Here is a 139,108-nt window from a genome sequence, read left to right on the forward strand (position 1 = left end):
GCGTCGACGCGCGAGGCGTCTGCGTGGCTTGGGTAAAAGTCCTGGGGATGTCCAAAAATTTCACCCACCGGTAAGATGTTGGTATCTGCTGGTTCACTACAACAAACGGCGTCGAATGATCGCATACGCAGAAGGGTTTTCAAACCTAATTGAATCAGTTGACTTTAGCTGGTTTCCTTCGCAAGTTCCTTAATGCCGTGGCTGAGTCGCTGCACCGAAAACTATGTTAAAAAACGTGACGTAAATCTATGTGCACGGGCCTCTAGCATTTCGTCTCCATCGAAGTGCGACCGCCGCTGCCGGAGTTTGATCCAGTGACCTTCGCACCAGCACTCGGGCTTTATAACCACTATAGATCACTACGGTGGGTAACCGCTTGTTCAACCACTTGTTAAGCTAACCACTTGTTTATAGCACTTAGCTACAAGTCCAAGTGGTTTTCGTAAAAAGTTTTTCCTTCATAACCGTTCTTGAGATAGAAAAGCTCATGGGTATAATGTGTAGCTTCCATGGGTTTATTTATATACCTATAGGTGCTTCGAGTTGTCGATGACTTCTCTCTTGCATTGAGAAGAGGTAGCCGCCCTGTTTAAATAACTTGGTAGAGTTACTGCTTTCAGTATAGCGTCGGTTCGAATTCCTAACCAGGATAAAGATTTATCCAATTAGAAAACTTTGCTTATTAGACGAAAACGGTGTGTGAGTGTAACGCATAGCGGCGCTGAATGAGAGGACAGATAATAGGCAACAGTAGCGCCGTTTGGTGATGCCGTATGGTGATACCTTCAATGTCGTCTGCAAAAAAAAAAAGGATAAAAACAGCCCAGTATTCAAAACACGCCGGTTTGCACGCATGTGATCGCAAATATCAAACCGGCAATGAACTCTGTGTGTGCGCTCACGAGTGCTCTATGGTGGGAACCTGAACTGCGTGCTTGCGTAGCAGTACTACAGTGTACGGGATTACGTGTCTCTGTGAAGTATATAAAGTGGGAAAAGCAGCATTGGAAATGCAGATACGAAGTTTGTCCAGCTCATGTTCAGCTCCCGCGATGGCGGCCAAGCAAAAAGAAGCGACCACAGAATCAGGGTTATCACCATGCGCGTCAGCAGGATTTTGCCTTGGGGAGCAGGGGGGATGCGAGACCATGTTGCATCATGGCTGGGAGAGGGAGAGAATACCTCAGGAAGGGGCAAGTTCTGGTGGGGATTGAGGAGGCAAGGTGCCCCCTTTTCACCCCTCCCTTTTCGACGCCCATGGCTGTCACCCATTCCCACCATTTGAGTCCACTTCCTCTTAATTTGGTTTACAGGAACCACAGGTACGTACTAAAGTCAAGTGAAAAAAGAGAGAAATGAGAAGGCATTTCACTCTTAGAAGGCGATTTACCAGTGAAGCTGTTTAGTGATCAATAGCTCGGAACCGTAGCCGATCGCACACCCTGCAGATAAATCAGATCTGAAATCTCTGTACAGAAAGTTCTTTTTGAATTGAAGTTAACACTGTTTATTAGAGTAGCATGCGTCTTTTTCCAGCGACACGCATTTCTTTATCTGGCTTGTCGCATGCTCTTACTGTAAGGCATTTCACACCACCGTAAATGATGTTCTTCCAATTGCAGCGTGGTTTTCGCAAGCTGTGTGGCACATATGTTTAATGTTAGCGTGGCTTGGCAAAAATGTGTCACACGTATGTTTATCGCAAGCTCCAACTACAAAAGGAAACTCGGGGCGCTCCAGAGGGACCGGGACATCGCCGAGAGTCTTCGACTTCTAGCGCCATCATGGGCAAAGCCCCGAGACGAGGTCCTCATCCCGTTAGCCTCCTCAGGATACAATGAAGTCTTCTCTTTTTCTTTCAGTCTTTTTTTCTGTCCGCAGATGACTGTGTCGTTCCTAGCGTACCAGCGCTGAGTAGTTAAGTTTGCCCAATTTATGTTGCAGGTATGTGCACATACCTGCGCTTGGTTACTCACTATTTTACAGCGAAAGCTGTTGTGAGATCGGAACACGGGTCACCTGCAGCGCCGTAGTTGTCCGCTGCCACCGCCGCCGGTGTCCGTAACCAGTATCGCAAGAAATATAAAGAAACTCAGGAAAGAAAAAAGCACCAAACACACAATGGGATTTCAACCCGGGACCACTGCGTGCCAACTCCGTATTCTACCATTGAGCCATTGTCGGTGCTTGCTACTCGTTTCAAAACTGGCCTTAGGGAGTCTTGATGTCGGGAAAGGAATCACGTTTACGTGAATAATAAAGCTTTTTAGAACATCAAATAAACAACCAGGCATCACACAATGCAAATTGCGTAACGAATGGGTTGTCCAATGCTACAACCTATTAGAAAACTTGTTCTTGATCATGATTCGTTATTGTCGCCAGCAACTCCATAAAAAATGCACAAAATTCTGAGCAAGTATGTAGTGAATGCCACGCTTCTCCGAAGAATGACAAGGATAGCATCGTGAATGCTGAAGTACCTGTAATTAGTATGGGTCCCAGGTCACTGTTACATTAAATGAAACGGTAGACGCCTTAGCCCGCTCATTCCTAGATCTCCCAATAGTGCGGGTTCTCCCGGTGGTAGAATACTTCAACACAGTCAGGTATAAAGGGTTACCTTTCACACGGATAGGATGGAAGCAGTAACCACGTAGACAGAATATAATCACCTAAGCTATCCGTGGAAGTCGCAGTGGAGCCCATTTCGACAATCAGAAGTGAGGATCACCAGATTTCAATGTCGTGTCCCCTCATTGAACTTTTACTTCTACAGGGCTGGTCTGACCATATCACCCCTCTGCATATTCTGTGGAGAACTGAAAAATATTGCACATTACTTTTCTAATGTTCAAGATATTCTCGTAGTACAACTCGGCTTCTAATTACTCCTCTTGCAGAAATAGGCGTGACCTTATTGGAGGAAAATGTTTTAGGCTTCGGTGCCTCAGGGCTGTGATACTGCCACAGGAATGTCTTTGATGCCGTGTGTAATTTCAACGAGTAGCATTTTAGTCTGGTATTTAAAGTTATTCGCCATTTCAATAAGTTAAAACCTAACTAAGCTTTCAAAATTGTTCCCATCAGGTTATTATGGCAAGTCTGAAATACAAGCTCAAAAACATAATACTTGTAGTTTAAATTGAACATTTTATGTATTATTGCCATTTAATTTCTTTATTTTTGGTTTTAATCACATACATCACCTAAAATAGCATTTAACAGTTTTAACGTCGCATTATGGCCAATGCCCCAAAGTGGGTATGCGCCATTTATTGAAGGAAACAAACAAACAAACAAACAAACAAACAAAGGAATGCTGGCGTACTACACAAAAATTATGATTATTTATGGCTTAGTGAGTACCCAGCAAGTGTGCTTGTAGCAGTTACCCAAGAGTGTTTAGGAAAGTCCCTGAAAGGCCGCTCTCCTAGCTTTCGCTGGGACGGTGCTTTCCGCACAGGTCTCATGTTTTTCATTGTTTTTTTTTATTTCGAAAGCCTGATCCTAGGCATAGCACTATGTGGCATCATAAGATTACACACAAGTTTGTTTCACGTAGTGGTTTTTTCACACACATGCATATTCAGAGCCTAGCTATATCCAGCTTCGCTGTAAAACGAAATCAAAACAGTTCACACTAAATGCGTGCCATAACAAAATAGTCCCCAGATAGCAATATACGTCTTGTGAGTGGACGCGCACAGTAACTCGTTCAAATTTGTGTTCAGCACCAAGGAGCACTTGAAGGAAGCTCTGTACACCAACGTCGTAATATACAATTCATGTGGTTTAAGTTTGTTTTAATAAACTTATTTACACGCCTTCCAGGGTGCTCAGCACCTTCGAGGTCAGGCCTTATAACGCTATTTAGGCAAGTAACAGACTGTTATAAAAGACGATTAGCCTAGATTTGCATGAAAGACACTGGTGTTTGCTTGAGTTCATGCCGTCACAGACGAACCGCCTCCGGAATCACCAGGAAATGACGTGAAATATCGAATCCGGTGTTAAAGCAGTTCGAGCACTCTGTTGGCTTGGTTAGGAACTGGTCCACTCTTCATCCGCAATAACAATGAATGAAATGCATATAAGCTGCGTAGCCGTCGGTCGTCAATAATATCTGGAGTGCCAGTTCTTTCACCGCAAAGCACCCTTTAGCGTCACGCCATCGGGAGATTTCGTCGCCAACAGTGCTTTTTGTGATCCACCAGCTTATACACTCTAAGGGGAGCAGAGTTCGTGATTTGTTGTTCTGTGCTTGTTTTTCTTGCATCGGGTTTTCTAGCTGTTTTAATCCATCCTCCCATCTTCTTTTTTTCCTCTAAGACAATTTGGAATAGGAAACCCTACACACACCTGCTTAACTTTTCTGCTTTCTCTTGATCTCATTGTTTTGCTGATCGCCAGCTGAGTGTCCAAGTTCAGTGTCCACGCACGCAAGAACTCCGTGAGCTTTCCAGGCATCGTGATCAGCCACAGTTACGTAACTTCGCGCGGTGGTCCATACAGGGTGGTACACTAAACGTCATAGTCAACATTCGCTCTGTCAGTGTCGAACCTCACGAGCAGCCAAAGGCTAGCCGCACCTGCCAGCTTTCAAGTCCTCCCACAGACTTCTTGTCTCAGCTGCCGTCAGCTCATGCTGGGCGAGGACACCTCCGTACAACGAACACAGTGTCTTCTTACCCCGGCTCTTCTTCCGGTGGTTGTGGAACCTGGGCGCGCCCTCGAGCGCAATCGCGTTACTTCCCGCGGCAACGGGTGCTCTTTCTCGGCACATGCCGGTCACGTACACGTCCTCGAAGGGAAAGATGGGTGCCACCCGAGCGGCCGCGTACAGAGGCCCGACGGCATCGCGAGTCACAACATACGCGAATCCGCTCACAAAGTCCGGCAGTCGCGCCTTGGCGAACAGCTGCGGCGAGGTGAACCACTTGCTAGCCCGGTTCCGGTTGGGTCGGAACCCTTTCATGAGGTAGCCGACGATGGCCCTCCGGCGCCTCCGGGACCTGGCGGCCAAGTACCCCCGCAGTGCGGCGATGTTCACGAACGCATCGTCATCGGCTTTCAGCAGATACCTGTGCAAGAAGGTGAATATCTGTCAGTCTTAACGAAGGCACCGAATTACGTTTTCTGCGACCACATATAGCCAACTTATCAACCATGCTATAAAACGAAGCATGATGGGAAACAATGCCCTTCTTTGAACTTTGGAATCTGTAATATGAGGTGTATAAATAAGATCAAGGAACCAGAAAGCAGAACAGAAAACAATTCGCTACGTTTCCGAGCCGAAGTCGTATACTTAAAATTGCGTATGTAATGTTCGCTGGTTTTCTTCATGATGTCAATCTTGAACGTTTGTGTGCGTGCACGAGATATGGCTGCTAGAAAAAAAAAGAAACATTACATTGATTTCTAAAGCCTCTTGGCTTCCGCACACAACACCATCTTTTGAGCAACATGTCATAAAATTATACCAGCAGGTATTACATCTAACACACTAACATAAAAAGTACAACACAGTAATATTAGTCGCTCTGAGAAAACTGAAAATAATAGTACAGCACTTGTAATTATGAACATTGGCACGTTACAGGTACGAACTAGAATGCACAGATGCTTCCTTTTAAGTTTCTGCTTTCACTATACCAAATTTAATAAAACAGTGGTGCAAATACCATAATTGTCCGCCTAAAAAACTACACGGAAACTTTTTTTTTACTTTAAAAGAAAACTTGTACGTTGCTGACACCCGTACTTCATCGCGTACCTTATATACACTGTAACTGTTCTACTTGTGATATTCTCTTTCACACTCGCCATGAAAGCTTCCTTCATTCAATTAGCCAAGGAACCTATATGATTGCGGTTTCCTGTGAACGCTTTTTTTTCTGTTATATTGATGCCCCTTTGATACCGGGCGTCACAGCTTAGTAGGCAAGTGCGTCGCGCTGCTAAACTGAGAGATCGCGGGTTGGATGACTGGCCACGGTGATCGCACTTTTATGCGATGGACTACAATGGCAACAGGACATGTATAGTAAGACTTAGGTGCACCATTAGGAGTTCCAAGGGATGGAGTTTTCTACTGCAATGTGCTTCACAATCATATTTTTTGTCGTGGTGCTTGCTTAGCGGATGGAATTTTATCCTCTATATACGTCACACTCTTAGCGACACGTTAAATTCCGAACTACATAAAAGCCTCACTCGCTCTGAAACTGAAAATCCAGGCACACAACAAACCAACATAGTGAATTTATCCTGTTATCGGTTAACATTTGATGAATCCAGGGTTTCGTCACTCGGGTTGAACTTTTGTCTTGCAACTGGAGGATATACAATAAATTTCAGCTTATTGCCGATCTTCACCAAATCGAAAGAAACGTGCTATTGCGCGAATAATTCTTCAAGCGCCAATTGACTGAACAAATCAGTTCCGCGTTATCTACTGCTAAACACTGGACTCCACTTCCACCACAAGATAAGTGCCTTGACCTATACGTACGAGCCTTACAGCAAGACATACTTAAAAGCGTACAAAACTCGTTCGAAATTCCGTCATAACTTCAGCTTTAAACAGGCTCAGAAAATCGAGGCATTGGCAAGGCGAAGCGACATAGTATTTAAGCCAGCAGATAAAGGTGGTGCAGTTGTGGTAATGGATGCTTACAGCTACATTGATGAATCCCAGAGGCAACTTGACGACACGACCTACTACAGACGTCTTAGTAATGACCTGACAGAACAATTCAGATGCACAGGCAGTGATGTTGCGGCCGACGTTGCGAAAGAAAACAAAATCACTCAATCAGCGTTACGTACCCTTATTCCTCTGCGCCCGGTGCCGGGTAGGTTTCACACCCTACCTAAAATTAATAAAGAAAACAATCCGGCTACACCGATTCAGCCTGGAATATTTACGGTAACTGAGAACATCTCACGCTACGTTGATAGCATTATTTCTTCCATTCCCGTCACATTTCCTTCTTATACTAAAGACACGAACAATTTTTGAACCATATGAAGGACCTATTTTGTGGTGATTCTTGACGTTTGCTCCTTGTATACTAATATTTCGCATTCTGATGGTATCCGGGCTGTTGTGCACGCGTACAACGAGTCTGGTCTCGACAAAGCAATAGATTCCTCCACACTAGCCACACTTTTCAAGTTACATCTCAATTAAACAATTTCGATCATTGTTAAATGGCTAACACTACTTCCAGGCTAGCGGCACTTCTATGGACTCTAGGATTGACCTCAATTACACATATATATTTATGGACCTGCTAGAAAATGAGTTCTTTTCGCGCCGTGATTGAAACCTACTTCAAAAGTTTTATTGACGATATCTTTTTATTATGGCATCACGCCAAATCCGATCTTTTTTTTTCATCAAATATTTCAATAATTCCGTTCCAAATAACTCGTTCTCACATTTATACTCAGGGATCAGTGCCAATTTTCTTGATGTCACAGTAACATATAACGACCAAAAAATTGCCCGCAGCTTCCCTCGGGGGAACACTGAGGAGGATGCGGACCATATAATTGGTTAACGGGGTGTTAAAGTGCGACTTACTTGGGTCGATGGCTAAATTGGTTAACGTGGTTGTGAAATGGGGTGTTAAATTGCGACTTACTTGGGTCGATGGCTAAATTGGTTAACGTGGTTGTAGGAGGGGGTGTTAAATGAGTGAACACGTACACACGTATGCGAAAGGGCGGCGCTGGTCGAAGGGACGTCGATCATTGTGTTTGTGGATTCGTTGGAATTCATTTCACCGCGACCTTGGACGTCGACGCACCGTACAAACCAACCGACGAGCGGCAACTGAGCGAGCGAGCGCCGACCTTGAGTATATATACAGCACGACGGCGCATGCACTGTCAGCTGTTGAATGTTCTCGAAGCGCGACGCCACATGCGCGTCCACTGGAGAATCAGGAGAATTGTAGATGTCGAACGCGGTGTGTAGAGGAGGAAGGGTGCACAGATGGTGGAGGAGTGAAGCGCGCGCGGTGTGTAGAGGAGGAAGGGATGCACAGATGGTGGAAGAGTGGGTGACGGCGCGACGGCGCATGCGCGCGCGTCAGCTGTCGAATGTTCGAGAAGCGGTGCGGACGGCGCGGACGGCGCGGACGGCGCACTACAAGGCGCGAGTATAAGATGCTCCGCATCTAAAAAACTGACGAGGAAGCTGTACAGGAAACCGACCCACAAATATCAGTACCTTCATTTTCAGAGTAGTCACCCAAAACATTGCAAAACCAATATTCTATACAGTCTAGTCATTCATTTTAAACGCATCTGCTCGAACAACAATCAATTTGTTCGCAGCTGCAAGTACCTTCGAGGTGCGCTAGACAAACGAAAATATACCCTCACGAATCATTGACGACGCCCTCAATAAGGCAGAAAACATCTACCGCAGTGATTTGCTCACGAGTAACAAACCACCAGAAAGTTTTTCACCTAACAATGTGAACCTCATTTCAACGCATTCAGCCATCAGTTTCGAATGTGGCCAACATTCTCAAGAAACACCACACCTTGAATCAATGTGACCTCCTAAAAAACATATTTGCGGAACCACCCAGGGTGGTTTATCGCCAATCGCGTAACCTGCGTGTTACCTTAACTTCGTCAAAAATAAACAACCGATTGAACTACGTCAGCTGTACACCTTATAATAAACCCCGTTGTAAGTTCTGACCACACATGACAACTTCGCACTTCACGACCAGCAGCACTTCAAGCTTTTCCATGAGCATCAACGGAGACTTCACTTGCGACGGCGCCAATGTTGTTTACAGGCTTCAGTGCTCCATATGCCACAAGCAAGAAAAAAAAAAGGGGGGGGGGGGGGCTAAAGCTTCGTCTTCAGGAGTTGACCGCGACAGTGACATCTTGTTTTTAGTGCGTACTTCAAACGCTAAGTGCACGAAACGTTTTTGAATTTTGTATGCACTCACTACGTGGCCTTGAAGGAATAGGCGCAGTAGAGTGTGTCTTTTGTAGTGAGGTACCGGCTTTCAACGACAGAGCCAATATGATAATCACATATTCTGACGCCCGTTGGCAATGGACGCTGGTAGTACGCGTTATTAGTGCAGCATTTCATGTTGCATTGCGAAGCATGTATACAGGCCACATGTGTTTGTGAAGCATGAAAAGTACTTTCACTGCGTTTCCAAGCAGAGAAAATTCTTTTCCTTGTTTTCACAAGCAGAACATTACGAAAAGAACTTTCAATCACAGCTCGTGGTATTAGGTTCCTTCCGTTCAAAAAGAGTCGGACTGATAATACTCCTTATGACTTGTTTATGTTGTTGGGACTTTATTCATTACGGAAAAGTCGCAACATCGATAGACACGCTGAGCCACCACGGTCGACGAGATCTGTCTTCCGAGAAGTAGCTGCTCAAGTGCGCAGTGTTGTCGTGACTTTTGACCCCGTTCCGGAGTGGCTTCCCGTTCTTGACGCTTGTGAGTGTTTGCCTGACTTCTGATGAAGTATGTTCTGTGTACTTCACTGGTGATGATTTCATGCATTAAAAAAAAAAAACCTTGACTCAGTGGTAGAACATCTGCTTGGCACGCAAATTATCCGGGTACGATCCCAACGTAAGCCCAAACAGTCCTGGTTCACTCCCCACTCTGCTCAAGAATTTTTTATCGTTCCCAATTTTTTTCGGTCACGCATAAGATGACTAGTCTTCGCTCACGACGAAAGACACCGACGCCGGAATTTCCGCGAAACTATGTCATTAACGCTATCGCGTAATTACATCGGTCAAACCGAAATTACATTCTGATTACGCTTTAACAACCATAAAGCTCACGCTCCTAACCTACCTCGTCTTTTACTATCAAAACATGTCCAGATGTCGGGTCACTCCTTTGCAAAGATCAAAGCTACCATACTACAGCCTGTATTTAAAACTCATCATGACCGAGAAGTTCGGGAATTTCCCCTCGTTACCAAATTCAGCAGTCTTCCCTTTGGCATAAATGATAGCATCAGACATGTCGCCTTTCTTTCTGTGTAAAGTTTATCATAATCATACGCTAGCCTCCCCCCTTTCGCTACACACACCTTTTTTGTGTACCCCTCTTTTTTTCCTCATATTGCATTACAATTGCCTGTTGCATTGTTTGTATAGCGACCATAGTGAGTTGTTGAATTTTGCTTGGAGATCTGTTTGTATCTCCAGGTGTGCCGAAAAAAGCGTGCGTGATAATTGTTTCACCACACATGTCACCCTAATCTCTGGTGTCTCTTTCACGGCTGAATCATTGTCTTACTGTTTTACATGTTTGACTGATGCGACAGCTTCCTGTCTGTATGTGCCTTGAGTTGGGCAATGCAGCAGCAGCAGCCTCGGCATGTTGCCTAAATGCATCTTCTTGTTTGCACAGCTCCTGAATTTCATTGCCGGCCTCGCCGCTCGTGTTCAGTGCCCGGCGATCTCTAGTTCGGACGCACACGTGGCGATCACCGGTGGTTTGCTGTGGGATAGCCCCCTCAGGGAAGAGTGACATCGGCTTGGTTTCTCGGCGTGTTTGCTTGACACAGCTGGGATCTTGCGCACACCCGTGGACGCTGCAATCATCGCAGCTCCGCTAAGTGACGCCACCACATCGGTGACGTCAGGCATCAACAGTATAAAAGCCCGGTCGTTCGCACATCTCGGCAGTGGGCAATGCAGCAGCAGCAGCAGCAGCAGCAGCCTCGGCATGTTGCCTAAATGCATCTTCTTGTTTGCACAGGTATGTTACCTCGACAACTCGACCTGTATCCGGTCTGATGATCGATTCTTGCTGCTGCTGTGTTGCCCACATGGTTATTCGCGTATTGGTCTTTTGTGCTACTGTTCCCATGTCGTTGATTGCCTCAATCACCTACTCCTGAGCGGGGACGTTGAGCTTAACCCAGGCCCAAAAAAAGTGGCTGCTTCAAAATTGAGTAAACCTGACGAGTCACGTGAATATTCCCTAAGCGCTTTTGAGTCGTTGGTTGAGCTGGCAGTGTCAGATTGTGATAACCCTTCCCTCGTGAAGGTTCTTTCCGATTTAGTTGCTTGTCAGAAAAAATTATCGCAAGACATATGCGAAATAAAAAATACTGTGAAGAATCGTTTTGACGCCTTGGAACTGCGCGGGACTGCTCTCAAAAACACATGCTCCAAAGCTCTGACTGAGCAAGATTTCGAGCAGCTTCGTTCCGAACTCGTTTGCTTAAAACGCACAGTGGCTGACATAACGGCTAAATTTGATGATCTTGAAAACCGTTCGCGAAGGAACAACATCATTATTCATGGTATACCAGAAGATAAGGACGAGAATCGTGACACACTGCATTCCAAGGTAGTGAACGTGTTCAACAGACCTGCCGTTGATTGTCCGCGTGTTGAACGTTCCCATAAGTTAGGTAGAACACGTCCTGGACGTTCTCGGCCTGCCATTCTGAAATCGCTAGATTTCAATGACAAACTATTACTGCTAAAGAATGCTTACAAGTTGAAAAATTCGGATATAAAACTGTCCGAAGACTTTTCCTCGAAAATACGCGCCGTACTTAAAAAGCTATGGGACGCTTCAGCTGAGTATCGTAATAACGGATCAATTGTCAAGATGAAGTTTGATCATTTATTTATCGATAACGTTTGGTATAATTGGGATGGCCCCTCAAACAGACTAATAATAGCTCGTGGTTCTGACAGCAATGCCAGAACGACTAACGCATCTGCATCACTGCCTTGACCGTCCTATCAACCCGCCCCCGATCTTGCGTTTTTGAACGTTAATGCCAGAAGCATTACTAACAAATTCCCCCAACTTTTTTCGCTAGTTTCTTCATGTTCTCCTCATGTTATATGCATCACGGAAACATGGCTTCACGATGAAATTCACGATTCTGAATTCACGCCTCCTGGTTACCTTGCTCTCCGTTGTGATCGCCAGAATAGAAAAGGGGGTAGTGTCGCCTTGCTTTTACGCTCAGATTTTAGTTTTAAGGCTCTATCTGGTCCCCCTAACGTTGAATCAGTTTGGTGCAAGCTAATAATAAATAAGCAGAATTTAACCATATGTGGTATTTATCGTCCTCCTGATGTCCCTAATGATCTGTTCGACGATCTCTCACATTTCATACATGAGCATCACCTGGATAGTTCGAATTTGATACTTCTAGGGGACTTCAACATCACCGGCATTCACTGGCCTTCACTTACGTATTCCGCTTCTAGTGCCCCTGTCTGTAGGGATCTAGTTACATTTTCCTTGTCACATAACCTAATACAACTAGTTCATGAAAATGCTCGGCAGAACTCCATTCTTGATTTAGTGTTTGTTAGTAACAGTCTTGCTCATTTAGGTGTCACATACGAGATCTTAGAAGGTATCTCTGATCATAATGCAGTCCTCGTGCACATTAACTGTCCCATTCCACATGAACGTTTCAGCTATACCAGATATCATGATTTTTCTAAGGCTGATGATACGGCTATTGTTGACGCCCTGGCAGATAATCTTGATCATTTTGTGTCGCTCAGTACCGAGTGTCCTGTTGACGTGCTTGTCGATTACTTTGAGTCGCTAGTGAGGTCATGCATAACTTGCCACGTTCCACTGAAAACAAAAAAGATAAACAATAAACGTGGGCTGGGTTCACGGCTTGACGGGGGCGTGCGGTACATGAACGAAGCAGCACCTCCACCAGATGTCACGGGGTCGTGACGTGGCCGAAGACAGGAGACTTCGTGTTGGGATTTAACTCTTTATTTGGGCGAACCTGTGCCCGGTAAACGGAAAGTCCAATTACAGCAGCAGTCTCGCACAGATAGCAGTCTCGGACTGATAGCGGCGAACGGAGCGTCGGCCTTCGATCAACAACTGACAAGCGGCGAAGCGCGTCGGCATTTATACTCCCGCCGTCGAATGATCTAGTGCTATCGCTGGCGGCGGCGTGCGTTCCAGAACAATCTGTACCATTCGCACAGTGGGCGTGATCTTATCGAAATGATCTACTACAGTCCGGAACCCTCTAGAAAACTGCAGGCGCGGTTTGCGCTGAGAATCGTGTGGTGTTTTGGGACGATAACAAAAACTTGGGAAATGGAACGTGGCAATATCTTGCACCTATCACGACGTGTTAGCAGGCTGCGTAAAATTAAACAATCTAATCCCGAAGCTCGCGTCTCCTTTGAAAAAGCTAAGGATGAACTTCGCATTATTACTAAAAATGCTAAAGATTTCTATTTTTCAGTGCAACTTCCTCAACTACTAAAATCAAATCCTCAAAAGTTCTGGACGTCAGTATCGCCTAGTACGACTGGCAGTACCTGTTTTAAGATTAACGATGCTATAACCAACGACCCTGATGTCATTTCGAATGCTTTCAACTCATACTTCCAATCTGTTTTCACCCTCGATAATCATGCAGTTCCGGAGTTTAGGTATGTTGCTCAGTATAATAAACTAGAAAATATCGCAACTAGTTGTAATGGTGTCTTAACCTTATCCTGAAACTTGATACTAAAAAATGTACCGGTTCTGATGGCATTCCTAATTGTTTTCTCTCACGATACTCTTTATGGACAGCAAAATACCTTACCTTAATTTTTCAGAAATCCTTGGACTCTGGTGTAGTACCACGATCATGGAAATCTGCCAAAGTACTTCCCTTGCATAAATCAGGCGATAAACAACTTCTTCCTAATTACAGACCAATATCTCTTACACCTTATTCTTGCAAGATGTTAGAACACATCATTCACAAACATATAATCGAATTCCTTGACTCTAATAATATCCTATCATCAGCTCAACATGGTTTCCGTCGCGGATATAGTACTGTAACAGAATTAGTCGATTTCATGCATGACTTTGCTTATAACTTAGACCTAGGTAACCAAATAGATGCCATTTTTATTGATTTCTCCAAAGCTTTTGATTCCGTCATTCATTCTAAGCTATTGTTAAAACTAAACCTCATTCTCGATAACCCTCGCATTGTTTCTTGAATAGCTAGTTTTCTTCATTCGCGCTCACAATTCGTTTCTTTCAGCTCGACAGATTCATCTCCCATTGACGTCACATCCGGTGTTCCTCAGGGATCCGTTCTAGGCTCTTTATTATTTTACTTTTCATTATTGATTTACCTCATAGCATCTCATCTAAAATAAGACTCTACGCAGATGATTACGTCCCCCATGAAACTATCAACTCCATTGACGATCATTACCATCTCGCGCAATCACTCACGTCTTTTAGCAACTGGTGTGACACGTGGCAAATGAACGTTAACTGCACTAAAACAGTCTTAATGTCTTTTACCAATAGGCGCAATTCCTTCTCTTTGGCTATTTTCTAGGTGGCACCCAGCTCAATAGAGTTTCACAGTACAAATATTTAGGAGTAATTCTAACCGAACACCTTTAATGGACTAGCCACATTGATCATGTATGTCGTAAAGCGCTAAAAAAATTAGGTTATTTGCGCCACACTTTACCTAACGCCCCTCGAGATACTAAACTGCTTTTATATAAATCACTCATTCGCCCTGTTCTCGAATATGCATCCGCAGTTTGGTTCCCTTACAAACACTGTGGAGTAAGCTTGCTAGATAACATTCAGCGAAAATCTATCCGTTTCATTTTTCATAACTATAGCCGTAACTTCTCGCCGACCACAGCCCTTCAATCATTAAACATTCCATCACAACTCTCGCGATACCAAAACGAAGCTTTAAAATTTTTATACGGAATTATTAACTCGTCCTCCGGCCTTGGTCATGGTCACCTCATCACAATTACTGATGATAGTTGTACCCGCAGTTCCCACGCTTTGAATGTAACACCTTTCTTTGCTCGTACTAATCCCTTTAAATACAGTTTTTTTTCCGCGTGCAATAGAACTGTGGAATTCCCTGCCTGGTAGCGTTCGCTCTTTACCACTAACCGACTTCATAGTTGCTGTCGATGAATATCTTACTGACGCGTAATTAACTTCATTTTTACTTTTGCTTTGTTACGAGTGTACTTCTTCACAATTTGTATTATTTGTTTGTATTTTTTCTCTGTTGCCTAGTATTATATAACGTCCCATTCCTGCGATAGTTCTGAATAGGGTGCAGTATGTATAAATAAATAAAATAAATAAATAAATAAGCACTTATCTTGTCTCGTGAGGTCACATATCAGAATGTATCGTCACCGACGTTTGTTTTCAAACTTCTAACGTATTTTTTTTGTGGGATATCAGTGGGCCTTAAAAGCGGCACATGCCTTGTTCATTTTTCATTCTCTGACGAAGGCCGTGCTACGATTGAAAGGTATACCCATAAAGAAAGCGCGTGCTTTCTCGTACGTATACGTGTACCTGGTTCTTTTCTTGTGCGTACTGAAGCCACTGAATATATATATATATATATAATTATATATATATGTATATATATATATATATATATATATATATATATATATATATATATATTGTGTGCGTGTGTGCCACTTGTAAAAGCGAACTTTCGTTCAAAACAAAGCCACGTAGTCAGCTGTTTCCGAATGCCTGAACTATGATGGACGTAGTAAATAATATATATTACATATCAGTACGTTTTTAAAAGTGGCAGAAGGCTGCCATCATACATAAAACACTGGAAGGAAGAGTTTGTATTTGACAGCCTAGAAGTGAAAGCATCATGGGGCCACCTGTGTTGAGGTGCGTCATAAAACAATACTTATTTTAAATATTCGCTCAGTTAACAGCTCGATATAGTTCCACACAGAACACTCCGCTTACCGTGAAGGGAGCTCAGGTGGCAGCATTCATTCCCGGCAGCAATATTATAGTTAAAGAAGGAGTGCATCTGCCTGTTTGTTAATTTTTTGTCTTTTTTTTTCGTGTTTGCATATGCCTCTTCGCTTAATGGATGTTCCACGAAGTTCCTAACAAACTACAATAACGCGTAACCCCCGAAGCCAGGGTGTTCAGCTTCGCAACAACCTAGGTGCATATTAACGCTTCCCCAAGTTTCAATCGCGCATGCGTCTATGCATAAATATTTGTTTATGACGAAACTTCGAGCACCCTTACAACGCATGTCCCATTATAAGCGCTCTCTGGCCGAACAGGAGCCTGTTGTTAAAGCTGACAGCCCAGCTGCAAGCGGCAGTTTGTATGCTTGCTGTATGAAAACAGCGACAAAGAACGTACTCTGTCGTCTCTTCGCAGCCACAGTGGTGGCAAGTATGTTGGCTAGTAGCACTTTTTTCTTTGCCTATTCAGAAGGCGAAGGCACACATTCACAAACGCTTGTCGACTTGGAACTCCACCTAAAGAAACCCTTGAGACTTCTCACGTTGCAGAAATTGTGACGCGAAACAGTCCTCAAGGATCCCTTGAGGTCAAGTTTCTAGTCAAGAAGCATTTGTGAATTGGGGCTCGAGAATTAGATGAAAGCGACACCAAGCCACAGTCGGCGAAGTAGCATTGTTTCTGTAGCCTAGAGAACAATTTCTATAGAGGTGAAATTGCTTGAGGCCCCGTGTAAACTTCGATATAGATGCATGTCAAGGAATGCCAGGTGGTCGAAATTTCCGGAGCCCTCAGTACGGAGTCTCTCATAATCATATCGTAGTTTTGAGATGTTGAACCTCTACAATTATTTAATTAACTAGTCTAAAGAGTCCGGACGGTGGCCTAAGTCGACGTGGCGGGGTCAAGTCGGTGCACTCATGTATGCTGTAAACTTAATTCATTGCACAAGAATTTTACGAGTTCATTCGCAAGCTCGCGATTTTTATCGAAGTATCTATTCGGGATAATCATATGCAATATTGTACCCCATTTTCGTGTGCACATCGAGCAGCGGTATCGGCATGTTCGTTGACCAATATGCCGCAATGACTGGGGAACCACTGACAAGTGATGCCATGTCCTTGGACGAAGCGTTTATGAAGCAGCTGCTTAATTTGTAACACTTGTTTATGAGGTAACCAACGTAACGCAAACATCTGAAGAGCTGCCTAGAGGTCCTTTAGGCTCCATTTTATGGGTGACTGGTCGCGCACTCCACAAAGTCTCTACGTAGATTAGAGTTCCGTTGCTGTCGATAGCGTCTGGTGGGATAGCCTAGTCTTCAAGTTCATAGTCTTTCAAAGAAAGATCACTGACCCTGCCAACCCTTCTACAGCGGTTGAAGCATCCGAGAAGACATTTCAACAGAAGGCGGCAAAAGCACTGTTGAAATTTCTACGCGACACGGACTTGAAAAAGTGGGTGTAACAGCAATGTCACGCACCACGAAAGACAAGACTGGACTATGACTGAGTGTGCGCGTGTAATGCTTAATGTGCTGTGTTTATTTCTCTTTCCTCTGTCCTCTCTATCTTTCATCTCTCCCATCCCCCTCCCAAGCGCAGGGTAGCAAAGCAGCTGCTTAATAACTGGTTAACCTCCCTGCCGTTCTTTTCCTCCTATTTTCCTTCCTTCCTTGAAGCATCAGTATACAGATTGCTATGCGCGCTTCATGTCTAAGCAACAAAAGGAGAGAAAGCTGCTTGAGCACTGGAGGCAAGAGTTATGCTTTTGACAGTATTTCTGAAACAGGCACTAGGACTTCATTATGCGTCACACCACGGGGTAGTAAGAACTCTCGGCGCAGCCATATCTCCTGATGGTAGGTGCATCATGATGCGTATTCCTACATCCCGATGGATTGCCGAGAAAAATTGGTTTGGTCGTCTGGCAGTAAGACAATTGATGACAAGTGGCGCGACCAGGATGCATCCCGTCTGCTCCGAGCACTTCCGTTACAATGAGCGCCATTATTAGGTATAGTAGTATGCAGTCGCAATAATTTCTGCCGCTGAAGAACATTGTGACAGCCCAAGACAAACAATATGCGCCATAAAGCCAATACAGAAGTTCGACTGGAACTACCATAGCACCGGATGCCTGCTAAGGCTTTATGGAACTCTCTGCGTGGCGGTGATTTATTGAATGGGTTATAAAACTCCCGTTCCGTACCATCCTGCCTGTATTTTTGGTTTGTTTTCAAGCTTCAACTCTTACCTCCGCATTTCTTTCCCTTCTCTCTTTCCTTAGTGAAGGGTAGCAAACCAGACGGTGCATATCTCGTTGACCATCCGTCTTTCCCTCTTTCTATGTCTCTCTCTGCGCTTCGACTTATTCAGTGAACTTTAAGCAAGTTATTATCTGAGACAGCTTTCGTCTAATTTGTCATCAAGTGCACTGACAAAAGAAGGAAGGTCTGAAGCCACCAGTTTATTAATCTGTGCAACGGTATTCTTCTAAATCTCGCAGTAGGTACGGCTGAGTTCGGAACGGCAATCGTATTGCTTGAAGTGTTCACGTGGTGATCGTCATACGCCCAAGGTCTGTTCCCACTCTGAAATACAGTATCTTCTGAGACTCGTGGTGATCTGCTCTTAGCGTGATACGGAGCCCGCGAACGGGCAGAGGACCATGGTCTTGCGGCCCCAACGTGGGTATACAGCCCGAAACTACGACTCTTGTCTTTTCCCCAGCCCATAGGTTATGGCGTCCTTTACAATTATATTGCTACCTTGGAACGTAAAGTCTCAACAGTTATTTATTTTGTCACCCCGCCGTGGTGGTCTAGTGGCTAAGGTACTCGGTTGCTGACCCGCAAGTCGCGAGATCGAATCTTGGCTGCGGCTGCTGCATTTCTGATGGAGGTGGAAATGCTGTAGGCCTGTGTGCTCAGATTTGGGTGCACGTTAAAGAACCCGAGGTTGTCGAAATTTCCGGAGCCCTTCACTGCGGCTTCTCTCATAATCATATGGTGGTTTTGGAACGTTAAGCCCCACATATCAATCAATCAGCTACTATTTTCTCACGTCTCGGAGTTCAGGCACTCGCTGTTTGTACTAACGACTGGTTCATACGAAACATACGTGGAGAATCACTGCTAGAGGCTACTTAGAGACATGTCTTCTGAAAAAAAAAGCGCACAGATGGAATAGTTCGGTTAATGACAAATGAATGTGGCCGAGGACGCATATAATGCGGACATAGTGACGACGCCACGATATGTCATTCTGAACTGTTTATTAGCTGATTATCAAAGTATGTGTCAAAGAAACTTGGTGCGATGGCGTTCGACATTCTATTTACTGAACTGAAAAGACCGTGAAATTGTTTGAAGAGCTCTCAGTAGATTCGGGGCATTTCTTATGGCCTGTATGTTGTAACTGACTGCCGAGGGTTCGATATCGGCAGAATAAACAAAACAAATTAGAAGTAGCTCAGTGGGCTTACTGTCCCAACACGGTTTAAAGGGTGATCCAAGTGAAGTTGACGTTTCATTCTGTTTTACTTGGCACTGATGCCACTGAGGCGAACTTGAAGACTACTTCTACATAAGTGTTACGAGGCAAAAAGTGGAACGGTAAATATAGGGTTAGCAGCAAAATTGAAAAAAAAAATGAGAGGTTAGCTTTTGTGTACATTGGCTGTGGTAAGTAGACATGTCAGCATTGAAAAGTTAGAAGTATTTGAGTTAATTTCTACGCAGTTTACCTTTAACTAGGCAGAATTTTTAAAATACATCCGCGCTCCACGATGCCGAACTACGGAGTTTAAATATCATTCTTTAGTGCTCGGGCAGTGCTACTTCACTACGATTTTAAAGACGATAATCTTTCTTGGGACTTCGACGGAAAAATTTTGATCTGTCTGTCTATCTATTTATACATTTGTCTGTTTGTTCACTCTTACCGGCATCAAGTACTTAAAACGGCTGACCCCATCCGCAGCGACCACCAATGTTGCTCAAGGTTGAGCGTTCATGCTTGTGCAATTGTCAAATAAACAGCAATTATTGCGCATGCCTGGGGCACCACAACAACAGGCATATATTCTGCATATGCATATCTTACTATAAAATGCATACATAAGTAATTTTAAGGACCGTAGCGCTTATCACGCTGCGCTTACCATGCAACGCTTGCACGGAAAGGCGACTGTTTCCAACGCTTTGCTAAGACCAGACAGTGGTGGCACCTACCCGTCGCTTTGCGTTCTACACCTTATCACCTCTGAGATGGACGCGCACACCCGTCTCAGAGCCACGCGCTTTGTTTTATAAGATAACTGCCAGATGGCGCGCATGTCTCACGTGTGACGTGACTTGATGCGCTCGTGCGTCTCCGCTGCACGCTCGAGGCACTATAACGCAGCGCCTCCGGAATACCACTCACCGATTTTCTTGCGCAGAACATCAAATAAATGTTTTGTTCACTCTCTCCACACGCAAGACTATCGTCTTTCGACGACATTTGCAGATCGATTACATGCAGATACGGGGCCATTTTTTTTTTCATCTTTGAGCAACGCCTCTTCTCTCTCACTTTTTTACACCCCTTTTCACCAAGCACAGGGTAGCAAACCGGAATCTTATTTCTGGTTAACCTCCCTGTTTCTCCTTTATATATATATATATATATATATATATATATATATATATATATATATATATATATATATATATATATATATATATATATATATATATATATATATATATATATATATATATATATAAATATATATATATATATATATATATATATAATTACCGTTCGCATGATTATGCTTTCAAGACAGTGCAATTGTGAACCGTGCAGAGCTTCTCTTATGTGACAGGCCTTATGTGACAGGCGGTGTCTGGCCTTTCAAAGGGATGTACGCAGAGGCACAAGTGATGCACCAGGAAGGATGCATAGGCACATTTTTACCTCGCGTGACGCAACCTCAAAGCGCGAAATCGGAAGCAACACGCGGAACAGCGCATCCTGTAGCGACGGTAGCTTTCTGTTACGCCGAGATAAGGGAACCCGCGTGGAAGCCGGAGAGCTATGCGCGTGTGTAAGGGGGCATATAGACGAGTGCATATTGTGGTAGCCTGGACTTCGTGGCGCCTAAAGACCGCGACGTGATTACAATGCAGGCCGTCATTGAGGGCTCCAGAAATTTAGCCACTCTGTGTTCTTTAACGTGCGTCTGGAATTTAACCTGCCTTTACCCTTTTGGCCTTTATGTTACATGTGACCGAGCTAGGATCGAACTCTCGTCTTTTGGGTCAGCATCCTAGCAGCTAAACGACAGCACATTTATGGTTCACTTGTGCTAGCCTGCGTTACGTGAAATAAATTAATTAGTAATTTCGAAATGTTGGTTGGTTGTTCAAACACTATTGATGGCCCTGAGAGACGCGAGTAGCACGCACTGGGCTTCTGCCACGTTGGAATGGGCAGGCTAAGCCTGACTGCCGCATCGTAGGCTCTGGACGGTCCAAAAGTGATCGCCTTTGCTGTAATTTTTATTTTAATTATTAACAGTATTATCTAAGCTAACGAATTTCATTTCATGGTCTGCTTTTTAACATCGTTGTTCTCGTGCACAAGTTCCATGTCTTGATGAAAGCACGGCACGGCACCAGTGGCGGATCCAGAAAGGGGGCGGTAGGGGCAATGCCCCCCCTGAAAGTCCTGTGTTAGCACCCTCCCCCCTCTCCAGTGTTTGCCGCCCACCTCGTATCATCACTTAGAACAAATGAATGGGACCACTGTGAGCATAAATTCAACAGTATTTATACTATGACGGGGTTTTCATTCTGCTAAAAACAAAAAGTCATGACCTCGCCTCGCTCTCTGGTGTTATTTTGTCACCCCCCCCCCCTTATGATGAGCGGCTGTATGCGCCCCTGCACAGTACCCAGCAAGATTGGGATGCTTTAAAAGAAGTTCTAAGTGCTTCCCTCCCACACAAACACAAGAGAGTCCGTGTCTTCTGCGTGCTTGTCTAGATTGTGTCAACCATTTTCTCTTGCGAGACAGAAACCGCTTTTCCGGTACAATTTTTGCACAGGAGGATACTATGCTTTTTGTGTAATCGATATCAGCGACCTATGTTATCTAAAACAAACTCGATTTTTCCGGCGGCCTAATAGAAAACATAGAAGTGGAGAAAAATGAGGTGATCTTGGTAGCCAGAACATAGCTTTTGCACGCCCGATCCACACTCTTGGACTATTTTGTCCAGCCAGCTCTTTGCAATTCAAATGCAGACAAAAATGAGGTGTGGGAAACAAAACAGGGGCGAAAGAAGAGAACGACGACACAGACGTGAACTCGGAACTTGAAGTGTATTAAAGAGGCAACACATGTTAACGTGATAGCGTTAGAGAGCTCGTGTCGCAGGAAACCCGCCGCCTGCGTTGGCCCCGTTGGTTGTGAGTGAAAAATCATCTGTGCGTCTGTGACCGAAAAATCAAGTTACCGAGATAGCCGCGGGAGGCCGCTACTTGGCCACTCGTGCGCGCGCGATCGCACAGGCAAAGCTGCGCGCTCGAAGAAGAAAAAAGGCGCCGTATCTGCATTTCTTCTGCAAATGTTGTCGAAAGACGATAATCTTGCGTGTGGAGAGAGTGAACAAGACATTTATTTGATGTTCTGCGCAAGAAAATCGATGAATGGTATTCTGGAGACGCTGCGTTAGAGTGCCTCGAGCGTGCAGCGGAGGTAAACGAGCGCATCAAGTCACGTCATACATGAGACATGAGCGCCATCTGGCAGTTATCTTAGAAAACAAAGCGCGTGGCTCTGAAACGGGTGTGCGCGCCCATCTCAGAGGTGATAAGGTGTAGAACGCAAAGCGACGGGTAGGTGCCACCACCGTCTCGTCTTAGTAAAGCGTTGGAAACACTCGCTTTTCCGTGCAATCGTTGCATGGTCAGTGTGGCGTGATAAGCGCTACGGTCCTTAAAATTACTTATGTATGCCTTTTCTAGTAAAAGACGCACATGCACAATATATACGTGTTGTTATGGTGACCCATACATGCGCAATAATTGCTTTTTAATTGACAATTACACAAGCATGAACGCTCAACCTTGAGCAACATTGGTGGGCGCTGCGGATAGGGTCAGCTGTGTCAAGCACCCGATGCTGTTAAGAGTAGACAAACAGACAAATGTACAGACAGACAGACCAAACTTTTTGAGTCGAAGGTCCCCAAGAAAGGCTATTGTCTTTAAAAAAAGGTGCTTAAGGTCACGAGGCGTAGTAGTTTTTTTGCCCACCCCTCCCTGCTTAGCTTCCAGCGCATTTGTCGGGATGAGAGAAGAGATAATGCAATTACAGCTTGCGACAAACCGTTGTAAGTCCACTCGCACTGGACGGATTCTTAAAATTTTGCGGCGTTAAATTCGTGAGGCAATAAGCTCTTCTAGTGAATTCATTCCATGGTTACTTGAAAAAGCGTTTTAGGGCCCCTTTAACGCATTTTGTTCGACAGGTATCACGACGAAAACGAGCCCATTCAGCGATAATAGCGCGCGCTGGGCCAATCTACTGAGTGCGTGTCTGTGTACGTGCGTGTGTATGTAACAAAACATATCCACAAGTATGTACTTAGCGGTTGAAGGGTGCACTAGGGACCGGATTTGGCTATCGTGTTCAACTCTTAAAGGCGAAGCTTAAGGGTCCCCCAATTCGTTAAGCACGTGGTACAATCTAGACACTGGTATGAAACTACTCGCAAATTAATTGAAACTATCTACACTAACAGGAGCGGAAATCAATGTGTAAGCCAGGCGTATATTGCCGTGTCAGAGAAAAAGCATTCTTATTTGATCGACAACCTGCGCTAACTCAACACACTGCCCTCTGTTACGCTTCATTTTACGCGAACCCCTTTGGGCCCAAATGCAAGACCACGGACAGCGTGCGAACGCTCCCGGGCCTGTAAACGTATCGGGGGTAGAGGCGCAGAAGTGTATGCCCAGACGCCGAGGAACCTGAGACGCTGCTGCCGCGAAGGTCGTCATGTGCTGTGCGCGAGAACGCGGTGAGCTCGTGGCTCATTCGCACCTGGCTCTTGAGTGTGGGAACGCCGGTGGTGTGATCCGTGGCGCGATCAGTCGCGTGATCGGTGGCGTGACCAGTGGCGTGGTAGGTGGTGCGAACACAAGGTGATCCATATTTGGTCATGTCTGGAGGCGCCTGACGTCACACAAGCGTCTGGAACCCTTTAAAAACGCGCAGGGAGAGACTGGGTGAAGCAGTCTGGATTGAGACTCTGCCGGAACTCTGCTCCTCGGCTTCTTACCTTTGTTTGTAAACTTGAATGTCCACTTTGGTCTAACTATGTAGTATTAAACTCTTTTGATTTGCTGTTCTGCGCCGTCTCGCCGGTACTTCCCTTCTCGTCGGTCCTGATGCAAGTTACGAGCACAACCTGCTGACGGCGGCGGTCAAGAGACACCCTTAACACCTCCCGCATTCCTAGTATATTCCCATTTTTTGGTTGTGATGTATGTACCCTCACAAATCAAATGTGGAAAGTTATTATGTTTTTAGGTGACACGTGCTTAATATGTAAGCTATACATGTGTTGCCTCTTCAGTAAACTTTCAAGTTTGTGCGTGTGTAGGCATACTCTTCTATCTTCTTTGGTCCTTGTTCTGTACTGCGTGTTTAAGATTGATTATAATCAAATGAACCAAATGGCTTTTTGCTACAAAACGGCCCTTTGCAGACGGCGAGAAATGCGGTGATGCTCCGCCAAGCTGGAACCATGCCTGGTGCAGGTCGGTCAAGGGACCACTGTGAGCGCAGTGCTGTTCAAGGGAAGATGGAAGTGGAAATCGTTGACACCTCACGCACGTATTTCTTCCCGTGGAAATTATCTCCGAATGTTAGGGTGAATGCATCTAGTCTCGAGTGTTCCGTACAAAACATTCACACTCCAGGGAACTTGGAAAGAAGGAAGGAAAATAGAGGGAAAAGAAAGGCAAGGAGGTTGAAAGGGAACTCGGCATTTCTTTTATATAAATCAGTGTCGGTTTCCCTTGGATCAATAATGGGCGTTGTGAATATTCATGGTGCCAATCCGGCAAAACCTCGCCTCATCTGCCCAAATTACACGTTGCACGAAGTCCTTCTGTCCACCACTGTTGATAAGGCCTTGAATTTCAGAAGTCCAGCCTCCTTACGAAGTCTGCCTTACGTTACATGGTTCTTGGTGAATACGAACATTGACTGAATAGAACCTATGCTTTCTTTACGCACGTGTGACTCTTTCACAGCTGTGTCCTCACTCGCTAAATATCTGTCGAATGCTGTATTCTGGGATTGACGTCACGTGTACGAGCACGTCAATTTCGAAGTCGCCCCGCCACGGTGATCTAGTGGCTAAGATACTCTGCTGCTGACCCGCAGGTCGCGGGATCGACTCCCGGCTGTGGCGGCTGCATTTCCAATGGAGGCGGAAATGTTGTAGGCCCATGTGCTCAAATTTGGGCCCACGTTAAAAAACCCCAGGTGGTAGAAATTGCCGGAGCCCTTCACTACGGCGTCTCTCATAATCATATGGTGGTTTTGGGACGTTAAACCCCACGTATCAATCAAATCATCAGTCAATATCGAAGTCTTCATCGGCGATGACCTCTCTGATCAGCTGCCTCTGATGGTGGCCAGAGGCTGTGGAGTAAAAGTGGGTGAAAAGCGGATGACCTTGTATAGTCAGCCACGTACAGCCGCGTCACTAGATCAGAGTAGTGGTTTTGAAATAACAAAAAAAGAAATCTGCACCCCATGACCGTCTCTTTCTGAGAAGGACTACTCAGAAGTAGTGCACAAAGGAAGGGTTGTGGGGAGGTGAAAGAATACAGTGAAGAGAAAACAAAACGAAAGGAGAAAGAAAAAATAGGGTGAGTATTCACTCGTCGTATGCCGAGAAATAAGTAAACAAAAAAATTAAATACACTCAAGCCGCCCACTGCCGCCGAGGAAGTCCAGTAGCGCGGAGAGGGCAGGCTTGACAATGTCGCGGTAGAGTTCTTGTATATGCTCCCTACGGGCCTATAGGCAGCTCATACAGTAACTCTAGGTCGCGGCTGCATTGTGGGAAAACGTGTTTGGTGCTGAACACGGTGTTGCCATTAGTGCTAGCCGCTGCAAGTTTTACCATTTTGATTCCAGCGGAATGACTCAAGCCGGTAGAAGTAGCCGCGTCAGCTGAGTTTCGCAATGGTATTCCTAGTCCTTCTTGCAATAGAATGACTAATAAAATCCAGCCCCGTCGCGGTGGTCTAGTGGCTAAGGTACTCGGCTGCTGACCCGCAGGTCGCGGGATCGAAGCCCGGCTGCAGCGGCTGCATTTTCATTGGAGACAAAAATGTTGTAGGCCCGTATGCTCAGAATTGGATGCACGTTAAAAAAACCCAGGTGGTCGAAATTGCCGGAGCCCTCCGCTACGGCGTCTCTCATAATCCTATGGTGTCATAATCCTATGGTGTATAGCGAGTGTCGTGTTTTCTTGTCCTCTTCGTCCCCGTCAAATTTGCGCTACTACACCATATGGTTAAATGATGTCTCACCAACTAGCCCAACTCTCAACCCTACTGAATCCTATGGTGGTTTTGAGACGTTAAACCTCACGTATCAATCAATCATCAACTAATAAAACTAATGAAAACAACGTTGATTTTCCAGCATCATTGTTATACTGCAGCTTCTTTTGATATAAAAGATATCTCAGCTGATCTGTTGGACGGACTCCGTGCTGACAGTCACAGATTGATATGTGACATAAAAATTCATGAGATTGATATTGGCAGTCACCGACATTGATTGGCGTAATAGTGCAACAAATGGGAAATTGTAACTAACCTTCGGAAAACTGTGCACATGAGCATTAATAAGAAATACAACAAATTTTCTTTTATACCTACTGTATGAAAAATAACCCCTTGAAGAAGTTGGGGCGTGCAAATAATTAGGAATTACATTATTCCAGTATTGAATGGTCCACCCATGTAAATGTCATATGCTCTAAAGCTTGCAAAAAAAGGACTCCTGAAATACAAGTTGAGTGAATTCCCCCTTCTCTGTTGATGACGTACAGAACAATTATTATGCTCTCTTTGGAATGCGGCAGTGCTGTTTGGGACCCTCATACCCAAGTAAACAAAGAAAAACTCGAAAACAATTCAAAGCTTAGCTGCCCGCTACGTTCCCAAACGTTTCAGACGTATTGATTCACCGTCAGATTTACTACAGATGTTTTAATTAGAGCCACTATATCAAAGAAGAAAATAGGCACGTTTATATTTCACGACACAGGCACGGTTGTTTTTTGTCTGTTTTTGTACACTCTCTGTTTTTTGGACTGATGCCCGTAGAAAATAAAAAAAATATGCCTTGCACAATTATTGTTTATACAAGTAAAAACTTTTTTGAGCAATTAAGAAATGCAACTAGAACAGAAATTGGCCACTATTTCCTAAGAAGTCCGTTCGTTCACCACCTTTGATTATAACTGACACTTTTGCCTATTTTCATAGCTGTTGTAGTAAGCATTTAGAAAACAGTATTATGCAAGTACACAAGATTAGCTGCGATGACTTCTATTGTTGTGTATTTATAGGTTTCATAATCTCTCTTGCCACTTAAATCATTTGAATGCGTGCCGATATATACATACCCGTATCTCTTGCAGTTCTCGTGCGCCCATCGTAGACCCGTCACCGTGGACAGGGACAGGTTGTAATAGGAGTCCACGAAGTCGGACTGCACCAAGTCGCCGTATCGGCTGGACTCCTCGCGGAGCCTGTGCTCCAGCACGTGGTCCGGGCTCGTTCCCAGCACGAAGCCCAGACGGCACAGCACTACAGCGTCTCCGGTCGAGGAGTCGCTGTGCCGACACACCGACCCCCACGTGTCTCTGACGAGTGCTCGCCGGTCGAAGTTCTTGACGGCCGACTGGACGAGAACCAGGAAGGCGATGGGGACGTCTCCGGAACACAGGCTCGGGTTGAGCGTGAAGTGGTACTTGGAAGGGTTATATGGCGGCAGCCACGTCGGCTTCGGTCTCGCCGCCTTCTTGCTCTTGTTGGCGGCGGCGGCGACTCTGTCCAGCCTCTTGAGGCTCTCTTCCAAGAGGACGGCAACGCGCCTGTTTTGCTCCGTTTTCCGAGAGATGAGGCGGTACGCGGCGGCTGGTTTGGCTCCACGCTTCTGCGTCTCGATTTTGTTGTCCGCCGCGCCGGCCGGCTCGCTGACGCCGGGACGACGACGAAGAGCGTCGTGATCTGCGCCGGCCGCTACGATCGTTCGCACCGAGGGCTCCTGCTTGTCCCGAAACACGGGCTCACCGACGAGGCTCTCGCTTGTGGAGCTTTTAATGTAGTAACGATAGGTTGAACGCAGTACGTTTGGGAACTGTGCGAACGCGGCGAACGCTGCCAGGGTGAGCGCCAGGCCAAAGCAGGACTTGGTGGCGTAGCGCAGGCGTACCTGTTCGAACCAACGGAGGAAAAGAATGGAACTGTTTAGAAAGTACATAGTTTCTCAGATGGTTCTACGGATTAATTCGCGTGATGCGTCATAAGATAGTGGTTAATAGAGCATGTAACTCTCAAGTAAGACCAGCAATCCCAATATTCTACATTTGCATATTTGTCAAGTTCTCTTCAGTTGACGAGAAACCAATTTCCTGTGCAATTTATTCGACCAAGGTCGCAAAACGGGAAACTGCGCGTCAGTTTAGCGTGCTATCGGCCTGCTTTTCAGGCGTGCTTTTCCATTAGAGAAACTGAAGCCAGAACACCGAACCTGTTCGGGTTTACACGTGCAGGAAATTCTGAGTACTTTGATTAAATCGTGTTGCCTGCATCTTTCCAAGCTTTCTAAATTTGTTAACGTTCACTGGCGACTTCATAATGCAAGGTAGTGATCACCTTAACACGCGTAAGCATACGGCAGTGAACAGGGTGCGTAAGTAAAGTTTAAGCGTCCGTATTAATGGAAACCATTCTATCGAAATCGTTCATAACACGCAGTTACAAGCAATCTTTCTGCTGGAAATATTATAAAAGAAATCGAGTGAACGCTGCTAAATAGTTCGCTGAGGAACGAAGAGAGAATTAAGCCCTTTGAGTAGTGCCCCTGATTAATATTATTATTCATATACTACTAATGTTTTTGTTATTAGGATTAATAATACTGTTTTTCTTATTAGCATTATTGCTGTGACTGTTCATTGAAATACAAGAAGCTGAGCGTGGAAAAAAATACGCAGTTGATTGAAGAATAGATCATTGTATGTATGTATGTATGTATGTATGTATGTATGTATGTATGTATGTATGTATGTATGTATGTATGTATGTATGTATGTATGTATGCATGTATGTATGTATGTATGTATGTATGTATGTATGTATGTATGTATGTATGTATGTATGTATGTATGTATGTATGTATGTATGTATGTATGTATGTATGTATGTATGTATGTATGTATGTATGCGTTTGTGTACATCGTACCTCATAATAAAATTAACATTTATTCCGAATCCGCCTTCCTCGCGCAACGTTTTCCTCTCTACCCATGTCTGAGCAGAACTTCGCCTTCGATAGTATTGCACAAGCACCCTCATATTGCACCAAGACATTGCTAACAGCTGTACTCCGGTTATGTTAAAAGCCTAGCCCCGCCGCGGTGGTCTAGTGGCTAAGGTACTCGGCTGCTGACCTGCAGGTCGCGGGTTCGATTCCCGGCTCCGGCGGCTGCATTTCCGATGGAGGCGGAAATGTTGTAGGCCCGTGTACTCAGATTTGGGTGCACGTTAAAGAACCCCAGGTGGTCAAAATTTCCGGAGCCCTCCACTACGGCGTCTCTCATAATCAAATGGTGGTTTGGGACGTTACACCCCACAAATCAATCAATGTTAAAAGCCTAAACCCGAAAATCGTTTTCCGCGCAAGACTCCTTAAAGGCAGCGGTGCTTTTCTAAAAAGACAGCACTTGAAAATGACCCTATACGTCGTGCCAACGGCAGCCTGCCACAAGAGTAACGAAATGAAGGAAGAAAAGCAGATTGCGCAATTTGTCTCCGCAGGCTACGACGTCTCGACGCATTCGACCTTAGGAGGGGCGTCCCGCCTACCGCCGCTTAATGACAGGCCCGCGCGAGGCTGAATCTGCCTGCGCACTTTCGATGTCCGTATAGCGACGTTCGCATGCACACACACGGGGTGGTTCCGCAATCTTTTGAGCACCGAAAGACGGCCGTGCCTCGGGGTATTTTACCGAGAAGCCGGACCCTAAGCGAGGAGGTGCGCCTACGATGGTTTTCGACATGCATGTAGCCGTCATGGACGTTTGCGCGGGACGGCCATCGCACGCACTTGCATCCGCGTCATCGACGCAAACACTGCTTTCTTCTCCGCGCGCGCGGGCTCAATTTGCCAGCGGAACACGGAGGGGAGAGATCTGTCAGTTGCCGCTTCTGGAATGACTTCGAGGTTGCTTGGGAAAAGCCTCATAGGTAGCGGTCAAAAACGGAATGGCCGATGCACCAGTGGTTAGGGTAACAGTACTCCGTACGCAGTTTGAAATCGGCTCAAGCGGAGGATATCACGAAGAAAAAAAAAACGGGCGTGCAATAGAGAATGTAAGCAGTCGACGCAAAAGACGCACACGTGCCACTTCGCATGGCGTAAAGCTCAACCTCTGTAATCGTGGTAACGCAAGAACAACGACGTCCACCAGCTCTGTACAATCCTTATGTGGCGGAAGCATGGGTTGTTGAGAATAACCCTATAATCACAATATGGTGATTAACGGCGTTACCCGCAAGCTCCTGGAAATCAACTTCTGTTCAATTGGAAACGAATGTACAGCCGACAACAAAACTTTGCGGAACACGGGCCCCACTGCAAACGAGAATTTCTGATCTGTTGGGAAATGACGGTTCTAATCTAGTGGCACAACGTATTGATAAAAATTCGGTTAAAGGTTACATCTCCCCCCCCCCCCCCATAAAAAAAAACAGGAATATATATTTGACTAAAACATGACGTTCCATAAACTTTTGCTGTGTAGAGCAGACCTTTTAGACCGAGCCCGGCTTGATCTAAAAACATGCAAGTGAGGCTCACTTTCTTCTTTTTGTCTGCATTGATGTGTGCAGTCTGGTTACGCAGTCGCTGAACTGATCTCACTAAATGTATCATCTTTAAAGAGATGCAAATGCATTTTTCGGACTGCTGAAAGCGTAATATTCAATTATTTTAGAAAAAAGTTGCCAAACATTATGACACAAAAAGTATCAATGAAAGACATTGTTAAACAATGCAGCATAATGTGAAAAGCAGAGTGTCTCAAATCGGAACGTTAATTTCGCAAACTTTTTTTGTTGTTACTGAGATACAGGGCCATGACTATTACTGTAAGTCCAACTGGTGTACATGAGGCGTCCTGAACCTTGAAGTTTACTCCTGAATATAGCGTAGCATTGCTTTAAATACTGACTCATGCTATGATGCCTTGCTAAATCTCCTCCTTGTAAGAAACCTTAGTAAAAGATGTGTACGCGTATCAAGTAGATTAATCCTGAAGTACTCTGTGCTGAAGTTTTCTTAATTTTTAACACAGATTATAGTTAACGCATAGGTAACAATTTTTGCTAATAATCCTCTGTTATAGCACATCTGACCCACGTGAGTGTGTGTATGTGCCCATTTGTGTGTTTTTAATAATTCAGGCTTATTTTTCAGTCACGGCTAAAGTAATATGCAAATCAGGTTGATATTTTAGCGGCCACGCTCACAAATGTCAGTCAACAAGATAAAAAGAAATGACGTGGAAACAAAAGCAAATATGTGCAATATTTTAACTAATCTTTGACAGCAATGAACTGTCTCTGATCCATATAAGAAACAGTGGTTAATCTTTTTATGCACCCTCATTGAACATCTCACATTCGTGGAGTATTGGAGAATCATAAGCTTACGGCTTGTATCTCTGAAGTTGCGGTTTTTGATTAATTGATATGTGAGGTTTAACGTCCCAAAACCACTATATGATTATGAGAGACGCCATAGTGGAGGGCTCCGGAAATTTAGACCACCTGGGGTTCTTTAACGTGCACCCAAATCTGAGTACACGGGTCTACAACATTTCCGCCTCCATCTGAAATGCAGCCGCCGCAGCTGGGATTCGAACCCGCGCCCTGCGGGTCAGCAGCCGAGTACCTTAGCCACTAGACCACCACGGCGGGGCAAAGTTGCGGTTTTTACAAAAGCAACTTTCACCTGCTCGAAACAAACCATTCTGTACCACCTACGAATCCAATAGACGTGTTTCATCTGAATTTCGAAGTTGTGCGCTACAGCTAGCGTTGAAATCTGTTTACTTTGAAATGCGAAGCATTTCTTTGACTACCGCAAGCACTTTGGGCATCTATCTATCTATCTATCTATCTATCTATCTATCTATCTATCTATCTATCTATCTATCTATCTATCTATCTATCTATCTATCTATCTATCTATCTATCTATCTATCTATTTATCTATCTATCTATCTATCTATCTATCTATCTATCTATCTATCTATCCGCCTGGGTGTTCTCGTGATCCCCCCCTTTAACTTGGGGCAAACCAAAATTATTAGCGGAGGGTAAGATGGTTTGACGAATACGACACGCTGTTCATGACATGAAGAATACCACCACCTCGTCGCGTAGGACGTCCAACATATTCCGCCAGACAGTGGCACATACCCGTGGGCGGGTATGTGCCCCTGGTATTCGGTTGTGTGCCACAGGTGATTAACCATTCATATCTATCCAGGAACGGTGGGAACACACATTGGTAATGTTAACGCGGCAGCGTTAAGAAAATAAAATCACAGAATATCCACGAGGTGAATGATGACGAGTGGGGCGAAGCTCTCCACAGGGAGGTTAATCGCCCTAGTCGATCACCAAACTAAATACGTGAGAAACACGGACGTACGCAAGGACTGAGGGACGCACGGATAGACGCACGGACAGACGCGCGGAAGGATGGATGGACGAGCGGAAGGAGGCGCGGACGCACTGACGAACGCGCGGATGGACGGATGGACGCATAGACGGACTGACGGCGGCTTCGCCCCACTCATCATTATTCACTCCGTGGATATGCTGACATCATTTTCATTGACGTGCAATGGAATGCAACTAGCTACTACGACGACTACGACGACACGGGACGTACGGCTCAGGGCGTAAGGGGATTCGCCCCTAAAAGGTGACCTCGGCTTCGTTAACTCGTTGAATGTTAGGAAAAATTGTCAGGGTCCCAGCTGGAATCGAATCCCAGCATTCTGCGCGGGAACCAAGTGTCCTGCCACATAGCCATGCCAGGTCTCGCAAATGCTTTTCAAGTAGATCGTAATGTTCGTGAAGCGTCCAGTGGGGATGCAGTGATGGCTAGCCAGTTGCATAAACATTACATATGTACTCCTACGATACAGCCGTCAAGTCAGACACTAAATGTGAAAGGCACTAAATGTGATTGACAGTTTATATCAAACATGGAACGGCGCGAACATACAAAGGTCATTTTATTTCGAGAGCGTTAGGAAGAATCAGCGCATCTCCACGAAGTGAATGACGACGAGTGGGCGAAGCTATAGGTCTTAAGGTCTATAATGTCTACCTTGAACTCGATGTCTGGTATACCGGACGGATAGATGGAATGACGGACGCACGAAGAGATGGACACGTGGACGGTCATACAGGTGGACGGACAGATGGGCGTAAAAATGGATTCCAGAAGGATGGACGGAAAGACAGATGCATCGACAGACGGACAGCACAGGTGATCATGTGCTGTGTTGTCGTATAGTTGTATATACATAAAGTCCATAAAGTCGGTTGTTTACGCTAATGTTGTCGTTTTCAGTTGTGCAGGTCGTTAGTTTTGGTTTTGGTTTTGTGGGGAGTGATAGAGGCCAATGAGGTCAGCCTTTGAGCTTTGCCTCTAAGATCTGGCTTCAACAGCGTTGACCCAACGAAAGCGTAGAATAAATTTTAGTGACCAGCGGGGATGGATCCCCAGCATTCTGCGTGACAATCAGGTATTACACCACAGAGCCACGATATAGGTCTAAGGAACTGCTTTTCGACTGGACAGTAATGTTCGTGAAATGTCAAATGTGCTTGAAGTCCTGTTTATCTAATTTTATAAATAGTAGATACGTAAACCTATCACACAGCCGTCACGTCAGGTTAACGACAATTGTAGTGAAGCGCCATCTACTGAAGCCGGATCGACTAAAGGTACGCTTGCAACACGCATATCTTGCAGCATTCGGGGCTACCATCATCGCTGGCATAAACACTACAAATCAGCTTGCTACAAATGAGGTAGCTACTATAACGGCTTGCTAATACCCATGTTGCTGTTGGCATCGTTTCGCCACAGTAGACACGAAACTGTTTAACATATGTCTGTGCGTACAAAATCACTTGTACATATATTTAGCGCCATTCCGTAATGTTTCAAGTCAATTAAATATTTACAACATAGTCACTTTCCCTCCACATACTTCGCACAATTAATGAGAATTTCACTCACGTTCTCCTGCTGTCGATTTGCTGGGCATTAAATGACACAAAACGTGTATGTTATATTATCCTGCTTTCCATTCACTGCTTATGAACTGATGAGGTACAAATACGTATTTTCTGTTCTCAGTTCTCAACTCCACACATACCCTTGGTAATTTGGTTCAGGTGGCACCTTCTATCCGCTACCTGGTGAGAAATAAATATATGGTACCTTCAACATCAAATGGTACCTTCAACAGTATGTCATGGTCGAGGTCGCGAACACACTTTTTATTTGTGAAAAATAAGCCTGGCGCAAAAAAAAAAAAAAAAAGACGACGAGGAACTGAGGACACGAACTTCCCAAACAAGCGCGTCTTGTCTTCGTCTTCAGTCCACTTCGTGTGGTTGCTTCGTGCCCATCGTTTTTTCGCCATTCCTATTCTTGTCAGGTAATGAACCATCAACTATTCGAAAAACGCTGCTGGCACTTTTTAAATGCGAAGCATTTCTTTGCGAACTTTGGTGACTTTATGGCTATCTATCTATCTATCTATCTATCTATCTATCTATCTATCTATCTATCTATCTATCTATCTATCTATCTATCTATCTATCTATCTATCTATCTATCTATCTATCTATCTATCTATCTATCTATCTATCTGTCTATCTATCTATCTATCTATCTATCTATCTATCTATCTATCTATCTATCTATCTATCTATCTATCTACCTATCTATCTATCTATCTATCTATCTATCTATCTATCTATCTATCTATCTATCTGTCTGTCTGTCTGTCTGTCTGTCTGTCTGTCTGTCTGTCTGTCTGTCTGTCTGTCTGTATATCTATCTATATAGCCGTTATCCATAGAGTGTTCGGCAAATGCTTTGAAAGGCCACTCTTCGAGCTTTCGCTGTGACTGTGCTACGCGTTAAGCCCATGCATGGAGTTCTTTTTTTAATGCGAAGCATTTCTTTGCAAAATTTGGCGACTTTAAGAGTATCTATCTATCTATCTATCTATCTATCTATCTATCTATCTATCTATCTATCTATCTATCTATCTATCTATCTATCTATCTATCTATCTATCTATCTATCTATCTATCTATTCGCTTACATTTGTGTGCACTCGTCCGAACACGGCCGCTGACACCCAAACCCGAGCACTCGCACCCAGGCTCCAGCGACCTGCCTTCGCTTTGAGGTGCCAGGGATGGAAACGTCAGCTATCGCCACCATTCAGCGGCTTGAGGAGGCTTTGGCGAAGCAACGGAGAAAAGGAGCCGTCGACCCGTCTTAAGGGGGCGGAGGCAACCGAGTAACTGTCGCCTAGTCGGAGCACAACATCCTCAAGGTATAGGCTCTGAGATTATCAGACTCTAATAGCCGTAGTATTAAGATGGGGAACATTCGCGCCCTGCGAGGCCGGGCATTTCCTACACGCCGGATGTATAAATAAATGTTATTTCTCTCTCTCTCTCTCAGTATAGCGATGTCACGCTATTTTAGCTAATTTCCAGCCTAACGTATCCCCCACCGCATAAATATCTCTCTCTAGAAATGACCAAGTTTTGTGGCGCAGACTTCACGCGGCCACAGTGACGACTTCTTTCCTTTTATCCCTTTTAACGGATGGCGAAACCTCTCCTCATTGCAACTTATTTGCTAGCACAAGAGCCGACTTCCATCACGTATTTCTGAACTGTCCGAACAAACCCAAGCCCTCGTGACAAGTGTCAGTACAAAAGGAGAGATGCTAGGCGCTCTTCACCACAACCGGCGTTACAGCGCCGGATAGTGAGCTGGGCCAGAAGGGTCGCCGAAGCACCGCAATGTCCGGTCACCTAAAGCGGCTCGAGGAACCGTCGTCATCCTGCTTCCACTTACCCTGCCCTACCTTCCCTCATATGATTCTTTCGTTGATCAATAAAGTACTTTACCTGCCTATACTTACCTCAGGCATATTTCTTCATCCTCTTCACCCACAGGTGAAGACATAATACGAATAGAGATAGCATAAAAACTTCGAATATCGCATTTTTTCTCTCCAGATGCAGCCTTGGGCAGGTATGTTTTAAGGGCTTCCAGCAACTCTCGCTTAACGCAAGAAAACGACACATCGGAATCCATATCGGAGAACCCGGTTCTCAATAGCTTGCACTATCCTCCGCCGCACTAGTGTTTCAACGGGTATATAGATCTTCCATTGGATTGTAAAATAGGGGGAGAGCGCGAACGCAGTCCCCCACTACCAAAAATTGCATGCCCCATCTGCCCCAGTTTGGGGTAGTGGCAGGGGTCAGCACGAGCGCAGTGCAATGCCCGCGCCTCTCCCTGGGGGCACCGCCATCTTGACCACGGTCACCCCGGCACCAGGTAAGTATGCCAGACAACGAGTCGCACTCGGTCAGCACACATCGCGACGTCTTTTGTCACTCTGGTGAGGTGCCGACGACGGTCGATGATAACTCTTTGCTATTTGGCTATTTGAAGGAGCTATTTGAAGAAACACAAATGGGCCACTAATACACGCAGAACTGTTAAATTAAATTGAACGTATCTCTGATTGAGAATAAAAAAAAGCTCAACTATGATCAAATATACCAGCCGTTTTAGCGCAACAAGCATGAATGATCGTTACGCCGCCAGAGGCGCTAGCGCTGCGGTCATTTGCCGCTTAGGGCGCACGTTTTTTCCAACGCTATTCATGCACTTGTGCATGTATTTTCAGCGCTACATCATGACGTTCCAGCCAATAAAGAAATTACAACACAGTCACTTTCATAGGCTTCGCATAACATCGATTGCGAAGGTACGTGTAATCGGCCAATTTTTAACCCTATCAAAAGGGCAGTTAGTGCAATGCTTAAGCACCGCATAATGATTGATTCAACTGCTGGAGTCACGTTAGAAAGCGCCACTGGATTTACCTGTATTGTATTCTCACTCTCCAAACAATATTTTCCTTCTATTGCGCACCACTAGCCTTCACCGCTATGAACGTGTGAGGTGCAGAAGCAGCAAAACAGCTACGAATGTTTAATTCACAGGAAGTGACCGCGACGTCTTGACATCAAAGAGCGTGTTTCATTACGTAGTCACGAACGCCGTTGCGTATGCAGGCGCGTCCGGAGAGGAACTCGAGGTGGCGCCGTCAGTTGTCCGGCGTGTCGGCTGTCAACCTTGGCGCCGTGTGAGTGGTAAACACGGCTCGCGGTCCTTGCGAACTTCGTAGCGGCGATCACCACCCCAATGAGGGCAAGGAAAAAGCGTGTCACGACGATACACACCTACGCTGTAGCTCAGCGTCTTGGACTGTGGATGCTGTTATGCCAGCGAGTCCTCGTCAAACGTCCGTGCCTCTGAAAAAGGCAATCTGGGTCAAGGCCAGCCCGCCGTCTGCCTGACGCGAACATCTCAACGGCGTGAACACGCGCGGCGCCTCTCTCGCCCACGTGCATTGAGTCAGCGGCGCACGTGACAGCGAGCCGGCGTTCTCGTGTCTGGTGGTCTGACGCATGGCGCGGCAACCCCATTGGAAGAATCTGCGCTGACGACCAGCGGCGCTTCTGATTGGACATTTTGGTTGGACCCGGTGTAAATAAAAGAAGCCCTGCGGCGCGTCGCGATCGGCGGTCCTATGTGAGAGGCGTCCCCGTGTCGGAGTGCCGACATGTGTGTGAGTCAGCGGTCTTAGGCGAAAGACTGACCTATGTGTTAGAGAGAAGAGCTCGGCTCTTCGAGTCTCAGTCGGCCCCAGTGCCGAAATTGTAACGCCTCTGTAAATATGCTGTACATAAACCTTGTTTAACTCACCGTCGTCTCGTCCGCTCGTCTTATCAGCTCTGCGCAGAAGCAGTCGCGAGCTGATAAACATACGCTACCAAACAGCTGGTCACCTTCCCGGCGGAGTTGAAAGCAGTGGCGCCTCCGGGGCCGTGTTGGCGTCGCCGTCTTTCGCAACAGTGGTGGCTTCGGCGGGATCGGTCCGTCGTTCTCAACAGTGGAGGTCAGCGGCGGGATTTCGGAGGTGGCCTCGCAACAGTGGTGGCTTCGGTGGGATCGGTCCGTCTTTCGCAACAGTGGTTGGCAGCTGCGGGATCGGCCGGCGTCAGCGACATCGATGCGGTGAGTGCCTGATGTTTTCCCCTCAGTTCACCAGACTACTCTAGCTCAGGTTGTAGTAGTTTAGAGAAGGGCTGTGTGAAGCATTAGAGTGAGCTTTGATCGTTTCAAGCAAAGTCGAAGTGCTTTGAAACCAAAGTTAATGCGGAGGGGGTAAACACGGGAGAGTGAAAAATTGCTTGCGCGTCTTGCTAGTTGACTTATAGTGGGTACGGCAAGTAAATTGTTAACAGGGGCAAACAGCAAGAGGCTAGTGTGAACGATGGAGAACCTTAAAGTGAAGGAACTCATCGAAATTTGTGAGGAACTCGGCATTACTTTAGGCCGTGCGAAACGAAAGCAAGCGATCCTTGAGATCATGAAGGATGAGGGAGTGTCGGCTGAGGAAGTCGATGAGGCCTGGGTGGATATTAAAGCACGCCGTGAGGAGGCTGAAAGGCGAGAAGGCGAAGCTCGCGAACGTGAAGAAGCTGAAAGGCGCGAACGTCGCTAGGAGGCCGAGAGACAGGAGCGTCTCGAGTTGAAACGACTAGAATTGGCAATCCTACAGTGTTCGCAGGCGCCTAGCGTAGCTTCTCCAACAGTTCAGGTCAGCGGTTTTAGAATTCGGGACCAACTGCCACCGTTCGTAGTAGGCGAGGACATGGCGAAGTATCTCGTCAAGTTTGAACACGTCTGTGAGCGAAACGCTTTGGAGCGGTCTCTTTGGGCGCGGAACCTGCTAGCTCTTCTTCCCGGCGAAGTGTCCGACGCGATAACTTGCTTGTCGAGGGAAGCGTTTGAGAGCTATGACGAGGTTAAGGAAGTGCTCTTGAGACGTTATAAGTTGTCACCCGAGGCTTTCAGGCAAAGGTTCCGGTATGCTGAAAAGGGGAATGAGTCACACGTTGACTTCGCGTTTCGTCTTAAAGCCGATTTGATTGAATGGCTCAAGGGCGAAGGGGTTTATGACAACCGCGATAAAGTGGTGGAATGCGTTGCATTGGAGCAATTCTACCGCTGCATCGAGGAGGATGTCAAACTTTGGCTGCAGGACAGACTTGGGGACGTACAGTTAAACAAGGCAGCTGAGTTAGCTGAGGAGTATTATACTCGCCGAAAGTTGCATAGCAGGGCAGTGCGCGTTGAAAAGGATGAAAGAAAAGAGGGCTTTTCAAGGAAACCTGATCAACGGAAACCCGCTCCGCACCGTAATTTCAAGAAGGACCCGTCTCTTACGAAGGACAGTGTAGGGGAAGGGCAAACAGAAGCGGAGAAATCGAGTGAGGTTTCTACCACACACAGTAAAATTTTTACACCCTTATAGGTGTAAAAAGGGTGTTATCTCAATTTACACCCTTTTTTCAAAATTTCACACCCTTTTTTCTTTTGGAACACCCTACAAGAAGGGTGTACAGGCAAAAAGGGTGTTGTTGAACAAGATGAAGGGTGTTAAGGGAAGGACTTAAGGGTGTACCCGTGCCACACGGGCACAGAAAATGACATTCGGTATATATAGCGAAGACACGTGCACTCAGTTCCCGAATGACATTTTTTCTCGGCGTTGCTGTTATGTCCAAAGCGAATGACATTTGACTTGATGATTTCGATCGCACCACCTTCCTAGTGAGCATTGGGTGAGTATATATAGCAATAAAAAATAAACAAGCGTTTACAAGCTTCATACACATCCAATGATAATTGAAAGAATAAATAAGCATATTACACTGCCGTTAGCTTTCGTTCATTAGTTTCTTTCACGACGTTGCAACCAACCATGGCAACTTAAGCCAAAGCTAGTCAGATCCACAGCATAAAAAGGAAATGGCGCCTGGCGCATTTATTTTACATTGCATATATACCAGCTGAAGAGAAGTTTTAAGCAGTTGTTTGAGTGATTGGTGTAAATAAGATACGCGAAAAGTTTCCTTCTAGTCGAATCAAATGTCGTTTTATATTTCTCAATCAAATGAGTCCTGGCGATGACATTAGAGGACGAACGGCATTTGGGCGATTGCGATTTCGTTCATCCGTGATGTGGCACCACGCGAATGGCCTTCAATCTGAAAGCATTATAGGAGATAAATGCCATTTTTTCTGCCCGTGTGGCACGAGTATTAAATGCATCCATGCTTACATATTAAAAAGACTTGAGTGGAGCAAAGTGTATGTTGTACTGCATTTTTTAAGATTATGGTGTCATCGACACCACACAAACAAGGAAATCCTTTATAAAGCCATTGTCACAACGTTATTTTTTGTAATATCTTTATTTTCATATGAAAAGATCATGATATACACTTTTTGCTTCGCAGAAAACTGTACAAGAACAATCAAGAAAATGCACAAAAAATGAACACACACTCGCAAAGGTTCAACATGTGTGTAAATATTTTTATATTTACATGTGGAACAAATTTGGTATCGAAAGAAGGAGAGGTACTTTTGAAATAATTTTTCTACAAACGACACTCAAACGACATTCCGGAAAGTTCAAAAGGCTCAAATTCAACAGCCACGACGAGCGCACGCCGTTCTCACGCGTTACTCGAATATAGGATGTGCTTGATCAAGAAGGAGACGCCGCCATTACCACTTCCTTTCGGGAGCGCTGTTAGCACGACGACGGCTGCTGGCCCTTCTTTTTTACTTCTTTCTCCGGCGGCCGTGGCAGGGCACAGCGCCTTCGGGAAGAGGGGATGAAAGATGTAAGGAGACGAGAGAGAAAGAGTGGCAGCGTCTTTGGAAGGTTACGTTCGCTTGCAAGTGACGACTCCAGCAGCAAACGCGTCAGAGAGGTCGTGTCCATGTAAGCATGGTTTACCCCCTGTCCCTCTCCGCCCCCTCAAATTCAACGTAGAGAAGCGAGCGCGGAGGGAGATACCATTGCATATAGAAGGTGTGATGCTTCCGCACTTTCTCGGCATCTCTTTCCACACCCGCAAGCTTTCACTCCTCCGTCAGTACTCGTGAGTGCGCGCCATTTTGATAACTGCGCCGTTGAAAACGTGACTATCTGCGCCGTTCGCAGAGTGCTGAAGCGTTTGAATAGTATTTGGCGTGCATTTTCTTCACTCGCGCTGAGGACTTTGGAACGTCAATTTTGTGCGCTGCGTCATCCGAGATGCCGCCGATCCGTTGTCTGCTGACTGTACCGCACATTCAGATAAAGCGGACGTACCACTTGGAAGAAGGTTCCGTGGTCGCCCTCAAACATGCGATTGCCACATGTCCTGTCCTTGGGTCGCAAGTTCAACTGTCTTGCAGCAACTTTCAGGTAAGTGACTGCTTATTTGTTCAACTGTGTATTTGTTGAGAGCGATAAGTGCTTTTAATCGTCGTTGAAAGCTGAGGCCCGTTTTTATTTTTTTATTTTTGCTGCGAGTTTGCGTAGTTTCGTATTTAAAGGCTGGGAATGTGCGCTTCTGTACTATTGTTAGTGGGGTCCGGTTTGCCGAAACAGTGTTGCTAAGAGGAAAACTAAGCGTGCAAGTTTTTGTATTATTTTACAACTCATGCGTTTTTATTGTCTGCCTCATACATGTGTACGCGTGCCCGAATTGACAGTATGTCGAAAGGCAACTACATGTTTCGCGTATCGACATCGTAGCTAGGCCTCACTGAAGGCTTGTCAATGGTCGCAAGCCCTGTGTTCACGTTCTGACCGCATTAACCTCTCCTTGATGTAATTTAACTCACCCCTCCCACACACCACAACAAAAAAAAAACGTGTTGATACTCGAGATAACATCGGCTGCGATGTGGCCGAACGAGTTCGCCGTGCACTTTTGAACTTAGTTCGCTGAGCATGCGGCTGAACTACACTCGCTTCAACAAAGTTCGTTGATTTTGAACGGTTGGCAGCGCACACCACTTTTCATAGAATGCACAAATAAAGCATGAGAACGTAGTGAGGCGCTTGCTTTAATATTTTCAAGAATGTCACTTTTGTTCTTATCGTACACAAACCTGTGTTATCGTCGATCTAGAGTGTATTGTAAGTTGGAGCGCTCTCGAGTGTTTTGTATTGTTGAATTAACATATATAGCGTGTATGATGCGAGTTGTGGAGTTGTCTCAAGTGTACGTGAGGAGAATTGCATAGTGAGGGGATTAGTCGAAAATTTATTTCGAGTAAAGATGCCTATGCGTACCTGCGTGCGTGTTTGTGTGCGCGTGCGTGTGTGTGTGTGTGTGTGTGTGTGTGTGTGTGTGTGTGTGTGTGTGTGTGTGTGTGTGTGTGTGTGTGTGTGTGTGTGCGCAAGGCATTCCGGAGGCCGTGTCTCCAACAGGCCATGCGTGCTGGCAGCTGAGCCGTGTCTTCGCGATCTAGGAACATACAGTAGCGAACAAACCCTCATACATCTTTTTCAGTTCATTGACAATATACGGGGTTGGTTTGCAGGTAATGGATCCTCTGTTCAATGAACTTGTCGACCTCGCTACTGAAGACAGCATACCCGATATGTCGAAAATCGTTCTTATGGCACAGCAAGAAAGTAGCGGGAATGAAGCGCCGTCACGTTCATCGTCACAGGTAAATTTTCTGAGTTTTACGTTCTTATTGTTTAATATTATTAAGATTAAATGCTCTTTTATAAATATTTAAATTATCAGTTATTTAGTTTTGATGATCAGTTGCAACTGTTGGCGCGAGTGATTTTTGGCAGCGAGAGCAAAACGGCACGAAATGTCTGAGTTTGTTATCAGCTGATGTCATTCTAGAAGTCCGATGTTAAGTCCTAACGCCTGATGCTCTTCTCTAGATTAGTTATCGAATATGGTACAAATCCTTTGCGGATGTTACGATCTAGCTGCTTTTTAAGTTTTACCGGCTTATGTTGATTTGAGTACATTTTGTTGGAATATTACTTACGGCTAGGGACACGTATGCTGTGGGTGAAAGAGGAAGTGTGATTGTGAGCAGCAAAGCAGGGGGACTTGAGTCAAGCGCAGTGTTTCTTCGCGGAAGGTGCGGGTGAAATCGGTGTTGTGGAATAGCAGGGAATGAATTAATAAATTTTGAAGTATTTTATTTGAAGTATTATTTAAATTAAAAAAATTGTATTGAAGAAATTGTTTTATTATCTGCGCTTTTCGCACGCTGGCATGCAAGGCCCTGGTTATGTTTTTTTTTTTTGCGTGCGACACAAACTTTCGTGCACTCACGCAATTTTAGGAGGGTGCCTTTTTTTAACCATTGCAGTTTTTTTAAAATAAAAAGTCTATGATACGCTGGTTCCTGTCGTTTTCGCACAAACTAGATGGCGAAGCGAAAATAACTTTCTGCAGCTAAAATGACGACCACGTGACAAATTTAAAACTGTTCAATTAGCATTTTAATTTTGGGCTTTAGTGCCGTATATATCAAAGTTCTAGTGGGAAATCATAAGTAATCGCACCTGGCCGGCACGAAGCACAGCATAATACCGAAATGACCCGTGGAGCGGAAGTGGTGAAACTTAAATGGAATGGTGCGCCAAAGCAGAATCTGGTCGTAAAAAGTCTGCAAACATCTTAAAATACCCAAGTAGACAGCTTATCATTTGTCTAAGATGGGTGGTCCTGATATTTTCCGTTCTGAAAATATAAAAAGGCTAAAAAAACATTTCACTTCTCTGCAAAAAGAAATGGCAAAGTGTCTGCGCCAGAGGTTTATTCTTAGACAGGGGAAAAGTTTCATTGCAGTTTTCTTGTGCACAGTGCATAAATAGTACGAGAGAGCGTGTACCAGTTCATGGAAATGCCGATTTTTGCTTGCACTACCAGGTGCAATGAAAAGCTTAAACCAGCTCTGCCGTTATTATTGTAAAATACCTACCACCTCGTCATTGCAATGTATGAATACCAACTTGCCGCTGCCCTCTATGCTATGCATTGTATCTCAATATTGTATATTGTGCATTCCCACCCCTGAAACTGCCCGCGAGGGCTTACAGTAATATAATAAATGATGGCAGTGTGAGCTATAGCAATAGGTTTACAGTTTCTAGAATGTGTTGTGAAAGACTGGCGTGTATTTAAATATCTCCATGCTATAAGCAATATCTAGTACATTTACTGACCAAAGTAATAAAAGATGGAGCTCTCAATTATCGTAACACTGCAACTTTACGAAATACAGCTTATTAAGTTGCCCTTGCTATGTTATTACTCACTACTCACCAACAGCTAGCGAAGTACCATTGAACAACACTGCCAATGGCGTGCAGCGGAGTTCATTTTGTCAGATGCATTATATTGTTTTAATCTCCCAGTTAAACCATAGTTATGCTGCACACATTGAAATTGTTGTTAATGATAGATATCACATCTGTAATGCTAAAACACAAGTTGTGTCTTTTAAAGTGCTCTAAACCTGTTTTTTAAACTGTACAGAATTTGAAGTAAGCCACTCAGTGAAGTCTTATGCATTTTCACTTTGCCTATACAGGACGACATGCCAGCAACGCCATGTGTATCTTATAATGGGGCCGTCCTTGAAGATGCAGAGTTTTTCTGGCTGATGGTAGACCAGACAAAGTGTTTTCAAGTGACTAATGCAGAGGAAGGACTTGTCGCAATTATGTGTGCAAACTGGTTGTTCAATGTTCAATATGCTTGTAAAGCGTTCAACACCCTTGTCGTCCTCGAAAGATTTTTTCTTGAGCTCGAAAAGACAACACCAAGATCTGTTGTTGCGAAGTTCTTAAACATTGTCGTAAAATCCACATAGTCATATGATAATGCCATATGGTAATGTTCTTGCACATTTGCCTTACTGCATATTTTTTATGTTTGATTGTATTAGTGATTGAAAATTTATTGATTATTATTGCCGTTTTTAGTGCCGCATTAATTTATTTTGCATTCGCTTCACAAGTCGTGCATGTTTCTCCTTTTGCATAGCCGGGCACACATGCTGTCAAATAACCCATGGTCATTGAACTTTTTAGTTATTACCATATTACATTCCTGCAAGACAGAACTATTGTGCAATAGTTTTTGCTGCTTGTTTGCTAATCTAAATAACATTACACTGCCTTGGTTATGGTCAGATTAGATTATGTGGGCCATTATGATATAATGCACATTGCAAGAAGCATGTGTAAAATTTTGCAATAAATGTAAATAATTTAGAGAAAAACTGCCTTGTGGTACTTGTTCTTGATATTTAGTCTGCACAAATCCATATTTATTTCTAGAATGCATCAAAAACAGATTTCTTTAAAAGTGAGAGCGATGCGCATCTACATAGCACTGTTGTTTTTATATATGCACAATATTTTTAACTTGGTAAGACTGAACCTTGATTTAGCCATGCCAGGTTTAACTGCAAATTAAGTTGCTGAAATATGTGTATTCTCTGCATCCTGTAATAGACAGGCGCACTGCTTTGAGTACTATATATATTAGCATGTGCCGTGCATACATGTGCCGTGCATACCCGTTAGTGCTCTGTGGAAGTCGATATATAGCCATGGATATTCGTGCACATATATATTGACTTCACCCTGCCCTGAAGCGGAACACTGCAGCGCACGCCTATCGATATAGCAGAGGGTGCACACTTTTCCAACACCCTTGAAAAAGGGTGTTCCAGTTCAAAACACCCTAACACCCCAATTTTCATTTTGCTCGACACCCTTCGTCTAAGGTGTTCACATAACACCCTTTCAGTAGGGTGTATCTGAAAACACCCATAGGGTGTTCCTCTGGCGACAAGCCAGTTTACACCCTTAAGGGTGTAAAAAAATTTACTGTGCACAGGCATTAGAACCGGAAAACAAACGGAAGCCGCTAATCTGCTACAACTGTAAAAAGGAAGGGCACATCGCGAGAAACTGTCAGGAAAAGTTTGCCTTCGCAACGATCCGAGAATCAGAAAAAAACATTCGGTTGTTGGAGCCGTATCTCCAAGAAATTAGGGTGAATGAGAAAACGTGCCGAGCACTTAGAGACTCAGCGGCAACCATGGACGTTGTCCATCCTTCATTGGTGTCTCCGGATGACTTCACAGGAGAATGCGCGTGGATCAGGCAAGTCGCCGAGGAGCAGAGTGTTCGCTTACCAATCGCCACGGTTGTCATTGAAGGCCCGTTCGGTAAGCTTCGCACCGAAGCAGCTGTGTCTGCCGCGCTGAACGATCGTTTTCCTTATCTTTTCTCCAACAACTCGGAGCAGCTCCTCAAAGAGCAGGGCAAATCGTTCTTCCCCAACTTAGCGTGCATGGCCCTCACGCGATCGCAAGCGCGAAAGCTTTCGCAGGAGCTTGATCTGGTTCAATGCGGTGAACGCTCAAGTGACCTTGTCGGCGGGTCGACGGAACCTCAGAGAGGAAATTTTCCGCGTGAGTCATGTGAGCAGTCACGCGAGCGGCCCGTCGCGGAAGCGGCCGGCGCGGTATGCGTTGGGGGAGACGACATGGCGCCATTGAATCAGAGCGAGAGGGCTGCAACGCTCTCGCCTGTAGCGGAAAGTTGGAGCGAGCTGCCGAGAGTTGATCGAGAGACGCTCATTCGGGAGCAGCGTGAGGATTTCTCGATTGGAGCGCTGGTGGAAGGCCAAATTGAAGCGCTAGCGGAAAGCCAAATTGAAGCGCCAATGGAAAGCCAAATTGAAGCGCTAGTGGAAAGCCAGAAAAACGCGGCAAAAGTGCTGTCGAAGGAGCACTACGAGAAATCTGTGAAGAAACGCGCTTTTGAAGTAGGAAGTCAGGTAATGCTGCTGCAGCCGTTCAAAAAGAACAAGCTTGAGGTTGATTGGGAAGGGCCTGCCAATGTAATATCGAAGCTTCCCGATACGAATTCTGAGGTGAAATTAGGAAGGCGGCAGAACAAAATTTACAACTTGATGAAACCCAAGGTTCAACATCAAGCGGTCGTAAATCAGCTGTTGAATGCTTCAGAGGAAGAGGGAGCAGAAATTTGGAGTTCTAGTGAGGTAATTGAAGGGGGATCGAAAGTAATCCGGGAGCAGATAAACCTAGAGCCTAGCTTAAGTGAAGGAGGACCTGAGAAAGAGGACCTGAGAAAGATTGGTTCCGAGTTTGAAGACGTGTTTTCGGACCGCCCCGGAAACACGAGGTTGATCGAACACGATATCGAGCTAAGCGGTGAGGAGTCAATCAGTAGCAAGCCGTATCGTTGTTCTCCTGTGGAACGTCGCAAGTGTGAGCCGCTCTCGGTGCCGCATAGGTATCGTCGCCTAAAAGTGGCCGGTTACTGAGGTGGAGCATGTTGCTCCACAGCGCAACTTTGACGTTCGCTACAAAAAAAAGGAAGGCTAAACGTTAATGCAGGTGCATTGAGCAGTGCGTTTAGTTAGTACCTTCTCAACCTTTCGGTTTCTGGCTGGCGATTCGGGGCAAAATTTTGACCTCATCACGACCTGGGCTGAGCGCTCTCGTTCAGAGTGATCTCAAGGGGCCACCTTTGTGGTATTCTAATTCGTTACGTTGTTGTACGTGGGAAAAAAATTGAGTTGTCATTTTAAGAGTCTTTTGTCCCACATGTGCCTCTTGATGTAGAGGGAACAAAATTCCGATAAACACGTAGATAGGTATATGTTGTACTATACTTTGTCTGGTGTTCTGTCGGGTGACCGAGGGCACTTGCTTGTGTCGTGTGTTGTCTGTTGTCGAACCGTTCTTAGCAAGTTGCAGAACCATCGACAAGTGCTGAAACCGAAGATGGTCAGAAGAGACGAGCGAAGTTGGCCAGCAAGTTGTGGCGACAAGCCAGTGGAGCTAGGATCCGTCGTCAAAAATGGGATGTGTTCCCGGAACAGTCTGGAGCTGTATTCTCCCCATGGCCCTGGAGGCGAACCTGGAGGGACCTGGCGAACGAGCGCACCTGACATCCGAGCCCCGTGGAAGCAGCTCGTCTTTCCGGTGCATTGTCTGGCGGCGGGGGTGCTGTTATGCCAGCGAGTCCTCGTCAAACGTCCGTGCCTCTGAAAAAGGCAATCTGGGTCAAGGCCAGCCCGCCCTCTGCCTGACGCGAACATCTCAACGGCGTGAACACGCGCGGCGCCTCTCTCGCCCACGTGCATTGAGTCAGCGGCGCACGTGACAGCGAGCCGGCGTTCTCGTGTCTGGTGGTCTGACGCATGGCGCGGCAACCCCATTGGAAGAATCTGCGCTGACGACCAGCGGCGCTTCTGATTGGACATTTTGGTTGGACCCGGTGTAAATAAAAGAAGCCCTGCGGCGCGTCGCGATCGGCGGTCCTATGTGAGAGGCGTCCCCGTGTCGGAGTGCCGACATGTGTGTGAGTCAGCGGTCTTAGGCGAAAGACTGACCTATGTGTTAGAGAGAAGAGCTCGGCTCTTCGAGTCTCAGTCGGCCCCAGTGCCGAAATTGTAACGCCTCTGTAAATATGCTGTACATAAACCTTGTTTAACTCACCGTCGTCTCGTCCGCTCGTCTTATCAGCTCTGCGCAGAAGCAGTCGCGAGCTGATAAACATACGCTACCAAACAGCTGGTGACCTTCCCGGCGGAGTTGAAAGCAGTGGCGCCTCCGGGGCCGTGTTGGCGTCGCCGTCTTTCGCAACAGTGGTGGCTTCGGCGGGATCGGTCCGTCGTTCTCAACAGTGGAGGTCAGCGGCGGGATTTCGGAGGTGGCCTCGCAACAGTGGTGGCTTCGGTGGGATCGGTCCGTCTTTCGCAACAATGCGCAAGCCGCATTTGGAAACTCTCCTTTTTCCTCTTTCTGTCGAGTAGACCTTATGCATGCAGATTTTTTTCGCTTAATTTTTGCTATTTTTTTTGCTACGCAAACATGTGTCACACACACACACACACACACACTCACGCACACACGCACACACACACACACAGAGAGCATAAATATCTACATAAACGAAAGTAGCTTGCGTAGATATTTATTAGGATTGATTTATAGTGACCGCTCTACGGATACAAGGGGCAATCTGATTATTAATAGACACATTTTCGCTCAGATCATTATTGTTTGAGACAATGCACCCTTTCGCTGAGGCCTGGTTTTGGAAAAGGCGAGATGCAGACCATTGAAACGAAACTTCTTTAGTTTGTACGCAGTAACAGTTAGAAATTACTGCTTTAGAATGCTTCTCAGAAGCCTGAGCAGAGTACTATTCTTTCCAATATCACAATCAACTTTGGCCCTTAATCCTTCGAACAAGATTATATCATTCAGCCCGCCACGAAATGTATGCCCTTAATGATTATGGTAATAATGACTGCAATATCCATCAAGCAACGTGAACGTGAGCATCGATGGTCGTGAACTGTTGAGGACACGTCTATTTCGCGTGCGAAGCAAGCTGTGTATCCGATTTCGACACGAAGCTCTTCTTGTAAAAGTGAATACGACGGGAATGGTGAAAAAATCGAGCCTCCCGATGCGTGCCAAAAATGTTTCTTTACAAAAATTGGGGGATCCTCAAACTTCAGCTTTATGAACAGAAGGCGATAGCGATATTTTATCCCTAGTGCGTACTTCAAACGCTTAGTGCCCGAAATATTTTCGAACTTGCTGTGCACCCCCTACGTGGCCTTAAGAGAATGGTCGCAGTAATGAGTGCCTTGAGTAGTGGCTGACCAGCTTTAAGCCATGAATTCATTATGATAATCGCATGTTCTGACGCCCGCTGGAAATGTACGCTTGTACCACGCATTATTAGTGCAATATTTCATGCTGTAATGTCAAGCATGCATACAAAAACCGTGTGTTTGTAGAGCATGAAGGTTACTTTAACTACATTATCAAGCAGACAAAGGTATTTTCACTGTAGCCCCGCCGCTGTGGTCTAGTGGCTAAGGTACTTACTTGGCTGCTGACCCGCAGGTCCCGGTATAGAATCCCGGCTGCGGCGGCTGCGTTTCCGATGGAGGCGGAAATGCTGTAGGCCCGTGAGCTCAGATTTGGGTGCACGTTAAAGAACCCCTGGTGGTCGAAATTTCCGGAGCCCTTCACTACGGCGTCTCTCACAATCATATGGTGGTTTTGGGATGTTAAACCCCACTTATCAACCAATATTTTCACTGCATTCACAAGCAGACGCGTCGCAGTATGGTAAAACACCAAATCCCCATGCAAACCACCCTTCTTCTGTCCCCTATCAGACCCGAAATTTTATTTATTTTATTCGCATATTTCTCTTTTTTTTTTGGTCACCCACAAGATGATGATTTTTCGCCCACAACCAACAACGTCGACACCAACGACGAAGAGAAGGGAATAACTTCATATTGGTCCTGCGGAACACGACTGTGTTACGCACCCGGTTTAGTCCCACGTAGGAACGGGCAAAACGCGCCTGCCTACAACCTCTCGGGCCCGCTGGACAGCCATGAGCGTATCAGTGGGAGCGGGGCTGCGTAGAAGCATCTCCCGCACTTCCCACTCCCACGACGAAGCCGGACGTTCTGCGAAACGAGCTCTTCATTGCTTTTGTGGTTAGAAGGCCGAACAAACCATCTTCTTCATCGTTGATCTTTTTCCAACAAACTGTATTCGTTATGTCCCCGGTGATGGCAGCCCTATTTCTGTCTGTATACATTGACATGCATCTAATAATAATAATAATAATAATAATAATAATAATAATAATAATAATAATAATAATAATTATTATTATTATTATTATTATTATTATTATTATTATTATTTCTTACCAATACATTTCATAGAGGACCGCTGCATGCAGGTAAAAACTGCTCTCCGAAAGAGGCAGCTTGACAAGGGCGTGCAGCCATCTTCCAACACGACATCAGTGGCAACAGTCAGCAGTACAAACTCAAATAACATGCAACCAAACAAACAAAGCGCAAATTAAAAAAAAATAACATCAATAATAACATCGTGGCAACTGCAAAGAATGATCAAAGACTAAACAAGTGTATTTCGCACAATTGGGTATGCGCAAGAAATCTTTGCCAGCTTTCAAACATTTATCAAGTAACGTTTACAGGAACTACGTGGAATAACTAATCTTTGGAGTAGTTTGTTATGGTAGTTTTTATTTTCGATAATTCATTATTTCGTGTATCAAACAATGTAGCATTTGGCTGCAGTGTAGAGAGGTTATGCAAAAAATGTCGATTTTCTTTCGCTTCACACCTAATCGTCTATGCTAACTTAAAATTGTGAAGGTGATGAACAGGTAGTATCTCAGCCTGTCGAAAGAATTCAGCAGTGAATTAGGATTTAAAATCTTAAATATATTTGTTTTAGTGTTTTGACCACCTCGAGCTTTGATTGATTGATATGTGGGGTTTAACGTCCCAAAACCACCACATGATTGCGAGAGACGCCGTAGTGGAGGGCTCCGGAAATTTCGACCACCTAGGGTTCTTTAACGTCCATCCAAAGCTGAGCACACGGGCCTACAACATTTCCGCCTCCATCGAAAATGCAGCCGCCGCAGCCAAGATTCAATCCCGCGACCTGCAGCACTTCGAGCGTTTTCTCGTTTTTTTTTTAAAATCAGAAACACATTTTTCGCCGTTCAAGGAATTTGATAGACAGATAAATAGCATTTGATAGATGGATAGACTCGCCATTCAAAACGTGCGAGACGTGAAATACATCGCACATGCGAATCACCTACCGTTTTCCGTACAAAATCGATCACTGGCTGCAGCGACAGCCCGCAACGCCTTACAGTACAAATAATAATATTTGAAACCCTGTTCTGCTCAGAACTGTTGTATTTCACTCAATACGTTTTGCATTGCGTCACATCTCGACGTTACAGAAAAGCAAATCGATAATGTACGCACGTGGCGTTGCTTTCGTGCATGATAGTCGATAGCCCTACTTTGGTACGCACTGAGCCCTAACACTTAATGGTAAACACTCCGGAAGCTCTTCATATAGATGTACAGCTTTTGTATTTTTCACGGTGCTGAAGTTTGCGGCGAGAAAACCTGCGATAGTCTGCGAAAATTTACTGCGTGCAGCTCGAAGAAGGGAACCAACGTTACACAGGAGCGAAAGCAGCTAGTGCATGCGCATGATTCCTTTAGCTTGTACGAGCATGGTTGTTCGCTGTAAATCACGCCGCATCATTGTTGGAAACCTCTGGCCCTCCTATGAGATATTCGATTCGGACGCAGAACGGCCCAACGAAACTGCCTCCGTACAAGCAATGGCTGCATTTACGATAAACACGCGTCTTCGTTGAAGCATCAACCCCCGTAATCTAGAACGTCCCTTAACTCAACGCTTCACCTTCACTTGAGAAAGCCGACGGTATCGCCGTCTATAGGCACGGCAAGTCACTGCATATCAACGATAATCCGCTGCGATTCTTGAGTAGCGCAGCGCATTTTTTTAGCCGAGCTGTGGCGCAGTGCTCAACTCTGTCAAGTGAAGGGTGACAGTCGAGTGGAGGAGCGTTTGTAAATACGGGGGTGAGTGCTGCTACGAAATTTTAAGAGGCGTCTTTTTTGTGTATGAAGGTGCGCATGCGCGCGAACATCGCACCCTCGGGCGCCGGTCGCGACGCGCCCCAATACGCCTGCCGTGACGATCACATACAATGGGTGGCACAAAACACTGTCTGAGCTGCCGATATTGATGAAGCGCATTGTCTCAGGAAGGAAGGGGAAAACTTTGATGCGTATAAAACACGCACGCTTATTTTACATGTTCGAGGCGCTTTCTTATAGCTATATGTTCCTTCTATGTGGGAAGTATGATAGTGGACGTAAGAGAAGGTATAGCTGTTGAATTTTCCGTAATTTGTGTAAAACTTGGGCTTACTTGCGTTATAGAGCCGAAACCACGTCTTGATACGAGGAACGCCGTATATAGGTAAAGATTTCAAATCAATGCGGGTCACTTGCACTTATTTAAAGTACATCTGCGTGTACTGTTTTTCTTGGGCTGACATGCGAGTACGTGTAGGGGGACTGAAACAGAAACGTTTTGCGGTCATGTTTAGATATTGAAGGCTGTTCAGATCGACCACCATTGACAGGCTGTGGGGGCAGCGTTTAGGTGTGGTAATAGTATTAATGTTTTGTATAAAACTATTATTTTATTTCTATTTTGTAAGCGGCAGTCTGTAAGCTTTGTTGCCATTTTTGATGTCTATAGCTTTTTATATATACGAGTAGCTTGCTAAACGCTTGAAGTGCACGTTTTCCTTTACATTCTGTGTAGCTTTGTTGTTTGTACACAATCTTTTAACCCTTTGTTTTTGCCCTTGACGCCATTATCTGATTGTCGGATATATTTAGAGGTAGCAATGCTAGTGTGGCTGTTTAATTATCGGCACCGGAACAAAGATTAGCAGAGACCGGACGGTGGTAGAACGACAGACGGGACAAGCGCTGGTACATGTCGGGCTAGTGCAGTAAACGCGCAAATTTGCTGCAAAATACTAACCAAATATTATGGTGTCTGCGCAGACACATTGCAAATCATCACATCACATGCGTCGGAAACGCCATTGAAGACAATACACGAGTGGCTGCTAGCATAGTGCCCTGTCTGTGGGCCTATTATATGGTTTCTAGCGTTGTTTGTTCCGATCCTAACAATTAACCATGTGGGTGGGTTAGGCGCACTTGTACCTAATTATGAAATCACGTCATATTATTATATTTGGTACTCTAAACATAACAGTGATGAAGCAGCTCACAGTGTAGCGTAATTCACTTTGTCATTGGGTATAAGTTTTTCTTTTTTGTCTGATGTTATGCAAACCATGCAGCCGCACAGAACTTATGTGCGATTCCATGGTATTGTGCATGGTTCAGTGGATAGGTCTCGGTAGCAGGTACCTGTCTACTGTGTATGATGATGCATAGAAAAAGCACCTGTTTACGCATGTACAGAAGCTAAAACACACACACAGCCAAACACACAACGCCCCGCCGCGGTGGTCTAGTGGCTAAGGTACTCGGCTGCTGACCCGCAGGGCGCGGGTTCGAATCCCGGCTGCGGCGGCTGCATTTCCGATGGAGGCGGAAATGTTGTAGGCCCGTGTGCTCAGATTTGGGTGCACGTTAAAGAACCCCAGGTGGTCTAAATTTCCGGAGCCCTCCACTACGGCGTCTCTCATAATCATATAGTGGTTTTGGGACGTTAAACCCCACATATCTATCAATCAAACACACAAACACACAAACACATACACTTACACCCACACTCTCAATCCCTCACTCACACACGTGCACGCGCACGGCAGTATTTCTGTCGATATTGCCCTATACTTCATATGTTATAGTTGATGGCATCGGACATTTAAATAAAAGCCGGGAACCAACCAGATTATAGTTCAGAAGCGGTCACAATGAGTCAATAGTTGCCCATTTCACCTGGGTGGCTCCCGTTGCACTACACGGGAATAAAAATGCCGACAACGCTTTGTTCGCACGCGCACGCACCCAAATACAGAAGAGACAAACTTTCCTACATCGTGGCAGGCTTCGGCTGCGTCTTAACTGTAGTTGGTCAACATATTTGGTTTCATATCTTGCAAAGTGCAGCGTGAAAGCGGCGTGAAAAGATATACTAGGCAGGAAGGGAGCGTATTTCCTGTCTACTCTGTTTTCCGCGCGGCTGTTCCGCCCTCCTTCTTAGCGAGATAAATTAAGCGCAGGCTCATAACTGCGTGCGCGTTTGCAGTCGTTTGTTCGATTCCTTTTTCCGTTGTCTATGCGGAGTTGTTTTCGAAATTAAATGCAAGGCTGTGGAATAAACAGCAGATGCCTCCGGTATTATAGTAGATAACAATATGCTCGCAAGTCTGCTGAAGCCCGGCGTAGTTTCCGGTGCTCGCGGTTTCAGTCAGGGGTGCCGCTGACTTTCGAGTGAAATCAACCACATACACGATGAGCGAAAGTCACCAAAAATCACCTTTTTTCTTCAAATTTCGCGAGAAGATCGGTAACCCTACATATCTACGAATTGCTTAGTAATAAAAATTGCTAATTATGTTGTCCCATGGAATACAGTACCATCCACAACCCCTAACTTACATATTGACGTCTCTTTAACGCGAGTCATATCACCAAATACACCACAGGAGAGATTAGTTGGCTTAGAAGCACTTCTCTGCTTCACCATGGGAGCACTGAAGCGCATGCCTGTATACACCAGCAGCGTCCTTGAATGCTAGCGCCTGAGAACAAAAGTTTGTGATTCTTTTAGTTGTATCGAATACAGGGTGAAGCAGTCGCTACCATAAAAGAGGCACGGTGTGCGTAGCCTTCCCGCAAATTTACAGAATTTTATGGCAATGGAACCATGAGTCCGATAATTGAACAACGTAATTACAAAACAACAAAAGCAAATTTGCAAGTGCTGCGTAACTATCGCAACGCCCGCGATACGCTTTCTGCGTGGTGATTTTTACGCTACACATTGGCCTTAGGACATTTTCTGAAGGCTGCCCCCCCCCCCCCCAAAAAAAAAGCCCACTTCTTCGCCAGCCAGGAAACTATGGTAATCGCTAATATAAACCCTCGATACCACATTAGGAGACGCTATAGCAGTGAAAAAGTCCACAAGCTATTTAAGCAGTGAAAAAGTCCTCAAGGTGGCCTACCGTCATTTAGTCATCAAGTCACCTAGTCACCGAAACTTTTAAAAAAGTTTTAGGCTCCTAAATAGTCACTTAGTCACTTCAACACTGAAACTTTGAAAATCGTTTTAGGCTTTTAAATCACCTATGTAACTTACTATAACGCCACCGCATAGCAGCGCATGAAGCAGTCCGCTGACTTATATCTTGCTGGAAGGTTGCTGGCGGACGCACCAGTGTGCCAGTGCCTCCTGAATGTATAGGTGTTGTACTGACGAACTGAATTTCACTTAAAGTGCACCTTCTAGTGATGGGTCTAAGACTACCAAAATTGAAAAAAAAATACGTTGTCATTCATTCGTGTTCAAGACACTGAGTATAGGATGCATAACTCTGTAGAGACGTTAGCCAAAAATTGCCCAAACTTTGCCATGTCGCACCAAATTCGCCAATTTGGCGAAAAGTAACCATCATTGGCAAACCTAGAGCTCCGGTGGAAGGTCACAGAAGAGTGTTCAATATGTTGTGTTGGAAAAATGAAGCTTGTTCAACTGAGCCTTTCGAGATATAAGATCCCACACCACTGAGCACCAAGCACCCTCCTGCCAGAGGCAGTGCGAATCCAACCCAAAGCCCCTGGCATAAGTGTCGAACGCCCTGCATCATGACCACCAATGTGGTGCTGGTTCTCATCTCGAGCAAAGTCCAAGAGCCTTAATCTCGGGAAGGCGACTACTCCTCCAGACTTTCATCAAACTTTCATTCCCTCTCCCCTCTTCCACGATGCTCCAGGCCCCTTTACGGCTTTGTGGTGAGCGTCGGAAATGACCGTCCAAGTTGCGTTTGTAAACTCTCGCGCCTACGCAGTCACACGTAACATAAACTATGTGCCGCAAACCTTACTCTGTGTGTTACCTCTGACACTGTGCTGTTCTGTATGCGTAATTTAATCTCTTTTGTACACTTTCCTTCTCCCCTCTTTCCATTTCCTCTCGCGGCGGAGGCCCGCGCTCGCGCGCCGCTGCAGGTCGGCAGACGGAAAATAAACAAACTTACCACTCGGACACCTTGCCTCGCAGTCAGTCGATCCGCCGCACACCCTCTACACCTTGAAGACATAAAGCTCCTTCCTTAAACCACAAGCCACTATCTCTACAAAAAGGCGTTTCATTCGAAAGTGAGTACTTTTTGTCGAGGTGAAAGCGCAGGGCGCCACATCAAACGCGAAAAGCGACGATCTGCAGCGGCGTCTGCGTAAACACGAACGACGCGACTCTTCATCAGCATACGATTATGCCCCTGTTTGGCGTCATCTGGTGTTGACAGAACACCAAGCTTTTTGACGTCCCGTAAGTGTTCGTTTCATCTGATTAGACAGGTGGTTGGCCGATGTGATGATGGGCCAATGCCGGAAACGCAGCAGGAGCTCGTTAGGGGCAATGATCGCAATGCTTCCGATCCCTGAGGCAAGGCTAAAACTCGTTAGGTACGACAGCCTTCACCATGGGGGCGGGGGGGGGGGGGATGGGTGTTGAATTAGAAGAAAGTCATGACTACCGACCTAAAAGAAAATTGAGAAAATGAAGGTTTCGCCTTCTGATCGCCTTAGGCGAACACATAAATTACCATGTGAAGCTCTCGAGCGCTGGCGTTTATTTCTTTCTGCAGCTATAGTTGAAAGTTACCCGGTTCTACTGTTGCCTCGTGTATACATAGGTACATGCGAAAAATATATGGAGACACACTTTTAACGTGAGAGCGTTAAAGATCCCGGGCTAAAAAAAAATCCAGTGATGACGACGTTCCTATCCCTGAGTCAGGGGTGCTTGGCGCGCCACATGTAATTCTGACCGGTACGAAATTACTACCACTTCGACGTCACCATTAGTGAACTGAGAACGTCTTCAGTCTAATGTCCCTAACTCAACTGCAAACCTATACAGACATCGCACAGTACGGGCATAACGATTCTTTTCCTCGCGGTTCGGTTGGGCTGTCTGTCTTGAAGCGAAGCCTGTCTTAGAGATGCGACCCCGACCCGATTACGCTGTCGTGTCCTGCGCGTGAAGGCCAAGTTCAAGCGCCCTCCAAGCCTTTCGTTTTCAGCGAGGTGAAACGTAAAAAGGCACGAAAAAAAATGAAAGTATCAAAGAAGAATTAGCTAGATAAGCCTTTATTTGAATGGGTGCCCGAATGTCACGACACCCGCTGCTAAGGCTACTTCCTCAACTGTGCTCGACCTTACGCGCGTACCTCTCCAGCGGCTTCAGAAAGTTCCCGCGCATGATGCCCGCATCGTGAGGTGGCGCCGTAAATCGCGCGGCGGTTCAAATTAGCTGCGCTGTCACCGCGCACCTGTTTTCTCATCACGCCGTCACGTGTTCCCCCTCTGGCACCCCGCAAGTACGCTTGCTGCTGGCACCCGTAAGTAGGATGGACGTGAGAGCGGCGCTGGCTGACACTCGACTCTTATGGCCCGAATTCCACGAGTCTACGTAGCTGCCTGCATAATTACACGTTCCCGTAGGTCCCCACTTGCCTGTGTTTATCTGTGCGCGCGTGTGCATCCATGTTCATGAAATAAAGTTAGACTATCATTCTAAAAAACAGGGCGTGTCAACACAGACGCAAGAAAGCAGTAAAAAAAACGCTACAAACGGGCGATCAATGACGAAAAAGACGGAAGGCACGAAAATCTCCTTTCTTTGGCGCCGTTACTTTCTCTTGACTTACTTCCTGTGTCCGTGTTTGCATGCCTTGTCTTTTAGCAAAATGAGCGTTTGCCAACTAGCTCCGCCCTGTCATTCAAAGCGAGTCGAATACAGCGAACCGATCAATGGCCAGACCGAGTGGAAATTGTATTGATTGGTGCTCTCGCTTACGATCAACAGTTTGTACGTGCATGCGTTTCCAGATTGCAAAGACATTTCAATGTTTTTACCGGATAATAATCTTCCCAGAGAGAGAGCTAGGAAATCGGCGTACGCAGGATAGCACTAAATACGCGCGTGCTGTCTGTTTTAAGAATCTCGATTGCACCCTTCGTTCTTTCACACATTATTCAGGAGTAGGCATCTTTTTTTTTTTTTTTTTTGCTAATGCACCGCTGTACGACGTGTGGTCAAGAGGTTTGGCGATCGTCAAGGAGAGCAGTAGGAAAAAATCGCAACATGTTTTCATTGATTGCCAAAACTTATGGGCAGGAGAATAAGAGCGAAAATATATAAGTGTCACAATGTTTTTTACGTCATCAGAAATTTCCCTTGCATGCTCTTGTTTTTAAGTCAGCGTGAATATATCTTTTTATTCAAAAGTGTTATTAATATAGGCTTTTACAGTTCTATAAATAAGCATGCTGAGAAAGTAATGCGGAATTTTCATCGCTCTGTCATAGGTCCTTTTTGAAGTAATGGCCTGCAAACTAGGCAAAAAAAAAAGTGTTTTAGATCGAATTTGAGAATTTTTATTTTAAAAATCTACAATACGCAGAGAATGGAATTATATTTGATCATAAGTAAAATTACGCATATAATCAGCCAAACAAATGTGATGTATGCCGTTTTAATATATTTTATGTAATTTATCTCCAAATTAAAAAAACTGCAGAAAAGGTAAGTGTGGCACTCCACCTCTTCATCATTACTGATTTACTGTGTTTCGAGAATTTTTTTACATCAAAACCCATTAAATGCATATCTATTTTTTCCACTAGTTGCTTAGGCAACAAGATATAAAATTTTATAAGAAATTTAAAGCTCGACCAGCCATGATTTGTTCTATCTTATGTATAATGACCCAGCTGTTATGTGCCAAAGCAAAGACTACCGCCAGTTCAAGTATCACCACAGTGACTCACACAACTCACGAGCTGCACCCGAAATGTTTTCGAACCAGTGATCGTTAGGCGTACCATTCGTTGTCTTGGACGATACAATACCGTTACTCGATCTGGAGTGTAGTTCACAGACATTACCATCAATGAGATTCAGTGTGATTACCTCAACTAATGAGCGAACCTGTGAGAAGTGATCGTTCCTTAAGCTATTGCATCATTGGTTTAATTGTTTATATAAATATTGGGCAGATTTGCCGCGAAAAATAAAAAGAATTGCTTTACGTGGAAGGTGCTGCATGGCTCCGCACGCAAGACTCCATGGAGCCTTTCTAGACGCGCTTTCGAAAGAGGTTCATTGTATCGACGAATCCAAAGACAATATACAAAGAAGTTAACCATGGCTGAGCCTGGTAGGCTCAGCCATGGTTACCTTCCTGCCTTTCTTTCATCCTTATTCTCTCTCTCTCTCTCTCGAATAGAGGCGATGTTCCATGCTCTGACCCTCGCTCTTTGAATTAGAGCGATCTGTGTTGTTACTTATCACAAATTACTCACTGTCGCTCACTGCAAGTGCTGCGGCGTTCTCCAGAGCCTAAACAGCCCGAACAGTTTTAGCCTTAATCTCGTGCAAGTCGAATTGATTGATTTCTCATCATAAATGGTCATGGAATCATATTATGCCGTTTAGACAGATTCCTGTGCTCCGGTAGTGAATATAATGCATGGTCGTGGTGAACAAGCTGTGAAGAGCAGCAGAAACATTTCACATATGGCTAGCTTTGTACGTAGGAATTCATCACCTAGTGTGTATAACGGTGCGTTAGTCGCTAGTTCGCAGAAAGTGCTAACTTTTTGTTGAATAATAAATGGTCAATATATTGCATACTAAATTATTTAATGATTTTTACGCATTATTGTCTGCCGTAACTTCTCCTCCCTTGTGTCGACCACAGGGAGAAGAAGTAAACTTTTAAAGCTTGGGTTTCTATATTGTCGGATCACAAGCGTGACGTCATGAAAGGGTTTACCATACAGCTGTACCGATGTTTGTAAGTGTCCATCTAGTTTCAGGGATACAACGCACTCGTATACTGTTGGGAACCTTCAAACCGAATGCCTGACCACGTCAAAGGGAGCGTGCAAGCTGAAGCACTCCGAGCTTGCCTGTGCTTGCCGCTGAGTGATTCACAGCCTGGAAGAATGATTTGTGATCAAAAGACAAGGACGTGCTTTACTATGTGCACTGCGAGAGTATACATATACGCAGCATTATGTGATCCAACGAGGTTGCTTGTATGTCACAACGACAATTGTGGGCGTTATCCTCCTCAGACTTCGCTCAAACTGATCATACCAAGCATCCCTGCATTAGCACTTAGGCTGTTTTGTTGACAGCCTTACGCATAACACTCCATACTGTTTGCATGCTTTCTGCAGTTAAAGTAAATAACAACAATCAATCAATCAAACAAACAACAAATTTATTTAACGTGCCCTGGAACAACCTTGAGGTCTTAGTGCAGGCACACGCAAAAATTAAACATTACAAATAAATATACGATACAGACACTCTTTAGAAAAATCAACTAAAGAGTGAAAACACGCAGGAAAAAATTAGCGCAAAATGGGAAGAATATTCTCTGATAAGACGAGAGTCGTGGAAAATAAGGGGAAAATAAAGAACATTACAGACAACTATGTAGAAACCTTCCTGAAAGACGGAAAAGGAAAGAATCTGTACAGTGTGAAAAACTATGTTAAGACAGGGCAGAGCAGAGATAAAAACAATGACTGTGGACTGTGAAAACATCAAGACCATGAAAGTAAACATTATATAGACTCCGTATTCTGTGAACATTAGAGTGTTGGAAAAAGTTGGCAGGTATATGAAACGGTCGATTCTCTCTGGTTAACTTACGTGGAATGCGAAAATTCACAACTGAGAAGTAAAGGGCAGGATATCATACCATGAACTAGTTTGCAAAGAAATAAAAGGTCAGCGCGATTTAGTCGGCAGTGAAGTGATGGCAGTGATAACAATCTAGCAGTGTTAGAACAAGATCTAGAGTCATATCTAGCGAAACTATTATTGTAAATGCCTGTGATTTTTTTCTGGACTCGCCCAATGGCGTCACTGCGAGATTTAGTCGTGCCCTTCCACATCAGAGATGCATATTCAAGTTGAAGAAGACATATTGCGGTGTACAATTTGCGGAAGGCTGTAGGAGAACTGAATTCTCGAGAAATTATGGAAACGCAGCCGAGAGTGCAAGCAGAAAAATTAAAAGCAGAAAAACTTAGTGCAAGCAGAAAAAATTAGCATGGTATCAAAAGAACACCAGGATCACTGAATTCATAAACTGTACACCATATATAAGGACATGGTATTGACACTGTATGGAAATGGGACGATGAATGTTTTGTGAGACATACTCATTAGTTTTGTTTTTTAGGCATTTAGACAGAAGTTATTGTTATCACACCATTCGGTGAAAGAGCAGAAATCTGACTGTATCAAGCTAGAGTCGTTAACTGAATGAACTTGCTTAAATATCTTGGTGTCATGGGCATACAAGAGAAAAGAAAAATGACGAATCACAAAAAAAAAACATCGCTAACGTAAATTAAACATAAGAGTGGGTCAAATTCCGATCCTTAAGGGACTCAACTAATTCCTTTGTACTAGGAAGACGTTTTGCCGTTTACGGCAGTAAAACATGATCTATTAGGCAGATAGCTGTGCAGGAGATTCACAACAGACGAGCAAACATCAAAGTTTGCAAGTTTACCTAAAAACAGTGTATAGTTTCCTACGTTAAAGCCTCGTTCAGGTAACAGTAGACTACGACAACCTGTCCTCTCTGAGAAATCGTGAAGAGATTTGCGTCATGAAACTAGCGAGATGTCCGGCAGTTGAGCGGCCAAGGAGGAACCGGTGTTGAGTAAGGATCAATGAATTATTAACGTTAACATACAATATGTTGTGATGAGCCAGCTCAAAGATCTTCGATGTGGCACACAGTAGAGAAATTGGGTGATAATTAAAAACAACAGTTTTGCAGCCCGGCTTAAATACTGAAAAAACACGCGAAGTTTTCCACATTCTGTGATATGTGGAAGCGTTCAGACTGCTGTTAAATAATGTAGTCAGTACTGGGGCACATAAACTACCATAAGCCTTTAGTATGGCGGAAGGAATGCCACCTGAGCCAGCAGATACGAACGGTTTTAAGCGCTTAATGCATGAGCAGATTTGCTTATCATCCAGTTCATCTCTTCATGTATTAAGACCACTGGATGTGATAACTGCCTTGGGCTGTTGTGCAATCTGTGTCCTAGAGTATGAGGCCGTATAAACGAATGAAAAATGAGTGGCAAAAAGGTCAGCGACGGCATCAACGTCGACACCATCCGAGTGCATGCCTGAATTAGCCTGAAGGACTCCCCACTTTTGCTAGACCGCTTGCGCACAGACTTCCAAAACCCAGCTGGCCTGTCCGGAAGATTTCTTTCTAATAATGCAATAAATGAACTGTGGTATGGTTTATGTAGGCGTTTAGAGAGAGTTTGGAAAAAGCTGAACTCTTTGTTTTGTTTGCTGAATGGAGAACACTTAGCCTTCAGGTGCATGCGATCTCAATAATAATAATAATAATAATAATAATAATAATAATAATAATAATAATAATAATAATAATAATAATAATAATTGACATAATACATAAATCGGCTGGTCTACTAGGCAGATGACGCTCTACCAGAGCAGTTGTTGTTCTGTGGAAAAATCAATGCATATGCAACAAAATTCATGACGCTATACAACGCCAAGAAGCTGCACGCTTTTAGAGGCACGGCAGACTACATCTGCCAACAGGTGGTGAGAAGTATGGTTACGTGAACAATTCGTCGGTTCTATTGCAAATGCACAAAGATTGCACAGCCAGGCACCGTCACGTGAGCGTGAAGGCACAGCATCGCGTTTTAGACCTTTTCTCGCCTTTAGCAGCGAAGGCGTTGAGAAAAGCATTTCTTGCTTACCCCTCGGTTAAAAAAAAAAAAAAAAGCCGGGCCAGCGGGGAACAAGCAGCACTGTCACAGTGAAAGGTGAAAAAGTGGCCTTTCAGAACTTTTCTTTAACAATCTTTGGGTAGCTCCTGCAAGCATATTTTCAGGGTACCCACTACGCCATCAATCATTGTGTAGTAGGCAGGGATTTACTATGCCATCTTTCGTCATTCTTGGGAGAAGCATGGTACACGCTGCACACTTGCAAGAAATTTTGTGCAATTTTTTTTACGCTGTGGCTGACGGCGATGAAGAATTATACCAGAAGCTTTTGGAATCCCCACAATCCCCGTCAGTATATAGGTACGCACCAAAGTTATTTAGTGAACCATATCAACTTTTTGTAAGCGGTTGGAGCATTGGACGACCCACTCGTTGCGCAATTCGCGTTCTGGGATGCCTAGTTGCTTTTTTGCTGTTCTAAAACGCCTTAGTACTCATATTAACGCGATTTCTTTCCCGACATCAAGCCTGCGTAGGGCCAGCTTGCAAAGGAGTCTCATGCACCGGCGTGGCTGTGTGGTAGAATACTGGGCTGGCACGCCGGAGACACGCGTTCGAATCTCATTGTGTTCTCAGTGTTTTTAATAAGGGGCACCACAGGCGACCCTTATTGTGATTTCATAACAGCTTTCCCTTTAAAAATAACCTGTCATCATCATAAATGGGCATGCGCCGTACAAATGCAGTAAATTTCTCTAAACAAAACTTCCACTCATTAGGAAGAAATAAAAGCAACAGTTCGTCCAACAAATGGCTACGAGGCGACAGCGCTGAGCCGAATACCCCGGGTACGTAGAACGAGAGCGCACTGCAGAGGAACTTGAACGCCAATAGCGGCAGCGACAAGACCCCGAAGCGATGGGAGGCTTACACCAAGGATGACGTGGCCTTGTTGTGTCTGCGACTGTCCGTGGCGTAACTTGAGTCTCTCGGCGCTGAGAATCAACGTATAAACAACATAGCGTCACCTAGCTAAAGCGGAGCATTGAACTAGAAGCCAGTCTATAAACATCACCTGTATACGAGCTCTAGAAACTACCCATAAGCAAACAAACCTTCGGAATCGTCCCGGGTCGCTGTTTCATTGTTTGCGCGGCATAGCGCGAGCTCCTTCAGTTTTTCCCCTTCCTTGCCTTTCTACGACACACGCGCATAAGCGACCACGTTAACCTTCTCGTCATGCCGTTTTTTTTTTCATACGTTGCATAAACAATACTAAATTTCTTGTAATGAGAGTGAACTCAGCAGTGCTTGCTCTCGTCTTTTTATTCTTTCCTTGTCCTGCTGCGCAGTTTGTTAGAAGGTCATTTAGTGCAATTATCTGTGCGTATTGTGCATCGTTGACGTCAGGCTATACGCCTACGGAGAAGCCGATGTATTTTCCGGGGGGCCCGACCCTTCCACAAGTATGTCTTGCCATTCCAGGACTGCAGAAATATCAAACCGGCCTGCACCAGCAATAAAAACATGGAGCCTGCTCTTTTGCAATAATTCTACAGTAACCACGTGCACATGCCTAGTCCTGGTGGTGTGGTGATTATACCAGCTCGATAAATAACCCTGCGAATCAAGCTGTCACATGTATACTTATACGGCGGCAGAACCTGCAGCTCTGCGTGGTGCCCTAGCGTACATCGCATCCCAGAGACCGAGCAAATTGGCTGTGTGTGCCGACTTGAAACGGGCCTTACAGTGCATTTAGTCAATTCTCCGACGAGGTTGCTACAAACAGCGCACTCACGACAGTGCTTCATCACATCACAGAAACAGGCCACAAGGTCGATTTTAATTGGTATACCTGGTCATTGTGGGATGCGTGGCAATGATTCCGCAGACAGCCCGGCTCACACATTCCACAAAAAAGAACACACTCTTCCGATTCATCTGTGAAGGGCAGATGCTGTAAGGCCACTTCGTCACCTGGCACGTAGTCTGCGTATGCTGAAGTGGAACACCCCAAGCATAAGACATATATACGAGACTCCATCAAATATGCCCTCAACTGGAACTCCGACCTCTGTGCGGACTTCGTCGTCGTAAAGCTTCGCGTCTTTGTCGGCTTTGGTTGGGGGCTGCCGTCACAAAAACGTATACAACCCTCATTGGAGTGACCGACAGTGCGGAGTGGGAGTTGTGTGGCACCGAAGACATCGACCATCTGCTATGCTATCGCCGCCTATTCGCCTCTGAGAGACGAAATCTTTCTGGCACGTTGCAACAATTGGACCATCGGTCAATCTCTGTGCAGATGCTGCTAGAGCACCGTCATCGTCTTTGGTCGGCTCACAAGGCAGTCAAAGGTCCCTTGAGCTTTCTGAGAACTACGGGCCTATGTGAACGCCTTTGACTTTTGTGTAGTACCACTGCTGCATACACGTCAGCCCGTGTACTGACAATTTTCTCCTCTCTTTCCCTTCTCCTCCCTCACTGAACTAGCTGCTGTGAACTAGCCGCTAGTTCAGTTCGAACCACTTTTAGGTAAAGACTACACGTAACTAATGATAATAGTTATTATTGAAGTTCAACGTCCATAGTCATATATGATTATGAGCTTCGCCGTAGTGGGGGGCTTCGAAATTTTTGACCACTTGGGGTTCTTTAACGTGCATCTTAATCAAAGCACGTGGGCCTCAAGCATTTTAGTCTCCATCGAAAATGCGGCCGCCGTGGACGCGATGCGATCCCCACGCATATTTAAGGCATAGGTTATATAGGGAAGACGGCATACAATGCATAGGTTATATGAAGAGATATGTTTTGCAGAACGAGCTCCCTCAGACTGAAGTAGTTTATTGTGGACAATATAAATTGGAAAGAAGAAATATACTGTCACCTGTTTTTAGGGGCGAAGCTCATTATGGCATGGCTTGTGCGTCTCGCGTTGTCGTAGTGCAATAACCTGGGGTTATTACCCACATACCAGTGGCATATACCCACCCTTGACACATATCCGCATGTTCACACGTTACGAAAAACGTAGCACGGCGTCGTTATGACGCTATCGGTGTTAGCAAAAAGCTGGCAGCAGAAATGTGGTACATACTGTCGTTTAGTCTTGGATTTTCCGCTAGAGAACGGGACTTGTGTATGATGAATATACGATAAAAAGAAGTGAGATCACGGAACTTGAAGTGTTCTTCAGCTGGACAGACGAATGGACACACGAACGGACGCACGTACAGACGAACGGATGCATGAACGGATTGACAGACGCTTCACCTTAACTCATCATCATTAATTCCACGGATATGCTGTGATTTTTTTCTCCTAAGCATTAGTCGCGAGTTTTGCGCATTGCACCTTATTTTTTTGGGCTTGCCACATATACCTACAAAGCCCGGTGACCCGCGCAGCTAATACTTAGTAATGACTTGGGGAAAATATCCTATTCGCGGCCCTCAATATATTGCTGAGAACCGGTGATCGAAGTGCCCGATCAGAATATGCAGCGCCCCGCCGCGGTGGTCTAGTGGCTAAGGTACTCGGCTGCTGACCCGCAGGTCGCGGGATCAAATCCCGGCTGCGGCGGCTGCATTTCCGATGGAGGCGGAAATGTTGTAGGCCCGTGTGCTCAGATTTGGGCGCACGTTAAAGAACCCCAGGTGGTCGAAATTTCCGAAGCCCTCCACTACGGCGTCTCCCATAATCATATGGTGGTTTTGGGACGTTAAACCCCACAAATCATCAATCATCATCATCGATCAGAATATGCAGCAAGCTTCAACGGAAGGAGTCGCTTCTCGGGAGGGGCCATCCTGGTACTCAGGACTGCCAGACATGACCTGAACAGATGAGGAGATTTTTAATAAATTCGTTGCTTAAATACTCAGTGCGACCGCAGCTGCGTACATGAACGTGTTTTTCTTTGGCAAAAATCGATTGTATTTATCGAGTCACTGGAGTTGCGAGTCCTTGCTGCTTTGCAGTTTGTATAATGTTCACTGAAGTGGTTGTTAAACACTGAAGACCCGCACTGTGTGGATTGCGGGAAGAGTGAATAGAAGCTGAACCTTGAAGAGATATCAAGTTCGAACTTTTTGACATGGCTTCATCATAGCAAACGGCGTGTGCACACAGGTCTAGAAAGTAAGACAGGACTTTGCACTGGCTAACAACTTGAGCATGTATTTCACGGGAACGAATATATACGCGCCTTTAGAGAGGAAAAGGAAAAAAAAAACAGAAGAAGCAAAGGAGAAGCCGTACGAATGCGTCTCGACTATTACATTAAAATGCAAAGTTCAGTCACGGAGATAAACACCTAGATAATCTCCTCGTCAGTTAGTGCGATGGACTGTGCACTTAAGATGGTCCAAGGGACTTAATCGAGCACGCTTCATATATCTCACAGGTACGGAACTCGTGATATCTGCGTAACATGCACGTCTGTTCGAAACTCAAAGTGCAGCCACACTCGACACAGTTAACCACCAGACTGCTTCCAGTTCCGTCTTTGAGACTGTCCTTGAGGGCAATCAGGTCGCGGCGTCGACCGGCAGCGAGATCACGAGAACAGCCTCAAGGACAAAAGTGGAAGCAATGCGGCAATTCGCTGTGCCTAGTGCGGCTGCGTTCGGAGTTTCAAACAGACACACATCGTATACCCTTGTGTGAGCGTTCTTGTTGTACGAGACGAAACTCGAGAAATGGCGTCAGGCCACGACTACTGCGCGAGCCGAGCTGGCCGGTAGCCAGAGCTGTAATGTCACACCGAAGTGAACCCCTTGTGTTAAGCGCAGGTGTGCACTGGGCATTGGCCCCGGGAGAGGAACGAAAATGGATGGCTGCGTGTGAAGCCGTATTCTAGTCTCCCCAGCGTGTTTTCTTTGCTCGTCTAAATAAACGTTAGTGTTAAAGTAACGTTGTTTTTGCCAGTCAATCCCATTCGTTTCTCAAAACACCATTTGTATTTAGAACTTGATAAATGGGTAAATTAACCAAGGTTACGACCAAACGCGGTTAGCGCCAGCCACGGTTCGCATATGTTACGCAGCGCAAAAGCATCCTCGGTTAAGGCGGCTAACCCATACTGGAATGTTCCATAGAAGCGTAGCTCGGTTTCCTACAAGCATAGTTAGCGGCAAGACCACGATTTCGCGTACAGTGTAACGTGAGCGAACCGCGATTACACGTAATCACGGTTAAGTTAATCAAGGGTTAGGCACCCTGAGTAACAAGGGTTTTACGCAGATATCGCTATTGGTGCGCCCTGGAAATCGATGAAGTGTTCACGATTCATTCCATTGTGCCATCATGTGTAAACGCACCGTCCATCGTATCCAATAAGGCCAGTCAGCAAGAAATTATTAGCAAGAAAGCAACACCAAATGTTGCCGCGATTGAACGTTGCATTTACTATAGTCGAGACGCATGCGTAAGGCTTCCTTCCGCTTTTCCTAATCTTTCTCTTGTTTCTGTTTTACCTTTGAAGGAAGCGTAAATATTTATTCATACGAAATAAACGGTCATGTTCTTAGCCACCACCAAGTGTGCTGCCTGTCTTTCTACAGTCCCGTGTGCCCGCGCCAGCGCCTATTAAGCATCCGCCAGGGTGGTTACGGTAACAATGGGTATACGGTGCTTGTGTGCTTACCTGAAGTTCGCGGGTTGGAGTCGCGGCTGAAGCCACCGCATTTTTCATGGAGGTCAAAATGCTGGACTGTCGTGTGTACTTGTGGCTCGTTTACACAAATTTAGGTGCACGCTAAAGGACCCCAGATGCTCGATATTTGCGAAACCCTATATTATGGCGCATCTCCGAATCATATGAAGGTTTCGGAACATTAAACCCCCCAAAATTAATTGTTATTTTTTCTACGAGGAAGCTGGACCGTTCATTTGTTAGTTCGATTATCCTATAAATTCATCACGGCGCAGGTGGAATTCGACGTCCCGACGTTCTGCACCACACACACCCCTTCGGAGCTGAAGAGGCGTCGTCGAAGACGCCAAGTGATTTAGATCGTATGTTGAAGGTAGTGTTAAAAAGATGCCCTCACTCCTCTTCATTCTCCCCTTCTGTTTCTTTTTGTATAGCAGCGGGACGCGTGAAAAGGGGCTCAGGGCTGCGAATTGTATGTATGCTCGATATTGATAGATTCATTGGACGTGCGAGTGTGGCGGAAAATGTACAACGCTCGTGCGACGTAGGGCGGTCGTCTAACAGGCAGTAAAAACGACTGCAAGCGTTCTAGTTTTCCGGTGAAGCCCTATAGTTTTCCGGTGTAGCGTTTGTTCTTGGAAAGATGTGGCGCTATAGATTACAAGCGAGGAGAAAAAGAGAGAGATTTACTGCCAGTTCTCGACTCTTCTCGATTCATGCCCCGCCGCGGTGGTCTAGTGGCTAAGGTACTCAGCTGCTGATCCGCAGGTCGCGGGACCGAATCCCGGCTGCGGCGGCTGCATTTCCGATGGAGGCGGAAATGCTGTAGGCCCGTGTGCTCAGATTTAGGTGCACGTTTAGGAACCCCAGGTGGTGGAAATTTCCAGAGCCCGCCACTGCGGCGTCTCTCATGATCATATTGTGGTTTCGGGACGTCAAACCCCACGTATCGATCAATCAAGACACTTAGTCAGGTTGCACATAGTGGCGGGACTCTCAGAACACGGTTCTAGATCACCTAAAAAAGTTGTACTCCTGAAATAGTACAGAAAAGCTGTCCTACACACGAAATGACAGAACTGCTTTCTTTATTTCTTTTTTCAGTGTTTGACTTTCACATCGTCTATTGCTTATGATACATCCCGCTTTCTTGCGGTAGTTGTAACCCCTCGATAAGGATGTCCCGCCATCGACTTCCTTTGTTGTTAATGTCCGGGTTTTACAAGGCCGCTCCGGAGCACAAGTTGAATGTATGATGCCGGATGCCCCGCGACATCAACTGCAGTGATAACCGCGTTACACCGAGCTAACAGGAAGCGAAAACGAAGCAGGTGGCTACCCAATAATGTTAGTTCACGAGTGGTGCTTAGATGCTTCGCATTTTACCGGACAGAGTCATAGTTCACCGCTTATGATCGCCGATCTGGCCATAACCGATGGTCATTTATTTTGACTGCGGGGGAACCCGGGGAATTCTAAATATATTCGGGCACTTACTGATTTAGAGCCTCTAACGTAACATAAACAATGTATTGGAAGACTCCGCAGCTCGAATTACTCCGCGTTCAGTGATGCATGTCGCATGTACTTATCAAGACAGCAGTTTATATCTGTTTTTAGAACAAAAAAAAATACACGCGCCTCCCCGAAGGGAACGATGACGATTGGGTGAAGCTAATTTCTCAGCTCTCTATTGTATACATTGAAATCGCTGACTAGAATAAAGGTTTTGTGGTTCTGTTTTCTTTATATTGTTAAGTCTAAATTTTAATTGCTATTAGTCTATCGTTAAACTCTTGTGCGTGTGTGTCTGACATCCATGAATGTCCCTATGAGAGACACGGACGTAGACGTGCATGCCTCGACCCTAAAGGGCTTCTTAAACAGTACAGTGGTTTCCCATTACCCCCCCCCCCCTTTTTTTTTTGCTGACATCGTAATAGAAGAGAACACAGTTCGCAGATCCACCTAAACTATGAAAAAAAAAAGTTCGTAATTCCACTCATACTTGCACCAGCTCGCACACTCCGCGCCGTTGCGCAATAAGCGGAAAGGTTGAACGCGCTGGTTGCCAGACCGGTCCTCTTCGTCCGATGCAAAGCTTCATAGTAAGCAGATGTCGCCTCTACGAAAGCATGAGGCACTGCGCCGTGCTCCCGACCGGGTTGCAGGAATTAGGTGCCATTTCTCATCTTCTAACCAGTACCACCAGCGAAAGCATGTCCTTTCATATTTTTAATTTACTAAATAAAAAAGTATGCACTATACTGGCCAGTCAATCGACAAACTTTAATCAGGTCCTAAGGAACTAAATAGTCGTCCACGTTGGGGCCGGAAGACCGTGGTCCTCCGCCCGTTCGCTGGCTCTTTGAACAGCACTTAGTCGTTTATTGAGATCACCGCTTCATAGAGCTTTCCTCTTGTTTATTCAAAGATACATTTTGTACCGCCGAACATTGCCAGAGCATGTGAGCTAACGAGCAATACTCTTCATGGCACTCAGGGCAGTGTGGATCGATGTCCAGAGCAAAGCGACTAATCTTTCCTCTCGACTGGAAAGAACCCGTATGTAACAGTCTCAGTGTGGATGATTGAGGTCTAGTCAGATATGGGTGCTCGGGAGCGGAAATTTCCGGCGGCCAAGCTGACAGTGTTTCACTGTTTTATCAAAAGCGAGTAATGGGTCAGAGTTAGGCCTATTAGAAGTATCCGCGTGATCTTACCTTAAATCAAGCGCTACAACCCGCACGCCAACTCGATACAAGTTTTATTCACAACAGACACTAACTATGGTGGAGGGAGGGGGATATTTGACGCACACTTCTGCCTTCCTGCTGACGAATATGCATATCTCTCAAATATGCAACAAGAGTGGTTGAACCCCTCCCTAGAAAAAGAAGTCTGTTTACGGCCCTTACTATACGAATGCTCCCAATGTAGGAGCTTGCAATTTGCATGCCTGTGCTCAGTATGGACGCACTAAAAGAACCTATATAAATGAAATGTTGTCAGTGTAAGAGCTACAGGAAGTATTTGCCGCATATACTATTTTGTATGGCTTGTTTGTGGTATCATGGGAGGATACAAGGTAAAGTGTTCCAAGTGATTGATAATTGATATGTGGGGCTGTTTTTGAGTTGTTTCATTGATATTGTTCAGTTGTGAATTTTAACGAGAGTGACCTCTAATTCTTAAAATGTGTTATGTAAACTTCTTATGCTATTTATGTTTGAATTTTGTGTTTACAATTTCAGGCTGCTTGAAACCAATGTATTGAATATATATATTGTTTGTCAGTGCTGATGTCTAAGCTTTGCACTGTCACGGACTGCGGAGGGACAAGGGCCTTTGTCAGGCTGTTCGCCTTTAGCCCTTTGCCCCTGCAGTGAGCTCTGTATCCGGCTTACTGTAAATAAAAATACTACTACTACTACTACTACTACTACTAACGTTCAAAAACTAGCATCTAATTATGAGAGACGCCGTTGTGGAGGGCTGCGGAAATTTGGACCACCTCCGGTTCTTAACGTGCACCTTAATCTGAGCACACAGGCCTACGGCATTTTCGCCTCCATCAAAAATGCACGTGCTCCAGCCGGAATTGCATGCCGCGACCTGTGGGTCAGCAGCCGAGTACCTTAGCCACTAGACCACCGCGGTGGAGCAAAAGAGTTCCAAGTGCCCAATTTGAAACTTAGATTTACATTTTGGTGGTGTGGCGCATGTGATAGCCTAAAAATTTTTAGAACTTTAATAATGAATGTTCTAGATATATTGCCACGGGAAGTTGCCGTTGCTCCGCACAACGCGGACGTCGGGAAAGAAGACAAACGCTAACGGCACGACTACGAGCGGTAAAGCCAGCCGCAATGCACGAGCCGGCCCTGCATGCGCACGGTACTCCGCGGAACAGCCAACGCGGGTGAAGAAGAGAACAAGGGTGCTCGAGGCAGAGGCTCACGAGGACTACTGACCTTCGGATCTTCTTGATTGTTGTGCATCGTTCCCTTTGGGCACAAGTTCGCCCCTTAAACAGTGTAAAGAATAATGATAATATTATATATATATATATATATATATATATATATATATATATATATATATATATATATATATATATGATCAGATGCGGTCATTCAGATAAAATGATTCTCATAATACATGATCACAAAACACCACTGATATGTGGTAAAGGCTCCTGCACATCTTCGAGCGATATCATCGAACAATGCAAGGGTAAGAGAATCCACAATTATTTTTCAAAGACAGCTAGAAATCACTCGCCCTTGTTTCAACCAATTGCGCCACCAAGGGTGAAGCGATGAATGCGCTACCAAGAAATTAGAAAGTATACGAAGCCGGCTAGCAGTCAACTACTTTAAAGTGAAATACTAGAGTGAAACAATGAATTTGTTTAGAATTATCAAATGTTCTCTGACACCTTTAATATATTCAATCTTACCATTATATTAAAGTTGAAAGTGCCATTTCTACGTTTCGCGCTGATATCTGCACACGTGATGTCGCAAAGCACAAAACGTATTTGTCGTATCAGTCTGTCAACAGTAGCTCTACGTAACTGCCCAAAACTTGGTTTGTTAAATGTCTGGCCCAGCAGAAAATATTCTTCATTTTGACCTATTAGGAGCTACTTGGGACTTAGTGAACAGCGTCAAAATTTTGACGTCACGGCAATTTTTGCGGGAATTTAAACAGGACGTCCTCAACCACATTTTATTTTTGTGCATTTGATTGCTTACCAAGCGCATTCTCACGGCGAGCGAGGTAATTTTGGAATTGTGAAAGGATAATTCCCTAATAATAGAAAAATACCTTTGCTCTGTAGTGTCCCTTTAAAATTTGATTTGGCGTAACTCTTTGGTGAAAGGGAACACGGCTAATGAAGTGCCTTTTCTGGTGGCTGTAGCTTGATCGCGTTGTAATCTGTGGGAGCATGGCATGCACTAAGGTATGAGATGCTAATGTCCTTTAAGATGGCACTTGACCACGCCCTCTTGATTGAAGTTCGCTTGCCTAAAAAACACAGTCACCCCTTCGGCATCTTTCCATGCGCGCGATGGAGGGGGCTTGACCCGTTACATCTCTACTTTTGCCATGACCGCTGGCAGCCCACGGATGCGTTTGCTCACACAACAAACATACGACGCAACGGCTGATGTCAAGCACCAAATAGAAAACATGACGGCAATGGCGAGCTCAACAGCGACGGTAAAAATACGTCTCGAGTGTACACGTATAACTATTATTCGACCTAAATAAGCTAAATAACAAGCTCATTTTCTCTAAGGAAACCCTTTTTATGCGTTATTCCAGGCGTTCTCAGTGTGGTGCGACGGCTAGGTCGTCCTACACAAAAACGTACAGTCTAAAGGGACACCAAAGAGTAAAACAATTTTCTCGTATCAGTGAATTGCTCTTTAATGGTAACAAAAACGCCACGCTTTTCGCAAGACGCTTGGTAAACAAGAAAACAAGCACATAAAACAAAACAAAAAAACAATTGAACGAGGTGGCGAGGCCACCTTGAAGTTTCCGCACCATTCGCCGTGACGACACATATTTTGATGGCGCATTATTCGCTGCGACAGTGCTCCTCTCTGTCCCTTACGTTTTCTGTCTTCGTCGATCTCGTGTCGCACCCAAAAATGCGGCCGTGCTTACAAGCCTGACTTTCAATACTATTGCCTTCTAGGGCCTACGCAGTTTCTGGTCGGCAAAAATGAAGTGTCTTCTACATTGATTTCACATACCAAGTTTGAGGTAACTTTGTTTAGGCAACAGCACCATATAAAATGCTATAATTACACTTTGAAATTCGTGACGTTACGCATGTTAAATTTGGCGCGAAATATGAATTGAAACTTTTAACTTCCTTTTATCTATTTTTTATTAAACCTATGATCACAAAACCAATGGCATTAGAGTTATCGCAGTATGATTTATCACTTTTAGTATTTTTCTTTTAGTGTCCTTTTAATATCGCACCATCCCTAATTTCATTAGGCATGGCTTCTGTGCCCGCCGTCTCCTGTGCAATATGAAAGTACAACCTTATCCCGGAGGCGATGCAGTACAATGCCTAATTTTTTCATTATCTGAGACATAATACGCATATTCTGTTATCCATTACCTTTAGAGTGTGTCCAAATACACAGCGACGATTGATATTACGGTCATGCAAACCAAGAAATGTATTAACAAATTGATAAGGCTTGGGCCGCTGCAAAAACATCGTGGCTCGTCCGTACTATGAAGATCGTCCTTTACTGAGGCCTTAAAATTACGTGCCCTAAATACATGTGCGACATTGCACAATTTAGGCTGTACATCAAAAAACCGCCATTTGATGCGTAATATTTTTTTTTTCATTCCTGTCTGTGACCATCATTGAGTAACGTTGGCAGGATTGCCACTCACTCTCGATTGAAATTCACCAAGCGACAAGCAAAAAGTCACCGGAACTCGCCAGTTTTCTTCAAATTTCGCCACTTAAGTCACCGCTCTACGTATGTGTGGCCTGTCAAGTTACAAAATTGTTAATTATGTATCGCCCCATGAAATTGAGTATATACCATCTACAACCTCTCAATTATATTGACGTTTTTCAATGTCAGTCGCATCAGCCGCTTCCCCATGAGAGCACAGAGAAAGGGCATGCATACCCCAGCAACGTTCCTGAATGCTAGCGTCTTACAACAAAACCTTTATATTGGTTTTAGTTGTAGCGAATACAGGCCGAAGCAGGTGCTACCATAAAAAGATTCGGTCCATAGCCTTCCTGCAGATTTAGAGAATTTAATCGCAGTGGAACTATGTATTCGATAATCAAACAACTTGATTACAATAAAACAACACTTATAAAGTCGAAAGTACCGCATACTCGGCGCAATGCCCGCACCACGCTTTCTGTGCGGTCATGCATGCTTATGCTACACATTCGCCTCAGTGCAGTTTCTGAAGTTTCTTAAGGTTGCCTAAAGAATTCTATTTCTTGACTCACCCCCTTGAAAAGTGTGTTAGTAACAAATATAACTACACACGAATTTAGGGGGTACTGCAGCAGTAAAGCAGTTGAGAAGCTTTTCAGGACAATTGGTGTTGTAGTCGCAACATGCGGCTTACCTGTCACCTAGTTGTTTCAGAAGCGACATTTGAGGAAGCTTAAAGCTCTTAAAGCACCTAAAAAATTTTGTGTAACACCACTGCCTCGCGGCGTGCAAAGCAGTTCAGTGACCTACATTTTGCTTGGGGGGTTCCTGCACTAGAGTGCGAGTGCCTCCAGCATCTGGTTGGGTTAGGAGATGCACAAGAAAAACAGGACAGACGTACTCAATTGCGCGTAGGGTGTGTCTTCTACTGGTGGGTCTCAAAATACAAAAATTAGAAAAAATGTTGTCACCCATTCGTTTTGAAGACACTGAGTACAGTCAAGACCTAAGCAGAAAATCGCCAACGTTTTGCTATGTTGCCATTCATAATTTTATGTCGCCACGGGCCTCTCAAGTTCGCCAATTTGGCGAAAAGTAGCTAAGTGGCAATCCTGAGCACAGGAATATGCCACCATATAGCAGGTATGTGGCCTATAGCCGTAGAGAACTTACAGGTCACCTAACCGACCGAGTCACCCAGGATATGTGCGAGTGTTCAAGTCGAAATGTACCTCCATTTTGTATTTGATGTGGTGTTTTGTACCATACGGCAAAAAAAAAGTGCTCACCGTATACAACACTTTGATATACGCAAAATCTGCGAGGATGCCTTCCTGACATTCTCTTGGCTTTTTTTTTAAGATTTCGACGTAACCCTTAGATATTCAAGCTAATCTTTATGGGAATCAATTGATAGTGTAGTATCTTAACGTTGTTGTCGCCTCTTATTCTTCGCCAGGCACACGCAAAAAAAAGCGCGATATATGACAGATCAGGACAGATCAACAGGTTTTTTTTAAATCAAAATTACCATAAATATTCTGAAATTGCGACAAATTGTCGTCTCGACGGACTGCAAATATGATACCTCCCGTGGACATCCGAAGCTCTACGGGGCTATAATGCGACACCAAAACGTGGTTCCCGCGGAAGCTGCGCTTCGACTCACTTCGAGTGACAGTATGGCAACCTATACAGAGAAAAGAAGTCTTACTCTGACTCTCACTTTCTTCTATACATCAGGCGCACGAAAAGTGTTGTCGTACTCAAACTAACTAGCTAACTAACTAACCAACTGAACTCAACTAATAGGGCTGGGCAGTATTGCGACGGTATCTGAGGGATGCTTTTCTGTACTTGTAACTCTGAATCGAGGTTGATTTGAAACATTTATTAGTATCTCAGTAGTGAAACAGCCTCACGATGTACCGATTGTGTCGGTATTGCTGTGTTCGTTACGGGTATCTCGTTACATTGTTTATTTTTGCCGTAAATTAGCCGACCAAGGGGAAATAAAGCTCCTGCTTTCACGCCGCCGACCTGCGACACAGGAAGGACACGTCGATGGTTTCCCCTTCAGAGTTGCAGTTCACAAAAATCCGATTTGGGTTTCTTCATCGTTTTTTTTTTTTTCGCCAAATTCCTTGTAGATTTTCTGTCGCTTGTCGCGTTTTTCGGGCACATTCGCATTTCTCCAGAAAACATATATATCTTAGTGATCCGTACATTACTTGATGATTAATGGCCGAATACCGTAATGAAAGGGAGGCATTGCAACGCTTCGCATGCGTTCACTTTATAGAGCAGCCGCACTTCCGAAATCAGTTTTTATTGGCGTGGGGGAAGTGGCTGTAAAATAGCTATCTTTGCCCCGCTTACACGCTTACAGCCACCCCTTCAGTGTGACAGGCCCTTCCCCGTTAATTTACAGGCGTGAAACTGCCTTTTATATACTTCCAGGATTCCGGACCGTTGGAACCGACTTCGGTTGCTCTGGCTTGCCTGAATGGGTGTTGGTAGCGGCGGTGGTGATGGCAGTGACCTTCTCAGCTTAGGCGACGGGCGCTCGCGGTATACATTCTGATCGTGCACTCTGCGCAGCTGTTTCTGTTTTTACGTATGTTAAAGAACTGTCAAGAATGCGCTGAGGTGGCTTGAACCCTCGCACTTTGAAGAACGTCATATTAGGAATCCAGGATTCAAAGTGCGCCGTTTTGGCATACTGGGCTTCGTTGCGCACAGGTATAACCATGACCAGCTATAGTACATGGGCAAGGTAATCATGCACCCGTCTGGTGCGGCGCGACCAGGCCAATCGGCTGAAGATTGCGAAGATGGGGACCAACTTCAGCTTCTCAGCAATCACTGCAGGATTGGCAGACGGTAGGGCGGAAGTGTCTCGGTGTACCTAGGTGACCCGAGAAGAGATATTGCCACGCCGCAAGACTATTCGGCTATGAAGACAGCATATATTGTCTATAACACAAATTTTCACTCGTCTGCAGCGTTAGAGATACTTTTATTTTGTGACTCTAGTGTTCAGTCCGAAGAGACGTTGTCAAGAGCACAGCCTGTTTGAGAAGCTCCTGTTCCTTAAGTGCGACTAACACAGCAGCCTCCTCAGCAAAACAGATCTTATGCGCACAATGAAAGTATACTTTTTCTCAATTCACTGGTGTTTGTTAGACATTTGAGTGGTTTGCTTGAACTGTGCTACTTCTATAGCAAAGATTACATTGTTTTCAAAATATGACGATTTCTGTGTTCAATGCAAGTTACTCTTGCTGTGAAACATTGCACTTTTTATGACAAACATTAGCACTAATATAGTGTGATTATTACCAATTATGTACTGTGCAATCCCCAACATCCATCGCTGTAGTCTCTTCATCGCATTCAAAGTTATGTATATATCAGCAAACAAACTGCAAGTTTTCGTGCGCTGCAACTTTGTTCAGGACATTATGCTGCACTTGATACATTTTTGCGCAGTATGAGCAACTCTGAAATTTAAAAGGCTGCATTGTAGGTTATGTACCACTGCATCTGTACTCCGGAATACGTTTTCCTTCTTTTTGCAAATACATCTCTGAAACATCCTGTTACGTCAAAGGAAAATGCATCCCATTATTGGTACTTTAGGCTACCAACCCATGTATTTCAGTATGCCGTGGTATTTTTCAGAGCATCTGTGCCCAATGCTACTAACTAACTAACTAACTAACTAACTAACTAACTAACTAACTAACTAACTAACTAACTAACTAACTAACTAACTAACTAACTAACTAACTAACTATCTAACTAACTATCTAACTAACTAACTAACTAACTAACTAACCAACCAACCAACTAACTAACTAACTAATTAACTCAGAAACTAACAAACTAACTGACTAATAAATAAATAAATAGACATGTATCCGCATTGATTTCTGAGCTAACGGAGACAATGTGGACTAGGAACTCGAATGTGCATGCGCTTCCTTTCTGCTGTGCGCCGAATCAAGAAATCCTTCTAAATTACTGTAAAAAAAATACAGATGTGTACTGCTCCTTCATGGGTACGTTATGGTCATTATTTCTTGGATTCGCTTCTTCTACTGTGACAACAAGCCAGACAACCTTGACATAAATGGTAGAAATATAATAATCGAAGAAATATTTACCTTGTGATATTAAGGCATATTTTTCAGTTTACCGGCAGTTATATGTATACGCTGCAACTGGGCGTGGCATGCACGAGGCGATGCAAGTAATGTTTCGATTCTTAGAGGCTTTCCATTGTTGTAAGCCTTTCGACGAAATCCGGTAAACAGTCCTTTCAAGCTTATGTGTTACAGCTGATGATGAAACATTTTCAGTGGTCTCCTCCAAAGGCCCTAGTGCCGAAATGTCGGATCACTTACCATGGCGTTGCGATCCGTTGAACCGCCTTTAGGCACGCTGGTATCCAGATGGTTGGCATGAAAGCAACAATGTCAGCACGACTCAGCCATGTCTTCGTAGTTTGCCCGCTGGACTGAGCAAGTAAGTTCTTTACAGCACAGCGATGTAAACAGATGGGAGATGAATACGGCTAAAGAAGCGTGCACACGCTTGGTGACAATGAGTTTACAGCGGGGTGTTCTGTGGAACCAGTGAGAAATGTGCCGGAAGGCAGACGGGTGTGCGGGCGAACTGTTCAGCGATGCGGCTGCGTCCAGAGCGCCGCTGGAGACATTGATGCGCGCGAGATGTGGTTGCTCGCCCGGCGAGGCCGCGCGCCCGAGTGACTCGGCTGACGCGATGTCGACGACGAGAGGAGCACGATACGCGCGCGCCGCAGCAGGTCGGCGAATGACGGCGTACGTAGTACGAAGCGTGCGACCCTTTTTTGCGAACGCTTCCTGCACACGATTCCGCGCGCGAGAGTGCAGTGGGGAAGCATCATGCGACAGTGGAGGCGGGATTCGTGTCGAGCGTGTCGTGAAGGTTGCACTCGCACAATGCGCGCCGTTGTGCTCTTCGCGAAAGTACACGTTGCTTTTGCAGCTGCCATATACGGCAATGAGAAGACACACACCAAGGAAAGGCGACGAAGAAAGTCAAGCAGTTTCGTAACCACTGTCGGGCTTCACTGGAGCTGAGAAGTTTGAGGGGCGAACCTCTTTAAGGTGTGGGTGACTCGTCGCATGTATATATGCATGTATTTAGTAACCACCTCACAGCATATCCACAGAGTGAGTGATGATGAGTGAGGCGAGGCTTCGGAGAGTTTTATCGGCAAACCGTGAGTAATACGCTGCCCGCGTCTGTCCGTCGTCTTTCTGTTTGACGCACGGACGAACGGACGGTTGGACGCTCGGATGGACGCATGAACGAACGCACGGATGATCAGACGCACGGATGGACGTATGCATCAATACAGGGACGGACGCAGGGACGGACAGACGCACGGACGCACGGACGGACGGAAGGACGTATCACCCCACTCATCAGCATTCACACCATGGATATGCTGTGATTTTTTTTAAATGCGAAGCATTTCTCAGTGAACTTCGGTAACCTTGAGTCTATCTATCTATCTATCTATCTATCTATCTATCTATCTATCTATCTATCTATCTATCTATCTATCTATCTATCTATCTATCTATCTATCTATCTAGCGGCCAACGACTTTTAGCTCTCCGGGCCGTTTAGTTAATGGTAATGATACAAAATTTGGTGTGACATAATATGACTGTATTACGAGCATACTTGACCATAGTCATAACATGATTATCATGACATGTATATGATGAAAGTCATGATTTACATTTCATGGTATTGCTCCTCTTGCGGTTGTTTCGTTCACATGACATACTGCAAAACTGATGAGGTGTGACATGACAGCACGGCGAACATAACTGACAGACCCTAACGTGAAAATCATTACATGAATGCCACGTACGTCATGACTACTCGCCACGCTCAAGGTGCGCTCGCGGTTGTTTCGCTAGCTTCACGTACTTATTCCAAATTCGATATTACGGTACGTGAATAGATGGCGAAGGTAAATGACCGGTGTGAACATGATAATCATGACATGTGTGTCATGTAAGAACATGACTATATGCGTCGCTCGTGATGCGCTCACGGCCGTTTCGCTAGCTTCACATATATAAATGTGGCATTACGTGACAAGAATATATGACGATGGTAAATGAGACGTCCAAACATGATAATCATGACATGCGTGTCATGCAAAACATGAATACATGCTATACGCTCATAGCTCGCTCGTGGTCGTTTCGGTAGCTTCAGATATACCAAATTTGGTTTTACGGGACGTGAATTAGTGACGAAGCTATATGACTGGTGCAAACATGATAATCATGAGATGAGTGTCATGTAAAACATGACTACATGCCATACTCATCATGCGCTCGCGGCCATTTCGCTAGCTCTACATTAACCAAACTTGGTATCGCGTGTCATGAATAGGCAACGAAGATAAAGGAGACGTCCAAACATGATAATCATGACATGCGTGTCGTGTAAAGCACGACTACGTGCTACACCCATAGTACGCTCGCGGCCGTTTCGCTAGCTCCACATATACCTAATTTGGCATCACGTAACGTGAATAAACGGTGAAGGTAAATGACACGTCGAAGCATGATACTCATTACATGCGTGTTTTATAAAACATGACTACATGCGACGCTCATAGCGTGCTCACGGTCGTTTCACTAGCTCCACATATACAAAATTTAGTATCCCGGGTCATGAATAGTCATGAAGGTAAAGGACATGACCAAATATGATAGTCATGACATGGAAGTCATGGACGGCATGATTTACGTCCGTATCATATATAACGGTGTGTTCATTTTAAAGCGACATATCAACCTTCCTCATCCATGTTTCGTATATAATCAATTCCCACTGTACGTGGGATCTGCCAATTTTTTTAGTTACATAGTTCTTTTTTTTTTTCATGCTGAAGTCGTTTCGTCAGAGGGCCGCTCATTGATTGCCCTACGTGAGGACATGCGGAAAAAAACATTGAAAAACGTACTGGAGGACGCTTGAACTTCGGCTTCAAGATACGGCCTCTTGAAAATCGCATTCAACGGTGTTGCTAGCGAAGGATCGTTTGAGCACGTAGCATTGGCCATTTAGATACTTGCGCACAAGTATCCACAGTGCGAACGCAAAACTGAAGTATATAGTACGTTAAAATGAATTTCACAATGTTTTTGTCGATAAAATTACGGGAGGCGCAATCTTTGTCCATACTTTGAACCATATGATCTAAAGCATCGTCTCCGAGATGCGGCGCACAGCAATTCATCTGTAGAGCAGACGACGGATGACAACTTGCCCTAAAGCGTGTTCTTCAGTTTAATGCGGCAGTCTTCGTGCCCCAAATGATAAAAATTTGTTATGAATCATTTCTGAACTCATTCAACATTCAATTATCTTACCCAACGTGTAGCAAACACATGGCCGTCGCAGAAGCTCCATCTGTGTGTCAGTAATGGAGAGGCACCACATATTACAAGTCTCAATGCGCTACGTATAAGAGTGAATTCAGATACTGTGGAATACCATGTTCAAAATAGTTACTCCTATCTGCTAAAACAGCCTTTCTTCACGAATTGCGGTCACGTTTACTCGCGTTTGAAGCTTATTGCCGCTTTTCCGTTCCGATTTCTAGATTTCTCAACATATCAGCGCATTCTCAAAAAGCTCTGATTTGTACCACAAATATTGTCGCTAAAAACAAAATAATGCAACATGTTTTTCTATATTACTGTATGATGGCCTTCGGTTGTCTATTTACAAGATTTTAAGAAAAATTTAAGATGGGGGTTTTCATTATTCAAATTTCAGTGGAGTACACTTTTGCAATTATGAGAATTTTGAGGCAATATATAAAAATTTACATTTGCCCTACGGCCGCAATAATTTATGTACCTAATGAACACATTATATCCTTAAAACGTGTCAAGTTTGAAAACGCTGTTTGCATTACTTTCGGAGAAAAAAAAGGGAATATATAACTTATCTTAAACTGTCGCAAAATTAGACATTTTCAAAAGCTATTTTTTTGATGTCCGCAAACTTGAAACCGTACGAATACATTCTTCATTAGACATACATTTCAGGTAAAAAATATCTTACTTGAAACAAAAATATTTGTCTTTTCATAGCATCTCCAATTTTCGAAAATGACAGGTGACGAAATTGGTGCCTCCGTGTTGGTGAAGTTTGATTTTTTTTCTCGTAATTTATTTCGTTAATCATAAAACGAAGTTGACTGTCGGGCTACCTGGTGGGAGCTGCACGAAATATAAAATACTCAATGAAATCTAAAATATTAACTTTTGGACCCGTGTCGATCTCTCGTGGAATCACCCAACTGTTTATTTGAGAGCCCGAAGTGAACGGCATGCAGGGTGGCTTCTTTCGCTCTCCCTCGAAGGTGGTGGATCAGAAGCACGGACCCCTGGACCGACCGGAAACGAATGAGAGGGTCAAATGGATGCTATGTTTCGATGCAAACAGAGACTCGAAGTTTGGCTGGCTACTCTCAGTCTCGTGGTTTTGGGTGCAGCTGGTGGTGAAGGCAATATATGCCACAAATGCAAATTAATAAACGGAAATCGACTACTTGCAATTGTTGCTTTTGTAGCGCGCTGGTGGTGCACTTATTTCAAGCATCTTGTGGATGGCAGTAGTGTATCAGACATCGGATAAATTATACGTATTCAGCATACTTGCTGTATCGATAGCATTGGCGAAACACAGTGCGCTTGCATTGGATCCCACACCAGTACCCCTCATAAATCAGTGAGGTTCCTGAAGCAATGACTGCCGTTAACGCTGATTTCAGCACTGGACCTTTCTAACTGTGAACCGTGGACACCACACAGGCTTCTCGTTATGTGTTCTATTTCAGTGTGGGTCTATTTTCAATTTTATTTGTATAATTTCTCGTGGTATGTATTTAGCTCAGCCTTGTGGAAAATATTGCTGTTGTTCATAGCGAAAGCCTAAGAGATGCCACTGAGCCGAGTGTCTCCAATTGAGTACTCGTGGGCTGTAGGATTTTACTCAACACATGGGAGTTTCACGCGGGATTAGGGATGACGCATATGTAGCCTCATATTAGTACAATCGTCAAGGCAGTTCATTGTCGTCAGAGGAAACTATATAGCATTGTCCGCGCACAGTAAGTCGTCTTTCCACATCAACCTTTGAATTACTTGATATATTATAAACAATATGCGGATTACAGGAGATCAATACACATGTTAATACTTTGCCCTTCATATATGTCGTCATTCATAGTTATCTTGCCGATTTGCCTTATCCGCTGACCCAAACTTTCCTTCCTTACAGCGACTGTTGTGCATATTTTGCGGGACTCTTAATGAAGGCAACGAAATTAAGGTTGCGACAGCTTTGTGAACGGCTCGAATTCCTGCTGCGGCGGCTGCATTTCTGTTGAAGGCGGAAATTTTGTCGGTCCGTGTGCTCAGATTTGGGTGCACGTTAAAGAACCCCAGGTGGTTGAAATTTCTGGAGCCCTCCACTACGGCGTCTCTCATAATCATATGGTGGATTTGGGACGTTAAAACCCCCATATCAATCAAGCTTCGTCAATGGCTTCATCAAAAATACTCACTTTTTTTTATTTTATGATGCCCCCGGATGCCCGACGATAAGATATTCGTTTTGATATTCAAAGACCTCCGTAATTTTGGCCAAGCTATAGAGCACAAGTATAGACACAACCTGGCAACTCAACCTCACTTGTGCCGCATCTTGAAGACCTAATCGAACAGGAAGCTTGCCATTAATACCGTTTAGGGAAATGCATGCTTGATCAGCACGACAAAAACCTCACAGATAAAGCCACCAAACGAGCTAACGACGTTCAGTGGTGACTGTAATAACCGACTTTATTGAATGTTGCTGGAACCGAAAACGACCCATTAGCTTTGCCGGCCAATTTCTCGTGTATTGAAGAAAATGAAAAAAAATATTAATAAATATCTTATAATTTTATTCTTGCTACCATGCATGACTATACTGGATTACCTTCTATCAAAACCTTGTCAGCTAAAGCTTTGAAGAAAAACTTTGTCAGACGAAAACGCTAATTGTTTATTGCGTTATTTGTACCTTTTTTTTTAGTACGAACGGCCACATAAACATTTGGCCGTCTGAAAGTGTTGATTTTCACTGGTGTTGGGTGGATCTGCGGCATTTCCGTCTTTCTCCTATGTTCTTTTAATGTAGATTAACCAGTACTATAGCTTGTGCATGCCTCGATCTCGTCTATAACTGAGCTAGCATGTGATCAGCTATAGCTCTAAGCAATATTCTATAGCAAAGCCTTCGCTCTAAGCTTTTTGGTGAGTTTCGTTTCATTATCCACTCATGGCTGAGCATAACTTTGTCATTTTATTAGGGAACCGAGGGGAACAAACCACTGGAGAGTCTGGAGTTGCTGTCACTGTGATGTAGCGAACGACACCACGTGACTCGTCTGTGCCGTCGTAAGCACAGCGCACATGGTGTCCAACCTAAGGCAGTTCATTTTCAAGCTTACAGGTTTGTTTACCACTCGATGCCGCAATGTTGTACTCATTTGAGCGAGCCTTAAGGTGAATGAGACCTTCCGAAATGACACGGCATTGATACACACGACTGGTAACACAGAAATTGGCGAAACAACTTTGCGTTGATTCTCAGGCGGGCAGCTCACTCAGCGGCCATTCTTTCTTTTCTTTTTTTATTGCCGTAGCATTTATATGGACAGTCTCGGCTGGTTTTTGGCGCCACCACAGCGTGGTCATTCACGTATATGTATATGTATTTATATATGCACGGGTAAGAATGCACTAGCCTATTTTCATGCGGAGCGAACATTGCCTTTCCCGCCGGGCTCGTCTGTGCGCGCGCTTATCTCGCCAGCGAACAAGGGGAGGGGGGGGGCACCTATGTTTACCGTGCCATTGCGGCAACGATCAGCGCGCATCTTCTTCCCCCCCTCCTCCCTCCCTAGCAGTCGGAAGCTTCTACGGGCGATACGATCTCAACACGAAAAAACAGTGCCAAACGTCTACTTGTAGCGGCCGTGTTCTCTTACGCCAGCGTTTTGTGGAGTTTCGTGAGATCGAATCTAAATGAGTTTGTTGACTGCTAGCCTCACATGCTGCGCTCTCAACACGTAAGAACGGTGCCAAAAATCTACCTGGAGCAGCCATGTTCTTTTACAGCAGCTTTTTGTAGAGTTACGTCAGATCGGATGTAAATGAGTTGACTGCCAGCCTCACTTCATATATCAACACCGTCACTGCGCAGAAGCCTTGTTGTAGTCATCTACTGACCGCAGGAAAGCTTGTTAATTAGCAAGCGCACGTTTACTACAGTTATATTGCTCGAAAAAATGCTACCCTTGCTTCGTAAAACATTAGAATATGTTGCTATTGCATTCATTGATTTGCCCTTTTGGCGAAATTGTGACTTTTTTGAGCGTATGTGCATCCGCAAACATTTTGCGTCTGGAATTGAGTTCAGATGTTCGGTAAGTATGGCTGTGTTCTTCGCGAATCACGCAGAGGAAAAGAAGAAAGAAATAAGCGGAAGAACGAAGAAGTTAGGTGTTTTTTAGAGCGGCTGGCTACCCTGTGATGGGGAGAAAGAATAGAAGATGATAGAAAAAGGTGTTTCTAAGAGAGAGCAAAAGACAAAAGATGATCACGCAGAGGAATGTAATTTGTACCAGGGTGGAAAGAACGGTTTCCGAAGCGTGGGATCGAGCTACCGTTCTGTTCGGTCTTTTTATAGTAAAAGAAAAGTATGATGCTGTCTCTACTCGCCCTGGTGTGTGTTTCCATGGATACCCCTAAACCAAGAAGCTGTGGTATGCATGTTAGATAAACCTGAGAAAGGGGAAACAACTAGCATTCATTATCGCGTGTGTGGCAAGCACTTTCGCGAAAAAGATTTTGTGTATTGCGTTGGGGCTAAAATTTGGTGAGTACGACGTGGGACTTTCCTGCAGTGCACACAAGAATTTCCGTAGTTTATTCACGCCAGGCCAGCCACCTTTTTCAAGCTGTCTGCAGCTCAAGTGAGGCGAGAATGATTTTGTCCTGATGCTCCTCTGTGTGGCATATTTGATCATCCCCCCCCCCCCCTTCTGTTAACAGCCCTGATAAGCTGAGCTGCTGGTTGATGCGAGACACGGGAAGAGTCACTAAAAATAAGAGATGGTAATTGTGATTATGTTAAGCAAGGGATGCGACCAGATGATCGCAACGTTTTCGCATCATATCACGTTATACAGTCCACCCAGCGCAGAGAAGCGCGTGCATTGAAAGCAAGGATTAAGTAGACAAAAATATGTGCGGGTCAAGCTCCACTTATTTACATATTGTTCCTGGGAAGAAAGTATATGAGAAAATATATTTGCGAGCAAAAGGCGTACAACAATTTTGCAGTCCATGAACGTTCCACCCTGCACTTCGTCGTAGTCCTTGTTAGGTACATACTCAGCCCGTGACATTACCCGTCAGCGGCAGAAGCGCCGTTTTCGTGCAATCTATTCTAGGGGCATGAGTAGTATTGTTTAAGTCTGAGACATGCACTCAACCATTCTGGACTGAATCTGTTGCTGACGTAGGGTGAAGTGGAGCAATCTTATAGGTCATGCTGGTGATACTGCGTATGATACGGTAAGGGCCAACGTAACAGGACATGAATTATTCGCAGAGACCTACACGTCGTGATGGTAACCACAACAAGACGAGTAACCTTGGGGAGTACTGCACAGCGCGGTGCTGCCTATTGTAAACACTATTTTGGTAAACCTGCGAGATACATTAAGAATCCCGGGTGACTTGGCGGGTGATGTGTCCTATCCGATGGCACGTGAAACATATGGGCCGATCATCAGGAGTACGCCATTCGGCTCGGTTTCAACGTGGCGCGAAGATGTGATTTGGAGTGGCACTCGCAACGACTGGAGCCGAGCTGGAAGTAGCAGGGGCATTTTGATGCGGTGGCGAAATGCCCATATTCGCAATCTCTTGGCGAACCACGGCCTGTATCATTGAACCAGAAGCGAGGCTGTGTCCTGGAGCACTGAAGCTACACATAGCGGGCGTCATAACCTCCAGTTCCCGATGGGCTAGTCTGGGGACGTTTTCCGATGCTGTTAGTTCATGTAGTGTGGACAAATCTTGCAAACCTTCGCAGGACGACGTAGCCGCCGTGTTGGGAAGGCGGTGAAATCGGTGAATGATGCGCCTACTTTTCGCCTGTTCGAAGCGGCGACATTCGTCTATGACTGACACTATCGTTTAGCTATCCTTGCAGAGCAAGAAATTGAAGGCGTCATCGGCCATTCCTTTCAGAATGTGTTTGAATTTGTCTTGCTCAAGCATGTCCTTGTCGACCTTGCAGCACAAAGCCAGCACATTCAGGGTGTACGCGATGTATACGGCTCTGTGGATGTCTGGGCGTGAGTCGCGAGCTCTTTCTTTGCGGCCATTTGTCGCTCGATGGGCTTCCCAACTATATAGCGTAATTTCTGCTTGCAGACGTCCCTGCTGATGAGCTCTTCTTTATGCGTCTCGTACCAGAGTTTTGTCGTGCCACGCAAGTATGCAAGATGATGTTTGCCAACATCAGCGAGGAATCCCAATGATTGCTGCAACTGACGCGCTCATAAAGAACCAGCCAGTTGACGTCTGTGCTACTTGTGCTGTTTAATGAGCTTGGATCCCAAGGTTGCACCACAACAATTGGTTGCTGAGCTGATGGATCTTCTCGACATTGAGTAGCTTGATCAGTCACCGTGGTCACTGCGACGCACCGTCCGCTGCGATGATACAGCTCCTGGTGCTGTATAGCAAGTTGAGACACCGCACCTTCCACCAAAAATGTTACGGAGAAGAAAATATATTTGCGAGAAAAAGCGTACAACGCTTCTACAGTCCTCACACGTTCCGTTTCACACTTTGTCGTTGTCCTTCTCAGGTATGTACTCAGCCCGTGACAGCATATTCGTTATATATAACCGTCCAGCAATAATTCTGGTGAAAGTAGCAGGCCGCTTAAACTACGGGTTTGTGAACAGTTATGTTATTGCGACCGCTTAAACTAAGGGTTTGTGAACAGTTATGTTATTGCGACAGAAGAGCTCACGAAATTCTTTAGAACGTTCACGCGAACGTATTATTCTATTCCAAAGCATCACTTGTCTTGGGCCACTTGATAACGCTCTGAAAACTCCGCCTAGGTGTTGCCGTGAATATTGCGCGGCAGTACATGCAGATCAAAATGCAACCTCCGGGCCGCGCACTTTCCGTGCAAAAGCTGGAGACAAGTGCGTGCCATCGCGCTTGCCTCAGTGAACATAAATGTACGCGAAATTTGGGGATGCTTCGATTTACAGATTACTAGATCCTTTTACCAGCACGCCTGTTCACGTTGCGCGTCCATGGCGCCATGCGCACGCGCTCCTTCGAAAGTGAACGACGTGGCGACAACCGCATGTTGGCTGGCTAAAAACCTTTTATATTATACACTCCAGGTTGCTTTTCAGCTAATACAAACGGAGCCAACGCTTGCGAAGCGAGAACAGCCGTGACGAAACAGCCTAGATCACAGGAGTTGTCGAAGACTTCGCACAGTCGGTGCTACGTGATGTCGTTTCATACGTCACAGAAGTATTTCGGCAGATGGCGCCATGGCGTGTCCTCACCACCAATAGGTGAGATGATGCGAAGAATTCCTTTCACGCACTTGAATTTCATTGCGTTTGATTAGTAGGCGACTGGTCATGCTCAGGTGCCAAGCTAGGTGATATTTACTGTAAAAGTAAAGAAGTTATTTTCATCCGGGATTCTGGAGATTTCGTAGGTATTATCTCTGTACACGTATGTGGATCTGTGTCGTACACGTCTGAAAACAGAACAGTCGAATTGCGACCACCACCATCGTTCACACGAGTGGCGGAACATCATCAGCAGTGCACGTAGTGGTGGCACTGAAAGCGAATAAAGGGAACGACACTCCGACTACCGAAGAAAAAGACAGCGGGAAGACAGCGCGATTATGCGCCTAATGACTCGCAGACAAAAGAGGTCGGCGTGCATCTCTCTGCTGCGACTCGGCGAGAAATTCGTGGCTCACCATAGCTCGCCTTGGTTGAATAGCCGCGACTGGTTTGCGGGCCACCGAGTCGTGTCGTGAATGCCCCGTGAGAGAGAGAATTCAAATGAACAATAATAAATGCGTGCAGCCAACACAGTGAGAGTGCTGAAAAGGGGTCATATATTCGCTTCATTATTTCCTCCGCTGATTCAGGTAGAGAAGCTTCAACCAGGCCAGAGAAGATTAAAAAAAAAAGCAGATGCTTGAAAACACTCGAAGCTGCGTGTGGAAAAGACAGATCGGACAGGACACTGGCATTTGAAAGGTGGTGTTCTCGCACTTAAAAAAAAAAAAAAAGAATGGAGCGTTGTGGTAGAAGATTGTGCGTTCAAATAGGGTCGAATGCTTTTTCTTTCCTACGTGGCAGTTTTCGCCACATTGTTGAACGGAGGTTAAAGTCAAATAACAATTTACGTCAGAAGGAAAGCTCAATGTATGACAACGTCTAAAACGACAATATTATCATCAAAATGGCCCTACTTACCGAGAAATTAAATTCACAAGAGCACAAGTGCCGCAGTAGGGTATATTCAAAATGATCACAATGACATCAGAAAGACCGCCTACAAATAATCATTAGTATTCGATCAAACTGCATTAAATAAAGAACATTCCGTACATCAAGAGACGCAATAAAATGCTGCTTGTTCGTTTCTGCTCAATTCATGAAAAAAACAACCGCCGAACGTTACACGGGATTGGTAGTGCCATCTAGCAGGGCGCTTTTGAACCAAAAACGCCTGCAATCTCGAAGCCAATAGCTGTAAATTGATCAATGGCCGTTCTTGCTGCTGTGGCTCCCGCTGCTTTCCGTCTGTTGCTAGTAGCGAGGCGAGGTAAAGCCGGGCAACGTTGTGCACGGCCACAGGGATCGGTCTGGTCGGTCCACTCTTGAAGCGGGTAATTTGAAGTTAGCTAACCTGATGCGGACCACTAAAACGTGATTTTATTTCGAAATAGGCCCTTCCTTGGTACTAAAGCAACACTACGAGGTTCATGGACCCCTATTTCAACAATAAACGTCGATTTAATAGTTTCCTTTAGTTTCCTTTTGACAAACCCCGCAATCGGGAAAACACAGATGGACATTGGCGCCAACAAAATCTGATTACGAAAACGTACAATTTCTCAACAAAGATGCTCACACAACTCAACCGTTTGCAAAATGCTAACCGTTTCACAGCAGAAATTTGACACCTGCCATTATTTAAAGTACCGCCTCTTTGGTGTCGCACTTTTAGTTAACACTCATGCACGCCAACACAGATCGTATACATAAAGATCTCATGTGTTCAAAATACAAAGACCACCTAACTGAGATACAGAAAAATGTTTATTCAGAGAGTATGATCAAAAAGCTTTATCTCAAGTATATAATGTTTCAAGTATTGTAATATCGCGTACGCTGCGGTGCGTAATAAGCTTCCTGATGACAATGGACGATTTTTTATTATTTTTTTGCAGTGGCCGCATTTCAAAATTATAGGAACTTCACCAAATGCCTATTTGACGTCACGTTTTTCGCTGCGTACCTTGAGACGTGATAGATTTCTTCTTCAGATCTTACCTGAAAAAAATAATTCATGCAAAAAAACCACAACGCGTGTTGGTGTTAGCGCAATCTAGAGCGAAAAGAGATTCGCGGTTTACCCCACAAAAGAGTGATGAGTCATTTTTGATCTATTCAAGTGTACACATGATGTACACAATGATGTGACACAGAGATGGGTCAAGGAGTGTTAACAATGTAAAAGGAATCTCCTTTTATAAAATGATCATCATCACCCTGACTATGCCCACTGCAGGGAAAAGGCCTCTCCCATGATCAGCCAATCAACTCGGTCCTGTGCTTGCTGCTGTCAGTTCACACCCGCAAACTTCCTAATCTCATCAGCCCACCTAACCTTTTGTCTCCCCCTAACCCGCTTGCCTTCTCTCGGAATCCAGTCAGTTACCCTTAATGACCAGCGGTTATCTTGCCTACGTGCTGCGTATTATTTCGTCTTCATTTCAACTATGACATCCGGAACCTCGGTCTATTCCCTGACCCACTCTCTGCTCTCTTCTCGTCCCTTAAGGTTACACCTATCATTTTTCTTTCCAACGCATGCTGCGTCATTTTCAATTTAAGCCTAACCTTCACTGCAAGCCCCGAGGTTTCTTCTACGTGGGTACGTACAGGCAAGATGCCGTTGTCATATTTATTTTATTTCGACATACTACCAATCCCATCAGGGATTTTAGCAGGAAGGGCGTGAACATAAAAATTGGAATAAGTACACAATAAAGACATACATCGCGATGAAGTACAGAATGAAACTAACAGAATCGGATCATTTAACAATTTCAGATCAAAGAAGACATAAAACATTAGTGTAAAGAAAATTTGTCAGAAGAAAATAAATGCCTTCCTCTTGAGGATTGGTGGCATATTACCATTCATGATTTGAGAATGCTTGCCGAATATAATCCACCCCATCCTTGCTCTTATAGTTATTTCACTTTCATGGTTTGGTAGCATGGTTACCACTTGTTCTAAGTAGACAAATTCCTTTACAACTTCCAGCGTTTCTCCGCCTATCACAAAGTGCCGTTTTCGGCCGACATTGTTGCACATTACTTTAGTGCATAATATTTTCAGACCAACTCTACTGCTTTCCGCGTCTAGGTAAGTAATCGTGAGCTGTATGTAATTCGACCCCTGAGTTACTCATCAAGACAATCCCATCAGTGAATGGCGTGTTATTAGCGTATTCTTCATTAACCCTCGTTCATTACTCTTCCCAATCTAGTGCCCTGAATACCTCTTGTAAAAACGCGGCGAATAGAATTGGAGAGATAGCGTCTCCCTGCCTTACACCCTTCTTTATTGGGATTATGTCCCTTTTTTTTTATGGAGAACTTAGGTTGCTGTGGATCCAGTATAGATTTCTTCCAGTATGTTTATGACGGGTTCGTTGATGCCTTCGTTCTGTAGCGCCTGTATTACCGCGTATCTCTCGACTCAGTCAAGCGCCTTCTCGTAATTTATGAAAGCTACCTATAGTGGTTGGTTGTATACCTCGCATTTCTCTATAACTGATTGATAGAATGAGTGTGGTCTACTGTGGAGTAGCCCGTACAAAATCCTGCTTGGTGCTTTGGTTGACTGAACTCTAATGTCACCTCAATATTATTAGCTAATATTTTTTGTAAATTGTTTGAGAGAACGAACAATAAGCTGATTGGCCTGTAATCGGCCGATGCCACGTACCTGGGAATAAACTTTAGGTGAAGCACGCGGAGTGAAGGTGACATTGTTGTATTTTTTTATTGAGTGTCCCTTTTTTTTATGGAAAACTTAGGTGACTGTGGATCCAGTATAGATTTCTCCCAGTATATGTATGACGGGTTCGTTGATGCCTTCGTTCCGTAGTGCCTGTATTACCGCGTATCTCTCGACTCAGTCAAGCGCCTTCTCGTAATGTATGAAAGCTACCTATAGCGGTTGGTTGTATACCTCGCATTTCTCTATAACTGATTGATAGAATGAGTGTGGTCTACTGTGGAGTAGCCCGTACAAAATCCTGCTTGGTGCTTTCGTTGACTGAACTCTAATGTCGCATTAATTCTATTAGTTGATATATTTTGTAAATAGTTTGAGAGAACGAACAATAAGCTGATTGGCCTGTAATATTTCAAGTATTGACGTCTCCTTTCTGTGGGTTAAAATGATGTTTACGTTTTTCCAATATTCTGGTACCCTTCCCCACAAGAGACACTTCGTATATAATGTGAAAAGTTTCTCTAACAGAATATCTCCACCATCTTTCAGCAGGTCCGTTGTTACCTTATCCACCCCACGGCTCTGCCTCTTTGTTTTCTTTTTACAACTTTCCTTACTTCTCCTGTCATTACTAGTATACGATGTCGAATTCCTCTCAGCTATTAGTGCTTCTTACGATATCATCCCGGTTGTTTCGGCTTCTGTACAGCTCTCTGTAGAACTCCTCCGTCGCCTTAGCTATCATATCCATATTGGATATATGACATTGTCTTGTCCCTTAATGCACACATTCAGTTTTTGCCTATGCGTAAGTTTGCCTTCGCAGCTTTGATGCTTCTGCCGCTTTTTACAGCCTGCTTCATGCCCTCCATGTTGTACCTTAGGACGTCGGATAACTTACGCCTATTGATTAAAGTTCGCAGGATAGAATAGCCAGCCGGTCTGAGAACTGGCTAACCTCCCTGTCCTTCCTCCTTCTTTCCTCCTCGAAAGATCCACTAGCTCTATTTTGTCGTTTGTGTTTGAGGCTTTTATGGTTTGTCGTTTCAAATGCGAAGCATTTCTTAGTGAACTGCGGCGATTTCAAGCGTATCTATCTATCTATCTATCTATCTAGCCGCTTACGTTTGGGTGCTCTTGTGGTCACCCTCTTAACTTGGCGTGAACCAAAATTAGCATGGGAGGGTAAAATGGTTTGACGAATTTGATGCGCTGGTCAAGACATTAATAATGTCACAATGCCGTCGTGTACGTCGTCAAACACTTCACGCCAGACAGTGGCACATACTTAGGCGCGGGTATGTGCCGCTGGTAAGCGGGTATGTGTACAGGTGATTGACACTTGGTATATACCCAGGAACGATGAGAACACACGTGGGCAATTTGAGTGTGTGAGCGTTAAGCAATACCCGACATCGGTAGCGTCGACCCAACAAAGGCATAGAATAAATGTCAGTGTTAAGAAAACCTCACATAGGCAGCGTTCGCCACCCGACGTATGTAAATAATAAATTTCAGGATTCCAGCTGGAATCGAACCCCACCATTCTGCGTGGCAGTCAAGTATTATACCACAGAGCTACGCCAGGTCTCGGAACTACTTTCCAAATAGACGCTAATCTTGGTGAAACGTCAATAATGATTGCAGTGCTGCATACCCAATTTTATAAACATCACATATGTACTCCTTTCATACAGCCGTCACATCGGATTAACGTCAATTGTGGTGAGGTGCCGTGCACTGAAATCGATTTAAGTAGCAGTGTCAACGGTCAGTGTTTTCGCGAGCATCAGCGCTTCATATCAGCTTCTGGTGTTGCTAAAGCACATTTCCAGCTGACATCGTTGTGCAAATGGAAAACTGGTTATATAAACATCTGCAACTCTTCAACATATGTCTCTGCATGCAACATTTGTACGTATATTTAGCGTCATTTCATGATGTGTCACTCAATAAAAAATACGACAATGTCACCTTCACTCCGCGTGCTTCACCTAAAGTTTATTCCCAGGTACGTGCCATCTGCCGAATTTGATGAAATTTTTCGTCTGCTGACATTGTTTGCCAGTGTCCTGTCTAGTGACTGTACCTCCGACGTACATTGCCTACTTGCCTTTCCTTTCTCTTTCTCACTGAAACAGAATTCATTATCGTCTTCGTCAACCATACCTTGAGCATTGCTCAGAACGAGGCTGAGTGGGACGTGCTTCTGCACAGCTCAATTCTTCAAGACCAAAGCCTGAACATCTAGTGCTCCCGCCAAAGGCTTGTTACGCTAGGCCTGCCAGCCCCCACGTGGGAGTCGTCGGGGAACGCAGCCCGATCTTAGCGTCTTCACTGGACTCTATTATTGCGATAGCAAATATATGAACATACTCCTCTGTATTTTGCCATTGGTGACCGCTGCCATTCACTGTATATGCATACGTATCTATATACGGGAAAACGCCACAAGGGAAAATAATAGAGAAAAACACTCTGGTGCACGGAATCGAACGTCCGACCTCTTGCGTATGAGTGCATGGCGTCAGCCACTGAACCACGAAGGAGCACCTCCTTGAGCGTTGCCACGGCAAGCTATATATATCTACTACTTACCGCTGCCGATGGTGTCTCGAGGGAACTATCGTGTTTTCGACATTACCAGTGAGATGGCGCAATGAGCGCGCGTCACCAGATCGTCACGATGCGGTGACGTGCGCTGATGCGTTCATCTCCCACGCGTACTTTGCCCCGCGGAAGAGGATGGTGGGTGGGGTCAACGCTTACGCATTTGCGCGCTTATCTCGTTGTGGGGAGAATAGTACGCCTTGGACTTTCACCGAAACGATTCTGTTGTAGTTACCGAGCACACAAACTTCTCTGCTCTCACTGCACACTCTCCTCTTGCGAATAAAGCACGATTTTTGGACAAAGCGAATTAACTTATTCGCGTTTATCTGTACCTGTAAGTGTGTTTCGGGCGGCATTTGCGTGTGAGCAACGTGGGGCACTTGTCGATTCGCTTGACATTCTTCGCATCGCATTCAAATTTGTTTCTATCACATTCGTTGCTTTGCCTTTGCGGCAAAGCTGTGACATGTTTAAAAATAAAGATACACTCTTTTTTTTCTTTTCTTTGTACCCAACTGACCTCTCTCACTTCGATGACGTGGATGCTAATGATCATGTTGATATAGGCTAACCATATGTTTTTCTTAGTCGAGCAGACTTTGGTAAATGCATGAGGGACTGTGTAGGCTTCTCATTGTGTTATTACTTACCGTACCCTTGTACACAACCCAATCAACTTAATGATACCGGCTTCATGATTACATCAGTTAAAATAATTAGCGATTGCGGTGACAACATTTTTTTGTGTGAAATCGCTTACTACAATGTTCATACTCTCCCTAATCGGTTATAACAATGAAGTATGAGGCGTGAACACTGTTGACTTGTGACTACTGCTTTTGTGTATAGACGCTTTCATGTATGTATTTTGTATTCCTTCATGCTTATTCGAAACCTGATCATGAAAACTATTACGCAGGAGAAGTGACGCAGCCGGAACAATACCCAGGCGCCACTCTCTCCTTAAGCACTTTTGAGAAAATTGAAAGTCTGTCTACTGGCCGTCCATGTAGAAAGGAAATAGAAAAATAAGTGCATAAAAATAACAAAATCTAAAATTAGAGCTTCTTCACCAGCACCCCGAAGACCGGAGTGTCTTCAGGAGCAGGACCTGTCTTGCAGTCTTCACGGAGACATAGCCCTTGCGTGCCTCTCGTGCCAACTTTACTCCTCCTCGGCTCCACGCAAAATTCGGCGGGAATATCTCTACCTCTATTTCAAAACGTATAATTTGCCGCCGCGTAGAGTCCATCTCTCATAGTTCGTTTTGTGCACATGTCGAGTATTATCATAAGCGCATATCATCCCTGCCTGGGCATTTGTGGTACCGCGTTTTTCACGAACCTGTTCGTACTGCCAAATTCATTTCAGACTACACAAGGGTGCAGTGAAGGCAAGCTGCCTTCACTCTTTCGAGCAAAGCGTTTTAGTGTCCCGCGTAAAGACGCAGCCGTGGAACTAACTATTCAAAAGTGTGTAGTACAGCGGCTGTATCAGTACACGTACGACTGCGACAGGCCATATGCTGTGCCGGGAGGTTAGATGAAGATGCTTATCGTGACAGGGTATTAGGTCGTACTGGCGTGTTTGCCGTCTGCCGTAATCACGTCTGCGTGAGATTCCAACCGCTTTCCTATGTTTATCCTTGAATGCACTGTCCCTGTCACGCAGTCACAGCAGCCTCTTCGATCTCTATGTATGCTTCACCGCATAAAGAAATGGTGTTGCTAAAGAGCTGGTCCTTGATATTTACTGCGGCTTGAAATAGATGACCTTGCGAAAGCCCCTGTTCGGCCACTGAGCTGATTGACGCGGCTGTGGCTTCAACTGTTCAATGCAGTTCTGGGCCTCTAATTTAAGTATGAGGTACTGTTGCTAGGTAATATAAGAATATAGAGAGCTGCGAATGTTTTTCTAAATCCCACTGAAAACAAGAACAGCTCCGGTTCCCTGGCTCGAGGGTCATTCATCTTACCGTTTAAGTCTAATCCTGCTCCACAGAAACATTACAGACATTCTAATATTAATGATGCATGGAATGTCTCTCTTGAACCAACACGCCTTTATTCCTTTCTACATGAGGTATGCGGGAGATACTGGATACGTTCAAAGCTCCCGTAATACATGTTGCTCGCGCTGATCTCAGCTGTCTTCGTCGTTTTCTAACGACGCCGGAAGCCCTGGTGAACGGAAGGCTGGTTTCCGTAAGCTGGCATTGGTTCAGTAACACCAGGCGTAAAACTAGCTGTGAACCCGGCGGGAACAGAGGGTGGGAAGTTGCCGTAGGAGGGACCACCAGGAGCCGCTTGGATGGATCCATAGCCGAAGCGTCCGTACTGAGAATACTCAAAAGAGCGAGCTGCAAGTGCGTACGGGTCGGGTGTTGACCGGTCGTGACCACCGTAAGGAACCACAGCTCTTGGTCCGTAGGCCACAGCTGCGGCTCCCTCTGAGGACCCGGTTGCAGGAGGTAGGATGGCCGGTAGGTCATTGAAGGCTGAAATTCTGCCGACAGCGGGAATCGTGCCCTGGTAGTTTGCACCCACGGCACCCAAGGTGGCTCGAAAGGTTTGCATGGCGTCGGCATGGTTCATCGGGAGATAGACTCCATGGGACTGCTGATAGCCGTATATACCGTTCCTCAGAATGGCAGAGACATCCTGTGGTGTGCCGAACTTCCTAGTGTTGAACTGGCGCGCTGAACCGTAGCCGAGATACGGCGCCGGATTCTGGAAAATCCGGAGGGCACAACAATCATACCTTAGGCGTTATTGTGGAATTGTAGTAATAAATTGGTATGAATATAAAACAAAAAGCCAAATATGTATCACATGAAGAATATGCATTCCTAGTAATATGGAAATGCAGAGCTGTTAAATAGAAATGGCAAAATATGCATTACATGTAGAATTGGCGCTCCTAACGTTATAGAAATGCCGCGCTGTTAATCTACGCAGATACCTACGATTACTGTACTAACGTGTCAGCGTTAAAGAGCTCGTTTTACAGCGAAAGCTGTTGTGAGATCACAACTCGGGCCACGCGCAGTTGTCCGCCGCCGCCTCCGATGTCTGTAACCCCATCGCGCGAAATTAGAAAAACAATCTTAGCACCAAATACACAGTGGGGCTCGAAACCCGGGTCTGCTGGGTGCCAGCCCAGTATTCTACCACTGGGCTACGCCTGTGCTTGTCACTTGTTGTGTTGGCAAACTTGCCTTAGGCAGGCTTGATGGCGGGAAAGCAATCACGGTAATAGGATTTATAAAGCGCTTTAAAACAGCGAAAGAACAACCAGTCGTCGCACAATGCGAATAGCGTAACGAGTGAACCGTCCAATGCTCCAACCCATTACAAAAGCTTGTTCTTGTTCCCCTATTAACTGCAGCGCGTACCCACTTCAGCCTTAATTCCTCATCGTCGTCAGCCACTGCATGCATGAATGATTGGCACGAAATTTGTTGCAAATGTTTAGCGGATACCATGCAAGCTTCTCAAAAGAATTAAAAAAATAGCAAAGCGAATGCCGGTCTATACTATACCCTAAAAATGTCGTTAATAATGCCCTATAGGGGGTATCAAGCGAGTGTACTTTCAGTAGTTACCCAATGAGTGTTTTGAAAAGGCTCTGAAAGGCTGCTCTTCTTGCTTTTGCTGTGTTACTGTGCTGCGCCTTCCGCGCAGACCTGGCGTTTACTCACAAAGTTCGGTGCATGTGGTGACGGTGGCAGCGTCTTTGGCTGTCTTAGAAAGGTCAACGTTGTATTTTGAGGTAGAGGCAAATATCTAAGTAAAGAAAGTGCGGTTTAAGTGAAAGTGGTAATTCGAACCGGCGACGCCTTGCTCCGTCGTGTGATGCGTTTAGCCGCTCGGCCACCGCGCATACATACTCAAACTTACTACCAGTGAGCTATTTATATACGCCATTGAGCGTTTGTGATAGGTACATCTGGCAGGTTCTTTAGCGGTTGATCATAAATTCCACGAGATAGCGCAAAGGGCCCATGGGCGTGCTTTCCTTGTTTCGTCAACGAGACTGAACCCTTCGCAGTGTAGTTACTTGAGTCCGGGTTAATACTTCATCTGGAGGTGGGTAAAGCCTTCTTTGTTCTCTGTACCGGCTGAGCCGGTCTCCGTAGCTAAGTTCCAGGTCATTCGAATTTGGTTCCTGGCACGGCACCAATGCCTGGCTTATGTTCCCTCGGGCTGACTGGTGAACGGCCGCAACCCGTATTTGTGTATACAGGCCAAGCTGGCGGTCAAGTCTGCCAGTGTGGCAGCTGGGCCGCCACCTAGCTCTTGTCAAACTTGGTTTCTCACACTCCCCTTCCCATTTCTGAATAATAAACATTTTTCTATGTGCCCGCTTTGCAACGTACCGGACACTCTGGCACACTTGCTTCTTGCATGCCAGTGTATTGCCAGACGTAATCTGCAACAACGCACGACTGATAATGAAGCAGGACGGACGAACGAAGACCTAACCGAAACGTGGGAGACGAAGCTCGCCCTCGAGGACCTGGAAGAGCAACAACTCATCGCCAGGGCCATGAGGGCAGCAGAAGCCAGAAGGTTCCTGGACTAAGGAGCCCTCCCACCTCAAGGTGACACCGGGCATTGCTCGGGGCACTGTTTCAAAATAAACGTTTACTTCTTTCTCTCTCCTCATATTTCTGTGTTGTCGCGCAGCGTACATGAGTAAAACAGCCGGCGCGCTTCCACACTTTGCATTTTCTTTCAGCCCTGTTAAGCTGTCGACAGAAAAGCAAAGCCAGGATAGTGATCAGGAAGGCGTAACGATCACTGTCAGATTGTGCTGTCGTGTCCTAGTCTCCAAAGCGAAGCTAAAGCGTCTTCCATGTTCTGTCAACAAGCAGCAACGAGACTGAACTACCTTTGTAATGTGCTTGATAATAAGCAATTAGCTCATGCGAATGATGGTAGAAATGTGGCTGACATTTACGGAACCACTCCTGAGCGGCTGTTTGACGAGGTGGTAAAGGCGGAAGCAGTGCGGTACTGAAGTGCACCTTACTGTTTAGACCGACTGAACAGATGCACCAAACACCTTGATGAGTGAGGTAAATGAAGGTATGTCTTACGAGAGAAATTACACTAGGGATGTTGAAGATATTCAGGATTATATGCAGTTTTCCTGCGTGGATAGGATATTTCGTCGGAAACCACACAGCTAAGTTATTTTGTGACTTCGCGAGACAGAGCAATTCACTTGACGACACGTATACCTCGTCGCCGCTAAACCTCGTGAGGACGTCCTAAAGAATGCTTTGCATTTGTTATGAGTACACAATGTGTTGAAGTAATGAGGCCTAACCCAGAAAGTATCAGATATTGCTTATGATGAGCGGAGCTGTCGACCTTTTCAGAATATTTCTGCATTTTGAAGATGTAAAAAATACATTTTACACTCACAAAGGCGTACACATTGTATTCTCCTGGGTAAAACTCTGTAGCAGGTGGGTAGCCACCGTAGTTGATGCCTCGTTGCGGGGCTTGAGTCGGTTGATTACGGTGCTGGGCGTAGGCCTCACAGAAGAGACAGAGAAGCAGAAGTTGTACCTTGTATTATGACGGAAACAACAAATTAGAATACCACTAATCTTTATCTCCGAGAAATGAAAAAGAAAATGCTGAAGAACAACGATAGGCACAGGTAAACTTTTTGTTATTATAAAGTGTAACTTCTTCTAGGTTGCTGTTCATGTGATTGTAATATAAACATCGTGCATACAACCTGCTTTGTTCAGCGCTAAGTTTTCTGATGAACATTCACATAGTAATATGTACAACCTGCGAATAATAAAGAAATGCGCGTCCATACTGTAACAGTCCTACCACAAGGATGAACACACCGCGAACACAGACCTTCTCGCTGTCTTGCACTGCATGATGTACTTGCACGATGGCGGATATTTAAAGTTGAGCTGCATGTCGCAATTGGGCGAAGCTGCTTGATGTGAATGAACATTGTGAATTCAAATTGGGCTACGATATATACGAAAACACTTTCTTCCTACTAGTACGAATTTCGACAGGTTTACAAACCGAAATTGTCTTATAGCACATATATAGAATGTAGGCACACATTAGTTTTGCAGGCTCTCAGCGCCATGAATTCTTATCATTGCTTGCCAGCTATTTTCACGCGGCCTGCACATGTGTGCGATCAGAAAGTATTTTAACGGCCTAGTGCTCATAGAAGGCTCAAAAACAGCACTGACAGTGATATTTGCTAAATTACTTTTTATTTATTATTTATTTATTTACTTACTTACTTTTTATTTGTTTGCTAAATTACTTGTCATATTATCGACATTACGTTACATACCAAATTGGTGCAAATACGCCAGCCTCCAAAATCATTGTGTGCATTTCCGTTCCTCCCTACAACTCAACAAAGTGACACAAAACAGAGCTATTGACGGATGTGGCAGTTTGATGCGCAACAAAGAACATTGTATGAAGCCTCACCGCAAATATCATCACGACGTTTGTCGAGCTTTCACTGTTGTTCAGCCACGTCCTCTTCAACCTGACCGGCGATGTGTTCTGGTGGCAGCTAACCCATCTCGTCTAGCTTTTATACTATACCGTGGGCGACGTTGCGTATACGCGTAACTCGCAATGCAGGCTGTTCTTTATCCTTTACCGCTTCATTCATTCTTTTTTTTTTTCGCAAAACAACAGTGTTGTGTGGTATTTCGACTGACACCACGTATCACGAAAACGTGCGTTTGCAGTGAAATTCACTTAGCGTATACGCGCCGCAAGCGTGTACATTTTAGCGGACGCTGTAGGGAGTGAGATTACGCAGTTTTCAGCTCCTAAATATGAGTAATAGCTTGAACAGTGCTTTTGCGTTTTGTCAAGGATACCGTACTGATTCACCATTTCCGACATCAAACGCCGAATGTAACTTTTACGTCGGCTGAAATAGTGACTTTTTTTTTTCTCCTTCTCTATAACTAAATCGCCTACCCTACACCAGAATATGCCAGCCGTGTACGAGAACGCGATGTTGGGTATAACTGGATGCGGTGCCAGGGCCTTGTCATGCGAGATTACGAGTACGAGTGATGTCGGGCCCGTGACCACAATGTTATAGGTTATAACCTTGAAGCAGCCAAGTGGAATAACGATATACTATAGGAAATCATGAGGTCGACCAGCTTCACTGTGCTTTGGCCTAGTGCAAACTAGTGGAGGCTGCGTACTTTTTTTGCAGTTTTAGGTTGTTAGCAAACAATATGGCTGACACATGCACGTGCGTTGTGTACATTTGCTATGTACAGTGTACAGTGCAAGCGCGTATGTTTCAGCCCAACCTAAACTGGCATGCACCTGTCATACTGGGCTTAAAGCAGCTAATGAAGTACTATAGCGACACAGCCTGCTCGTGAAGAACACACTATAGGCCTCTAGATGCGACGTCATGTGATGACTATGGAGCGTCGCAATTAAGGTCGCGCCATCTTAGAAATTTTCGGCATGCCCACGTACAGTCAGGGAAGACAGCACTATCGCTACCTCATACACTGACTCCACTATAGAGTGAGCTTTCTGTAGAGGTTTTGATATCAGTTGGGGCTAGATGCTGCAGTTTATCGGCCAAAAGATTTGTTTTTTTTTTAACTTTCTCACTATTTTGTTTGACTAGTCCATGTATTTCCAGATTAATACGTTTGTTGTATAGGTTGTGGTTATTAAGTACTTCATAAGGATTTCTACTTGTTCAGTTGCCTAAGTTTTGAGTTAACCCTTCCGTTTTCTCAAGCTGTTCGTATCAGTACGACCGTTTCACTTAAACAGCACTCCTGTCTCACAATTCCTCTGCTGAACTTGCAATGCCAAACAGTGGCAGCAACGCCTCCCAAACCGTCAACTTGTGATCCCGTTGCAAATAGTTGCGACAAAATTTTTTTTATGAATTTCACTCATTTCTTTTGAAGGATTTCTCCCATGTTACACCGTTCCTAATTCAAAGCTCTTGATTCTTCGAGCGTCTGGTGTTGTGCATGTTACACAGTTCTACGAATTATCCGCTCTTGCAGACTTATTTTAAAAGGCTGCTGCTGTGAGTCGTAAACGTGGACGTAGATCATACCTGCGTTTACTTACGAAGTACGACAAGCATGTTGTCTCGCCTACAGTGACCTGGTGAAAATTGCAAGAGTCCGATATGTTAGTTACCCAGCACCGGTGGCAGCTGTGTACTAGACTGACTTGTATTAAATATAACACCAACTTGGTGCAGGAACGTGGTCCTTCTAGGATCCAGTCGATGAATCACACAGTGGCGCTGCTGCTGAGCGTGTAGATAGTTATCATGGGCAGCCTGACTTCAAGACTACTTAGACCGAATGATGTGTGACAACACATCTCGCAAATGTTCCATTCGCGGATATTTTGGCATTAACAGGACACCAGAGAGCAAAACCATCTTTCTCGTACTTGTGAATCACTCTTCCACAGCTCCAAATCCAGCGCACTTGCCGCGAACAGGCGCTAGGTAAACAAGAAAACGCCCAAAAATAAAATACGGGTGGGAAGGCCTCGTTGAAGTTCCCGCACCAAACGCCGTAACGTCATACTTTTTGACGGCGTCTGGTAAGTTCTAAATATTTTTTAAACAGTAAAGCCGTGACACATTGACCTTGTATGGCGCCACAGACTTCATATACCAAGTTCCAAGATTTTTGGCGTGTCTATGTCACCTAATTAGGACAAATACACATTGAAATCCGTAACGTCATGCGCGAAAAATTCGGCGTGTGACTTAAACATCAATCAACCTATTGAAAGTGCAATTATTCACTTCATTCAAAAATTAAATTAAAAGTTCTTGTTTTAAAGTTTTGTTTTTAATTTTTTTTCTCTAAAAATGAAATTACCCCACTTGAAGGGTATTCTAGAAGTTTTGCCCGTAGCGTGAAGTAGTAGGGTGGTAATACAAAATTCTTATATAACATAGGGTATTTTCAGCATTTTGCTTGTCACTTATGAGTGAACAATGTAGAAGATCCGCGTGCCTTATCCGAGGGTTGCATTCCTGAAAAGATTAGAAAAACTGAACCTTTCTTTTAATTAATTAGAGTTGTCTTAATTTACGCGTCACTAACAAAGTGCAGAGACAAAATATGTGCTACACATTGTTGTGCTGGAGTTGTCGAATTTTCTTTTGAAGCAATGCCCATCAACGCCCATCATACAGAGTGAGGAAGCATCAGCACAAATCGAAGACGCACACATTTGGTTGATTTTACATCAGAGCACGGACTCCAGGTGCTGAACGACGGCAGTCTGACTTACCTCCGAGGAGTGACTTATATATAGTAACTGCCTGGACTTCACTTTAGTATTGTCCTCAAAGTTCAATGGTTCACAGATATTCAAACTTAACGCAGTGACTATATCCCCACGTATCTAACCGTAAGAGGCCTGGATGCTTCTCCTTCTCCTGGAAACTTGAAACATACAGACTCCGAGGCGTATCATATATCAGTGGAAGGCAAGTGCATCCTCGAACCACCAGCATCAATTGAAGAAGTGATTCTGCATGTTATATAGACAACTACTAAGTTCGTTCAAAAGCATCGAGACGTACTGCCCTCAACCAAGAGTTGGAGCGACTTCTGTCTATCCACCAGCGTGCCAAGAGACGATAAAGACGCACGATATCCATCTATGACTCAGAGAACCCAACGCAGTAAGGAGAAAAAAACAAGCGTCGATTGGACAAACTTCAGGAACAGCGATGAAATAGCGTTTCTGACTCGATAGATCTTCACAAGGCTTTGTCCTCGGCATGAAGGACCATTCAAGGCATTCACGCACATCCTGAAGAGCGTCATGCCTTCGTTGCGCCGGCACTATGTACACAACGTCCCTCACAGCTTGAGGTACTCCCTTGTACTCTCGCGCACAGCCCATCATGGCGGTGTTTTTAGGGGCGAAGCTCCTTGTTTAGAAAAAGTTTATTTACAGCATGTACAGAACACAAAGGCTTCATACCATTCCAGTAACAGGGCACATATACATCGGCACATCTATATTTCACGACTAACATCACTACGTTACAGTGAAGACATTTGTTCTAATATACATGATTATGTTGGCATACATGTACACAAATATTCAATGTGATATCACGATACAAGGGTATAACGATACAATAGATCCAAATGAAACACAATTTGTAACAAATGAAATCATATATAACAACTCAACGGGCGCTGCTTAGCACCAAGTCGGTCGAAAAATGAGTTGTATCCTTTCGTGTTCCACCTTCACGAAAGGGCACGACCAATGCCGCAGAAACTCTTGCTCCCCGAGGAAGAAAAGCTCTTCGAAGAGGAACGCGAGGATCTCTCGTCTCATTCTCCCCAGTATCGGCCACAAGGCACGCCGGCGGCAATTGGCAGCTACGGCCTCACATCGGTTTCTCCAAAGGCTGAACAGCCCCGCAACTATTAAGAGAGCGGAGAAGCGGCTACGCGGAAATCGGCCGTTGGACACGAAAGTTCGCACACCCTGTCCCCGAAAACCAGTATTAACCGCACGCCAAAAAAGGCGGGAAACCACACATTCAAACGTCGCATGTCGATTGGTCTCTACCAAGACGCAGTTGGGGCAAGTGGAAGTGCGAACTACCTGCCATCGCTGCAACCGATCTCGCGTGGGGAGCAAGCCCCAGCCCAACCTCCAGACAAAGTCTCTGAGATGCCCTGGCAACACTGCGGCAGTTATTGGTTTCCAAGCGCGGTTCAATACAGATTGACGATGCTGGGGCACCAAGGGCCGTAGAAGGGCGGCCATTGTGTCCACCACTTTAGAATCGGCCACCTCTATCTCTGGGCACGTAGCTTCCAAACGTCGGTGAAATGCCAGAAGGGCTCGATACAAAGATGGTAATTCAGTTGATTGGGGACCTTTGTTTATTTGGCTATCCGGCAAGAAGACACGTAGTGATGGCCCCAGATGGCAGCGAGCCAGTGTCTGAGCGGGCATGTCATCATTGCTTAGTATTCGCAATAGAGTGCGGAGGCACAATGTAGAAGCCGCGACGGAAACGTCAGGGAATGCAAAACCGCCTTGATCTCGCGGCTGAGCTAACGCTGGACGCGATAACAATTCTGTGCCACCAGACCAAAAAAATGAACTGATGCAGCTTTGCACTTTCCTGCAGACGTGGAGCGGTGGTTTAACAGAATGGCAAAGGTACCAAAATTTTCCTAGGTACACCGTTTGAGTTAAGTATCGGCGTTCCAAGAGAGGGAATTCGAAGTGCCTGGCTGCTTTGATATCATTTAGAAGAGTTTGTACAACGGATGACCAGATGCTATCCTGTATACCAAATACAGTGAAAGTAACTCCGAGTATTGAAATATCAGGAGACCACTGTAGAGGCGACGTGATGTTGATACGACCGCTGGGGTTGCCAATGAAAAAATACTGGCTTTTAGAAAAGTTTAACTTTGCACCGGAGATAATACCAAAATCATGGAATGTATCAAGAGCATGCTGCAGCGACTGTTCATTATGTACATATAGAGTGATATCATCTGCATATGGAGCGACCTTTACTTGAGTGTTACCGGGTAGAGGTAAGCCACGAATCTGCGGGTGATGTTCAACGGCCCTTAAGAAGGGCTCTAATGCAAGGATAAATAACACTGGGGAGAGGGGACACCCTTGACGGACCCCACGCGTGACTCTAAATGCGTGACTCTCACGGGAATCTAAGTAAAGGGTACTTTCTAAATTAGTGTACATCGCGCTGATAAGGTCAATGAACTTATCCGGGAATCCGTATGCATGTAAAACATTTAGTATGTAGCCATGTTCTATGAAATCAAAAGCTTTCTCTTGATCTAATGAAACCAACAGTCCTTGCGCACATCGGCTAATAGTGTATTGAATGATGTCCCGCGTTAACCACGTATGGGTGTGTATTTCTCGGCCCGGAACAGAACAGACCTGGTGATGAGCGATTAATGTTGCAAGAAATGAACTGATTCGGCGCACCAAAATGTTAGCCAAGAGCTTGTAATCTACATTGAGCAGGGTAATAGGGCGCCAATCTTCTGGTCGCGTGGACATTGGGTCTTTCTTGGGAACTAGTGTTATACGGCCTTTGTGGAAAGAAGTTGGAAGTGTAATATCTTGGAAACACCTGCGAATGACGCGTGACATAGTTGGACCAATGATAGGCCAGAACTGTACATAAAACTCTGCAGGAAGTCCGTCAGGGCCTGGGGCCGATCCCTTTTTCATTGCGTCTAATGCGCCTTTGATTTCGTCATCGGATGGCGGTGATAGGAGGACGTCATTTGACATGTTGGAATCATGAGGTAAATCTGTTAGCAGAGGATGCGAAGAAATGGATCCTGGGTAACAGACATTAGCACCAGATTTAGCCATTGACTCAAAGTGTTGAGTGAATTCCTGAAAGTCGCGCGTACCCGCAGCAGCTGGGGTGATAGAGTTCAGCGAGTGGGCAGGCGAGCCTGGTGGACAAAGCAGAGCTCTGCGTGCATACCTTAGCACCTCAGGGGGCGCACAGGGTGCACGTCTACAGCGCCAAGCTGCCGCCGAGAGTGAAGAAGCGCGCATAATACGCTGGTACCGTTCAACGAGCTCCTCTTGCCATGCCCGCATTACAGTGGAAGGCTGGGATCTCGATTGGCAATGCGTATTTTCTGGATTAATAATGACGCATCTTTTGACATACGGGTGCAAAGTCCTCTGCCCGACGCACTGCAATGATGCCGCCAATGTTCTTTGAGGCGATCCCAATCAGCTACATCCGCCCCAATGAGCGATGCGCGTAACGCTCGGGATAATTTCTCCGTAGCCTGAGAGTCCTGGAGGACGCGGCAATCGAGACGCCATGGTCTGTGAACCGTTGGCGTCCCCGCTGGCAGGCGGAGAGAGAACATAACCGGCCGATGGTCGCTAATGTATACTGGTGTCGGTGGCAATGACATTACCCCGGTGTCGTGAACGTAGGTAATGAGACTGGGGGATGCATACACGCGATCAATTCGGCTGCTCGACGCTGCTCGACGCCAAGTATAGACATAATTACTGCCATGCACACTTTGATGAATGTCACTCAATGCCAATTGCTGCACTAGACGTTCGAGTTCTCTGGCATTCCAGTTTGACCGGCCGCGACCCGGACCTCGAACGTCTGCGTGTGAGTCTAAGACACAATTGAAATCCCCTAAAAGTACCACATGTCGGGAATTTAAAAGAAACGCATCAAGAGATTGGAAGAACGCGTTTGAGTTCTCGCGTGCCGCTGGGGCATACACGGCAACAAATCTTATTCTTAACGAGAAAAAGGTGCAGTCGAACGCCAGCACGCGTCCAAAGGCATCGAAGGAAACATGATGGTCACGTAAAAGACCTCGGTTAAAAATAACGACTCCGACGCCAGTCGAATGCGTGCTGGCGTACGAAAAAAAACAATCAATATTGAACGCGCGCTTGAAAGCGAGTACATCAGAAAGCTTGAAAAAATTTGTTTCTTGCACGAACAGCAAATCACAATGCACTGAACATGCGAAAGCCAATACCTCAGCCTGTTTTTGTGGATTTCGGAAACCTTGAACGTTAAAAGTAATAACTTTTAGAGTAAGAGCCATGGGGAAAATTAAAACATACTATAGGATCACGCAAATGCAGGGGTACCTTTATCAGGTGCGGGAGCCAATGCCCCGCAAGTGGCTGAGTCATTTTTTCCGGCCAGGCGATCCACCGGAGGCTCGGGGCTTCCGGGGTCGCGTCGAAGTCCGCAGGGGACTTCTGTCTCTGGTGGGGGCTTCTAAGTCACGAGTAGTTATCCGGTGGCGTTTGGTGTCCGGGTTTTTGAGCGAGGATGGTACAAAGACGTCTCCACTGTCCTGGCTTATGTCACTGGAGCTGGCGTCTTCGTCAATTTGTAGGGGCGCCTCACTCGTGGTGCTGTTGGAGTCCTCGTAGATGCAGGCGTCGTCGTCTTGAGGTGTAGACTCCTCGATGACACCTGAACTTGTTGTCGACAGAGCAGCAACGCGAGGAGCCTCAGATGCAATATTCCCATCCGAGACGCCGTCTTCACGAGGCGCTTCGTCTGACGAGGGCTTGGCCTGCGATTCCTCAGAAATGGCCACGGGACGCGGGGAACTTAAGTTTTCAGTACCTGGAGGGATTACCAGGCCCGGAATCGTTGGAAACGCAGTGGGCGTCTGGTGCAGCGTCGCGATTGGCACACCTTGGTCGTGGTCGGTTACCACGGCTCGCGTTGACGAATCGTCGCACTTGTTCTTAGATGGCGTTCCTGGATGAAGTGGGGGGAAATCCTTGGATGCCGCCTCGGAATACGATGGCCTGATGGTGCAGGCCACGGTGGCATGCGGGTCCCCACAACGACGACACGGCAGCGAGCAAGCAGCCTTTCCCGTCGTGGCCATAAACGCCGCACCTTCCACAAAACGGAGCTGTGCAGTTCATGCGGAAGTGACCACTGTCTCCACATCGACGACACACTCGCTGGATGCCTTTATAGTCACAGGTTACTCGATGGCCCGCGACTTTGAGGTAGTTGGGCACCGGTGACGAAGCCTTCATTTCCATGCGGACGTATCGCGTCCCAGTGGTCACGGTTGGGCGCGATCCCATGAGTCCTCTGGTGATGTGCAGCACCTTCCCGTAGGGAGAGAGTGCTTGTGCGAGGACTTCGCTGGGTACGCGGCACGGCAGGAACAGGACGGTCACTTGGGTCACTTGGGGTCCCAGGGGTACGATGGCGACGCGCTCTCCTCGGATGATGAGGTGCGACGCGTCTACGATTTGGGCCAGTGCGGCCTCACTGTTGACGGTAACTTGGTAGTTCCGGCCACCAAAGTGCTGAACGCAGTATACTTCTTCGATTCCTACTATTTCAGACGTCGCGTCAACGACGTCTTCGGGACTAGTCCCCTCGGGGACGACTACGTCGAAGGCTAGCGCCTTCTTCGGGGGCTGGCTTGCCATGACGGGCGTCCGCCAGCCCAGAGACGCCGTGAGACGCTAACGACAACTTGAGACGCTAAGACGCTCCTTATGGCGTGGCTTGTGCGTCCCTCGTAGTACGTAACCACCAGTGGCACATACCCGAAATGCGTAAAATATTTGACCTCCAAGGTGGTGCCGGTGAGAGATTTCTGCTGTGCGTTGTTTACCAATAAAAAATAGTGCTCAATGTACATGCCAATGGCTGCTAATGGGGAATGAGAGACAGGAGCATTCGGCTTTTAGTCAACGCGCACGCTGCGATCCCCATTAGCAGCCATTGGCATGTACATTGAGCACTATCGAACAAGAAAGGCTTGCTACTTTATACTCGCTGGGTATAACCTCCTTAGTTTTAGAAAGGTTTAGCGAGCGTTGAGCCGCAGGGTCATGAATACAATGAACTAGTATATACCATGAATGAATTCGAGGTGGTTAAAGGAGGGAAGCAGATACGAAGCGCAAGCCGTAAGAAATTAAAAACTGAATCCTCCTGTTTCTCATTTCACATTAGCAGCCACTGGCATGTACATTCAGCATTATCTGACAGGAAAAGGTTGCTACGTTATACTCACTGGGCGTAACCTCCTTGGTTTTAGAAAGGTTTAGCGAGCATTCGGCGGCAGTGCCATGAACACAGTGAACTAGTATATACCATGAACTCAAGGTGGTTGAAGGTGGGAAGTAGACCCGAAGCGCAAGCCGTAAGAAAGTGTGCGTGTGCCACCTCTCGTTTAGTCTTTGGAATGTCCACTGAATTGCGGTGCTTCTATATGGGGAATATACGATAAAAAGATGCGAGATGGTGGGACTTGGAGTGTTGGATAGATGGACGAACGGACACACAGACAGATGCATGGATGGACGCATGAACGGATGCAGGGGCGGATGCATGAACAAACGCAGGGACGGGCGCACGGACAGACGCATGGACGGTCACACAGACGGACGCATGGACGGACGAATGCTTCGCCCCACTCTCCATCATTCAGTCCGTGGATATGCTGCCATCGTTCCTGTGAAAAGGTGTATACACCGACCAAGACGTTGTGACATGATCTTCCGGTTACACGAAATCAGCAAATGGAGGTTCCATTCAGTCTAGAAAAACTTCATGCAGTACTAAACACGTGCAGGCGTTCGTCGTCCCCAGGTCGAGATGGATGGACTTATGCTGCCTTATATCACCTGGGCCCGAACGCACAACGCTGTCTTATGGATATTTTCAATCAATCTTCGCGTGATAGCGCAGGGCCAGACAAGCGGAAATTCAGCCGCCTGGTGCCTTTATTGAAGCCCGGAAAGTATCCGTTGAATATTTCATGATACCGGCTCATAGCACTATACTCGGTGACAACTTTCAGTGGCAGCGCAACCAAAGCTACGGTGGTGGAGCTCCTGCACAGGTGTTACTGCGCCAAGTAGTCTGTTTTCATGTGATTTTGGTTTCGGTTTCACAAGCGCATCCAAGATGTACTTCTTCACATGACCACCATGCATGCAATAAATCTTACGTTTATTTGGGAGGAAATAAATAAAATGATCATATTTTCAGGGGAAATAACACGAAGATTCTTTGAAGCGTTCATATTTATTCCAATGGTTGGATTTATTGGGCTATTGCAACAACGCAAAGCCAGGAAACCATTTTCTAAGTTTTAGAGCATACTTGGTTGGCATCATTGTTTTTCTTCTTATAGAGAGACAAGAACTTTTTGCAGAAGCTCGCGTTATTTTTTAGGGGACGCGAAGGCAACGATGGGAAGCATAAACCTTCACGCCGATCGGTTATGAGCGGGCGTCTGACGTTCGTAAATTCAAGTGGATGCAATCTTTATTCTGCCAAGAACGCTCTTTTTGCACACTCAACAAGGTAATATACACGAACGCGTCTGTTACGCAAGCAAAGCGCAAGAAATGACTCCCTCCCTAGACGCTGACGGGGGGCGATTTTACAGTACGCGATCTTCAGCGTTATCGTATAAACAGTATTAGGCAGCCGAAACACCAACCACGTATGCAACGCTTTTTAAGAAGAAGCTCATTGGTTTTTGCGTACAATTTCCAATCGCACTTTTTTTTCCAAGCAGCTGGTGATGCTGAAGACTGGCAGGTCAACTTTGTCACGTGGCAATAGCGGTTAAAGTCCCATTTTTCGCTGATGATATCACTCGCACACGAATTCTCGGCAATGGAATATTCGGAAAACTAAATATTTTACGACGCAAACTGTCTTCGTTTCTTCCTGCTCGATGAAAGGAGGTCCCCCAATAAACACGCACTCATGCTCGCTCACAAGCTTCGATGTGAACTTGCTGCAACCGAGTGATGCCATCGTTGTTTACCGGACCAGGGAAAAAGTGAAATGGTACCACAAAACCATAAAACTAGAAAGAGCAAAGAACAAAAAAACCTACACGGGTGATTTTTTTCATAATAATGCGAACAATCTAGAACACAATAGTTACATCTTTTTTTTATATGTTCCAATATGCTACGCAGTATACAAAAGTTAGCGTTCATGGACTACGTGCAGAGGCACAGTAAAAAAGGCGTGCTTGGGCGTCGTAGTCTTGGCTGGGCTGCCACGGAAAGTTGTCGCCGAGAGAGAGAGAGAGAAACAACATTTTTCGCGCATCCGGCGTGCGGGAAGTCACCGGCCGCGCAGGGCGCGGGTATTCCCTATCTAAAGACTATGGCTCATAGTCCTATAGTCCCAGGCCCTAGATCTTGAGGACGTTGTGCTCTGGCTAGGCGTTGGATACTCGGGCTCCTCCGCTCCCGTTGTCCGGGGCATCGGTTCCCTTTCTCGTCTGCTTTGCCAGGGCTTCCTCAAGCCGCTGGATGGCCCTTCGTTGTGTGTTTCAGTCTTGGGAGCGTATCCATGCTCCCACCTCTTCGGGATACGTGGCGTCCTGGCACTGCCCATTCCCATTGTTCACACCACTGTTACACCCGCCCCACATGATGTGGCGGAGGGTGGCTAGTTCACGTTCACACGCGCTACACTTAGCGTCCACAAACATGTCGGGGCATACGTGCCGGGCCAGTGCTGGCGTTAGCACGCATTCCGTTTGCAGTTGACGGAGCTTCACTGCTTCCGCACGTGACAGTTCACGATGCGGGGGCGGAAAGGCTCTCCTGGCCTCTCTGTAGGCCGCCAGGATCCCTCCGTAGTCGGTGAGGGGATCGAGGTTTTCTTCTCGTTCTTCACCGCTGGTTTCAGGGAGACGGGCTGCCGTGGTCCGGCACGTGATGAGATCACGGGCCACAGCGTCCGCCTCCTCGTTGCGGTTCTCAATGTCGGGAGCCAGTTGTCCCATGTGGGCTGGGAACCATTTGAGGGCGATGGTTGGCCCTGTAGCGGCGCCGCGAGCAGCCCGCGAAGCCGCGATGGACGTCAAGCGTTTCGTCGAGCGTTTCGTCGGCGACCGCTTAGCGGTCGCCGAGTATAGCAAGCTGCGTCGGCGAGGTCATGGAGAGGATGCTGCTGACACGCCTGGAATAGTAGCTGGAACAATACAACGTCTATCCTGATGTTATGACTGGATTTCAACGGGGTTGGTCTTCAATCGATGACGTCATTGACTCAGTCACCTCCTTTCAGCAGCAGAAAGCTAAGAGGTGGCTGTCGGAAGCACTGTTCTTCAATGTGAAAGGTGCCTATGATAACGTGACTTATGAGTCTATTCTCAGTGCTCTCGAAGCAGCAGAACTTGGAGGTCACATCTTAATATCGATAAAAAGCTACCTCAAAAATATATTCATGTTCGTTCTAAGAGAAGATGCGCCTACGACTAGGTATATCACAATCCCGGTGTGCCTCGAGGTGGCATGTTAAGTACAACTCATTTCAAACCAATCCTGGCGGGGCTCGACGAAACGCTTCCACAGACGGCTAATGCCTCTCTGCGCTGATGATATCCACATCTAGGCGTCTGGCGTGACACGGCGTCAAGTTCACTCAATAATACAGAGTACGGCAACATTAGAGACATTTAGCTGACCGCTTTTGCGCTCCATTCCTCGTTCCGCTCAAACGCTAAATGTTACCGGAGCGCAACGCACGTTTTCAGTTTTAGCCAAGCGTCGTTCGGTCAACGCAATCGTGACGCCACAAGTGCATGAAAGTGGTTTTAAAAAAATAAACATACTTCTCCTTATATACCTTTATTAAAAAGTAAACATACTTTTGATGTTGCAGCGAGATAGCAAAATCTGTTTTAAACGACTGTGAATTCATTTGCTGCTTGACGCATGAGCATTTTTTAGGGGCGAAGCTCCTTAAAGCGGCACCCGCTCGGTCCTCGTCGTATTCGTAGTGGTAACCAGTCTTCCGCTTTGACCTGCAAGGTGGTTCCAGTGGGGCATTTATCCTGTGCGTTGTTGAACAATAAAAAATTCGCAGCGTGTGCGTTAACTACAAGCCGAATTCTCCTGTCCCTCATTCCCAATCAGCAGCCATTGGCATGTACATTGAGCAATATCTGACAACAAAGGCTTGCTATGTTATACTCGCTGGGCGTATCCTCCTTGTTTTTAGAAAAGTTTAGTGTGTGTTGGGCCGCAGTGCCATGAATACAGTGAACTAGTATATACCATGAACTTGGGGTGGTTAAAGGTGGGAAGTAGACACGAAGCGCAAGCCGTAAGAAAGTGTGCGTGTGCCTCCTCTCATTCAGTCCTAGGAATTTCCGCTGGATGGCGGTGCTTCTATATGCGCAGATGATATTGTCCTAATAGCCGACAAAAAGGAAGATTTGCAGAGATTGATGGACATCTGCGGTAATGAGGGAGATAGGTTAGATTTTAGATTCAGTAAGGAAAAATCAGCAGCCATGATTTTCAATGATAACGAAGGTAGTGAGCTTAGAATACAGGAGGTGACGCTAGAGATAACAGATAAATACAAATATCAGGGCGTATGGATAAGCAATGAGACCGAGTACCTAAGGGAACACGAAATATACGTGATGACTAAAGGTAACAGGAATGCAGCAGTGATAAAAAATAGGACACTGTCGAATTACAATAGGTATGATGTTGTGAGAGGAATATGGAACGGGGTCATGGTTCCTGGGCTGACGTTCGGCAATGCCGTCTTGTGCATGAGATCAGAAGTTCAAGCAAGATTAGAAATTAAGCAATGTGGAATAGGTAGGCTTGCTTTAGGAGCTCACGGGAATACACCAAATCAGGGAGTACAAGGTCATATGGAATGGACATCATTTGAGGGCAGGGAAGCTAGCAGCAAGATAAAATTTGAGAAGCGATTGAGAGAAATGGAGGAGGAGCGTTGGGCTAAAGGTTTTCAGCTACTTGTACATGAAGAATGTCGATACAAAATGGAGGAAGCGAACCAGAAAATTGACTGGTAAATACTTACAAAACAGCAGGTGGTGAAACCAAAAAGAACTATCGGTTAGGAAGAAAGTGAAGGAAATGGAGACTGACATGTGGAAAATTGGCATGATTAAGAAGTTCGCACTAGTGATCTATCGAACTTTTAAGCAGGAAATTGCCAAGGAAAAGACATATGATAACACTCGGGGTAGTTCTCTACTGTTTGAGGCCAAAACGGGAGTGTTGTGAACCAAGACATATCGGGCCAAATATGAAGGGGTAGACACAGTATGCAGTGCGTGTGGAGAGGAAGAAGAAACTGCCGAACACTTGAAAATGTTCTGTAAAGGGCTTCACCCTATAGTTCAGGATGATGGCGCAGAGTTTTTCAAAGCACTGGCGTTTAGGGACAGGGAGGGCAAAATAGACTTTAAGCGGGTAGACTTAACTAGAAGGAGTCTATCTGATTTGTGGCTAAAGTCAAGGCACGAGTGAAAATGAAACCCTTCATTGCAAAGTACGAATCCTCAACCTCACTATTTAAACAGAAAAAAAAAGATGAATCTAATGGTTAGTTCACTATGTATGACGGCTAGGTGGCATTAGCCACCGCCCGATCTAAAGGGTACAGCCACTTCCATCCATCCATCCATCCATCCATCCATCCATCCATCCATCCATCCATCCATCCATCCATCCATCCATCCATCCATCCATCCATCCATCCATCCATCCATCCATAAATCCATCCATCCATCCATCCATCCATCCATCCATCCATCCATCCATCCATCCATCCATCCATCCGAATATATGATGAAAAGATGCGAGATGGTGGTACTTCGAGTGTTGACTAGATGGACGAACGGACACAAAGACAGATGCATGGACGGACGCACGGGTGGATGCACGGACGGACGGACGCAGGGTCGGATGCATGGACAAACGCAAGGACGGACGCATGGATGGACGTGTGGACGCACGAATAGACGCACGCGCGGACGGGCGGATGAACGCACGGACGGTCACACAGACGGACGCATATATGGTCAAAAGATGCGCGATGGTGGTACTTGGAGTGTTGACTAGATGGACGAACGCACACACAGACAGATGCATGGACGGACGCATGGATGGCTGCACGGATGGCTGCACGGACGGATGGACACATGGACGGACGCAGGGGTGGATGCATGGACGAACACAGGGATGGACGCACGGATGGACGTGCGTACGCACGAACAGACGCACGCACGGACGGTCACACAGACGGACGCGTGGATGGACGGAAGCAAGAACGAATGGTGGTGGTGGTAGTGGTTAGAAGATGAGAAAAGGCACCTAATTTCTGCAACCCGGTCGGGAGCACGGCGCAGTGCCTAACGAATGGACGGACGGATGCTTCGCCGCACTCTCCATCATTCACCCCGTGGATATGCTGCCATTTTCTTTCTATTTTTTTTTGTCACCTTCACTTGCAGCTGGACTACCTCACAGCCTTCAAGGCACCCTAAATGCGTTTCAAATGCCCTGCCTTGAGGCAGCGCGTTCACCGTGTTGTCTTGTGGCAAATCACACTAAAAAGCTGATCTGAATAAGGGGAAGGGTGGCTGCTTTAAATACTAAATTCTTACCATTGTTACATAAAATCGTTTTCTATCGAAGATTCTCGAAGTCCCTTTGACGGAAGTAGAGAAGCATTTCGAGATGCTGCTTTATGGTCCCAAGTGTTAGGTCTAAATCGTTCGGTGGAACTTCATCCCACGTGCACGGATTCTCGAACGAATTGGCTGCGATGACTTTGGAGGCACACATCCTTGTCTGTTTTGAAGTGCCGTCAGTGCTTGCGTGTTTGCCGAACAACCACGGCGTTTCCCGAGCAGTGAGGACTCTCAGAACAGCAAGATGCCATTTTAGTCATTTCTCCTCGCGTCTCTCGATCCTCCGCTCACTACAACGGTCCGCTCACACGCCCAGCGCCTGACCGTATTGCGCATGCTCAGTGGCGCAACCGCCGACTGGCTGAGTGGAGCAAGAGGCAAAATACAGTCAGCTAAAATTCCCTATTGTAACGCAAGGTTTGAATATTCCCACAGGAAAATGCGCAGCAGTGGCATCTACCCGCAAACCGATGTTCTTCTACCCAGTGTACATCGAGAGCCAATAAATTGCGCATAGGAGTAACCTTAGATTTCTATGTGTCATCCTAGATCGTGACTTAATCTGGTACCCGCATGTTGCATATTTGAAGCAAAATCTCATTGCAATTGAGGATATATTTAAGAACACTGCCGCAAAATCATGGGGCCCCTGTATGCATTCAAAGCTGCGGCTTTACACATCCCTCTTTCTCGGATTTCTTAGGTACAATCTTGTCCAGCACGTGCACGACTATAGCATCTGTGCACCACACAGCGTGCAAGCCCAAGCATTCCGGACATGTCTTGTCCTTTTAAGATGCTAATCGACCAATGCAACAATAGGCATCGCACAAGAACGGCCCGTTACAGCGTATATCATTGTTGAAACGCTGAGAGCACACATTCGGCATTTATCACGGTTTCCGTCATATCATTCAACGTGCTTGCCAGCGCGGAGGCCCCATGCCTCGTTCCTCGATGTTGTGACGTAACACCACGACATATTCCCGCCTGGATTCAAACCTGCGATGCGTCCGGCATCTGCGTTGTAGAGTCTCCATCTACCTTACGGGCGCTTTTCAGTTCCTGGATTTGTTAATCCTTTAGTGCCTTAATATGAAACTGCCGAAGAAAATGAAAACTGTTTTCATTTCCCAGTTTTAAATAGTGTGGGTATTCGATTTATATGACGGGTTAAACCCCAAAAGCACCTTATGACTATGAGAGAGGCCGTAGTGGAGGGCTCCGGAAATTTAGACCACCTAGGGTTCTGTAACGTGCACCCGAATCTGACCACACAGCCCTACAGCATTTTCGCCTCCATCGAAAATGCAGCTGCCGCAACTAGGATTTGATGTCACGAAATGTGGCCATTCGTTATGGGCTTCTTCACATATATGCATTATCGTAACCATCATCTGTCTTGGTCTCTGTCCTCATCTTCTCTGGGTGTCGCCACCCATCATCATCTGGTGTGTGCGAGCTCTGTCTCAGACGGCCCGTTCGCTACTGAGCCCTTGGGCTGAATAAACGCTGTCTCATCTCAAACTTAATACGTGATGGAGGTGAATTATTGGTCTTCAGTCCTCTCCCACCTCACTCAACCACCCGGGAGCTTGGTTCACAGCCGTACACAACCTCCATCGTGATCCCCCTCTTTTCGCCGGTCTTCGCGGGGAAGACGGGGAGAGCTGACTCGATTAATGCAGCCACGTGAGTGTTGCTAATTGCTGGGACGATAGCGTCAAGCTCCATTACGTCTCTTCCTATTTGACTGGTGTGGCGAAGGCATAGTACTTTAACCACATCATCGACATACCCGACTGGGCGACCTTCGACAAGCAGCTCCGTCACGTTTTCAGCACACCAGCCCTTCGGCCCGCAGTCGCGAAGGGAACCTTCGATACTCGCCAACAACATCCCGGTGAGGCATACACGTCGTACATGGGGGACGTCCTTGCGCTCTGCCGGCATACCAATTCATCTATGCGGGAGTTCGACAAAGTACGCCACATATTGAAGGGTATAGGCCCTGTTGCCTTCAATGCCCTGGTGACTTAGAACCAGGCAACCATCGCAGACGTCGTCGCGGCATGTCAGCACTTCAATACACTGGACTCAGTTCATCTACAACCCGACATTGGCGAACATTATTCCACGACTAACAAACCTCTCCGTGACTTCAAAAGAGACATCATACGTGAGGAGTTACAGACTATGGGTTTCTCACCTCCTTCACCATGTTCTCCACAGTCTACTGAAGCGGCATTACGCGGCATTATCAGGGCGGAATTGACATCCCTGAACTCTCCTGCGCACGTCCAGTCACCCCAGTCTCGGCCCATACGAACCTACGCGCAAGTCGCTGCCACGCCTCCCAGCAAAGTAAACACGACGTTGCCGCTAGCATCGTACGGACCGATCGCTGCCGCCTGACTCTTCATCTGCACACCTGACCACACTGTCTTCAGGTACTCCGAATGCTTTCTACCCTTCAACCTGGTGCTCATCTTGCCCAGTATGCTATTACTGCGGGTATCGCGGCCACATTTCTCGTTTCTGACTCAAGCGCCAGCATTATGAGCGTCGCGGTTACATGCGTGAACGAGATACTTCGTCTTATCAAAGTCAACGCCCCTCATTGCCTCCACACCGGTCTCCATCTCCACCCGCATCGAGTGCACCACAGAACAACTGAAACTCCAGACGCCGCTCACATTCACCCTTTCGCCGCTCCTCCTCCTCACCTCGCCCTACCTCATTCGCCACTGCCATTTTATCGGAAAACTAGGGTATGCAGTTTCTGGGGGAGAAACTGCATTCCAAATTAGGACTGATATTTCTCCATCAGGCCCGTGCAACATGATGTCTGTGGCATTGAAAAGAGTGTACGTGGATGCTCTGGTGGACATAGGTGCGGCATTTTCTGTTATGCGTGTTGATTTAGGCCAACGTCTGAAGAAAGCGATGATCCCTTACGATGGACCCACCTTAGTTGTTGCCCAGGGGTATACCATTCGCCCTTCCGATTTATGTATAGCCCGTGTTTTTATTGATGGTATCCGACATGACATTCAGTTCACTGTGCTGACCGACTGCTCTTACCAATTAATTTTTGGGTGGGGCTTTCTTTCTTCTGCCTCCACGGCTATTTGCTGTAGCCAAGACATCGTCCACCTAACTGACACGTACCTCACGCTCAACGACGACACCCAGAGACCAGAGGCCATTTAGTTTGACAGCTGTGGAAGATACCGAATTACCTCCACGTCAAGCGCGAATTTCGACTATTACCTCCAAGGACATCGACCATGGTGACGTCTTGGTCTTACCATCATTTTATTGCGTTAGTAAAGGCATCGTTCTCGCATCCGGTGTGGTTCGTTTTCTCAATGGTTCCGCACTTGGCACTGCCGTGAATACAACATCCGAAAAAATCATGCTTCCTCAGGACACCACGGTGGCCTGCGTGACTGATCCCGAGCGTGCGTGTGCCGTGCCACTTCATGCCGTTTCCTCTAAAAACCACCCTAGTCAGCCTGCTTCTTCTTGTCTTTACTGCCACCATTAGCGATGACTTAGCACCTTCAAAGATGCAACAGCTGCTTACTTTGATAAAGAAACACGCATGTTCTTTTGATGTTTACTCCTCGACGCGGGGCCAGACCACCACTATATACAGCGCATCGAATACACACAGTCGGAACAACTGTTGCACGCCGCCGGCCCTACCACATGTCTCTTGCTGAGAGAAATATTATCGAAGAAAACGTGGCTGACATGCTCAAAGCGGAGGTAACTCGCCCCTCATCTAGCCCTTGGTTGTAGCCTGCGGTTCTGGTTCGTAATAAGGATGGCTCCGTGCGCTTTTGCACCGACTACCGAGCGCTAAACAAGATCACTCGCAAGGGTCTGTGCGCAATGCCGCGCATTGACGACGCCCTTGATTCTCTACATGGCGCGAAATGCTTTTAAGGCCTCGACCTGCGTTCCGGATACTGGCGAATTCCTATGCGCGAAGAGGATAAAGAGAAAACGACATTCGCAACCCCAGACAGCCCATATGAATTCAACGCTATGCCTTTCGGGCAGTGCAACGCACCCGCTACTTTTGAGCGCATGATTTATACCGTGCTGCGCGGCCTCAAGTGGAAGACCTGCCTGTGCTGCTTGAACAACATCGTTATTTTTTCGTCAACATTTGGATGACGTTTTGACGTGCCTTGCCACCGCTGGCCTCCAGCTCAACATAAAAAAATGCCGTTTCGCCACAAAAACTATCAAGGTCTTGGGCCATGTTGTGACCAAAGACGAAATTCGGCCGGATCCGAACAAAATTGCTCGGTGCTTTGCTTTCCGCGCCCTGAAAGGCCGAAGGAGTTGCGAAGTTTTCTTAGTCTCGCCTCCCATTTTCGCCGTTTTATACGGAACTTCGCATCAATAGCGGCTCCACTGCACCAGCTTCTTGCTTCCGACGTGCCCTTTCTGTGGTCGGAAAAATGTCAAATGGCATTCGACTTGTTAAAGTGTGCTTTCACGTCCGAACCTGTACTCTGCCACTTTATTGGGGCCGCACTGACCATCCTACACGGACGCTAGCGACTGTAGTATATAGGTGCCGTTCTGCTCCAACACGACACCTCTTCACAAGGGAGAGTACAGTAGCATATGCCAGTCGAGTACTAACAGTGACCTAGAAGACCTATACTATAACTCAGCAGGAGTGTTTGGCTGTGGTCTGGCAGTGCAAAAGTTCCGTCCCTATCTCCACAGCCGTCATTTTACGATTGTTACCGACCACCACGCCTTCTGCTGGCTTTCCACGCTAACGAACTTGTCTGGACGCTTGGGTTGGTGGATTTTACATCTATAGGAGCATTATGACTATGAAATAGTCATAGTCATATGAAATTATGACTTCAACATAATTTACAAGTCTCGTAGAAAAAAAACAGAGTTGGACATGATAGTGAAATCCGGCTCCTATAGTGCGCCCTTCAACCCCAACGTGCATACTTCATAATGTGTTTTGTTAGGCACGCGCGCGCGCGCGCGTGCGCAAGCATTTGATGGCACCCAAGTAAACACAAAAGGCGCCGACGCCATTTCGCACTGCCCGCCACCACGGACCCAGCTCAGTATATCAAAGTTCGACCTTCACTTCTAGCGCAGCACCTTCACTCGCCTCACTAGACCACCTATTCTCGGAATACAAACGCACATGTCACTCCTGCCAGTTGTCTGATGCGTACTGTAGACGTGTTATGAACCAGCTCTCAGGAGCTGCATTGACTTGCCCCCCTTATCCCGCTTTTACATTGAAATACGCCGGCTTTCTTCAACGGGCACCTGTATTCGATCGACCTATATTGGCAGCTCCGTTTGCCATCCGGGCTCTCACGGCGCGATGAAACTTTGGGGCATCGCATGTGGTTGGGCGTGGCATTTACGAATGCGTTTTCGGGTCTCATTGCAATGGCCAGCAGTGAGGCATGCAACATCTGCGCCTGAGAGGAGATGCTTTAGCAGATTATGTTTCACTTTTCATCATGCCGGGTTTCCCCGACGGGGTATTGAAGCTAAGTTCCATCACTTGCATTCAAGACCACTTACAGAAAAGATCCTGGGACCTTGGCCGACGATCTCGCATACGCGCAAGGTCAAGAAAGCTCTCTTGTGCTCCTTGAGGACCACCGGACTTTGCGAGCTCTTGTGAACGAACAGAGCGAGACCCTGCTGTGCAGTGTCAAGCTGAATATTAGGAGCTTGCTCCTTTTGCTAGGGTGGAGGGGGGGGGGGTGCCATTGCGCCGGTGTGTACGCTAGTGCTTATTGCTCCCGCTAGAGGCGGAGCTGTGCTCTTAGTTTCAAGAGTACTCACTAGATCGCGCGCCGCCACTCAGGCGACGCTCGCTCTACTCTCGGCGTGTGCTCTAGTTTGGTAGGACTAGACGACCGCTAGGTGGCCGCGCCTATAAATAGCGCTCGCTCTCGGCGCGCTTCCTTTCCATTTCGCTGGACATCACTCAATGTTGTCGACACCGCTATCCACTATGAAGACCGTAAAAGCTAAGGTAGCGGCATGGAGGGCTCGCAATGCGGCTGCAGCGCGGGTTCGCCATATGACCCTTCTCGAACTTTCCACTACATCTTATAATTCAAGATCATTTGGCATTGTACTTTACGGTTGAAAGCCATTATACTAAAAGGAAAACGTTCTCCCGAGTTTATGTGATCCGTGAATAAGCTCTTGAACAAAATGTATATACTGCATCGGTATTTAAATAGCTGTATATAGTGCATTAATACCTAAATAATAAACATTGCATACATAACGTGTATATACAATCGCACCACAACAACTCTCGTGTCACGTCTTTATACGGTGATGATTGGGCGTACGTAGAGAAGATTCACGGTTAACCAGATTTAACCTCTGAAGCAAGCTTCTTCATCATCATTCACTTCGTGGATATATGCAGGAATTTTTTATCCATCTCTTTCTTAATCTTCTTTTTTCCCCTATCTCTTTCCTTTCTATATATCTCTCTTTCCTCCACCCTAAGGTGTAGGGTAGCCAACAGATCTAAAACTTGCTTAACCTCCCAGCCTTTTTTCTCCGTTTCTCTCTATATATCTCGCTCGGGTGTATGGGCTTACTTCCTGGCGGTGCGTAGCTGATACTGATGCTGATGCTGATGATCTTAGATGGATGGGGCTCACCCACAGAGGGGGATGGGCAGAGAACCGGGTGGCAGCATACCTAAATGAAACTAAAATGAAAGTAAAGCCAATCTGAAAAATCAGTTTAGAGATAACACAGCCAATAAACGAAAATGTTTGCTCAACAAGCGGTCAAACCATCTCTTGAGCTACTCGGAGACGGTTTTCTTGCCATCGCTGCCATCCAGTTCTTTTTCTCTTTTGCATCTCTGACATTTAACTTTACGCTCCTTGACACCGTGTTGATTAGACTTCCAGAGTTATGGTTGCTGATGAGTATCCTATTGTTTACAGCTAAAGCTGTTATGAGATCACAAAATGGGTCACATGCAGTGCCATAGTTGTTCGTCGTCACCACCGGTGTCCACAATACTATGCGTAAACTCAGTAAATAAAAAGCACCCATGACACAATGAAATTCTAACCTGGCTACCCTGCGTGCCAGCTCAGTCATCTACCACTGAGCTACGCCGGTGCTTGAATCTCGCTTGCAAACTTGTCTTAGGCAGGCTTTCTGTCGGGAAAGGATTCGCGTTAACATGAGTAATCAAGCGTTTTAGAACGGTAAAGGAACAAACGTAATGCATATTGCGCAACGAGTGGGTTGTCCAATGCTCCAAACCAATTACGAAAGCTATTACCTGTGGCGCATACCCACTTCAGGCCTAAATATTCATCATCGTCAGCTACTGCATGAAAAATTGACACACAATTCGTTGCAAGCGTGTAGCGGATATCACGCTTCTCCGAAGAATGACGTAGGATTCCATAGTGAATGCCAGCCTACTATGCAGAAATAATGATTATTTCTGGCGTAGTGGGTACCGAGCAAGCGTGCTTGTAGCAGTTACCCGTAGGGTGTTCAGCAAATGCTTTGAAAGGCCACTCTTCGAGCTTTTGCTGTGACTGTGCTACGCGTGAAGCCCAGTCATGGAGTTTTTTTTAATGAAGCATTTCTTTGCGAACTTTGGTGACTTTAATGGTATCTATCTATCTATCTATCTATCTATCTATCTATCTATCTATCTATCTATCTATCTATCTATCTATCTATCTATCTATCTATCTAACGACCTTTAGCTCTCCTGGCTGTTTCGATCATGGTATCGATGCCAAAATTCGTATGAAATAACATGACAATATTACGGGCTTTCATGTTATGACTTGTCATAACATGAAAATCATGGCATGTATGTCATGAATGTCATGATTTACATCTCATAGTCTTGCAGGTCTTGTGGTGGTTTCATTTGCATAAAATATTGCAAAACTGGTACAGTATGACATACCTGCATGGCGAACTAAGTTACAGACCTTAACATGAAAATCATGACATGCATGTCATGTAAGTAAGGACCACACGCCAAGCTCATAGTGCGCTCGCGGTCGTTTCGCTTGCTTCACATATATCAAATTTCGTGTTACTAGACGTGAATGAATGACAAAGGTATGACTGACAATGAATGACTGGGGCAAACATGATAATCAAGAGATGCGTGTCATGTCAGGACATGACTACATGCTAGGCTCATGATGTGCTCACGACCGTTTCTCTAGCTTCACATATATCATATTTCTTATTATGTGACGCGAACGGACGCCGAAGGTAAATCACACGTCATATGATAATAAGGACATGCGTGTCATGTGAAACATGACTACATGCTACACTCATAGCGTCTCGAAGCCGTTTGGCTAGCTCCACATATACAAAATTTGGTATCACATATGTGATCATGGGAGAGGCCTTTGCCTTGCAGTGGGCGTAATCAGGCTGATGATGATGATGATGATGATGATGATGATGATGATGATGATGATGATGATGATGCTGATGATGATGACGCGAATGGACGACAAAGGTAAACGAGATGTCTGTCACGGGTACCGCTAATTAGGAAGGCAATCGCCGGGCTGATTCCAAGGGCGGAAGGAAGTACCGGCCCCCCGAACTGCAACACGAAAGCACAGACAATTTAGATGCGGTCCTATTTGGCATGCCAACGAACACCGGCTGTGGTCCAAAGACCGAGTCACAGCTGTGATTTGATAAACAAAACAAAAATACATTCTCAATTACGGCAGATGAAACAACTGGAAAATCTTCACACTCGACAATAATCTAATACTACATGTCACCAATTAACCAATGAGCTACAAAACACAATCAGATACACTCAAACAATGGACACAAACAACACGCGTGTCACAAACAACTCCAATTTTCGGATCATCTGCGTGCCTCATCTTCCAAGGAAGAGCGCTTTTGTGTTGGGAGGACGACATCCGGCGACTAACGACCCAGCGTGGCGCCGGCTCGTCTTCCCTGCACCTGTACCGAAAGGGGCACGTGCGGTCTAAATGAAATTACCTCCCGCTGGGACGGAAGCACGTGTATGCCCCTGAAAAAGTCTGGACTGCATCGGAATAGGCAGTTCACGTACAGCCAGCAAGAAGTGCGGTCGGTCGGTGTCGCGAGTCTCGCGTAGGCGGTGAGCATGGAGTGACCCGTGCAACGTATTGAGACAGCTGCAATTCCGGGCACCCTTGTCTTCTACCAAGCCGGCGAGATCTTCAGCGACACCCCGTCAACTCCCCTACGTGTACCGAGAGCTGGCCTGGTCCGTATGGAACTTTTTATTGTGACTTTTTTTAACTGTTTATTTATTATAACCAGCCTTTTTTGAAATATTTGTATACTTGTGTGCGCTGCGTCGCACGTAGAAATTCAAAGGTGCGACCGTAATTTTTTTCGTGTGATTTTTCTTGCATCTCCTTTGATTCATGTCATTAGTTTGTTAACATTCCACGTATTTGTCTTTGTTTGTACCTCTTGTGGTGTTCTTTCAGAACATAGTTTGTTACATAGCTGTTCTTTCCATCGAGCATCAGTGTTATTTCTCTCTTATTTTTGTTAACTCCTGCCTTTGCCATTGTTTTAATTAAATGCTTGTTTATGTGTAATCAAACTACGTGTCTGCTCTATGAGTGCGTCAGTCAGGCCCCCACATCACCACACGTGCAACTCCGCATGGGTCGACCGACCCGCAAATAAATTTGAAATGTGCCACTTCGAGGCCTTTCAGGCGTCGCAGGCCGAAGCGTAAAGTGAAGCCTGCGAGCCTTGCCGCACGTCGATGTTGGATCGGCGGGGCCTCACCAGAAGAGTGTGACAACGCGCTACAATGCGATCTCATGCACTAAACCGACCAAGACACTAAAAGACGAAAACGTTCGTCAGATCTAATCAGTCGAGTGTTCTTGGAATAAAGCTTGAATGTTTCTTTCCCAGGAAACACTCACTCAAAGTCCAGCGCAGCTGTCGCTCCGCTGCCCCCAAGGTTTCTCTTCCATGAAACCTCGCGTGCCAATTGTCAGCACTCAAAGCACCAGCCGACGGACCTAATCCAGATTATCGTGGACGCGGACGGCTAATCCACGGATGATCCGCCAATAGGTCGGCCTCCCACACGCTGCGGATGTCAAGTGCGTCTTCGCCCACTGGCGGTAAGCACACACCTCTCTTCTGCTTGTAGCACAAGCCTTCACCCACAGGTGGAACCCCTCTACATCGCCTGCTTTGTCACCGAGGACAAAAGCCTTCGCCCGGCAGCGGAACAACTGTACCCACACTGGCGCAAACTCTTCCTTCTCCTCCTCACCACCAACCGCTGCTCGCTTAAAGACGTTTCGCCCTGGGTTCCTGAAAATTCTTCGGCGCGTTGCATCGCCAAGGGCGGAGAAAGGGCGAGCCATTCAGAGAACAATCGGTGACACGTGACGCAACTAGGGTTTGACTCACGCTTTCCTTCTCAATGATTCTGGAGGTCACTCGGCGATACGTTTATAGTCGTTAAAGCCCCTCGATCTGTGCGCCGCGCCATCAAAGCTGAGGAAAGGGTAGCACCTTTCTCTCGTAACCGGACGCAACTCTGCATCACCACGCCCCTTTCCTTCAAGATTTTTCAAGCTATCTCTTCCCGACTGATGAGAGGAGGTTGGTCGGTGAAGCGGCGCCTTCCGAGGGGGAGAGACTGCGCGCCCCAGGAGTCCGTTGATGTTTGTTTTCTTCTTTCACGCTGGCTTCAGTACGACCGTCAGGTGCCCGGTATCGTCGCCGTAGCCGAATTCGGAGGCGCGCGCTTTCTTGAGCGCTCGTCTGTGACAACGTACAAACATGATAATCATGACATGGAAGTCATATGCGGTATAATTCACGTCCGCCTCGTGCCGTTTTCCTGATTTTAAAGGGATATTATCACCTCCCTTATTCGTGCTTCACATATCATATATTCCCACTGTACGTGGGATCAGCCATTTTTTTTTCATGCGACCTTGAGTCAACGCTTGTTTAAAACAAATAATTGAACGCTTTTCTTTCATTCTGCTTCATAGCCATTCATCAAAACTAATTTTCATAGCACTGAAGTCGCCCCTGATTTCAGCATTATCATACGTCTTCACGTCGCGCTGTGTACTCCGTACGTTATCACAGTTAGAGGGCACTGCGTTAAGGTGACGGGTAAAACGCAGGGTAATAATAAATGTGGTGTTGGGTAAAGTAGGGTAATTTTTGCCTTGGCGGTGGGCATTTTTCGAAAGTTAGCTGACAACACCGGAAACGGTACAGATTCATAGCAATCCTTTAAAAGCGTGCGTGCAACACAGGGTCCATACCAGCACGGGCCGGCACGGCAAACTGGTTAGCCAACAAGGTCGGAGTTGACGGAGCTGTGGCAACCGGAAGTAGACATTTCGAACAGCACAACAGCGATTACGAATGCTATGCGAGGTTGGGACGAGCACTTGGCGAGGAGGGCAAAGAGGCTTTGGGTGAGGATACTGGCGGAGGGAAGAGAAGGAAAGCGCGAATAGAGCGATCACCGCGTTTCGATCATTAAGAAAGAGAGAAAAGACTTTATTCGCAGGGTCCTGTGTGCAGGTAGTTTCAGGCCGCGCAGGGCTTGAACTACCTTTCTGGTGCTTTCACGTCAAACTCCGCTGTTAAGGCACCATTTCAAAAAAATTATCATAGCTACGTGTTCATTGTAGACTCGTGCATACCTTTCTTACCACTACTATAAACTTCGATCTCTGGGTGGTGTAAGGGCTCTTTGAGGACGATCGAGTGATAGGTACTTTGCCGATTGGCAATATGAATAATTGTGGTGTGGTGGTTACCATTTTACGTGGAACATACGGGGTTACCACTTTGAATAGTTTTTTCTGCTTACACCTCTTATGTAAAATGAAATGTAGTAAAATGAAATGAAATGAAAGCAATGCCCATGGGGCCCGATTACGCTACTGAGTTCTACTCTTGAAGGTGAAGCTCAAGAGTCTTCCAAAGATTATTATCAGTTATTCATTCGCATCTAGCTCAACATTTTGTCCACAGAAAACGCTGATTATTTGCAGGCAACCAACAATGCCAACACTGACGCCTACACAGCAATTTCTTTAATTTTCTTGCGAAACAAGCTAATCAACGTTATCGCGCTAAACAAATTAAACGAACAGCAAACACTGTTTAAACACCGTAAATAGGTGCAAATGAATGCTTTTCGTTTACATTCCGAGTATTCATAGAATTACATATACCGCTATTTCCAGCATTCCTGTAGACAAGCGTAAAAGCAACAGTGATCGGCATAAAGAGGACGAGGCTCTGGTGGTCGGCGCTTTTTCTAACCACGTTTCAACAGAAATGCTGCTGTGAAACCTAGCATTTCTACACGATGTGAATGTGAACAGAAATGATCGTCATCTGGAACCGGAAGTGCACTTGTTTTAGTTCACCTTTTGCCCGTTGCGCATACCCACTGTGAGAGATTGCTCAAGAATTTGAGGGGTTTTGTGAAATAGTATGTATTTTTAGAATAATGGAGCTTATATCTTAGTTGATTGATATGTGGTGTTTAACGTCCCAAAACCACCATATGATTATGAGATGCCGTAGTGGGGGGCTCCGGAAATTACGACCACCTGGCGTTCTTTAACTTGCACCCAAATCTGCCTCATACCGTCCTATCGCACTTGCCAGTTGTGTGGGAAAAACGACGGAATGAATGATTCTAACACGAATGGAGTGGTACTTAGAGCACTACGAAATCTATCCTGTATCCATGACCGGATTCAGGTGCGGTCATTCGTAAATCGACAACGTTGTTGATCTGGTGACATATGTTCAACACCAGAAAGCCTGTAAGAGACTGTGCGCCGCCCTGTTTCTAGACGTTAAGGGGTTTACGACAATGTCACCCATGAAGCCATCCTTAGGGCTTTGGAAACAGTAGGTCTTGGTGGCAAGATATATATGTGGGTGTAAAGCTACTTACAGCTGAGATCATTTTACGTGATGACAGCGAATGGCACAACACCTGATTATTACAGCAGCCGAGGAGTTCCTCAGGGAGGAGTGCTAAGCCCTACACTTATCAACCTAACTCTCATTGGTCTAGTCGAGCAAGCTACCTAGCACTGTAGAACTTTCTGTCTACGCTGATGACATCTGCATTTGGACATCAGGTGTGACAAGGCCTCAGCTTCGCGCCCGCCTTCAGAAGGCTGCTACAACGACGTCATGCTATCTTCGTAAACAAGGCCTCGAGATGTCCTGCGGAAAATGTGCAGTGGTAGCGTTCACGCGGAAACCAATGTCTGCTTACCGCATATCGATTAATGAAGAATGAATATCGTTCAGCAGAAGCCACAGGTTCTTGGGAGTCATAATAGACAGAAACCTGTCGTGGACTCCACACGTGAACTATGTGAAGAAGCGGCTGATCGCAACATGCCACATGTTCAAATTCCTTGCAGGAAAGATTTGGGCAGTGCCCATACCATCCATGCTACAACTGTACAGAGTGCTGTTTATCAGATTCTTACGGTACAGCTTACCTGAAATATCTAACAGTGGCAAGACCAACCTGCGCGCCATTCAGAGCATTCAAGCCCAATCACTTAAAATATGCCTTGGATTACCCCGCAGTGCTTCAACGGCTGAAACCATTGCCATCGCTAAAGATCACTCGATAAAGACGCATATTATTACCGAGACAATGCGCATGCCCCTCAGGCATTATGCCAGGACCCCTTTTCACCACCTGGCGAGCCTAGCTGCTGAAAGGCCCCGCACGACATACGGCACTACTGTCTACAAGTATCGTTCATCGTTTACTGAGACGTACGCACCTGCATCAAAGCCACTGCTTCCTCTTTGGAGCTTGAAGCGGCCGCGAGTTCACTTAATGATTCCAGGAATGAGGAGAAAATCGGACTTACCGACACATGCCCTGAAACAACTGAGTCTATTCCTACTGGAACAAAACTACAGTAACCACATGCACATTTACTCGGATGGGTCTACTACGCCATCTAGTTCGGGTGGAGCAGGGGTTATACCATCACAAGGGGTAACTCGGTGTTTTAAGACTACACATGTGACGACGTCAACGACGGCAGAACTCGAGGCTCTGCGCAATGCACTGGAACACATCAATTCAGAAGAAAGACCAGGTAAATGGGCTGTGTTTTCTGACTCGAAACCGGCGTTACAGTGCCTGATATCAGCTCTCCGACGCGGATGCCACGACCAGTTGACCTATCAAACCGTGAAACTTGACCACCTTTTAATACAAAAAGGCCACGACATCGTCTTTCAGTGGTTACCTGGGCATTGTGGTATAGGCGGCAATGATTCTGCAGATCATGCTGCTCGCACATCACATGAAGAAGCGAACAGCGTTCCGATTCCGCTTTCAAGAGCGGATGTGGTGAGGCAGATTCATCAACTGGCCCGCAGTCTCACACTGACTGAGTGGAACACACCTAGCATACGACGTACAAGACTGCACGAGCTTGACCCTTCAATACAACTCCAGCCTCTACCCGGCCTACATCCACGTGCAGCTTCGCTTCTCTATCGCCTTTGGCTGGGAGTTGCCTTCACGAAAGCTTATACCACGTTAATTGGAATTACTGACAGTATGGCGTGCGATGTTACGGCACCGACGAAAATATCGAACACCTGCTGTGCCATTGTCCTCGTTTTGCCTCAGATAGACAAGTACTTGCCAACGCAATGCGGCGACTGGATGATCGGCCTCTTTCTGTGCAGGTGCTATTACAGCAACGTCCACATGTATCGACAGCCCACAAGGCAGTGAAAGCCCTGCTGTGTTTCCTGAGAAAGACAGGCTTGTGTGAACGCCTCTGACATGTGGTAGAATCCTACACGCTGCAGTGAAATTACTGTCAGTCTCTCCCCCACCCCTTTTTTTCTTTCCCACTCTCTTCTCTCTTTCTCGTCTTTCTTGTCCCCTTCCCTAATCCCCAAGTGTAGGGTAGCCAACCGGATGTCTTTCTGGTTAACCTCCCTGCCATCTCCCTTTTGTTGCTTCCTCCAAATCTGAGCACACGGGCCTACAACATTTCCGCCTCCATCGGAAATGCAGCCGCCGCAGCCAGGATTTGAACCCGCGACCTGCGGGTCAGCAGCCGAGTACATTAGCCCTTAGATCACCGCGGCGGGGCAGCTTATATAGTAGAAAGATTACAGATTACCAAGAAAGTTATATTGATCGATCACAGTGCCCCACACTCTTCATTATGCTCTTCCTCCTCTTCCACTCCGCTGCCAGAACAGGTGCACCGATTTCTCCAGTGTTGCCTGTAATAAACTTGATGGGTGGGAAATTAAGTACGAATAAAGGAAGAAAGTTGAGCCCTAACCGCATGCACGCGACTTCCTCGTGACGGCGTCAAACGGCAGCGACGAGCGACAAGATTCGCTGTCGCGGAGGCCCATTCGTCGTTGCCGCTTGTCGCGTCGCGCGTTTCTGGAAAACTATAGAAAATAATAAGGATCGCTGGTCGCCCATAAGCCGCCCATTGTCCTCACTTCGGTTGCAATTTGCTCTGTATGCTTGTTATCCGCGTGCACATAGAATAATGCTAGGTATTGGCTACCTTTTTTTACATTCGTATCTCATCTCATTCGGAGAGTGAGAGAGCGGCCGTATTTTTCGTAAATATTGTCAGCGAAGGTTTCTTTGGATATCTCGACTGTAGCTTGTGACAACGTGGTCCCTTGCTACAATGCGAAATCTTCGTGCGAAGTACGCTCCTGGGCAGCCTGTCGAGCGTAAACCAAAGATTGAGAAAAAAGAAGGTCGTGAAAATCTTTTGTGGCTTCCTCAAGTCATGCAAGACAGTAATAAATTTGGCATGTTGTCATCGACCAACTTTTAAACTTCTATTTGCAATTTATAGGTAGTCATACGTTAGTTTTCATTCAAGCAACAATGACACTGCGTCGCCGACATGCATGCGGTTGCAGCTGTCGCGACATGGCGGAGCAACTTTGTCGCTGCCGCTAGTCGCTAGAAAATCGCGTACACGTAGTTAGAGCTTTAGAAAGAAAAGGGGAGAAATCCTCGGCGAAAAGGCATTCTTGATGAAGTGGGATCTGAACCTGCGCACCCAGGAACCGAAGATGAGCATCGAAACCACTCGGCTATGTACGGTGTGAGAGCCTTCTGTATATTGTTCGAAACGGGGTGCGTAAGAGAAGCGAGGGTGAGGAGGCGGAAAGAAGGAGGGGAGTGAATAATGCATAGTGCACAAAGAACAAGACAGAGAGAATATATTCAAAGATAGAAAGAGAAAGCAAGGGACACATATACGGAAAGAGACAAACCGGTGGAAATAAACACAAGAGTAAAGACAGAAAGGCAGAAAGGGCAGAGAGGCTGGAGAAAAACAAAAAAACAAAAAACAAGGGCATCAATTAAGAAAGGCAGAAAAAACTTCAGTATGCGATATTTTGCGCGAAATGGCACAAAGAGGAGAAGGGGAAACACAACTCGTGCGCTTACTCTGAAAAAAAAAAAAGATTTATTTCAACCGAAACACGAACGTATACTATAGTGGTGGTGCTCGAACGCTACAGCTATAGATGTCACTCTCAGAGAAGTACCTTTTCGTCGTTGTGATTTTCGCAGGACAGGCGCAGAGAAGTGCTTCATTTTCTAATCATAATCTTTTTTACAAGATACGAGAAAAAACCACAAAGCTGATGCACATTCAAACAATACAACTCTTTTACTTACAGGGACATGGATGGCGTGATTGCACAATCGGTACTCAAATTTGGCAATCGCGGTGGCTTTTACTATTATCCTGGTTAGGTCACTACGGTTTGTCAATAACAGCTTATAGTATTAGAAACGGGGCGCACCTCTAAAGTGCTCCGTGAGCAAGGCATCATTACCTTTCTTTACAGGGTTGCGGCGCTCCCATGACCTATCTTTCAAATAGCTTAGCACTATCCCTACGAAGCTACCTAAACTTTTTCCGTCTAGAATTCATACTAACTATATGGCTCGGGCAGTGCTATAGAGTTACTGTATATGCTACCTATAGGCAGCACAATTGTGCCTAGGTCTGGCAATTGTGCCTATAGGTCTGGTATAGTTTGCTTTAGCGGTGGCGTCATATACAAAAATCAACACCAGCGTCAGCTTCTCCGCAACGCAAGGTTGATAGCCACATCTGGAAAGCAAACGCTCAGCTCAGCTATCTAAAGATCGCCTAAACATTGCAACCAAGGTCCATCCAAATACATCGCGAAGCTTCGGGTGAAACGTGGTTCAGAACGTATACTGCCAACATCAGCAGGGGTGCTGTGATTGAAGTGCGAGTATATAGGTGTGGACGGAACTAATTGTGAAAAACCCTAATTTATTCGACAGCGAAAAAAAATAGTTGTGTTTTACAAATGACAATAACATTTATCATGTAGGTACAACTGGAAATAAATTATGAAACTGTTTATTCACACACACACACACACACACACACAAAAAAAACCTTTTTCTTAGCGCCCTCTGAGGAAGACACATGCCGTTACTACTCAGTGCCACTGCAGCAGCTGCGGTGCATGGAAACACGCAATTGTTAAGTTCATCTGCTACGACAACACCCCCTTTCAGTGTTCTAGTGTTCCGTACTTGCATGCATTCGCTGAAGTATTGTATAGTGAATTAATTATTCCGCTGTGCGTGGAGTTTCATCGTTGTTGAACGTGACGAGTACAGTGTCAAACGGGCAACGGGACGATATGGATAACATCTAACGCCGAGCGTTCGCCTCGGTACTCGAGTAAATGATGTGCTGTGCAAGGACACAGACACCCATGACAATCTGTGTGTTCTCGATAAAAAATCGGGACAACGGTTTGGAGTACTGTGTTCACTAGATTTTCGGGAATCAGTATTCCCGCGGCATGGTTTTCTTTGTGCACGCGCAGTGCCTACTATTGCACTTCTTATCGGTGAGCAGATCACTTTGCTATCGCACTCTAATTCTCATGCCTGCATACGTTACATGCAACGGTAATTTATCGGATCACCAGGTAAAACACAGCGCACGTATTTAATGTTCGCGCGCTTCTCGTTTTTATTGTCACACATGTTGTGTTCATTGTGCGCAGTGTGATAAAATCACATCGTTGTGACCATTGAATGAATCAGAAATCTTATATTATTTGTGTCCGCCATTTCTTCTTGCCAGAACTGAAGCACAGAAGCAACTCGTACAATTTAGAGAAACTGCGTGTGCGTGAAACAAATGAGCAGCGCTTTAAATATGAAAGGTAGGCTGCATGCTGCTGGCTTTAATTCATCTGCGGAATATGTGATGATTGCCGTGCAGAAGCTCCAAGAATAAGTTTGCAACTAAACCGAAGGCGAATTAAACGACGGTACAGCAAGGTCTAGTCGTAAGTCTATATTAATTCAGCTATCGTTACTTGAATCGCACTCATCAACGACCTACTTTCGCGTACACCTTAGAGTTGAGAAACACAGAAAAAGAAATTGGCCCCGTGTCTGCGTGTTTCTGCAAATGTCGTTGAAAGACGATTCTTGCGTGTGGAGAGAGTGAACAAGACATTTATTTGATGTTTTGCGCAAGAGAATCAGTGAGTGGTATTCTGGAGGCGCTGCGTTAGAGTGCCTCGAACGTGCAGCGGAGGCAAACGAACGCATCAAGTGACGTCACACGTGAGACATGAGCACCGTCTGGCAGTGTTCTTTGAAAACAAAGCGCGTGGCTTTGAGACGGGTGTGCGCGCCCATCTCAGAGGCCATAAGGTGTAGAACGCAAGGTGACGGGTAGGGGCCACCACCGTCTCGTCTTAGCAAAGCGTTGGAAACACTCCCCGTTCCGTGTAAGCGTTGCATGGTCAGCGCAGCGTGATAAGCGCATCGGTCCTTATAATTACTTATGTATGCCTTTTCTAGTAAAAGACGCACATGGAGAATATATACGTGTTGTCATGGTGCCCCAGACATGCGCAATATTTGCTTTTTAATTGACAATTGCACAGGCATGAACGCTCAATCTTGAGCACCATTGATGGGCACTGTGGATGGGGTCGGCCGTTTTAGGTACCCGATGCCATTAAGACTGGACAAACAGACAAATTTACAGACAGACAGACAGACAGACAGACAGACAGACAGACAGACAGACAGAACAAAATTTTTGCCTCGAAGGTCCCCAAGAAAGACTATGGTCTTTAAAACTATTTTGAGATCGAATTTCAGGCTAGTGGTATCATGACGCCCTTGTTTACAAGACATTGCGTCATACCTGTTTTAATGTTATTTTTCGTTAGAAGTGTTCCCTCCTACATAGATGTCGCTAAGGGCCGTGAGTACCATGAGTACAGTGGCTAGAATCGGAAAGTGTGATGAACACGCCGGCTAGCGCGTAACGCCTTGGGAGGAAACCACCAGGTGGCGCTAACACACGTTTTCACGTCACCCAAGGCGGTGACGCGCTGCGCACAGACGGCAATCAACCACGCGCGCGGGCATGTGAAACATTTAAAATATATTTTTTTTTTTGCTCGAGCAAGGTCTCAAATGGTGACCGAGAAAATAGTTTAATTAGCCTCTGGAAGACAGGATGCCTACGTGGGTGCACGACTGAAGTGAAATATCGTCAGGTCGACAGGATGCCGAAAGTGAGCGCGTGACGGCACCGAAACATTTTATCGATGTGAAATAAGTGGCAGAAGAGTGGAACAATGAACTCAGTTGTGAGCCATCGCTTGCAACACTTTCCACGGCGAACCATCATTTCCTAAAGCACTAATCTGTAAATAAAGCCCCATCACCCAAAACGTCATACTCAGAGACGAGAATCACAAGCGGTATCTGGATGAAAAC

At 45.7% G+C, this 139,108-nt stretch overlaps 3 protein-coding genes and 1 non-coding gene across 4 annotated transcripts; 1 reads left to right on the forward strand and 3 right to left on the reverse strand.

Annotated features, from left to right (window-relative positions):
• Window positions 1–3,789: 3,789 nt before the first annotated feature.
• Window positions 3,790–80,897, reverse strand: LOC119178245 (beta-1,3-galactosyltransferase 1-like). The gene is made up of 3 exons (XM_037429441.2): window positions 80,434–80,897; window positions 27,553–28,364; window positions 3,790–5,084 (listed from the first exon to the last, which is right to left on the reverse strand). Exons 1-3 carry the CDS (start codon window positions 80,434–80,436, stop codon window positions 4,583–4,585), a joined length of 1,317 nt encoding a protein of 438 aa, XP_037285338.2. The 5' UTR covers window positions 80,437–80,897; the 3' UTR covers window positions 3,790–4,582.
• LOC119178822 (U1 spliceosomal RNA) lies at window positions 36,684–36,847 on the reverse strand. Its single transcript, XR_005110790.2, has one exon. It is a non-coding gene; the product is annotated as a U1 spliceosomal RNA (small nuclear RNA).
• Window positions 39,986–48,956, forward strand: LOC142796520 (uncharacterized). Its single transcript, XM_075887296.1, has 2 exons — window positions 39,986–41,844; window positions 42,972–48,956. Exon 2 carries the CDS (start codon window positions 46,520–46,522, stop codon window positions 47,771–47,773), a length of 1,254 nt encoding a protein of 417 aa, XP_075743411.1. The 5' UTR covers window positions 39,986–41,844; window positions 42,972–46,519; the 3' UTR covers window positions 47,774–48,956.
• Window positions 80,898–99,150: 18,253 nt separating the features above from the next.
• Window positions 99,151–103,668, reverse strand: LOC142768774 (uncharacterized). Its single transcript, XM_075870795.1, has 3 exons — window positions 103,601–103,668; window positions 102,542–102,688; window positions 99,151–99,838 (listed from the first exon to the last, which is right to left on the reverse strand). The coding sequence occupies exons 1-3, from the start codon at window positions 103,610–103,612 to the stop codon at window positions 99,272–99,274; spliced, it is 726 nt and encodes a 241-aa protein (XP_075726910.1). The 5' UTR covers window positions 103,613–103,668; the 3' UTR covers window positions 99,151–99,271.
• Window positions 103,669–139,108: the final 35,440 nt, after the last annotated feature.

The sequence above is a fragment of the Rhipicephalus microplus genome, chromosome 1, assembly GCF_043290135.1.
Source record: "Rhipicephalus microplus isolate Deutch F79 chromosome 1, USDA_Rmic, whole genome shotgun sequence".
NCBI lineage: Eukaryota > Metazoa > Arthropoda > Arachnida > Ixodida > Ixodidae > Rhipicephalus > Rhipicephalus microplus.

Bases quoted from the DNA above. Each gene is read 5' to 3' on its own strand.
- LOC142796520 (XM_075887296.1), top strand. From the start codon at position 46,520: ATGGACGTTGTCCATCCTTCATTGGTGTCTCCGGATGACTTCACAGGA.
- LOC119178245 (XM_037429441.2), bottom strand. The intron at 5,085-27,552 runs GTATGTATATAT...CTTCTTGCACAG, and splicing joins GAGAACTGCAAGAGATACGG to GTATCTGCTGAAAGCCGATG.
- LOC142768774 (XM_075870795.1), bottom strand. The intron at 99,839-102,541 runs GTGAGTGTAAAA...CGGATTTTCCAG, and splicing joins AATACAATGTGTACGCCTTT to AATCCGGCGCCGTATCTCGG.